This window comes from Citrus sinensis, chromosome 5 (assembly GCF_022201045.2).
Source record: "Citrus sinensis cultivar Valencia sweet orange chromosome 5, DVS_A1.0, whole genome shotgun sequence".
NCBI classification, from domain to species: Eukaryota; Viridiplantae; Streptophyta; class Magnoliopsida; order Sapindales; family Rutaceae; genus Citrus; species Citrus sinensis.
Genome location: NC_068560.1, coordinates 6843970 through 6988148, shown reverse-complemented (window position 1 = coordinate 6988148; position 144179 = coordinate 6843970). Strand labels below are relative to the sequence as shown.

Sequence of the window (144179 nt, the reverse complement as noted above, 5' to 3'; positions counted from 1 at the left end):
ATCAAAAAGAAAAGAGAGAAAAGGAATACATAAAGGATAAAATGGAGGAAGAAATTACCCAGTTTAGGCAAGCAAAAATTTTGGCAGAGTTTTCCCTTAAAATGGAACAAATCCTCTAATACAAATGAGATTAAAATACTTCCAAATATATTAACAAGTATCCATATACCAACAACTCCATCATCCAACATATAATCATCCAACATCAAGAACATCACATAAAAAATCCATCATCAAAATCAGATAGAAGTAGCAATGCATACTAAACAAAATATAAATAGGAACACACAAAGAAACAAAATATGAAATGTATGTGCAAATATAAGAATCAGAAACTAAGAGGGTGGTGAAGATGTGCTCCCCAAATCATAACCAAAATAACGAAGAAGAGTGTGTTGTCCAGCTAAGAGCTCAAGCTACTGATCGATGCTCTGCTGCTGGTCACGGAAGAGATTGTCCAATCTATCGATAATCAGTTACTGCCGCTCAGAAAGTCTGTGAACGTCATCAATCAGCTGCTACAAAGTATCCGAAAGTGGGGGCTGAACATAAGCTGAAAGCTGCTTGGGAACAAAAGATGGCTCAGAAGCGGAAGGCTGCACGGGAGCTGGAGGTGGTGCAGAAGTGGATGGATTATCAGTATCCATCTCACGCTCCGTTGTATCGGAATCAAATGGAGGTTGGGGAGCAGAACGACGACACGAAGGTGGATGATGAACTCCTAATCTAAAATGTGGAAGTTGATCGGGAGGATAAACATCGTTAAGCATTCGATCATCTTCTGGAGCAATCAAGGTATCCCAGTTTTTGGAGTTTTTAGTCTTGATCTATTGGCCATTCTTTCTAGAAAAACCAATACTAGTCATGGCCTCTGGGCCAATCCGTTTGGTCTCCGTATAACCTGCATCTAGAAGAGGCACCTAAAAGCGTCACAGTATCTAAGTAATGATACTGCCATACGGAAGTAAGCAGTTGTTAACTGCGCGAGTACTCAGCATGGCCCGCACAATAACATTGAAACGACCCCCCCCCCCCCGAATCCCCAGGACGAGTCTATCTAATCTCGCCTAATTGAATTAATAATAATTATGATATCTAAGAATTTTACCAAAAATTCAGCAAAATCTCCCCTATAAATATAACATTCCCAAACCTGCAATTTACAAAACAACACTCCAAAAAATAATTCAATATCCAACCATCCTTCATAACCAACTTCTCAAGTCAACACACCAAATATCACCCAAATCATTCTGATATTAAAATACAATAGTTATCCTTAATTACAAAATATAACAAATAAATACAATTCGCAATATCCCAAATATCAAAATATTAAATCTAAAACTCCTAGCACCATCACGTGGCCACAATTTCAAATTTAACTATCATTGCTGGGTCGACTGATGTACCTGCAAATCTCCATTGGGGGGGAATATAATAAAAACGAGGTGAGTATAAAACTCAGTGAGCTCAGTGAGTGAATAGTAATTTTTGAAAAATAAATTTATTTAGAATGATTTAATCTTTCTCAAACCAATTTCATCAAAATATCATAAGAACTTATATAAACATATTCAATTCAAATCATGTACTGAAATAACTATATTACATAAATTTGCATAAAATCAAAGAAATCATAATGCTTATAATATCAAATACTGAATACCAAAAACTATCACCAAATAAGTACCCTCGGGAATAATCTCGCCATACCCGGACCCCAACGGATGGGCAATTAGGGATCCATCGTGAAATGTTGTCTCATATACCTCATATCTCATATCCGGACCTCGACGAATAGGCAATGACATACTATCTAAGTACTATAATGCCTCGGAGCTACACGGATAGATCGGTAAATATCATCTCATATATCTCATCATGTCTCCTATCCGAACCTCAACGGACAGGCAATGACGTACTATCTAAGTACCGTCATGCCCCGGAGCTACACGGATAAACTGATAAATATCATCTCATATCATCTATATCACTGTATCTGGAGGGGAAGGGTACCATTTAATGACTTCAAAAACAATCTTTATACTCATAACCATATACTTTTTAATCATACTATCAATCATACTGTTCTTTTCACTAACACATTTGAATCCACTTTTCTAGTCTTAAAATTACATCATGATTTACTCAAATTAATTCGGAAAACCATTAACGAACATTTTAATAAAATATCAATGCGTAAATAAAATTCATTTCGAGGAAATTATTAAATCAGAATAATTAAAATACTCATTTCGTAAACATACTTTACTATCATAATAAACTATGAAAATAAGTTTGTATATTTCACTCACAGTGACGATATCCAGACTCGGTATCACCGACATCCGCGGGTTGATTCTCGTTCGCGGATCCTCCGAATTGCCCCTGTCGGTCAACGGTGACCGGACTTCAGTGAACGACAACAGGAAGCTTAGGTCTGATAGTTTAGACTTCAGTGAGTCCAACTGTGCCGGCGGTGACCTCCCACGCGCGGCGATGGCAGTGGATCATGCTCCCAAAGCCGTGAGCTTTCTGGCAGTCTTTCACGGCCAAAACGGAGGTATCAGGTGGTGAGGTTGGTCAGAAATAAAAGCTGGTGACGTGAGGAGTCGAACCCAACCGATGATGCAACCTAATTCCAGCGAGATTGACAGTGATGAAAACGGGTTGAGCCGCAGTCTTTCAAGCTTCGATCGCCGGCGTTCTGGCTATTTTCTGGTGATGATGACATCGGGGATATGACTAGCGTCACTCAAGCTTCAGCTCGGTACCAAGCTCGGCCGGTGAGGTGGTCAAAATCAGCCACTGGAGCCGGGTCAAGGACGCGGGTTGGATCCGAGCTAAACAAGTCAATTTCTCTCTCTCTCCTTCTCTCTCACATGCCCCTCTCTCTTTCCTCTTTTGGAAATCTGCTTCCCCCTTTCCATTTATAGAAACCAGCTTCTTTTTTTTTTTTGCACTTAATCTTAATACAAATTAAGCTAATATCGAACCCATGACGAAAATAAAATCCGACTGCCCGAGCTTTTAATCGCGCTCAATTTGTCTCGATTTAATGTTGTGACAATTTTAAAATTAATATCGAAGAGGAAAAATTAAATCATACACTTAATTAGGAAAAATCAAAGTGCATATGTTACAATCCTCCCCCTTATAAAAATTTCGTCCTCGAAATTTACACATCTTATGAGAACAAGTGAGGGTATTGGGCTCACATTAAGTCTTCGCATTCCCAAGTAGCCTCTTCCCTTTTGTGATTCCTCCACAGCACTTTTACTAACGAAATGGTTTTTGAACGCAAAACTTGGTGCTTCTGTTCTAGTATTTCCAAGGGCTCCTCTTCAAAAGTCAAGTCTTCTTTCAGCTCAATTGGTTGTCTCGATAACACATGACTAGGATCATACATGTACTTCTGGAGCATCGAGACATGAAACACATTGTGGATTCTGGATAACTCAGGTGGTAGAGCTAATCGGTACACCAATGGACCAATACGCTCCACAATCTCATATGGTCCAATGTAACATGGACTTAGCTTTCCGCACTTCCCAAATCGAAGTATCCCTTTCCAAGGAGATATCTGTATGAAAACCTTATCACCCACTTCAAATTCAAGTTCCCACTTACGCTTATCTGCATAGCTCTTTTGTCTGTTTTGGGCTGCCTTAATCTATCCCGAATAAGTTGTATCTTCTCATTAGTATTCCGAACCAATTCGAGACCAAAAAGCTTCCGCTCGCCAACCTCATCCCAACATACAGGAGTTCTACATTTCCCGCCATACAAAGCCTCATAAGGTGCCATCTCAATGCTAGCTTGATAACTGTTTTTATAAGCAAACTCCATCAAGGGTAAATAAATGTCCCAACTACCCTTAAACTCCAAAACATAAGCTCATAACATATCCTCTAGGGTTTGAATAGTATGCTCTGACTGACCATCAGCCTGTAGATAAAAAGCTGTACTAAAATTCAACTTAGTGCCTAAAGCCTTTTGCAAGCTTGTCCAGAACTTAGAAGTGAATCGAGAATCTCTATCTGAAACAATAGACACAGGTGCTCCATGAAGTCGAACTATCTCGGCCACAAAAATATTCCTTAACTTTTCCATCGAATAGGTGGGCTTGAATGGTAAAAAGTGAGCAAATTTTGTAAGTCGATCAACAACCACCCAAACGTTATCATGACCACTCTGGGTACGTGGAAGTCCCGCTACAAATCCATAGTGATGTGCTCCCACTTCCACTCAGGGATAGGAAACGGCTGCGAAAACTCTGCAGGTCTATGATGTTCAACCTTAATCTATTGGCAAACTAAACATCGAGGTACAAATTCTGCTATCTCTCTCTTCATACCATGTCACCAGTAATGATCTCTCAAGGTACGGTACATCTTCGTACTACCAGGATGCATTGCATAAGCTAAACAATGAGTTTCTTCCATAATCTTCTTTTTCAACTCCTTAATGTCGGGTACGCAAAGTCGATTACCTATAACTAAAACTCCATCATCTCTCACCGCAAAATCAGTTCATAAGCCTTTTTGCACATCCTCTTTCAATTTCATTAACTGTGGGTCCTGAGCTTGCATTTGGTGAACTTTGTCAATCAAAGTTAGCCTAACTCGAAAATTAGCTATCAAAGCTCCACAATTGTCAGCGTTCAACTCGACTCCCAAAGATCTCAACTCGATCAATAGATGCATATATTTCACTCGCAAGTGAGCAATAGAGCTGGAAGACTTTCTACTTAGCGCATCAGTTACCACATTCGCTTTGTCAGAATGATAATCAATAGTGCAATCGTAGTCCTTAATAAGCTCAATCCATCTCTTCTGTCTCAAATTTAACTCTTTCTGAGTGAACAAATACTTCAAGCTCTTGTGATCAGTGAAAATCTGGCATGTTGCTCCGTATAAATAATGCCTCCATATCTTGAGTGCAAATACCACTGCTGCTAACTCTAAATCATGAGTTGGGTAGTTTTGGTCATGCTTTTTAAGTTGTCTAGAAGCATAAGCCACTACTTTCCCATGTTGCATTAGCACACAACTCAATCCTTGCCTGGATGCATCACTGTATACTACAAACCCTTACCCGATGGAAGTGTAAGAACTGGTGCTGAAGTAAGACGTGTCTTGAGTTCTTGAAAACTCTTTTCACAATCATCATCCCATTGAAATTTAGCATTCTTTCTAGTTAACCGTGTCAGAGGAGTAGCAATCTTAGAGAATCCCTCCACAAATCTACGATAATAGCCAGCTAATTTAAGGAAATTTCGAACCTCAGTGACATTTGTAGGCCGTTCCCAATTTACAACTGCTTCGATCTTTTGAGGATCAATATAAATTCCTTCAGCTAATATCATATGGCCTAGAATTACTGCTTTGTCGAACCAAAACTCACATTTGTTGAATTTGGCATACAACTGTTTTTGCCTTATAGTCTGCAAAATAGTCCGCAAATGCTCTGCATGTTCCTCTTGATTCCAAAAATACACAAAAATACATCAATGCACACGATCACAATAGATTTAGATAAGGGCCAAATGCTCTATTCATAAGATCCATAAAATTTGCTAGGGCATTAGTCAACTCAAATGGAATCACCAAGAACTCATAGTTTCCAAAACATGTTCTGAATGTTGTTTTAGCAATATCAGCCTCTTTAATCTTAAATTGATGATATCCCGAGCGTAAATCAATCTTAGAAAATATCTTCGCTCCCCAAAGTTGATCAAACAAGTCATCGATACGCGGAAGTGGATATTTATTACACACTGTAACTTTATTCGACTGTCTATAATCAATGTAGAGTCTAAGAGTACAATCATTTTTCTTAACAAACAAAACTGGAGCTCCATAATCACAATTTTAGCCAAAAATTGCAGGAAGTCATTTTCCAATTGAAGTTTGACAGATATCCATATTTTATGAATCATAATAAGAAAGATTATAAGGCATTCTTTTATTAATGCAATAGCTCCAACATTTAATAAAAAATCATTTAAAGTTTGTTACCATCAAAATCAATATTATGAACATATACATGTTCATAACATGATTCCTAACATCATCACGTGGCCATAATTTCAAATCTAACTATCATTGCTGGGTCGACTGATGTACCTGCAAATCTCCTGTGGGGGGAAAAATATAATAAAAACAGAGTGAGTATAAAACTCAGTGAACTTAGAGAGTGAGATTTAATATTTCCCAAATCAATTTCATCGAAATATCATAAGAACTTACATAAACTTATTTAATTCAAATCATCCACTGAAATAATAATATTCCATAAATCCGCATAAAATCAATAAAATCATAACACTTATAATATTAAATACTGAATACCAAAAACTATCATCAAACAAGTACCTAAGGGAATAATCACATCATATTCGGACCTCGACGGACGAGCAATCAGGGAACCATCATGCCCCGAAGCTATAACAGATAGACGGAGAAATATTATCTCATATCTCATATATCGCATCATATATGTGCATGCATAACTGGTCCCGAAAGGACAAAGCGCCCAAGCACACGGCCCAAAGCCTCTGTGTGTACTCAGACAGGCTCTAAAGACGTATATCACATCTGTATCATCATATGTCATTTGTATCACCATATTTATATGTATCATCATATCTCATATGTATCATCTGTATCTCAATATTTATATCTCTGTAATCATTATATTGCATGCATACGCCCCCAAAAGGCAAAAGCGCCCAAACACACGGCCTAAAGCCTCTATTTGTATTCAGATGGGCCCCAAAGGCCTCTCATCTCATATCATCTGTATCATTGTATTCATCTCAAATTGTTTGTATCATTGTATTCATCTCATATCGTCTGTATCACTATATCTGAAGGGGAAGGGTACTGTCCAATAATTTTTCAAACAACATTTTATACACATGTATATAAACACATAATCACATCTAAAATTCCATTTCCTTTTTATTTAACATATCTCAAGTCCACTCAATTCTATTATCATGCATTTACTTAAAAATGATAATAAAATCATTAATCAAACTCATTTTTAATAATAATAAATAACAGTATGGAGATAAAAATCAATTTTCTAGGAAATCATAAAATCGGAGCATTAAATACTTATTTATCAAAACATGTTGTACTGTATCACAAAATTAGGATATATTATGAAAATAGATTTTGTATATTCCACGCACAGTGACAATATCCACACTCGGTATCAACAACGTCTGCGGGTTGATTCTCGTTCTCGAGTCCTCCTAATTAAGTAAACAACAAATCATTTTCCGTAAAATGAAATATAACAAATTTTATGCGATTAATCTTGAAACAAATATTTATCTGCATTAAAATATTCTCGTATTCATCAAATTACCAAAATACCCCTGCATGCCAAAAATTATCAAAATGCCCCCGCCATCAATATTTATCAAATTATCCTCAAAATCCTAAATTACCATGCTGCCCTCAATTCAGATCACAAAATAATCACAACATTAGAAACTACGTAATGACCCTCGAAGTGTAAAATTACCAAAATATCCTTAACAACATAAATTATCGAATTACCCCCAAAATCTCAAATTACCTCACTGTCCTAGTCTGAAATTACGAAATTATCCACTATTATCAGAAGTTATAAATTTACCCCAAAGTTTTATAAAATTATCGAATTGCCGTTGTCGGTCAATGGTGACCGGACTTAGTCAACGGCGACGCAAAGCTCAAGTCTGAAATTTCTGGCCACGCTGAGTTCAATGGTGCCGGGGGTGATCTCCCACGCGCAACGACGACGGTGGATAGAGCTTCCCAAATCTGTGAGCTGAAAGTGGTCAATCGGCAGCAATCCACCCGTTTCAGGTAATGGAACTGATCGGAAATGGAAGCTGGTGACGTGAGGAGTGGAACCCAGCCGGTGGCACAGCCTAATTCCAACGAAATTGATGGCGATGGTGATGGGTTTTAGCAACTGCTTTTTAAGCTTCCAACGGCGACATTCCGGTTAGTTTTCGACGACGAGGATGTGATGGCCGGGTACTAAGCTTCAAATCGGTACCTTGATCGGCTGGTGAGGTGGTCGGAGTCGGCGGCTGGAGTCCGGTCAAGGACGCGGGTTTCCAGGTCGGATCTGGGTCAAAAACAGGTCTATCTCTCTCTTTCTCCTTCTCTCTCCCTCTCTCTTCTCAATTTATAGAACGCATCCCCTTTTTTTTTAAGCTTAATACAAATTAAACTAATATCGAATCCGTAACGAAAACAAAATCCGACTACATGACCCTTTTAATCACGTTCGATTTGCCTCGATTTATTGTCATGAAAAATTTAAAATAATGCAAACACGACATATTTAATAAACATATAACATTTAACAACCTTCACCCACAATGTCGGAAAAATCGAGTCGAATCAACTTCACCTTAAAAATTTGCAACAAGTCTGAAAAATTTAAAATTAATGCCAAAGGGGAAAAATTAAATACTACACTTAATTAGAGAAATTTGAGTGCATATATTACACCTTGTCCAAACCCTCATGTGTGAGGGCTGGGCCGAACTTGCGCCACCTCGGGCTTTTTTGGCCACCCCTTCAGAAAATCTAAAAGAAGACTAAAAAATAATAAAATACCAAATTTACATTTAGCCATTAGTTAAAGATATATCTAAAGTCATTTTAAAGGGTTTTAAATAACGGTTATGTTCGATAATTAAGGAGGTAATTATAAAATATTTTGTATTTTACAATCTATTAGACATATTTTATTATCTTAAAGTAAATTCCATAATAAATGAAAATATAATATTAAAATAAATGTATTAAAATATAAAGTCTTTTGAATATTATGTAAAATAATAATCTTAACATTATTAGATGTGATTTTTTTTAATTTTAAAATGTACTTAACCCAAATATTTATTTAAAATCTCTACAATAAATACAAATATATTATTAAAATTAAATATAATATTTTTAATTTTAATATTTTAATATTTTAGTAAAGAATTGTCTCCAAATGGGAGTTAATTTATTTCAATTTGAAAAAACTTTTTGTGTCAAGTGTTTTGGCTGACTTTCATTTAGCCAACTAATCGATTATGGTACAAAATAAAAAAAATAAAAAAACTAATCTGGAAATATGAATTATATTTTACTACAAGAAATATTTTTTTTTTAACGGCTTGATTAGCGATTAATATAATCATCGTAAAAAAATTATATTTACTCGGACAAAGTAATACAGGTTCATTGTTAAAACAAGTACGTCATTCATGACAAAAGTTTAAATAAAACATTATATTATCCTAGGTTATTAGATTGTTAGTTTCTCCCAATTGAAATAAATATATTTCACTTACCCCTAATATTTTTGCAATACTTAATAACTCTACTAATACCATGATTTCATAGTATTACCCTCATTTTTAAATAAAATTTTATTCATATTTATTATGAATAAAATAAATTGAAATTAAAATAAAAATTTAAAATACTAAAAATAAAAAATAATTTTCAGTGTGAAAAAAAAGAAGTTAAAAGCAAGATTTTTCTTGTTTTTCTGTAATTATTTTTTACTTTTTTTACTAAAATAAATATATATTTTGTATTTCTAAGATTAAATATCAAATAAACAACTATTTTACCCTTTTTTCCCTTCAACTTTTATATGATAAGGAGGCTAATGGATATTTTAAAAATAATATAAGTAATATTTATTAGTTGCAACAATAGTAAACTGACATTCTACATTTAAAAGCTTTACTTTTTAGCTTGTTAAACTAACTCTATAATCCATATAAAATATGATAAAAATTCATGATTAATTCATACATCAATAAAATATTAAAATTAATGTGCATTAACAACTCCTTCCATTTAGATCAAGTTCTAAATTAGTGCTAATTCAAAAGCCACAACTTTTCATGAAAAAAATGGACATATAAGAAGAATAAAATTAGTTGATATGATAATAATATAGAAACCTATTAATTTGTTTCCTACGATGGTATAGTTGTTCATGAACATAATTCGTCCTAAAAACCTTGCTCAAGAGTTGGAGGTTGACCATTAGCACCCCTTCATTAATCTCATATAACCCCTTGTCTATTAATTTGACCATTATCAAAACATAAATAGCGATCAAAGATTAATTCAATACTTACTCTACCCAATTAATGTCTAAATCTTTGAGTTTCATGGCCCATTTTTGTGTATCTTGTGAAACATAAGGTTTTGATGGGATTTTGCCTTCACATTCTAAATTAGCAGGATTCACATAATCAACCTTCTTATCCTTGATAATATGAGCCCGTCTGTTGGGATGCCTCAATTTAAGCGAAAGAAGACGTGAAACTTCATGGAGCCCCCCCCATTTCTCCAGTGCACGCGCAATGTCATAACGCCCTGCAGGAATTTTTGATAAATTAGGCTAGAAATGAAACAAGAGCATTTAAGAAAAAGAAAAAGAATCTTGCACTCTAATTTGAGCGAGGAAGCCAGATGGGTTAGCTAAGTTCCATTGGAAATGTTCTAGAGTAAGTTCTACTCCCCATAATACAAAATGTCATGACTAAAGTTCCCTAGATGACTTTATTATGACTTTAGTTTTTAGTTGCTACAATGACTTTATGATGCAGTCCATTCAATCTGAATAATTTTTTCCATGAAGCCTCCCACATTTTGACATGACCAGCACACAACATAAATGGATATGCGTAATATTCATTACCTGCACGCTCGAAAGACTTTCTGCTGGGCATAAATGATGGGTCCATTCCCCAGCTCCTTTGGAATCTACTAATCTGAAGGATGACGATAATCATGTTACAAAGATTGCAATCAGCCCTAATATTATATGGTCACTTAATAGTACAACTTTATGAGAAAGAGAAAAAGAAAAAGAAATTGTGATCGTCCTTATTAGCTTGAGCTTGAGCACTCCCTTTCATGGGAATTTATGAAGCAGAAATCAGGGATTAATCATGGGCCATAAATTAATAAATCAATTGGAAAAAAATACAAATATCCTTATTTTTATTAATCATTCAGACTAACGGCAACCCATTCCCTGCCCACCCATGTGAGCCCTTAATAAGCACAATGGTCTACCTATATTTTTCTTCGTATATTTTTTATATATTTGAAAAGTGTTTTGATTTAATTCCCTGAATCCCTTTTCCATCAGGTATCTACTATGATGATGAATAAAGTTATGTTCAAAAATTTATCACACAGCACACTTGATTATATTTCTAGTCATTGACTGATCACGTAAATTGATTATTTGAGCAGGAATATAGGCATATCCAATAAAACTGGCAAAAGAAAATTTAGCATTATACCTCTTCCTCCAAATTCTCGAGGTTGTCCCAATAACCCTTTGGTTTACGGTGCTTGTAAGCTAGGGCAAGATTCATTAATGACGCCATCCTCCGAAATCCACCCATGTGTGTGATGGCCTTTTCAATATCCACCCTACCATGTTTGCGGAGCTGTTTTCTCATGGGCATAAATCCTTCCTGTCCATGTTTGGAAATAAATTCTAGGAGCTCAGCTTTAAGAACTTCTATGTTTGTTTGCAAGCCTGGAACCCTGGGTCTTTGTTTAAATGAATTTGGAGTTTCCGAATCTACAAGATCTTCATTGTCACTGCTTGATGAGGCACCTAATTCATCTGATGATTGTGTGTCATTAGTTGTTTCTACAGAATCATTCGCTAACGAGTTATCTCCTTCCCTCTTCTCCACATAATCTCGAATAGCACATAAGTTCGATGGAAGATCTTCATAGATAACCTACAAGGTTATGAAACACATGCATGAATATCTTTCTACAACCACCTGTAAATGTTTCAACAGCACAACTCTAGGCAAAAAGAATAAACAAGTAATTTTCACAAAACAGAATCTCTGTTCATGAAGATAAGACAGATCAATAAATAATTTCTTACCTCACAAATGTAAGAATAACATACATATAGAACCATGTCCAAATTCACTATATGTTATTGATGGATTATTTTAGATGCACATGGGTTATGGAAGTGTTCAATCTGTAGGCTTGAAATTGATAATTTGGAAAAACTTAAAGCCACTAGTAGTATTAGCCTTATGTAATCATTTTTGGAACATCGGACACCATAATGAGAGAATTCATAAATAGGTGTGTCAGTGGCTGCAGTTTTAGAAATAATCCCATTCAAGGTGGTGTTTCGACATAAAAAATCTACAATGAAGCAAAATGAGTAATTATTTTAAAAAATGGCCTAAACATGCCGTACGTGTAGCCTTTTATTGCAGAGGGATCACATGCATGAGACCTTTGTAAAAAATACAAATTTATTCACATTCAAATAGCACACCTAAAACTAGTATGTAAATTAGATGTTGTAAGAAGGAAATGGGGCGAAATTGAAAGCTGGAGTGTCATATACTATGTATAATGCATGTACCTCTTCCATAATAGCTTCGGAAAGCAAGGAATTTTTCTGCATTTTTGACTCTACACTGTACTTCAATAGCGTGTGATGACTTCCCAGCTGTTCAAAAAGCCATTTTCCCTGAAATGAGTCAAAGTCCCCTTCAACTTGCTCAAAACTAATCTCCTGTTCATGCTGCTCACATATATCCATAACTACACGTGCATGAAGTACCATATACAGTAGACCCTTGCACCCTTCCTGCAGATAAGGGAGTCCTCATAAGCTATCAAGGTTCTGGAAAACTAAAAGAGTTGATATTTTACTCTAAGATTGTTAGTAGGTTCTTGTTCGTGCCTGTAATTTGATTTCCATCCATGTCTGGAATATTTTCTAAATTAATATAGCAGACTTTAAACAATCGGAAGTATTTAGTTATATCAAATAAGTTGAAAAAACTTTATTTTACAGTTACATCAACTCATTTGAAAAACCTATATTATTAAAATGAAGCACTCAGTGTTTTACTCTAAAATACTTTTTCTTATACCTGGAGGATGCGAACTCTGTTGTTTTCTCGCAACAAAATCTTACTGATGGCTAAATTTGGAACAATCCTGCAAAGAAGGAACTTAGTGAGGTTCTCAAAATCAGCCAGGAGGAACATATGCTTGAAATGCATGGAATAGTTATCTACCCAGTACATTTCCATGAAACTCTGTCTAAATTCAATTAAGAGAACCAGAATGTATATACAACATGCACTTAGACAACAACTCTTCCTTTCGATTAGCTTTGCAGGAGACTTATTGTGTGTAGCCATCATGATAAAGAAAAAGAAATGTCAAACTTAGACTAAAGGCATAAACTACAAACTGAACATCAAATGAAGACCCGGACCATGCAGAAACAGCAAATAGGTGCCATAGATGCTGATAGGCCACTGTCCATATCACATACCAGAGAAGGAAAACGGTTTCCAGCGGCAATTAATAGGAGTTTGGGCTGTGTTTGTGGTTTGTAATAAACTATCAAGCAGTTGTGTTAGTATTTTAGGCAGTCCGTTATTTGTCAGATTTGGTGAAAATAATTCTGTGAATGTAGGAGAGTTCCAGGTCTCTTGAATATCCTGGTTGTGTAGGAGTTCTGTTGTGTGTGAAAAGTTTGTGTAGTGAAATCTGTGTATTTATTCTACAAAAAAAATCTGCAGAGCAATTTGAGTCTATCAGATGTATACACAAATGCAAAGAAAACCAGCCTAGGTCTCTAAAATCCTAAAAGTACTATATTGGCAATTTTATCATGAGTGAAAACTACAGTTAGTTATCTTCAAGCTAATCATTTTGATACTCTCTAAAATCCTAAAGTACCAACAGCAAAACATGCATTGCAATTATTTATTCTTAGACAGCTCCATGCACGGTGAGAAAGATCTAACTTCAAATAAGCGTTCCAAATGCAACTACTAATGAAGCCATAGGACGATCAACCAAATTGCTTCAGGCCTTCATACAACACCCTTGAAAGAATTCTGATGATTTCACTCTTTGAGGTTGTCTAGGCAATAGACATTGCCCGACATAAAATATTAGAATCAGCCAGCTAAAAGGAGTGCAGAGATATATGTCCGAAGTCAATGGAATTGGAGATTTGGTACCTTTTGAACAGAATCTAATACTTTGATTTAAAATTTCATGACTCATGATCATAAACTACTTACTCAGGAAGAGTCTCATAAGCAGTCATAACATTCCAAACTTCACTGACAGGAGCTTTTACAGTTATGCTCGCAACAACACAGCGGTGGACACCTCCATTTTCCTTCAGCCCAAAACCATTTTATCAGCAACTGCCAAAACAAAAAATGGCCTCCTTGGGACAGGAAGGCCTATTCAGGGTAATCTAGAGACAATGAGTTACCAATAAGCCATCAAATCTACGAAGATGAACTTCATCCACAAAACATGGCCTGTCAAGTCTGCAAACTTGTCCAAAAACGCCCCATTTACTGTTTAAATCACTCGAAGATGGCGGCACAGAACCAAAGTTTGAGCTCACAATGTTTTCATTAAACTTTCCAGGTGGTGCTTTACCCTTCTCAGGTAGTCCACCATCAAAGTCTAAGCTGGGCGAAGCAAGGATGGGCAAAGATAGTTCACCAAAGGAATTTTTTATCATCGGTATCTTCTGGTTCCATCCAAAACTCCTTTCAGCTCGACAAGCCAAGGCTTGAAGATTCACAGGAAGATCTGATCTGATAATCCTCTCCAAAAAAATGGCCGGGAAGTTCAATCTAGGGATCACATTAACTTCATATGATAAATTGGTTGTTGAAGACCTGAAAAAAGAAAGAAGTGGTCGTAAAAGGAAATTAAAAGAGTAAAACAATATTTTTAATAGCTTAAAATGACAATCAATAACTGGAAATGCACAGTTATATCATCCGTAAGAATTAAAAGAAAAAAATTAACAAGAAAAAAGAGAATAATTATATTGGACAAACCCAAGAAAATGGAGAAAAAAGAAAAAAGAAAAGAAAAGACGTCTCAGGAAAGAAGAGAGATCCAACTTGACTTGGGGAAAAGTTACCATTGACCTCACTAGTATTATCAAGGGATGAAATTATGTTTCTCAGCGTTATAAGTCATTTTGAGTGAGTCACTTTATCCTTTTTCTTGGTGTCAGGGGACAAGCATATGACATCTTGGTTATCATAGCCTAACTAGGAGAAGCATCATATTTATGTGAATTCCTTGATATCAAGACGAATTTAGAAACTATTCCAAAGGTTTCTTGGTTGCCAATGAAAGGCTGCAAAAACCTTGTCCAAGCTAGGCATATTTCCCTAAATCAATGTTTTCCAATTATTTACACAAAATGTTCTCTGGCATAACTTCGCTTATTCTTGATTCCGTCCCTCCCCGATGATGCAGGGTGAGAAGAAATCCTAAAGAAAGCCTATCAATTACAATGAAATGATGTAAGCTAATGAAGAAATAAGTTAGCCTATACCACATGTAGATGAAATTAAGGAGGAAGACAAAAGGATATGGAAGCTTCAGGACAGTATACTTGCAAGTCATATTTTGAGAAGTTCAGCAATGACAATTCTGCTGGAGAGTTTTTACCCTTCAAAATGATTTGGAAGGCTAGCATCTCCTAAAATTCAAGTCTTCTTGTGGGCCTTGGCACAAGGAAAATTAAATACTGGACAAGTAATCCAAAGAAAGTTTCCTAATTTATGTCTCTCTCCTTGGTGTGTGATGCGCAAGAAAATTCCAGATAATTCGAATCATCTTTTTCTTCACTGTTTTATGGCTTCAAAGTTGCGTATAGGTTGTGCAAAGAAGATAATATTTTGTGGGTCGTTCCGGGTTCTTGTGATTCTCTTCTTATGGAGTAATCATTTCCTTTTGGTAGAGGAACAAAGGCTAAAACTCTTTGGAAATGTGCAGTGGCAGCTCTGTTTTGGGTAACATGAGGAAAGCAATGTTCTTATTTGTTAGGGGAAAAGTGCAGATAATGCTTAAGAACTGTGGGATAGAGTTCGTATTCTAAGGAGTTTCAAGATTCATCATTTCTCTTCATTCATCTAAAATGGGATAGGGTTTTGAGATAGGGAGATATCTGATTCTAGCCCTGTATAGGGTGATTGGGTATAGCACAAATAGTCCTAGCTTTGGTTTCTTATTGGACAGCTGGTCCACTATCCGTTTTAAATCTTCTTTACTAATACATTTATGAGTTTCTTATAAAAAAGAAAATCAAAAGTTTCTTATAAAAAAGAAAATTAAAAGTTTCTTATAAAAAAGAAAATTAAGGTACTATCAAGTCAGCTTCAGATGAACAAGCATCAAACATCGCCAAAATAAAAGAATGCTAAGACAGGCAGATAGCAGGAAAATGTAGTTCAATTTTGTTAGACTAAGCATTCTGGCTTAAAAATGAGTAAGCAGAATCTACCTTGTCCCAGATTTTATGGACCATTTGCCTTCAAACTTTTTAAAGTCACCATCAACCATGGAAAAGTAGAGTTCTCGATCACTGGCCTAAGTCATTGACCATATTATTTAGGTAACAAACATGAGTGCAAATGAGTAAATATGTGACAACTAAATTTTAAATCATATGTGACAAAGGCAAAATTTCAAAGAGTTGTATGCGGAAGCCAAATAAATGCTAGAAAAGCAGAAACAAAGCTACATAAACCTATTAACCAAGGCATCAAATGTACTAAAGTGGAAGCGCGAGATCCTCATGAATAAAAATAAATAAATATGCGCTAAATTTTTTTGCAAGGATATCAGCATATGATACAAACATGAGTACAAATGAGTGACAATGCAACAACTAAATTTTAAATCGTATGTGACAGGCAAAATTTCAAAGACTTGTACACGGAAGCCAAGTAAATACTAGAAAAGCAGAAGCAAAGCTACATAAACCTATTAACCAAGGCATCAAATGTACTAAAGTGGAAGCGCAGGATCCTCATTAATAAAAAATAAATGAATATATGCTAAATTTGTTTGCAAGGATATCAGCATATGATACAAATTCAATTTTACTAGTTTCGTATGGTTGTCGGCAGCATAGATAATGTATCTTGAATATGCTTTAACCTAAATGATTATACAGTTAAAAAAAAAAAAAAACCACTCGTCTGTACTTGGTTTTAAAACGCTTACTGAATGGATTAACTCTTGGAGATCCAAAACTACACGAGCTTCAATATGCCAGTATAATGCCCTTTGCAGGCCTCTCTGCTCCAGCCATATTCGCCCTGGATATGGACAAGGAATTCTCCCACTGACATTCGAACATCAACCTATGTTATACATCCCAATACTAAACAATTCAAACATAAGGGTCTTCAAAAAATATTATCCTAAGCGTAAGGGACTTCGATGAAATTTTATCCACATCCGTAAATTGCTAAATATTTTCTTTAAACTCCCTCAGGTTTTGTACTTTTGTGTTATGGCTAATTACAACCGAAATCTTTATTCCGCTACTGCTGTGAACGTGCTCGTTGCTCAAAAAATAAACAATTAATTAAAAATTAATCATCAATTTTACCTGCAAGCAAGATTGGGGACGAAATCGGCGAGGCGCTCATAGTCAGTGAGAGCATTCCAAACGGAGTCAACATCGGCGTTGACCAACATTTCGGCTTTAATTCTTCGTTCCCGCCAAGAAACCACTTCAACTTCACAATGCACTTTTCTCTGTTCGTCTTCATCTTCTTTTCTATTCTTCCCATTATCACCGTTACCGTTACCGTTAACGATACTAGCGTAAATTCGACTGCTGTGTGTTAACTTGTTAACTAAAGGAGGAGGAGAAAAGATTGTGCAGCATTTGATGCCGTGAAGTAGTGGTGGTGGCTCGAGTGGTAAATAATGTACAAGTTTAGTGGTCGTTAGAAGAGTGGCTTCGAGATTGAAGCTTGAAGAGGTGATCATGGAGCGAGTGACTGTTTGTGCTCGGGTGAGTAGTGGCGAGCAAACGATACGACTACTCCACTAACCATAAACGACCACGAGTCTTGGATTTTTTTTTTCCTAATTTTGTTGTTTAGTGATTGCAAGAGAATGAGTGGTCAGCTTTTCTTTTAATGAATGTATGGTTAAAAACAAAGCAGCGTGGAGGACTGGAGGATGGTAAATTGAAGAGGCCTCCCTTGATGTTTTATGTAATTACAGGAAGAAGGAACAAAATTTTTATAAATTAGCTGATTTAGTATTGAGGTGCTACATTTACTGGCTCTTCTCTCACCACAGTTGTTCTACCGTCGATGCCAAACCAAGTCTTGTTGATCATTAAATTTCGTGAAGCCAAATAAGACGCACCATGTGGCCTAAATATATAATCCTAGATAAAATATGTAAAATAAAAGATTATTTTATTGTTAGAATTGAGGTGGACATTAATTAGTTCGATTTTTTTTATTAAGAACTAAATTGAACTAAACTAAAATCTAGTGGTTCAAAAATACATGAACCGCATACAAATTAAATTATTTCAGTTTCAATTAGATTAATAGATTCAGTTTAATAAAAATCAAGTTGAATACCCATTCACAATTAGAGTAATTCACGTCGTTTAATTTTCAGACTAGAAGATCTTATTGGAGGTAAATCTCAAATGGCCAGTAATGAGTTGACATATATTTAATGGGAGATCAAATGCACAAATATATAAAAATTGCCAAAATGCCAATCAGAAATACGAAGGCTGCAATGGAACAATAAAATACAAAATCAGAAGGCTCCTTGAAAATATCCTATTGAATAAATCCTTTCTTAATATTTTTCGATCCTAGCAATTAAGGATAAAAAACAGTCCAAAAACTTTGATCCAGTGAATTTTTAAAGAATTTTATTTAACTGATAAATTTTAATATTAAAATATAAAATGAATTAGGAGCCATAAATAAAGTTGGATTATACATGTAAATGTGTAGAAAAACGTGCAGTAGACAAACTTATCACCTTATTGTTCTGTTATGTGATACAACAATGAGTTTTAAAATAAAATTACTAATAAATCCCGTTATAAGACGCATAAAATTTTATATTTAAAAATTTAATAAGACTCATTATGTACAGTACAGGGTCGCTGTCGAAAACGCCGACAGCGCTTCAGATTTTTTATTTTTTATTTTATAATCTTTTCATTTGCTTAAACGCCTCTCTAAATTCTAAAAGCCACAGATCCTAAAGGCCTTCGAAATGGCGGCCTCTCATACTTCATCTTCTTCCACTCATCATCAACTTCTTCAAAGCAAGTACGACGTCTTTTTGAGTTTCAGAGGCGAAGATACTCGCAACAATTTCACCGACCACCTCCACGCCGCTTTAATTCGCAACGGATTCATCGCATTTAAGGACGACGAAACACTGGAGAGAGGAAACGAGATTTCATCAGAGCTCTCGCAAGCAATTGAAGAATCCAACGTTTCGATTGTAATCTTATCGAAAAACTACGCTTCTTCCCCGTGGTGTTTGGATGAGCTTGCGAAAATTGTTGAGTGCGGGAACAAGAGGAAGGATCGTAAAGTTTTCGCCGTCTTTTACGGCGTAGATCCGGCGGATGCACGGACGCAGAAAGGAGAAGATTTTGAGAGAGTGTTTGCTAAATATGAGGAGGAGTTTAAGGAGAATCAAGAGAAGGTGCTAAAATGGAGAGCTGCTTTTACAAGAGTCGCCAGTCTCGCTGGATGGCACTTGCAGGACAGGTTCTTTCCATTATTTTATTTATTATTGCTTAATTATTTATTCACGCTAATAATTTTTTTTGCTTTATTTAGTGGTGACGTGTCACCATTTGCCTGTTACAAACATACACACGTCACATCGCTTGAGATCTCATCGTCAATTTTTTTTCAGAATTAATTGTGAATTTCATTTATTATGAGTGCTGCTATTTAGGCGGAGTGAAACTCCGAATGGGTTTCTTTTGTCTTTTTCTAGAAGAATGGGTTCTTTTGTTATACATTTTAAATTTCTTATAAAATTATAAAAAGTCTAATAAATTAATACTATTCTTACTTTAAATCAAATTTCTTTTAGTCTCTTGACTATTTGAATTTAGATTATAGTAATTACGATATCTATATGTATTATATTACATTTTTTTAAAGTATTCTAGTGCTATTATTAGTTCAAATCTACTAAATTGAGAATAGCAGAGTATAAATAATGTTAATGTTCGACTATTTATAATATTTTTAATTATAACTTCTTCTAAATCAATCATCATTTAGGAAGGTATTTTTTATATTATTTCTTGTATCGTATTTTTTCTTTATGTTACTTTTATTTTTATATTTGTTATAATTCGTAGTTTAATGTTACAATCAATATGACTCTTATTATGGTTTTGCTTCCTAAATTATTAACTTGTTTAATTTATTCAATAAATGATAAAATAGAACAATCTTGTAAAGTAAAACAAGTATAATTATTTGAGAGCATGCAAGCAAATTTTGATTAAAAAAATTCTCATAAGTAGTTGTTCTTCTTTACTAGATACTCTTAGATTCTTTTATAAACTTCTGTCAAATTTATTAAATAATAAGTTTTGTCACAAATATTAATCCAATTCATAAATTCTTTTTGAAAAAATTATTTCTAAAAGTTTTGAGTATAAAATTAAATTTTTTGATTAAAACTAAATTTTTTTCAAAAAACTTTCTTTCTCTTTGAGGCATGGAAATCTCAATACCAAGCCTCCCTTCTTCTTGAAAACGCCTATTCTTCGATTAAAATGGTATTTACGAGTAAAATTGGGCACTCAAATGTCTTTTCTTAAGGCTTTAGATTTTTCTAGGAATCTAAGTTTTACTATATAGTCTAATTTTATTCTTTATAGATAGAAAATATTCTTTAAATACAATATATAGATAGACATTCTTTATAGATAGAAAACATTCTTTAAAAGAAAAAAGATTTACAATATATAAACTTGTTCATTTATAAACACATAAAAATTTACAAAAGACTGAGTTTATTTATTAAAGAAGAACTAAGCAACTTAGTTACAGTATATTATGCTAAATAAAACTAACTTACTTGTAATGACTTCTAGGGAATTGAGCAAGTGACTCATAATTTTTATAGATTGAATTTTGCTATAAGATATATATTTTTTATTAATATGATTATTCTTTCTAAAAGAAAATTCCTTCTATTTATAGAGTTCATAAAAACTTTTATTTTTATCTCCTTATTTTCATGTGGGTGATCCAAATTATAGAGAGTATGACATCCACTTAGAAAAAGATGTTGTCTTTTTCTTCATGTGAAAATGGTGAGTACCGGCAGAATTATCACCACAGCATTGCAGGTATTGAGTGAAGGGTGAATAATTAGAGAGTGGACTACTGCAAAGTCCAGGTTGTAACATTTTGTCAAGATTGTGGTGTCAACATCATCTAAATCATTGTAGAAGCTTCTACCATCATCTTCTTCTTCGCTTGATTGATCTTTCATGAGAGATCTATAAGCTCGAGATCTTCCTTGTATAGCTCTCGGTAGAAATCTACAAGCTGATCATTTGTGGTCTTAGAAATAAAGGGACTTAAGGCATATCTTGGCGAGAATATATTTTTTTCTTAAAGTCTTCAATAATCAGTTAGTATGATCAGTGAATTCTCGAATCTTAAATTCCCTTATTATTATTTTGCTTCTCCAATGTCTAATATTCATGGTTAAAGAATTACTAGTGCAAATCCAGTGAATAGTGGAACCTTTTAAGTTATCAAGTTCTCTAGTGGTATTAGATCCCTTGAGAAAAATAGAATGTTAGGCTTCAAACTTATAATATACATCCTTCTTAAATCTTCATTCTAGGGCTTCTGATTAGATGCAAGCCACTACGAACTGGTTTCCTATTGATATTAAGTTGAGCATGGTTGATGCTAATTTTCTTCCAAATACAATTGTCTGGTTTGGGTCTTGAACAATGACTTGATTAAAAAAACCAAAATCTAACAAAAATTGTGGAGTAAATTGTCTTAGATCAATGATAACTCTTGCAATATTGTAGGTGAGATGGAACTTACAATCTACATATTTGGGTGGTAGATATTGTGAGTATTGTCATAATAAGTCTCCCATAAGATGAGAAATTGAAGTGTTCAGCAGGCAAACTCTGGGCTTTCATAGCTATGCTTAGCATAGTTTTAGAGAACTCTAAATGAACTTCATTTTGTCATTTTACATTTTGGCAAGATACTCTTTAAATAAATCAGTCATAATGGGGTAGTTTTGAAGTTTAATGTGTAAAGAAAAAGGATATGTTTTTTTCTCATTTTTAGCTCTCATGGGTTCAGTGTTTTGCACTTAATATCTGCTTTAACCATTGGGGTTATATAATGATATATTATTATTTCTTTCAAGTGACATAAGAGTGCTCACTTCGTATGTAAAAATACACTAATTAGGTTCCTAGGAAAGACTGGAGGGGTTACAATGGTTCTATTTAAAACTCAAACTCCTTAAGTGTTGTATATATAGTTTTCGTGACAGAATTTTTCTAGTACACTTAATCTTACTAATAAGCCTCTGACGCACTTAGCACAAGTTGATAATAACAATTATAAAATAAATTGAAATAGCAAATAAATCAACAATATGTAAAAAAAAAAAATTACTAACCCAAGGCTTGTAAAAATACAGTGACCTTAAAATAAATTCGCTACCTTCTCAATAGTGCTTGAATTATATTGGCGTGCCTCCCAGGATACAATGAATTTGAATAGTGTTGATAGCATAATCTCACTATTTTTACAAATTTTAAACAAATGTTTAAATTTTATCATACTGAAGCTTAAAGCTATAAAAGAAAACCACTTAGATTTTGGTGTGTCTTGTAATTGAACATGAAAGCCTATATATATATATATATATATGGGTTTCAAGGGGGCATTAGTTAGTTAAAATCTCATGTGCGATTTTTCCTCATTTTTTCATAGCAACATTTTCTCTTTGAAACTCGATTTCTCATTCATCTAAGCACTAATTTCTGCATTCTATAATTCCTTGTGAATAGCTCACAAAGGAGATTCTGAAACATCCATGCATGTATATTTCGTCAATATTTATGTTGCTCAAAACTGGCCTCAAAATAGCCACTTTATGCTATTTTTTTAACAGGATAAAGGTTTTTCACCTTTATTTGGGAGTTGGCTAATAAAGTCTTAAGCTTATCCTTTTGAGAATTTCTTTCTTCATAAGGATATTTGCACTTGTCATCCAATCTTTTGAAATTTTTTACCATTATTTCACAAAGATCGAAAAAAGACAAAGTATTAATGGAAGTTGAAGCAACTCTTCTACTTTATGTATTTTAAACACTTGGCGATATGTGTTTAGGCATACTGCTAGCTATATTTTTTGCTAATATACTTATGAAAAAATTCAGGCCAATTTGTTATTTTTCAGTATCGAGAGTTGATTTGAAATCATAAAATCTTTGATAATTTAAAGCTACTAATTTTCTTTCTTCAAGAACTTAAGGTCAAGTATTGTAGATATCTAGAGTAAATCCTTTAAAGACTACATAAAAACTAAAATTTTTACTTAAAGGTTTACCTTGAATTTTTGAAAAATAAAATGTTAATGCATTTAAAGCTAATAAGATTTTTCTACTATCACCGTTTGCATTTTAGATGTTGTCTAAAAAGCATTGTTGTGATTCATCTATCTAGCTGCTAATTAAAGACTTGAAAGATAAATTAGTCTCCTTTTGGAATGTTGGTAGACTAATTTGACTTAATTGCATCTTCTTGTTGTATATCCATAAAATCATAAAGTATGCTACAATGAATTTCTCTACTTAAGTAATCAATCAATCTATTATCTACTCTTTTGATGTGTTCAAATTATACTTTGCAATCATCTCCTACTATGGTATTAACAAAATTTAACCATCTCTTACCACTTAATTTCTTTTCATTAGTCTTATTATAAAATCTTACTATTGCCTCACAATCAATTCTTACCATGAAAGGCCAATTGAGAAGTTATTTAAAACTATTTAAAGCATTAATAACTCTTAAGATTTCATAATTGAAGCTAGTTAAACTATTTTTAGATTCTTTATAGAGACCTAATGAGTATCTACAAATTTTCTTAGTACTCTTACTATTATACTTACTTGGTTTGGAGATTAATACTACTCCTTATTCGTGCTTACTAACATATGTTTCTATAACCTTATACTCATTTTCTAGTGGTAAAGTTAATTATGTTCATTCTTTATAAAATTGTTTTTTTTTCTAATTAATTCTATATCAAAAAACTTTTGACCTCCTGGTTTAGTTTTACTATTCAAAGTTCCTACTATTTGCTAAGGTCTTTTGTACACATTCTAACATAATTTAATATTTCTAAAAAGGCTTGTAAATTTTTTGTACTTTTTATTTGAAAAATCTAATAGGGATATTATCATTTTCCCACCAAAGGTATTCTGACACATCATGTCAGTACCATAGTTTGGTAAAACTATCAATTTACCACCAAACGTTTAAACTGTTAGCATTTTCCTACCATTCTGTTAAAACTCAGTTAATATGTAACAGAAAATTCATAAAAGGTCAATTTTACCCCTGGAGCGTAAAAGACTATGTAATTAACCTTTTATGAATTTTGTAATTAAATCATCATTTGTTGTTCTTCCTTCTTAAAGGACAAAAATTACCCTTTATAAATTTTGTAAAATTGACCGTGTGATGCTAGGTACTTCATAAATTGATTTAATTTATTTAATTTTTAAAGGGCAAATTTATTTATTAAATTGACGAGCTAAAGACAATTTATTCTGCTACTAAAACTCAATTTATGAAAGGGCAAAAAAAAACAGAATATGCAAAAGAAGCAATTTAATCTTTGATATGATGATAATAATTTTACACAAAAAATTAAATAAATAAATTTGCCCTTTAAAAATTAAATAAATTAAATCAATTTATGAATTACCTAACACCACACGGTCAATTTTACAAAATTCATAAAGGGTAATTTTTGTCCTTTAAGAAGGAAGAACAATAAATGATGATTTAATTACAAAATTCATAAAAGATTAATTACATGGTCTTTTATGCTCCAGGGGTAAAATTGACTTTTTAAAAAATTTCCGTTACATATTAACTGAGTTTTAACGGAATGGTGGGAAAATGCTAACAATTTAAATGTTTGGTGGTAAGTTGATAGTTTTACCAAACCGTGGTACTGACATGATGTGTCAGAATACCTTTGGTGGAAAAATAATAATATCCCAATCTAATATTCTTTTCACTACATGTTCTTGTAATTTTAGTTTTACTTTTCCTATTTTCATTTCTAAAAAATGTACATTATCTTTATAGAGTTATATTTTCTTCTTACTAATTATAAGTCTGTTATTGACAAACTTATTAAAGACTAAGTATATATGCTAAAACAAATTTACCATATTTTCTAAGTATTTGATCCATCTTTTGTTGAAAGATAAAAGGGATATTTTTTAGTATAACAATCTATTTGAAAAGTCCCTCAGGATAGCTGAAGGTAGTCGATAGAATATAATCATCATCCATTTTAGCTTGCCAAAATCCTAATCTACAATTAAACTTGCTGGATATATTTTCATTTTGGATGCAATTAATTAATTGATTTTTATTAAGGATTTTATACTAGTCTTCATATGTATTATCATTTAAACGTTTATAATTTATGACCATTCACACTTTTCTTCTATTAATTTTTGCATGGTTTCTAACAATAAACTCCTAATTTTAATTATTATGTTATCTTAATGTTAAATTCTTACATGTCTTGTGAACTATAGTCTCCTTTAGATGTTTTAATAGTGAAATATACATTCTTATATCTAAATGGGCTTTAAATTTGTTTCTATTCCAATATTTGATTGGGTCTCCTTCGGATGTGTAATTTCTGTTAATCTAATTATTTCTTCTAAGTCATTTTTTTTAGATTTTTAAATTTAGGCTTTTTGGTCTGTACATCTATAATGTTTAGTATGAAAATAAGATCATAGGAGTTTTCAAATTCTAAATCACAATAACTTATTTCTTTATTGATATATGGTCCATCTAAATTTTGTAAGAAACTATCTATATTTTCTTCACTAGTTTCTATTGTTGGATTTTCTATTTCTAGATCATGTGGAAAATTGAAATAACTATTGTTTCCTATTTCTAAATCATGTGAAAAATCGAAATCGAAACAACTACTATTTGGTTCCACCATGCTCTACATGCAACTCTAAGTGAATATGTTGATATTGTGGAAAACGAGAAAGACAGTTTCATCTTGATTGCCAGTTGTGCTAACCGAATAATAATAATTTCCAAATCTTAAATCTATTAAGCCATCACTATTGTGATAAATTGCATTGTCTTGTGGCACTAAAATTAATTTTTTTATAAGATTTTGTAACTTCCAATCTAATCCGACATTAATTCTTGCTAAGAATTTTTTTCTCAGATAGCCTTAATTCCTTTAGTTCACAAAATGTTTATTACTAAGTCTTCCTATAAATCTTGTACAAATTAATAAGTTATCTTCATTTCTTTTCATGTGGTAACCTCTAATTTTTATTCATGTTCTTAAATCCTTATAAGTATTAGCTTTTACCCAATTATTTTAGGTAAAATATACTATTCCTCCTTTATTATTTATGTCTAGTTCTATGCTTCCTAAAATTCTTTGTTCTATTTGTAAATCAATTATCATAAAGAAAAACTAGGGCTTTTGCACCTCAATTTTCTCTAACTTTTACTCTATTATAAGTAATCCTAGATGAGCTTATTTAAGGTCTTTATCACTGATACGGGAATACTTGTCTACTAAATCTAATTAAATCATTTGATCTTATGAGTGCATGACATATATCTTTCATTATAATTTGATATAGCAAAGATTTCTAAACATATTTTTTTTTCTTTTATATAATATTTGGATTGATTTATTGTAATTTGTTTTCTAAATCTTTTCTATTTGTTCGTCAAAATCTATAAGGTTTTCTATTTTAACATCCTCATCTTCCTTTCTTTTACTAAATATTATTCAGTTACCTTCTTATTTATTAGTACTGACTATTTAACTACTTTTATCCATTAATAATATCTATAACTCTTAGATTGCTTAGGTTGAAAGCTATCTTTATCAGTATCAACATTTATTTTTTTCAAATCTACTTATTAAATCTTCTAAAGTTGATTTGACTTCAAAAATTTTTGCTTTATCTAATTGCTTATTTTCAATTTAACTTTTTCTAACCTTGAAATCTTAATTCTATTATAATTTGATTCTTTATAAAGTCTATTTTTTTTTTCGAAATTTTTAAGAAGTACTCTACATTCCCTTAAGCTATCTAGAAATAATATAACATTCTTAGTAATCTTATCAATTTCTAATTTTAAATTTCTACATAAATTAATTAACAAGTTTATCAAACTATTCAACTATGAATTTTCTGTATGTAAATCGTGTCTAAGTTTCCTTTTATGTTACAATCTATATTATATCTATCTAAAGTTACTTTCTTACTTTGGTAAGCGCTGTCAGTGAGTTCTAAATCTAAATCTTCCATTTTCTTCATAAACTATTGGATCTCCTAATTAGAATTAATTAATTAAACCATGCTTTGATACTAGTTAGTACTGACACTTATCTTAAGTTCTAATTCAAGGGCGTGTATGATCAAGATTTAATAATTATAACTTTTATGCAATTCAGTGTCAACTATTTTTTGATGCTTTTATCATTTGCTTTTATTATTTTTCAAAAATTCAAAGTGAACTTTTAAGCAAAATTTTCAATTTTTATGTAGTCATTTAAGGATTTACACCTGATGTGTACCATACTTGGCCTAAAGTTCTTTAAAAAATTACAAATTTTTACAAACTAGATTATCAAGGACTCTATGATTTCAAATTAGCCATTGATGCTGCGAAAAAGCAAACTAGAAGTTTTTTCATGAGTCCATTAGCAAAAAAATATAGCTTGCAGTATACCTCAGCACACATCGTTAAGTGTTCAAATACACAAGATAGTGGAGATACTTCATTTTCAAATAACATTGTCTTTTTGCAATCATTGCGAAACAATGGTAACTTTTTTTTCAAAAGAATAACTTTTTTTCAAAGATCTTTATAAAGAAAGATTCTCGAAAGAATAAGCTCAACACTTTATCAGCTCTATTGGTAGAAAAATGTGAAAAAAAAACCTTTAACTCCACTAGTTAAATCAAATGTTGAGTGCAAAACATTGAACCCATGAGATCTAGAAATGAGAGAAAGTATAATTTTTTCTTTACACATACTGAACTTTCAAAATTACCCTATTATAGTCGACTTATCATTAAAGAGCATCAGGCTTAAATGCAAAATGACAAAATAGAATTTATTCAGAGTTTTTTCCGAGTTCGACTACCAAACACTTGGATTTCTCATCCTATAGGAGATACATTATGACAATACTCACAATATTTTCCTAAGAACTGACCGATTTTGTCTAGAAATGCCACTTGGATATACAAAGTTCGCATTGATCTAGGACTATACAAGCCAATAAAACAGAAACCACTAATATTAACTTCACAATTATTATTAGATTTTGATTTTCTTAATTAATTCATTATTCAAAACCCTGACCAGACAAATCCATTGATAAGAAAGTTAGCATCAACCATGCTTAACCTAATGGCAATACGAAAATGATTTATGGTGGCTTATGTCCAACAAAAGTATCAGAATGGAGATTTAACAAAGATGTATATTATGACTTGCAAGCCCACTATTTTATTTTTCTCATGGGATCTAACACCATTAGAGAACTTAAAAACTTAAAATGTTCGAATATTCTTTGGATTTACACTACTAATTTTTTAACCAAGTAAATTAGACATTGCAGAAGCAGAATAATAGCAAGGGAATTTGAGATTCAAAAATCCACTAATCATTCTAAACTAATTGCTAAAGACTCTAATCAAAAGATATATTCTCGCCAAGATATACTCAAAGTCCTTTTTATTTCTAAGACCACAAATGATCAACTTGTAGATTTTTATCGCCAGCAATACAAAGACGATATCAAGGCCTACAAATCTTTTATGAAAGATCAATTAAGTAAGAAGAAGAAGATGATAGAGACTTCTACAACGATCTAGATGGTATTGAGGCCCATAACCTTGACAACATGTTAGAACTTTGACTCGATAGTGGTCCACTCTCCAATTAGTCATCCTTCACTCACTACTTTTTTAAAGTACAACTATAAAAAGAAAAAGCCGTGGTGATAATTCTGCTGATAGTCACCTTTTTCATTTGAATATAAAGACAACATTGCTCAATGGATGCCAAACTCCCTACAATTTGGCCGACACACATGGATACTAGGAGATAAGAATAAAGGATTTCATGAACTCTATAAATAGGAGTAGTTTTCTTTTAGGGAGGATCATCATATCATTAAAAAAATAATAATAATTTTGTAACAAAATTCAATTTGTAAAAGTTCTAAGGCACTTGTTTAATTTTCTAGAAGTCATTATAAGTAAGTTAGTTTTATTCAGCGTAATGTGTTTTAATTAAGTTACTTAGTTCTTCTCTAATGAGAAAGCCTAATCTTTTATAAACTTTTATGTGTTCATAAATGAACAAGTTTATGTGTTGCAAATTTTTTAGGGGTACGTAATAGGAAAAAACCATAAGGCTTCTTACAATGGATTAATAGGAAAAGTTTAAAATAGTAGTAGTCTTTAAATTTTTAGACTTCTTACAATTGGGAAAAATCATTTTTCATCCCTAAAGTTTCATGTAATAACCCATTTCATCCCTATTTTTTAAATAATAGCTCAAAACATCCTTATGCTAACTCATTATTAGTTTAATGCCGTTAACTAGTAATTCATTAGGGTAAAATAGGATTTTTATTTATTTATTAAAGTGGTAAAAATTATATTAAAATAATTTTTTACACAATTAAATAACACTACAAAATATACAAAATTTATTATTATTTTTAAATGAAATCAACGATGAAATAAGTTAATATAGCCACTGAATAATCACCATAAGCAGCAAATGGTAATTAGCGCAATATCTTTAAATCATTGGAAGAAAAACTCAAAAATACAACTAATTTTTATGTGCTTGCATGTACTGAAATTTTTTTTAATTTTCAACCAATTTTTATTTTGAGCTTTGCCACCATTCTTCTTTAACCATTACTGTCTCCCAAAGTCGGCTCACAACGCAATTAGAGAGTATACTTATATGAATATGAAAATTGTGATTTTTTTTGCACTTAAATCTAGGATTTATAGGATTTTCATGCCTCCAAAATATAGAGAAGTGTAAAATAATTGCTTAAAATAGAAGTTTTCATCTTTTCAGTATTTTTGTTTAGTGGGATTAGATGAACATCATTTTTAGTTATGTGTCAATTTTTATTTATTTTTTTAATTTTCTCTTTAATGAAAAATCATTTTTTACCCTCAATGAATAACAAACAAACAATACTTAATTAACAGTGAGTCAATAGAAGGATGTTTTGAGTTATTGTTTAAAAAATAAGGATAAAATGAACTATTGCATGAAACCTTAGGGATAAGAATAGTTTTTTCCCCTTACAATTTCATAAGAACTTTAAAAAGCATGTCAAAGAAACCATTCGAGATTTGACTCTGAACTTGACTCAGGTAAATAACAACACTATATTCTTATAGCATATTCTGGAATGTTTAGACTCAAGATCATGTTAACTTACAGGGCAAGGTTAAGTTATATTATCAAGTAACAAACATTATGCAAATAAGGGTAGTTGAATTTGAATAATAAAATTAGATGGATGGAAATAAAATGAGCAATCATATCTATCTCTTACCGGCTCTAGCAAACTGCACCTTTGAGATGCTAGTTTAGGAAGGGAAATCTTTTTTTTTTTTTAACTAATTAAGTATCAAGTTACTGTTTTACACAAATATTTACAACTGTTATGACAACATATTATTGTATTGATATTTACAATCAGATATATACTTGAGACTTACATTATTATATTTTTAGTTTATGAAGTACTGCCCAGCCAAATACCCCTCACGGAGGAGGGATGTCTCTACTCTATTCGCATTTCTCAAGAGAGAAAGATGTTACAAGTAATATTCACACAATTATATTTAATTGAGGAAAGTTAAGTACATAAGAACTTTAAGAGCAATAGTTCACTACTGGACTACAAGCCCAAGTGGCAGTTTAGGAAGGGAAATCTAAAACCCTTAAAATAATATATATTGTATGCGGTTGTTGTCGAAGCAGTGAATTTCTGACTTTTTCATTTTTCTTTTTTTTTCTTTTTCTTGCGATCAATATTGACTGATTATACTTGGTGAAATATTTTACGTTGCATAAAAAGTTATTTCTGAATGGATTAGGACAATTTAAACTAAGTTAAAATAATTCCACCGGTAAATATGTTACATTCGAAAGCTTATTGGAAATCTAGATATAACTCAAAAAGATTATTAAGAGTAGTTTGGAAATTCCACCAGCCACCGCTTCTTGCCTTCTTTTTCTTCTTATTTATTTATTTTTCCTTTCCTTCATCACATATTCACATACTTTTATTTTGTTAGTGCGATGGTCATAGATCAGGTGATCGGATCGGCAATCATTTTTTTAATAATTTTTTACGAAAATTCCCAGTTTCTTTTTAATATTGTCTCTTTTTCTTTTCTTTCTTTAAGTTTATTACCAAATTAAAATTTGTGATTAAGGAAGTAAAGGAAAAAAATTACGGTGACGGCTACTTGAGGGAAAAAGCGATAAAAGAAAGAGAAGAAAGAAAGTTAATTTTTATTAGGACAGAATTAAGTTAACTTTTATTAGGCTAGTGTTATAATATTAGATTTTCATTATGTCCATCCTATTTTATTATTCGAATCCAACGACCTACATTCACATAATGTTTGGTATATGATAATATAAGTTAACCTTGCCTAATTTACAACTATCCTTACATATAAATTATAATTCTTTGATTTGAATAACAACTACTTTGGCAATAGGTGACTACTTTTGTTTTGATTAAAAATATCTCTTTTATGTCACTGAATTTAAAATCAGTAAAGTATATACGAGCTTGTTAGGAGAAATGAGAAAATATTCGAATAAAAGAGAAATTTATAATAAAGACAAGATTAGCCACGTGTCACCAACGCGTCAACTCATTCGTCAAATTAAAGAATTAACAACAGCTGTAAGTTAGCATAACCCTTTGACTCAATTTAGGCCATATAATAAATCTACTGTCAATTCAAGATTCGGGAGAAAAGTTTCAAATAGGCCTCGAATCACAAGGCTCATGATGGCAAATTATGAGTCTAACCATGGGCAAAGCTTATGTTACAAATAACGTAACAAACAACCAATGAATATAGGCCATTGATTTTAATATTTCTTAAATCTAATGGATAAAAATAATTTTAACATGAAATAAAGTACAGGTGTAATAATATTTACAGAGAATTTTATTTCTAATCATATGTTTAATTATTTTTTCAGATAAGTCCTCATTGATTTTTAATAATTAAATATTTTTTATCCATCTTTTCTACATTTATTTTTAAAACTTTATAAAGTTTTTACAATATTTTTATAAAGATTTAAACGATTATTATATTCATAAAGATTCACAAATTTTGAATATATTTTTGCACTTGCATTTATAATTTTGTATCTCTCTTGAGACATAAACTAGATTTTTCTTCTAACACACACACATTTTCAATCTATTTTCCATCCTAAATACATATCATCAATTTGTCATTATAAGAGATATTATATGTGATAAATATTTTATAAATATAATGAATTATTAAAAAGATGGTACAATGAATAAATTACTAAAGCCTCTAATGAAAAGATTTCAAATCTTTGATCTTATCAATGGTTCAAACATGTGGAGAAATAATCAATTAAATTGAATGTCACTAAATTAGAAAATCTCAATTTATCTATAAATGATATAGAAAAGATAAACAAAATATTAGAAATTAATAATTTCAATGAAGGAAATATAAAATAAATTAAAAAGTTAAGAGATCAACTAAGTAAAGAATTTAATAAAGTTAAATAATTCATAAAAGACTTCAACATTAAAGATTATGACATATTAAACTAAAAGATTATTAATATAATGAATAAAAATTCAATAGATATAAATTAAAAAAATTAGAGATCCAATTAAATAAAATAGAAAAAATTTGTTCAGTAGTTTGGCACTAACTTTACTATAAATATAAATGAAGAACTTAAAAAAAATTGAAATACTGCAGCTTGGGTGTAAACAATCTGGGGTGTAAAGTAAAATTTTAAAACTTATTGACCTTTTTAATAATTATAATTTTTTCTAAGGGCTTAAAAATTTATAATTGTAACATACAACTAATGTAACATAAGCTTTGCCCTAACGATGACTGTGTTATTAGAAAGGCAATCCCTAAGTTGTATTTAATGTATCTTACAATCTGATTAATATCAACCATTAGATATCTTCAATTTCAATCCAACGGTTGAAGTTTAATTTATGCAGCAGTAATAACAAAAGGGAACCAGCTGAATTAGTTAGGGATAACTGATGGGTAACTGGACCAAAAGGTTTCACCTTTCATCATCGTTTGAGAAGGCAAAAATCACAAAGAAAGGAGGAGGGAATGATTTAGGGATTGTGTAGGAGAATAGCCAAGAACTCTTAAGAATTTGAGTAGCCAAGAACTCGACTTTGAAATTGGCTAGCAACAACTGGAGATCGAAGGATAGGATAGAGGTTGCGACCTCCCAAGTAGCGTTGGTTTGTCAAAACTAAATGAGCCACTAATTTGCTGCCACCCGGTTACATGATTCGGTCTTGTCATTCAAGAAGTGAACGGCTTGCGCCACTTTGATTTGCAAGTTCATTTGCATTAATTGAAGCCTAGTTTGTGTTGTGTGCAGAATGCGGAATCAAGCGCACCAAATAATTATAGAAAAATAAATGACACAAGAATTACGTGATTCGGTAATTAAGCCTACATCTACGGAGGCAAGAAAGAATAATTGTTTATTTAACAATTAAAAGAGTACAATATTTGAGTAACGAATCTCACTTCCCAAAAACCCAAATATACCCAGTATTCTCACACTCTGCAGGAAAGATAAATTCCTCAGACACACTTCTCTCAAAAGCTTAGAAACTTATAAGCTTAACAATTTTGGGATGATATCAAATGAATGAAATCCTTAACTATTCACAGGAGAAATGAATTACAATGCTAAGAATAAAATAATTAAAAATATATTATTATTTAATTATTATTATTTTTCAACAATTTGTTAACTTCAACAGTTTGTAGAAAATTCGATGGTGGATTTTGAGTAGGTTGGTTGTTGGAGGAGATGTAGCTTCGGTTTCTCTTGGTGGTGGACTTTCAATAGGATGCTGGTTGGAGGAGATGCAGCTTCGGCTTCTCTTCGTCAATGTGTTTTTTTATTTTAAGAGGTGAGGGATTCGATTGTGAAACGAAGTCGTTTAATCGATTGCAACCGGCTGCAACAGTCAATAATCTGGATTGACTATTTCAGTCACCCCGTCTACGACCGTTTTCAACCAGTTATGATTTCTTTCTTTTTATCCATGTGGCAGATTTTTATTGGTTAGTTAGTCAAATCGCAGGCTGTAAGTTACGAAAACTGTAACTTAGGGGGATCCTATTAGAAAGGACAAGCACAATTGTAAAAGTAGAGCAGTGACAAAGAGCTACCTCAACCTCATGAAAGTTGAACTAATAACGAAACTGCCCTATTTTTAATAATAATAATGACAATAATACTTTAAATTTTAGATGAGTAATAAGAGAGAGCTCACTTTAATTCCACAGGAGAATAAATAAAAATTAAACTAATAATAAAATTATTCCGAATTCTAAATTAATAAAAAATTTACCTGAAAAATATGCTTTGTTGGGTTTGAAGTGTGGTTCATTGGTCGGAGACATAATTTTTCATAAAAGTAAAACTATTGCAAGCTGTTTCATCAATTATGGTCTATGGCAACATTTTTGTTTTGTGAGTCTACAGTTGAGCATCAATAAATATTGTAGGCACCTTACTTTGGCAAATTAAAATTTCCTGTTTTGATTTATTGTTCTTCACCGTAGCCGTGAGTCAGATTTGATCAAAGACATTGTTAAAGAAATATCGAAAAGATTAAACCCAACGTTTCCAAGTGATGTTGATGGCCTTGTTGGAATAGCGTCTCGCATGGAGAAAATGAATGGATATTTAGAAGCAGGATTAGATGACGTTCGGTTCATTGGCATTTTTGAAATGGGTGGAATTGGAAAAACTACGCTTGCTAAAGTTTTATACAATACGCTCAAAGATCAATTTGAAGCTAGCAGCTTTCTTGCCAACGTTAAAGAAGTCTCTGTAACAAGAGGTGTGGTTCCTTTACAAGAACAGCTTCTTTCTGAGGTCCTAATGGAAAGAAATTTAATCATACGGGACGCTCATAAAGGAATTAATTTGATTAGATGGCGGCTATGTCGCAAAAGAGTCCTTGTCGTTCTTGACGATGTGGATCAATTAGAACAATTACAAGCGCTGGCTGGAAATCATGATTGGTTCGGTTTTGAGAGTAGAATAATTATTACAAGCAGAGATGAACATGTGCTGAAGAGCCACGGAGTAACAAATATATAGAAGGTTCAAGGACTGGATTATGTTGAAGCTCTACAACTCTTTCTTTTGAAAGTTTCCAAAGGCAAACAACCCACAGATGACCGTGTTGAGCTCTCGAAATATGTAGTCAATTATGCACGAGGGCTTCCATTAGCAATTGAAGTTTTGGGATCCTTTTTGTGTGGTCGAAGTGTTGAGGAATGGAAAAGTGTTTTGAATAGGCTACAAGAAGCTCCTAATGAAAAAGTTTTGAAAGTTCTCAGAATAAGTTATGATGTACTTGATAGAAGAGATAAAGAAATATTCTTAGATATTGCATGTTTCTTCAAGGGGAAGGACGAAGATCGAGTCAGGAAAAAACTAGACAGTTGCGGTTTTAACTCAGATATTGGAATAAGAGAACTCCTAGACAAATCCTTGATAACTATTGTAAATAACAAACTGTGGATGCATGATTTGCTACAAGAAATGGGTTGGGAAATTGTTCGAGAGCACCATAGTGACAAGCCCGGCAAATGGAGTAGATTATGGCTTTATAAGGATGTGTATCATGTTTTATCAAAAAATATGGTAAGATATTTGTCAGGGAACATAATTCCATACATTATTGTCTTACTAAAAGTGAAAACTATAGTTCAAGATAACTTCTCTCTGTTTTGATCATTGATTTTCACCTTTTAATTTTGTTTCTGTTTCCTTTATTTATTAGGGAACAGATGCAGTTAAGCTATAATTGTTGACGTGCCTGAGATGACGCAATTGGAAGCTAAATCATTTTCAACCATGAGCAATCTGAGGTTACTTGAAATCAATAATGTTTATCCTTCGGGCAATCTTGAATACCTCTCAAATAATTTGCGGTATCTCAAATGGCATGGATACCCGTTTAATTCTTTGCCCGTGAGTTTCCGGCCAGAGAAACTTTTTAAGTTGAACTTGTGTAGTAGTCGCATCAAATATCTTTGGAAGGGCATAAAGGTATCATTTCTGAATTGCATTCAGTATACACAGCATAATTGTCACTGAAGGAAGTTTTTGGTAATTTATTTATTGTTTCTTGCAGCCTTTGAAGGAGTTGAAATCCATGAATCTCATTCACTCTCGTAACCTTATCAGAACCCCTGACTTTACAGGGGTTCCAAATCTTGAGCGGCTGAATCTTGAAGGCTGTACAAGATTGCTCGAGGTTCACCAATTTGTTGGAACTCTTAAAAGACTAATTTTATTGAATTTAAAAGACTGCAGAAATCTTGTCAGCTTTCCAAAAAATGTCTGTCTTATGAAGTCTCTAAAGATACTGTGTCTTTATGGATGTTTAAAATTAGAGAAATTGCCTCAGGACTTGGGGGAAGTTGAGTGTTTGGAAGAACTAGATGTAGGTGGCACTGCAGTAAGACAAATACCACCCTCCATTGTACAGTTGATGAATCTCAAAATATTCTCTCTCCATGGATGTAAAGGACAACCCCCCAAAATCTCGAGTTCAGATTTCTTCCTTTCGTTGTTGTTGCCAAATAAAAATTCTAATTCCATGTGCTTGTCCTTTCCTCGTTTCACTGGTTTAAGCTCTCTACAAACTTTAGATCTTAGTGACTGCAATCTTTTGGAAGGAGCAATTCCTTTTGATATTGGCTCCTTATTCTCAGTAGAAGCAATAGATTCAAGTGGGAACAATTTTGTCAGCCTACCATCTAGCATAAACCAACTTTTAAAGCTTAAAATTTTTTGCTTGGAGAGATGCCGGAATCTTAAATCGTTGCCAGAGCTTCCACCAGAAATAGTTTATGTTGGTGCCGAAGGCTGTACTTCTTTGGAAACAATATCTATTAGCCCAAAGTTAAGCTGGACCGCTGACATGGTTCTAAATTTTTCAAATTGCTTCAAGCTGGCTGGGGATCAAGTTAGTGGAGACAACTTGATGGCTATGTTGCTGGAACAATGGCATGTGGTAACTCACTTTCAGTAGTCTCTGTCAGTTGATGGTTTTGAGCACTAGGATGTTGGTTTTTTGTTATAATAACATTTAGACTATCAAAATGTTTAACATGTTGGTTTTTGAAGGTTTTGCGTATCTACCAATTTTTTAACCCCTTAAAGAGAAGGACTTGCACGCAAAAATGAGATAGGAAACAAAAATACTTTATTTCCATTTAGTCTTACGTTGAGGTCCTTGGGTGACTGCGTAGTTGCTGCTCGACTTGGCTCTGGCCAGTACAAAGTAAAAAATATGGTCTGGTTCTTGGATAGTCCTCAAGTATTGATCATTCACATATACATATGTTCTGGATTAGTGGCTTCTCTAAAATTATCCTTAGCTAAATCTTTATTTCATATCCACAGGAATTGGAACATGGAACTTGTAAGTGAGCTTCCGAAAGAGTGTTAGACTGTAGAAAGAGAAATTAGAAGATATTTCATTCAGACTTGTGACTAATGAATGACAATGAAGTTTTTAAGTGAATTTCTTTTCCTTTGCTTATCTATTAATAATTTCCGTGCTTGTTACATGTGTACAAGCTTACTAATGGTCATTATTTAACATTACAGGAGCTCCCTATTTGTTCTTCTCAGTTTCATCTTTTTATTCCTGGGAATGAAATTCCAAGGTGGTTCAGCTATTGGAATATTGGTGGTTCGGTAACAATGCAAGCTTCTGGTCTTAGATCGGATCATAATTTCTCAGGATTTGTTGTTTGTGCGGTATTATCTCTCCCTTGTTGTACGGACATGTCCTACATGGAGATTCAATGTAAAATAGAAGCACAGGAAGATGATTACGACTTCAGCGTTGCCATCCCTAGTTTCGCAACCCTCGAGTCCGATCACCTTTGGCTGGCCTATTTGCCCCGGGAGACTTTTAAAACAAAGCGTTTTCAAGTACTTACAAAGGCTTCTTTCAACATTTTTTACGTGGGTGAAAATTTTTGGGACGCTGCGGTTAAAATGTGTGGTGTTGTTCCAATTCACACGGAAGTGGAAGATTTTGTCTACAAGGGACAACAGCTTCGGCCTCCAATTTGGAATCCATGGCCTTTTGAGTTACGACGGAGCGGCAACAGAAAATTCTTTACCTTTTCGTGGTTGGAAGGCAGCAATGCAGCCAGACCGGCGCTACCCAATGAGTTTCTTGGTTCTATTTACAAGTTCAGCCGCGCCAGAAAAATTAACGATATTTGATCTGGTACCAAGTTATCCGGATTCTACTAGGAGTTCGAATACACATAACATTAGCCTAGAGGTTTGCCGAGCATGGTTCAAAATTATGTAGACTATTTCTGCTGAGCATAGTTCAGGATTATGCAGACTATTAGAGGCTTTAGATGTCCATCCTCATACTAAAGATTTATACACTGCAATCTCTATCCCACACCACGTGGAAGATTTATCTTTTGCCGCTAATATTTCGGTATCTGAATTTATGGAAGCGGGAAGCCCCATGCTCAAAATTTGCTACAAGCAATTAAGAAAGCTTAACCGAACTTTAAGACGAATTCAACCAAAAAATTCTAAAAAGTAAATTTAGTATTTAATCCAAATAATTAAAATCTTACAAGTTTAACCTAGATAATATGAACATTCAACTCAAAGGTGGTGAAATTATTAATTGAAACATATGAACTCATAAGTGAGAGAGTTTAAATGAAATTACGAAATTGTCCAATAAGCAATAAAATTTACTAGAATTTTATCTAAAATATTGTTATTGAATGAATTTAGTAGGAACACTAAACACAAAATTGTTGGAATACTAAATTAAAATAAATGAACTAACAAATGAAAAAGACTAACCAAAATTAGAGACATGAAATAAACTTGGAAGTTTTTAGCCCAAAGAATTAGGATATCATTTATTTTTTAGTTTTTACCACTTATTCACATTAAAAAAATTTCTCATTAATTATTTTTTGTGTTTATTATTTAAAAAATTCATTTTTAATATTTTTTAGCATTAAAAACAAACTTTAAAAATTATTTAATGAATGTGATGACTTGGCAGCGGCCATTTGCATTATTCTTGTATCATAAGTGAATGTGATAACTCGATGGGCCTCCCATCATGAAGTGAAGCCCCATGTAAGTTCTTCACTTTTTTTTCCCTCGAAAATAAGTTTTTCACGTTTACGTCATTTATTTCATTTATTTTTTCATTCATTCACGTAATTATAAATTGTGCCCACGCACCATCCATATTGCGTATTGATGACATCATCAAAAATATTTTTTTAATTGAAAATAATTAATTAAATCTGAAAAAGGGGCTGTTATTTTTATTAATTTACTAAAAAAAGTCAATGATTATCTTTGATTTAAGCAGAATAAAAATGTTATTTTTAATATAATAACTTAAATTAAATCCTTTTTTGTGAGAACTAATTTATAAGAGGATAAGATAACGAAACGCGGAGACGACAAATCCACACATTAACACCTACCAAAAAAAAAAAAATCATTGAGAGATAATAATGATAATTATTTTTTAACTAATTTCCACCCGCCCTATTGGAGTTTCTAATGAAATCAGTCCATAAATAATGCGAGGAATAAATTACATTAGGAAGTTGCCGTTGGGATGATTGGGCAAAATAGCTGTACAGATAAGACACTGAAAATTATTGGGAAATTTACAAAAATAGCCATAAAATATTTGCGTTTTTCAATTTTAACCCTCCAAAGTTTTTTCTATCATAACTAGCAAAACACCTTACTTTTGGACTAGATTACCCTCATCACTTTCATCAAATTTACAAAGGTATGCCACTTTTTCAATTCCAGCACAATTAAATACGATTCTTCTTCAATAATTTAACAAACATTTATCACTCTCAACAAACTTCATCACTCTCTATAAATCAATTACATAATTGAATATAATCATCAATGGGAGAGCTTCTTAAAATTAGTTTATGCTCTTACACAATGTAAATCTTTAATCTATTGATTTTTCAACTAAGTTCGAAATTAAAGTGGGTTTTGTTACAAATATTGTTATTTTTCATTAATAAAATAATGTGATTTGTTAAAGTACTTAGTTTGAGTTGAAAAATGAAAAAAAATCATTGAAAATACAAAAAAATCGGGCAAAAAACGAAATTCAGAACAAGTGAGATAGGCAAGTGGGACAGGTGCATGTCTCACATAAACGCACTGCATTTATGTGCGACAGGCACCTGTCCCACTGCTTGTCGCACATAAACCCATGGATTTTATAGAGTACATGATTTTGGATATGATTTGTCTCGTCGTAAGCTTCGAAACGGTATATTATACGCTTAAAACGAACATATGTAGCTCAAGTTATGGCTTTCGAAATATATATGAAATTTAGTGAGACAGGCACCTGTCCCACTTGCCTATCTCACTTGTTCTGAACTTCATTTTTTGCCCGATTTTTTTGTATTTTCAATGATTTTTTTTCATTTTTCAACTCAAACTAAGTACTTTAACAAATCACATTATTTTATGAATGAAAAATAACAATATTTGCAACAAAACCCACTTTAATTTCGAACTTAGTTGAAAAATCAATAGATTAAAGATTTACATTGTGTAAGAGCATAAACTAATTTTAAGAAGCTCTCCCATTGATGATTATATTCAATTATGTAATTGATTTATAGAGAGTGATGAAGTTTGTTGAGAGTGATGAATGTTTGTTAAGTTGTTGAAGAAGAACCGTATTAAGTTGTGCTGGAATTGAAAAAGTGGCATGCCTTTGTAAATTTGATGAAAGTGATAGAGGGTAATCTAGTCTAAAAGTAGGGTGTTTGGCTAGTTATGATAGAAAAAACTTTGGGGGGTTAAAGTTAAAAAACGCAAACGATTTATGGCCATTTTTGTAAATTTCCCAAAATTATTGGATAATTATATTATTTTATTTTGTACAATCGGTGCAAGTTACTAGACTCGATTATAAATTAAAAAAATGGTAAAGTTTTATTTTTATGTGTTAGTAGGTTTTAGTTTTAAAAATTTATAAACTTTAAGTTACATTTTATATATTTTACACAAACTCACATAAATAGTGAGGGGATGTAAGATACATAAAATATAATTTAAGAGATCCTTAAAAATTAATTAATTTTTTATTAGGGTCGATAAGGTTGATAAAATAGCAACGTGCGGTAGTGTAATTAATTGTTTGTTTGTAAATTGATTTTGGTGGGGTATTGATCTTTTACAGCCATATTATTGTTAACAAAAAAAATTGACTACTCGTACTGTAAGTCAGAAACTGATGACTGATCAGACCAACCAATTACCAAACCCCACCCAATTGGTCAGAGAGCAGGTGGAGGATTTTGACTTCATTTATTACATTATTTATAACATAAGGACTATTAGTCTTAAAGACAACAACACAGATACGGTTGAAATTCTTCCAACTAAACATAAGAAACTAAACAATTGATAGAATATTTTGCTAATAAATCCGCTGCTTTATTACAAACTCCTTAGATATGTCTAACTTGAAAGAATGCTTTAGAGAGAGTAAATGCTTCACTTAAAAAATAAGTTAGAATAACTCAGACACTCAGTACAAGTACTACGTCAATCCAAAATTAATTGAACCATACAAAATGAATCTAACTCAACTATTAGTGGAGATAAACCCACCGCTCTAGTAAGCCGCATTTCAAAGCATAAGGCTGCCTCATCAAAACCAACATCATCAAAGAAAACATTGCTAAAGGGGTTTTCTCTAATTAAAACTATTTAATCTAGGAGAAATTTAATATAACTACTACTTATATGATAATTTTTTAAAAAAATAAAAATATGTAATTCATAATATTTTTTATTTATTATATGACTAACATGATAATTCTCTGATGCATTTTAAAATTTCTTTCAATATAGTCTGTCAAATTATTAATTTTATTGAGCTGCATCAACTAACATCTCAAATAAATTTTAGTTGTCCGGAATAAATTATTCATTAATAGAATGTAATTTAACATTAGATGTATTGAATTTTCTTTAGCATACATGGCAAAAGAGCATAAAACATATATATAATGGATTAATTATTTACAATAATAAAGAATTAATAATAATAATAATAAAATAACGGATATATAGTGTACTAGATGCACCGTAGTTATACTTCAAATTGTTATACAAAATCGTTATTGTACATTCATCATTTTCTTTTATTTTACTTGGGTTATATATTATTTTGAATATTTATTTAAATTTTGATATAAATTTTAAGTCATTAATTTTATATAATCTAATGATAGATGAATTAATATTATTATATATTATTTTGATTTTTTATATTTATTATTAAATAATATAAAATCAATCACTCAAATTTTATATCACAATTTAAAATAAAAAAAAATTAAATTACAAAAACCCTCCCTATTATATTTATTTATATTTTCATTCACTCACGTAATCCCTTAAGTTGTGCCACGCCGTCCACACCCTGCATTGATGATATCCTCAAAACGGTCAGCGGACGTCATTTGGTCTATCAAATCAAATTGTTAAGACAGTCCAAGGTCGCTGTCGAAAACTCGCCGACACCGCTTCAGAATTTTTACTTTTTATTTTATAATCTTTTCATTTGCTTAAACGCTTCTCTAAATTCTAATAGCCACGGATCCCAAAGGCCTTCGAAATGGCGGCCTCTCATACTTCGTCTTCTTCCACTCATCATCAAATTCTTCAAACCAAATACGACGTCTTTTTGAGTTTCAGAGGCGAAGATACTCGCAACAATTTCACCGACCACCTCCACGCCGCTTTAATTCGCAACGGATTCGTCGCATTTAAGGACGACGAAACTCTGGAGAGAGGAAACGAGATTTCATCAGAGCTCTCGAAAGCAATTGAAGAATCCAATGTTTCGATTGTAATCTTATCGAAAAACTACGCTTCTTCCCCGTGGTGTTTGGATGAGCTTGCGAAAATTGTTGAGTGCGGGAACAAGAAGAAGGATCCTAAAGTTTTTGCCGTCTTTTACGGCGTAGATCCGGCAGATGTACGGAAGCAGAAAGGAGAAGATTTTGAGAGAGTGTTTGCTAAATACGAAGAGGAGTTTAAGGAGAATCAAGAGAAGGTGCTAAAATGGAGAGCTGCTTTGACAAGAGTCGCCAGTCTCGCTGGATGGCACTTGCAGGACAGGTTCTTTCCATTAATTTATTTATTATTGTTTAATTATTTATTCACGCTAATAATTTTTTGCTTATTTAGTGGTGACGTGTCACCATTTGCCTGATACAAACACACACACGTCACATCGCTGGAGATCTGATCTGTTTAGAAGCTACGACATAGTCAAATTTTTATCAGAATTAATTTTGAATTGTTTTTATTACGAGTGCTGCTGTTTTTTTTACCCTGAGTCAAACTCCGAATGGGTTTCTTTGTCTTTTTCTTTTTTGAAAGGAATTGGTTTCTTTGTTATACTTTTTAAATTTCTTATAGAACTGTGAAATGTCTAATAAATTAAGACTATTCTTATTTCAAATTAAACTTCTTTTAATCCATTGCTTGAATTTAGATTCTAATAAATAGGACATTTTTATGTATTATCTTATGTTTATTTTTAAGGTATTATAGTATTTTTGTTAACCCAGATTTGTTAAATTGAGAACAGTGAAATGTAAATAACGTTAATGTTCGACTATCTATAGTATTTTTAATTATAACTTCTTCTAAATTAATCATTCAGGAATGTATTGTCTACACTATTTCTTATATTGTATCTTTCATTAAATGCTACTTCTATTCTTATATTTGTTATAACTCTTAGTTTAATGTTACAATCTATATAACTTCTTATTACAATTAGTCTTCCTAAATTATTAACTTGTTTAATATATTCTCTAAATGCTTCAATAGAGCAATATTGAAATGATCTTGGACTATACAAACCATTATAACAAAAACTCATAGATAAATCACTAATATTAACTCCACAATTATTGTTGGATTTTGGTTTTCTTAATCAAGTCATTGTTCGAAACCCAGTCTAGATAGATGCATTAGGAAGAAAATTAGTATCAATCATGCTTAACCTAATGGCAGTACGAAAATGATTTGTGGTGGCTTATATCCAATAAAAAGCACCAGAATGGAGATTCAAGGAAGATGTATATTATGAGTTTCAAGCCCAACACTCATATTTTTTCTTAAGGGATCTAACAACATTAAAGAACTTGAAAACTTAAAAGGTTTGAATATTCCTTGGATCTACACAACTAATTTTTTAACCAAGTAAATTAGACATTGGAAAATTGGAATAATAGCAAGGGAATTTGAGATTTGAGAATTTACTGGTCATTCTAAATTGATTGCTAAAGATTTTAATCAAAAGATATATTCTCTTCAAGATATACCCGAAATCCCTTTTATTTCAAAGACCACAAATTATCAACTTGTAGATTTTTATTGAGAGCAATACAAAGAAGATATCAAGGCCTACAAATCTCTTATGAAAGATCAATCAAGTGAAGAAGAAGATAAAGGTAGAAACTTCTACAACGATTTAGATGGTATTGAGGCCCATAACCTTGACAACATGTTATAACCTTGACTCGGTAGTGGTCCACTCACTACCTTTTTAAAGCACAACTTTAAAAAGAAAAGGTCGCGGTGATAATTCTGTCGATACTCACCTTTTTTGCGTGGACTTAAAGACAACATCTTTTTCTCAATGGATGCCAAACTCCCTAGAATTTGGTCCACACATGTGGAAAGCAAGAGATAAGAATAAAGGCTTTTAGGAACTCTATAAATAGGAGTTGTTTTCCTTTAGGGAGGATTATAAGATCATATGAAAAAAAAATCTTGTGGCAAAATTCAATTTGTAGAACTTCCAAGGCACTTGTTCAATTTCCTAAAAGTCATTACAAGTAAGTTAGTTTTATTCAGCATAATGTATTGCAACTAAGTTACTTAGTTCTTCTCTAATAAAGAAACCCAATCTTTTGTAGACTTCTATATGTTTATAAAAGAATAACTTTATATGTTGCAAATCTTTTACCTTTTATTTGTATTTAAAGAATGTTTTCTATATGTAAAGAATAAAATTAGACTATAGAACAAAATTTAGGTTTTCAGAACAATCTAAGCCTTAAAAAAGGATCTTTGAGTGCCCAATTTTGCTCCTACGTACCGTTTTAGCTCAAGGATATGCATTTGAAAGAAAAAGGGTGGTTTTGTATTGGGATTTCCATGCCCCAAATAGAGAGAGTGTTTTTTTCAAAAATCTTTTGTTTTAATCAAAAAGTTTAATTTTATACTCTGAATTGTTACAAAATAGTTTTTCAACTTTTTTCTTTTTACAAATTTGGTTAATATTGTTGACAAAACTTGTTATCTAAGAAATTTGACGAAAGTTTATAAAAGAATCTGGGAGTATCTAGTAGAGAAGAACAACTGCTTATAACAATTTTTTTAATCAAAATTTGCTTGCATGCCTTTAGATAATTATACTTGTTTTACTTTATAAAATTGTTTTATTGAAGCATTTTATGAATATATTAAACAAGTTGATAATTTAAGAAGACTAGTCGTAATAGGAAGTCATAAAGATTATAGTATTAAACTAAGTGTTATAACAAATAGAAGAATAGAAGTAACATTTAACGAAGGATGTAATACAAGAAATAGTATAGAAAATATCATTCCTGAATGATTAATTTAGAAGACGTTATAATTAAAAATATTATAAATAGTTGAATGTTATCATTATTTACATTTTGTTGTTCTTGACTTAGCAGATCTGAGTTAATAATAATACTAGAATACCTTAAAATTAAATGTAGGAGAATACATAGAGTTATCCCGGTACTAGAATGCAAAATTAAGTTGTCAATGGATTAATAGGAAAAGTTTAAAATAGTATTAGTCTTTAAATATTAGACTTTTTACAATTTCATAAGTTTAGAAAATATAACAAAAGAACCACTTTTGAGATTTGACTCTGGACTTAACTCAGGATAAATAGCAACACTCTATTATTATAGCATAGTCTGGAATGTTTTGACTCAAGATCATGTTAATTTACAAGTATTGTTAAATATAAATTATAACTCTTTGATTTGACTAACAAGCACATTGGCAATACGTGACGACTTTTGTTTTTATTAAAAATCTCTTTTATTTAAACATTTTCCCATTTATCCTAACAAGTAAGTTCGTATATAACTAAATTTAAAATCAATCAAGTATAAACAAATTTCTTAGAAAAAATGAGAAAATATTTAAAGAAAAGAGAAATTTTCAATAAAGACTAGATTAGCCATGTGTTATCAAAATGTCTAACTCCTTAGTCAAATCAAAGAATTACATGTAACAACAGCTGTTAGTTAGGATAACCCTTAGACTCAATTTAGGCCATATCATAAATCTACTGTTAATTCAAGACTCGGCAGAAAAGTTTCAAATGGGCCTTGATTCCCAGGGCTCATCATAGCAAATTGAGTCTAACCATGAAGAAATTCTACAATGCATCAAGATAATACAACTAACTGATGTATGAATGACATGTGTAATTGAATTTAATGTAAATATCACTTGTAAAGTGATTTTTTAAAATAAATAAATACATGTCATAACATCATTTGTTTGTTATATTGTTGACATGGTACCTTTGATGTATTGTAAAATTTTTCCTAATCATGAATGTGTCATTAGAAAAAGCATAATTGTAAAAGTAGAGTGGTGACAGAGAGCTACCTCAACCTCGCAAAGTAAAGTTGAACTAATAACAACAAATATACTTCAAATTTTAGATGTTCAGTAAGAGAGAGCTCACTCCAATCTTACCTCAATTTCAGATGAGAATAAATAAAAATTAAACTAATAATAAAATTAGGGAAATTATCATTTAACTACCAAAGTTATTATGACATATCATGTCAGTACCATGGTTTGCCGAAAAGTACATTTTACTACCAAACATTTGTGCCGTTATCAATTCGCTACTATTCCGTTACGAAAACGTTAATACTTAACAGAAATTGAGTTAAAAGTCGATTTTACCCCCAAGAGTTTAAAAGACAATTTTACCCTTTGTAATTTAAGCATTAAAAAAGAAGAAGTCAACAATAACGATCTTAGAGTTTAATTTTTTAATTCTTTAATCTTTAATTATTTTCCTAAAATGCAATGTTTAGGCTTCAACCTAAAATGTCTTTAATGCCCTTATAGCTAGAAATGTCTTTGGTGCCCTTATGACATCAGCAAATTTTTAATGTTCTTAACAGAATAGTAGTGAATTGATAACGGCGCAAACGTGTAGTAGTAAAATGCCATATTCGATAAACCATGGTACTGACATGATATGTCAGAATAACTTTGATAATAAAATGATAATATCCGATAAAATTATTCCGAATTCTAAATTAATAATAAGTTTACCTGAAAATTTTGTTTTGTTGGGGTTGAAGTGGGGTTCATTGGTCGGAGACATAAATTTTTTCATAAAAGTAAAACTATTACAAGCTGTTTCATCAATTATGGTCTATGGCAACATTTTTGTTTTGTGAGTCTGGAGTTGAGCATCAATAAATATTTTTGGCACTTTATTTTTGGCAAATTAATGTTTCCTGTTTGGATTTATTGTTCTTCACCGTAGGCATGAATCAGAATTGATCAAAGACATTGTTAAAGCGATATCGAAAAGATTAAACCCAACGTTCTCAAGTGATGTTGATGGCCTTGTTGGAATAGTGTCTCGCATGGAGAAAATGAATGGATATTTAGAAGCAGGATTAGATGATGTTCGGTTCATTGGTATTTGTGGAATGGGTGGAATTGGAAAAACTACGCTTGCTAAAGTTTTATACAATACGCTAAAAGATCAATTTGAAGCTAGCAGCTTTCTTGCCAACGTTAGAGAAGTCTCTGTAACAAGAGGTCTGGTTCCTTTACAAGAACAGCTTCTTTCTGAGGTCCTAATGGAAAGAGATTTAATCATATGGGACGTTCATAAAGGAATTAATTTGATTAGATGGCGGCTATGTCGCAAAAGAGTCCTTGTCATTCTTGATGATGTGGATCAGTTAGAACAATTACAAGCGCTGGTTGGAAATCATGATTGGTTCGGTTTTGGGAGTAGAATAATTATTACAAGTAGAGATGAACATGTGCTGAAGAGCCACGGAGTAACAAATACGTACAAGGTTCGAGGACTGGATTATGTTGAAGCTCTCCAACTCTTTCATTTGAAAGTTTCCAAAGGCAAACAACCCACAGATTACCGTGTTGAGCTCTCGAAATATGTAGTCAATTATGCAGGAGGGCTTCCATTAGCAATTGAAGTTTTGGGATCCTTTTTGTGTGGTCGAAGTGTTGAGGAATGGAAAAGTGCTTTGAATAGGCTACAAGAAGCTCCTAATGAAAAAGTTTTGAAAGTTCTCAGAATAAGTTATGATGGACTTGATAGAAGAGATAAAGAAATATTCTTAGATATTGCATGTTTCTTCAAGGGGAAGGACGAAGATCGAGTCAGGAAAAAACTAGACAGTTGCGGTTTTAACTCAGATATTGGGATAAGAGAACTCCTAGACAAATCCTTGATAACTATTGTAAATAACAAACTGTGGATGCATGATTTGCTACAAGAAATGGGTTGGGAAATTGTTCGAGAGCACCATAGTGACAAGCCCGGCAAATGGAGTAGATTATGGCTTTATAAGGATGTGTATCATGTTTTATCAAAAAATATGGTAAGATATTTGTCAGGGAACATAATTCCATACATTATTGTCTTACTAAAAGTGAAAACTATAGTTCAAGATAACTTCTCTCTGTTTTGATCATTGATTTTCACCTTTTAATTTTATTTATGTTTCCTTTATTTATTAGGGAACAGATGCAGTTGAAGCTATAATTGTTGATGTGCCTGAGATGACGCAATTGGAAGCTAAATCATTTTCAACCATGAGCAATCTGAGGTTACTTGAAATCAATAATGTTTATCCTTCGGGCAATCTTGAATACCTCTCAAATAATTTGCGGTATCTCAAATGGCATGGATACCCGTTTAATTCTTTGCCCGTGAGTTTCCGGCCAGAGAAACTTTTTAAGTTGAACCTGTGTAGTAGTCGCATCAAATATCTTTGGAAGGGCATAAAGGTATCATTTCTGAATTGCATTCAGTATACACAGCATAATTGTCACTGAAGGAAGTTTTTGGTAATTTATTTATTGTTTCTTGCAGCCTTTGAAGGAGTTAAAATCCATGAATCTCAGTCACTCTTGTAACCTTATCAGAACCCCTGACTTTACAGGGGTTCCAAATCTTGAGCGGCTGAATCTTGAAGGCTGTACAAGATTGCTCGAGGTTCACCAATCTGTTGGAACTCTTAAAAGACTAATTTTATTGAATTTAAAAGACTGCAGAAATCTTGTCAGCTTTCCAAAAAATGTCTGTCTTATGAAGTCTCTAAAGATACTGTGTCTTTGTGGATGTTTAAAATTAGAGAAATTGCCTCAGGACTTGGGGGAAGTTGAGTGTTTGGAAGAACTAGATGTAGGTGGCACTGCAATAAGACAAATACCACCCTCCATTGTACAGTTGGTGAATCTCAAAATATTCTCTCTCCATGGATGTAAAGGACAACCCCCCAAAATCTTGAGTTCAGATTTCTTCCTTTCGTTGTTGTTGCCAAATAAAAATTCTGATTCCATGTGCTTGTCCTTTCCTCGTTTCACTGGTTTAAGCTCTCTACAAACTTTAGATCTTAGTGACTGCAATCTTTTGGAAGGAGCAATTCCTTTTGATATTGGCTCCTTATTCTCATTAGAAGCAATAGATTTAAGTGGGAACAATTTTGTCAGCCTACCATCTAGCATAAACCAACTTTTAAAGCTTAAAATTTTTTGCTTGGAGAGATGCCGGAATCTTAAATCGTTGCCAGAGCTTCCACCAGAAATAGTTTTTGTTGGGGCCGAAGACTGTACTTCTTTGGAAACAATATCTCCTTCTGCAAAATTAAGCCGGTCTCCAAACATTGCTCTGAATTTTTTAAATTGCTTCAAGCTGGTTGAGGATCAAGTCAGTAAAGACAACTTGGCAGTTACATTGATGAAACAATGGCTTCTGGTAACTCTCTATCATGAGTCTTTTTTGTTGATAGTTTAGAATATTATGTAGTTATTTTATTTTTATTTTATTATTTATACTATCAAAATATTAGTATGTTGTATTTTGTAGGTCTAGCTTAATTACTTAAATTTTCTTTTTTTTTTTTAAAGAAAAAGACTTGTACTCAAATATGAGAAAGGAAGCAAACGTCCTTTATTATACTTACAGACTTGTGTTTAGACAAATATGGGCTAGAAAGACACTTTTTAGCGCTTGTTTTTAGACTTGACCCTTTGACCAAATCAAGTGTTTTTTTTTTTTTAGGGGACTTATGCTAGTGTTAAAAATAAAAAAATGTCCGTCGAATAAATTATTCATTTCAATCTTTTAATTCAGCCTGTAGACAAAACTTGCTTGCAAGTCTGGTCATGCACTTTTCTCATGCATACAAGTTTTTATCTTGCACAGCACTTTGTCTTGCATAGAAGATTTTGTCTTGCATGCAATGTTGTATTGCAAGACACCGGCTTAAAAATGTAATCACTAAGAGTATAAAAAGCATTAAAAAATTTATCATCATGCAAGACGTTGGTTTGAATACATAATGATTAAGGGTATAAAAAACACTAGAAAATTTTTGGGTCCAAAAAAAATAAATTTAGACATGGGTCAAGACTCGTGACATGACACACTCTAAGGGTCTCTTTAATCAAATACCTTGCAAGTTTAGGCGGTTCTTCTGAACCTGTTTAGTTGCCTAGGGCTTGACTTGGTTCAGGCTAGTATAAAGTGAAAATAATGTGTGGTTCGTGAATAGTAGTTACAAGATATTATACTTGTATCTGTTATATCTTAATAAATTTAAAATCGACTCTATTCGCATTTATTGGTTTGATCGTTTGACACAAAAGGCAGTTAAATCCTACTTGAATATGTCGCCTTTTACATCAAGAAAGTAAAGTAATGTTAGAGGGATCTTTTACTCTTCTACTTCTTGTTTATAGATTGTGTCGGGAAGCTGACTGTAGTTCTGAAAGACTGAGAACGGACCTTAAATCTATGTATGTGTGCTCTTATTACAAATTTTTTAACACTAGATCATTTACCTCGCCCACGTATAACATTGAACCCATAAGTACACTGGATTAGTAGTTTTGGAAAATCTTCAGCACGATTCTCACGGATTAGGTTTCATTTTACTTGTTTGGGTCTTATTTTGTTTTTTGATTATTTGTTTATATTTCTTATTTGAGGAGAATTTGCCTTATTGAACCTGATTATGGTTTATGGCCACTATAATAGTCCTTGCACTGTTCAGTAATTTTCTTCTGTTTCTTCTCTGATTTTTCTTTTCTATAATCTTCTCCCTTCTTTTGTACTCTTTATTGGTTACTTTTCCAGTTAATCAGAGTCGAATTTTGTTTGGCATGGTAAACCTAAACACCCTCTTCAGTATTTCGGTCAATTTCTATTGTTCATGTTAGTTATTCTGGCGTTTGAGCGCTCTATCTTTGATCTATAAACCGTATTAAAAGGGGAACAAATTTATGACTATTCATGACCTTGAATAAGTCCCTAAAGGCTTCCAAAAATGAAGTTGATCTTATTGGTTTGGAACATTTTTTTGACAGGTTTATGCAAAATTAACTACTCTTTCCAATGGGTCGTATTTGCCCACTTGATTCACATTCGAACTTGAAAATCTAGTCCACATGTCATTACTTTCTGGTTGTGGTACTCTCGAGCATTTCTTGTTTTCTACCCTTTCTACATATTCCTCTCTGATTTTTGTAAGTACTAAGTTGTCCCCATATTGTTACTGTTAGTGCATCAGCATTACTTTCAGAAATTTGAGTTGGTGAGTTTGTTACATCTATATCTGCAGGCAAGTTTTGTATTTTCTCATCTACTGGAAGCATTCCCCTGAACCTGATGATATCTTACAGGCTTAACTCAACTGTGGATTATATGGACATTGAATTTTTTGCATTTCTTAAGCGATAATGTTGCTTCACTGTATTTCTTTAATGCTAGCATCTTCATGCATCTCTAACGATTCCCATGTTTTTTTTTTTTCCCATTTTTTATACCTACGCAAGCTAATAGTCATCATTTAATGTTATAGGAAGTCCCTAATTGTTCTTCTCAGTTTCATATTTTTCTTCCTGGAAATGAAATTCCAAGGTGGTTCCGTTTTCGGAATATTGGTGGTTCAGTAACAATGAGAGCTCCTAGGTTGGATAATTTCATAGGATTTGCTGTTTGTGCAGTCCTATCACTCCCTCGTTGTATGGACAGATTCTACTCGGAGATTCGATGTAAATTACTATGGGGAGAAGACGATTATAAATTCAGCGTTGCCATCCCTAGTTTCACAACCCTTGAGTCTGATCACCTTTGGCTGGCCTATTTGCCGCGGGGGACTTTTAAAACACACTGTTTTCGGGGACTTACAAAGGCTTCCTTCAACATCTTTTACATGGGTGAAGAATTTCGGAACGCTTCTGTGAAAATGTGTGGTGTTGTTCCACTTTACACGGAAGTAGAAGATACCGTCTACAAGGGGCAACAGCTTTGGCCTCCGATCTGGAATCCAGGGCCTTCCGGATTACGAAGGAGAGGCATCAGAAACTTCTATACTCTTTCATGGTTGGAAGGCAATGCTGCCAGATCGTTTCAACCCAGTGCTTGTCGTGGTTGTATGTTAAAGTTCTGGCCTAGCAAAATTCATGATATTTAAGATCGAATCCCAGAAATTATTTTATCATTTAATACATTATGATATACAGATTAGAATCTGAATTACACAGGGAGTTTAAATAAATACACACTTGTGATATTACCCAAAAGTCTAATAAGCATAGTTCAAAAATTTATGCTTGCTTAAGGCGAGATCTCTGTCCTGCACAAGAGTTATATGTACTCGTTGAAAACTAGTGCTTTTGATCATTTTATGTTTTGAGTCTAGTGATCCACGTCCTGGATGCAGTAAAAAATAATCAAAACCATAAACACTGCAACTACATGTTTCAAAGGCTTCATTTGTTTCTATTATTTCTCATCAAGCAAACACAAGATAAGACGTAATCACATAATTGAATCAAACAAAACATGAAAGAATACAGAAATAGTAAACTAACTATATCATTAAATGGCGAGACATTATTATCAATTTCCTCTCTATTAATATTAATTTATACCACTTATCTTCTTACTTTTTTCATAATATATTATCAAACTCCCTTAGCACCAAAAAGTTTAAAGAAAAAGAGAGGTAAATAGATTATTTGCTTGATAATTTATTTTGGGAACATAAAATATATATTTATTATAATTAACTTTTTTTAAAATAACAAAAAGTATAAGATATTAATTTTTTATTCACACTGAAACAAATATTTCTTATTTTAGTATTTAAATTTTTATTTTTATTTGTATGATTTATTTAATTTGTATGAGGTCAGGGGTTCAAGCCCCGCTCTCGTATGGAATCACCACTTTGGCCGGCACTTTACCCCTTATGGGCCGACCTGGTGCGAGTGGGATTAGTCTAGGTTGTGGTACGGGCTTAAAAGTGCCTCCCACAGTTGGGGCCCACTTAGGACCACCTTGTAGTTCAGACAAAAAAAAAAAAGAGAGTAATATTCTAAAATTATGTTGTCAGGGGTTATTGACTATTATAAAAATAATATACAGATAAGTGGTATATATTAATTTCAGTAGAAGGAAAGCTGACAAATAGTACTTACACAATTTAGAAAATATGGTTTGAAGTTAATTGTTCTTTAAACATTTAAAAAATTGCTGCCTATTTTAACACAACTTTAATAGTGTTTTTACTAATTAGTAATCGGAATAAATTGGACTTATAATAGACTGGAATCAGAATAGGAAATGAGAATCAAAATGACCTGTTTACTTTAGCTGTGGGAATCAGAATTAGAATAAACTATATTGCCATTGATGTATTTACTTTATCTTAGAATCGGAATGGATAGTTACAAGTTATTAACTGACCTTAGTTTATCATTCTCATTATAATAATAACAACAACAATAATAATATAATAATATAAAGAAGGATAAAATAGAAATTTTAACATTTAAGTGGGGGTAATATGGTCACTTTAGCGAATGGAAATCCCATTCCCACCTCTCCCTATGAGAATGGGAACTCTAATAATCTATTCTTAATTTTAGGTAGGGCCCATTACTTTGATTTTCATTTTGCCTCTTATTTAAGTAAGTAAACACATCATCCATTCTCATTTCTTGATTCTCATTTCCATTCCCAATAAGTAAACACACCATAAGTCACATCCCCAATCACAAAATTACTTTGCTAGGGCGTGCGGGGTTATTTTATGATCGCTCATTTCCCAAGTCATCCCTGCATTTTGTATATTCTTGTTCTTATTCCGTGCATTGGCTCTCCAAGGTTCCTAAAGTAGATGGGTAGAAAGGAAGTATTCTAACCAGAAGATTTGTAAATGAAGTAATGGAGAGCCATATACAACTCAATACAATAATGACTTTCAGACGTATCTAATAATGCTATGTGTTCATTCTATACTATTTTCGGATCTTGCCTAGTTGATTTGGCCGAGATGGTAAGAACATATATAAAAAAATACAGATTTTAATTTATTAAAAATTGTATTTTTTCATATGCTAGTATATTAAAATCTGTGTTTTTTTGTTTAGTAGTGACATCCATACTTTAATAAAGTGAGGATGCCCTCATTAAAGAATATTTATATATATATATATGTATGTATGTATGTATGTTTGTTTGTTTTTAATACATGTCGTGCTATTCTAAATGCTTGTTGTACTATTTACTATTTGTATATTATATGAAAGTTCATAGACTTAACTCATACTCAAAATGCTAGCTTAAGAGTTGACGGTTGCCTCTAGCTTATATTATCAGTCCAAGATCAGTTATCAGCTGATGCAAGATTGTTCCCATATCACCCTCTGCCATGTAAAGACCAATTTTCTTTTGGCTAGTCTTTGTGAGGTGATAAAATAGTTTAGGTCTATTTATTTATGCTAGCTCAAGAATTGAGGATAGTCTGAAGCTTTGTAACACCCCAAATTCAACACGTGCGGTGCACACGATGGAGGAGATTACTTACAAATCCAAATCCTTATGCCAAAAATCTCAAACTGTAACACCTCAAATTTTATTCAAATAAAAATCCACAAATCCATATGTCTAATACTAAATAATCTCTCTCGAAGACATAAATATAACAAAAGTCTTGAAACTCCTAAATTACAAGTTCATATAATAAATAAACTAAAAAGAAACATGAGTCTATCCTTCTCTTATTCAATTAGCAAAAAGGAAATGAAATCTTTAACTCCAATGATAACCACACCTCTCAACAAGGAACTTAATTTGCAAAAAGTAATGACGAGGGGTGAGCCATCAACTCAGTAAGTAAAACCATTCCCAACACACGAGGTTAATCGTTGCCGAAAATATTGCAAACATTCTTTTTTAATAAAACATATATCATAATTCATAAATTTCATAAAATGACATATCATGATAAAATAACATAAATTTATAATAATTCAAAATATCAAAAGCATAGATACTTTCGAAAGCAAATCATATAACACATTCACAAGAAACAAGAAGTTAGCTCATGTCATATAATGTCATCTATAGTCCCAGTGACCCAGCAAAAAATAGAATCAGAATCATAATATCATGTAAACACTCAGAATAGAAACCCAATACTGGTCCAGAACATATATATTATATAATATGATCAGAATCAGAATCAGAATAACTACGGACAATGAGCCAAAACATTCAAATTAGTTTTTCATATATAATGACTTATATGTGGCACTTTGCGGCGCTCTAGCCCTTAAGAGGTGGCCCTTTATAGTCTCAAGAAGTGGCCCCCATAAAATCATGTATAATTTAAATCATACATGGGCATAAGATATTTGTATCAATTTCATAAATGTCCATAACAATAATTTAGGCTTGCAAAATATTTTACAAACAAAATCATAAAAGGTAATCATGAACAAAACATATTACATTTTAAAAGCATTTATAAAATATTTTGTTAAAAGAATTTAAATTTGAAAACATTTACATAAACTGATTTTTTTATGAAAAATAATTGATCCTTTAAGAAGTATAAAAACACATATGCTTATAATAGTATTAAAATAATTATATATATCTAGTATATTAGGAATGAAGTTACTTACCTCCATAAAAGTATTTGAACTAACACACCTCTAAGCCTCTAAGAGCCTCAAACACCTCCAACACCTTAAACAAATATAAGATATAACTATCAGTATCTTATTCTAAAAATCTGATTTTCAAATTCATACCCGTATTAGTATGATTCTTAGAATTTTAACTCCTAATCTAAAAATAAGAATGACATGATATTCTACAGAACTATTTTGGACATTCATGGGTACCTCGGGTAAAATTTTCAAGAAGATCTGAGGTCAAAAACATTTTCGAAACTATTTGTTTCTTGACAAATTCAGAACGGTTTCACAGTACCTTAACTGAACAGAATGGGTGCCGGGATTTTTATAAAATCAGATACTGATCCGAAAATTATGAAATTAAAACTGTAAATACTAGACACGTTTCTAAATATCTATTTAAAGTATCAGAAGTTTTCGAATTCGTTTGGTACTGTAAATAATTTTGTGAATTCTGTCGTTCTGCTGAAGTCCCAGTTTTACAGTGCAGTAGTGTCTGTTTCGAAAATACATATAAAATTGAAAACGAAGTCAAATTTCATGAAACAAAATTTATTCAAGAATCCCTACATGTCTAGTTTCCAGAAAGATAAAGTCTTAAGAAAAATCATTCAGAAAATATATGTTTAAATTCGAGATACTCATGCTGTTCAGAATTGTCCAGTGTGCTAAATGCATCAGGGATTGATTAACAAGACTCACAATAAATCAGGGTCCTAAACATAACCTAAACAGATTCTAAATCATACATTATGATCTGTAACTATCTAAAATCATGCCAACTAAAACCCTAAATAGAGTGATAGGAAAAATTGTAGAGAATAGGGAGAATAAACTTACGAACTGTTATGATTCTCTCCTAAACAAAGGTTTGAATTCTAGGGTATAATTAAGAGCATAATGAGCGGCAGAGAAAAAGAAGAAAATGTCATAGACTTAGGGTTATAGAAGGGGGAAAATATGAATTTATAGGGAGTCTTAAGAAACCTTATTAAATTTGGAAAAGCAAGTCTTTTCCAAAATTACCCCATGAATAATCCTCATTAGTAAGGGCAACAATGCCATTTATAAATTCCAATAAACAAAATAAATAATGGAAATTTGGGCATTACAAGCTTATATTATCAGTTCAAGATGGAAACCTAGTTGGTTTACATCAGGAGGACCGTACGGTTTAATTAAAGCATGTGCCATAGTTCGAATCCATTATTATTAGCTGATTTGGGTTCTTTCTGTAAGGTAGTACATGAGTTTAACTCATACTTAAATGTTAACTAAGAATTGAGGATTACCCTAAGCTTAAATTGTCAGTCCACTTATTAGTATTTAGGCACTTCAATTGCTTTTTGTTATTTCTGGGAATACCAATTGGTGTTAAGGCACTTATTAGTGTGAATCATGAATGTTGTTATTTTTTTCCATCTAATGAGTATTAAGACACTTCAATTGCTTTTTGTTATTTCATCGAATACTTAACGAAGAAAAAGTGAACTCCTTTGATATGCCTATGCACAACTCGACTTCTAAAGAATTTGAAGCAACTATCTATAAATATGAAAATTTTACCTGTGGAGGAATGGAGAAAGTGACTAATCCCAATCAGCAAATATTCTGCACTGCTAGAGATTTTACCTTTTCAAAGAGAGCCGTCTTTGAGGGACTTTCAAAGTGCACTTGGAGATGAGTTTGTAGACCAAATTTTCGACCATTTTGCCACCAAGATTGAAGAGAATATCTCCAGCATTGAGCATAAACCAAAACACTGCATGCATGATGGACTTACTCATCCAACTCAAACGTAATTAGGGATATATTTGGAATTCAAGTGGATGTTGCAGCTTTTAATTTGTAACTATCTCGGAATAAAAATATTAACGTTTAAAGGTATTGTACTTTCAAACATACCATCGAACAAACAGAACCTTGTAGTGCTTTCATAATTTAAATTTAAGTAACGTTGTGTTGTAATTCAATTTTTGCATTTCTTTTATTTATGTACTATTTCATACTTTCATAAATATTTTTTTGAAGAATAATAATAAAGCCAGTGCATTTCACCTTTATATAAACTGAGTTTACTGCTTACGTGGCATGAATAAATAAGATGGAAAAAAAAAACAGTTATGAAAGTAATTATATGGGACCCGTGATGCTTTAATTCAACTCATCCACTAATGTCAAATACGTTGGGGCAAATTGAGGTTATGTGTTGGCCGGCCGTCCAAAATTTAGGAAAATTTTTTAATTTTTTATTTACAGAAATGCCAATATGTACATGATTGCCATGATTATATTTACAAGTTTACCACTATAGTAATTTTATAAGTCTGTCATTCCATGCATAATAAATTAAAAAATGGGTCAAATAAATTCAATCAAAATCCAATAAATCATCATACCCACTAAGGTGCTTTTGTTTCCCACCTTCAATTTTTTTATTTTTAATTTAATAATCTGTACTCAGACCTATTTAAACTAAATAATTTAAATCTTAAAATCCAAAATCCAATAATTATATGATTATAAAAACAAACAATATAACCAAAGTCAAATAGTAATTAAAATCGATTGAAAATAAATTAGCTACACGTTAGAAAATAAAATACGCATTTCATTTATTATTTATTCATATAAGTACAACAACAAAGAAATTGATAGAAAAAACGTAACCAATTCATAGTCTATTTAAATTTCTCGGAACTTCATATAATATTATATAGTACCAATTGAAAAAAAAAAAAATTACCCACCCAAAAAAGAACTCTTACTTTGACCCTAGCTCCCAACTCAGTTTGTACAAAATGGTTTATATCACTGTTTGTGATTGTATAATTATTGTACTTTTAATTATTGAGGAAAATTATGATCGACACTTTTGCCAAAATTATTATATTTGCTGCCATTCAATTATTATTATTATTATTATTATTATTATTATTATTTTATTTTATTTTAATCACCGAGGGGTGCGAAAAATTTCATGTACAAATCTTAGAGTTAAATCGGTTAACGGGATATGCAACGCTGCCACATACATCATATATTATTAGGAAACATCAAGTGAAGGATATTAATAAATTTTAGTTGGTCCCTAGTTTCGCAAGACTTTTGAGTGCGACCAGCTAAATTTGGCTGCCCTATTTGCCCCGCGAGACTTTTAAAACAAAGTGATTTCGGGGACTTGCTACGGCTTCCTTCTTCTTTGTATTGTTTAAATCTCTGGCTCATGGTTATTTTAAAGGAAAAGGTTCATTATGTCCACTAGTTTGTGATGTCAGTAAATTCTTCAATTTTGCGTACGAAAAAAAAAAAAAAAAAGAGGAAGAACAAGAAGAAAAAGGAAAAACCTTCCTTCAGCTTCTTTTACATGGGGGACATATTTTGGAACACTGCAGCGAAAAAGTATGGCGCTGTTCCACTTCACACAAAAGCAGAAGATTTTGGACCACAGCTTCGGCCTCCGATTTGGAATTCGCAAAGGGGCGTCAGATACTTTTGTACTCTTTCTTGGTTCGAAGGCAATGCTGCAGGAACGCCGCAACCTAGTTCCATTATTGATTCTCTCCCTAGGAATATGAATGATATTTGATAGATATAAATGGAACCCAAGTTATTGTAGAAATTAGTATTTTTTTTAATTTGTTATCATTTACGAATATATTGTTATTTACACATACACTTGTATAGTTTAGAAATCTGTGCCAATTAAAGGTAAAATCTCTATTCCATATTAAAGATATATTTACTTTCATCTATATTTAGAGGAGCTATATTGATTTTTATTCGTATTTATGGAGGAGGATTTAAAATTAAGCCCATTGGACTTTAACTTGTTCCACTTCGTGGATGTAATTAAAATTAATTTTCACTCATCTTTGTTGTAGATATAGGTGTATAGTCTCCTATTGTAATCATAACCATAATCTATTATTTATCTGGACAAACCTATGGTACCACAGTTGTATGGTACCACAGCTGGATCCAACCATTGGATTTAGCCCACATTTGTCACCAGAACTAGATCCAATGGTTGAATCCAACTGTGGCACCATAGCTGGACCCTATTTATCTATGGTCATTGGTCAAACAAACACAAGATGAGACGTAATCACGTAAAGCAAAGACAACAACATAAAAATATGCCTTGAACCAATAATGCTACACATCCCAAATTTTTTATCCTAAAAAGTTATCCCAAATGATGTGTCATGTATCAATTGGTTGGTGAGATAATACAATTAATTCACTTGGATCTTGTAAAGAATTATCAACCACTCAATTAGTCACACATCATTTGGAATAAATTTTTAGGATAAAAAATTTGAGATGTGTAGTATTACTGGCCTTGATTATATATCGATCCACGATCAGGCGCACAATGAGAGTTTCTCTTTTTCTCTCTCGACTCAACTTATGTTAGGAAAAGAATAATTTCCAATTCTCGTCTTTTCTTTCTTATTCTTTCCAAAATTACACAGATTCTTAATCCACCAATCAATTCCTTTTTCAAGCTTTCTCCAGTGGAAGCAACCTTGAACGAAATCCAATAGCCTTAACCAAAATCGACAAACCTCACGCCTCTGAGCCTTTGGACCCAGCCCATCACAAATTGCCATTCAAGCCCAAAAGTGGTATGCATCCTTGCTTTCAACCAAACTTGACCTCACCAAACGCAGCGCCAATTGTATCAACCAAAAAGGGCACTGAAGTGGAGGAAGTTTCCCGACTTATTGAAAAGGGAGAAGGCTCAAAAGCTTTGCAGACTAACAATAGCTTTTACGCTCTTGATATTTCAGCTTTAGAGAAAAGTCCAAGAGAACAAGGAATGCAAACTCAAGAAGTGATTAACTTCCAAGTGTAATTGATGAAGGGTAAATTCCAAGAGTTCAGGACACCAACCAGAATTCTTTATGTTCTCAACTCAACAGAAGCTACCAATTCAAACAATTCATCTCACGTACGTTACTGATGAGACAGCTATGGACCTAAAATCACCTGGCAAACAGGCTTTCAGCCCTCGTCTTCCTTCTCGGGTGCAAGCAAATAGCTCCCCACATGTAACTTCTTGACTAGATAAGCATGCTTCCCCTAACCGAACGGATTATAGCGTGCAAGAAAGTGGGCCTCCCTCCTTTTGGGTTAAACAAAAAAAAAAGCCTTTGAAGACCATAATGGGAAGCTTATCGTGGATTTGACCATAATTCTATTGTCCCTTCAAATCGTAATGTCTTGGGCACTAACGCATATAACGCCAATCTTATTGTAGAACTAACTAAATTGAGTCAGCCCGCTCCCTAGAGGGTTGAAGCTGATATTCCAAGTCGTTTGGATCAAGAGCTAGCTTTGCTTAATTGTTGAATGTGCTAAGACTATGAAGAAATCAACTCTTAATATTCTTTTATGGACAATGAATGTGAGATTCAATCTGAAAATGAGTTTAATTCAGTTGTTTGCAAACATCTGAAGCAAAGGATGAATAGAAAGACTAAGTCGTTACAACTGGATTTTATCCTCACTAAAGGTCGGTCACAAAATGTATACGTCCATATTCAAGAACAATTTTAGCACTAGGCGAATTAGTGGAACCTAGGGCCTTAAATTTTAAGAAGAAATTAATTTTTGGGTATTTATCTATTAATGCACTTTGCTTAATAATTATTCTTCTAAAATTTTAAAGATATTTAAAAAAAAAAGTTATGTACGCAAGAAAGTCTAATTTTATGATAATCTGGGTTCTTCTGATTTAATGCATCTTAGTCCATCCAAATGTTTTCTACATTCTTTAAAAATTTTGTATTTCAGTTTAATCATTCTCTATGATCCTTCAGATAAATCCCTTTAAGATGACTTGTATTCAGCTTGTTAGGAAAAGACTTTATATATCACCCGATCGATATGTTCATTTTCTTTTTTTTTTTAAAAATGTTTTATCTTCTCAATGACATTTAATTAATAAATCTCCCTCAATTATATTTAATGTAGTTTACAACCCCAAAGTTAAGGTAAAAATAAAATATTAATCCCCCATAACTCCTTGTATGTTACTCATTTTTTTATTTTTTTTATTAGTTGTAAGTTACAAATAATGTAACTTACAATTGCCTTAACTATTAATAATTAGAAAAAGAAAAATGCTAATGCGGGAACATTTTGCATGTTAGCCGGCGGACGCTCCCTCCAGTCACTACAGTATTAGTCAAGATTTCATCTGTCAAAAGCGAAAAATTTCCCTCTTTCTAATCTTATGCCGACACTACTTTTCACGCCAGTATATCAGCAGCCTAAAGCAATTTTATATATCTCCATCATCCTCAACTTCTGTTACATCACAAACTTCATCCTAAACTTGTCTTGCTAAAACTATATCTCTTGCTAAATTAAAAGAGAAGTTTCTGCCTTTTTGCAGCTTTATTTTTGCTGTACAACTTCTATTTCGCAATCTTTTTTCTTTTTCTTTTTTAAGAGATGACATATATTGATTTGTTCAACACTTTTGAAGCAAAATTTAATGATTTTAGTGGAATTTAAGTACTGCTTAAAGGATTTGATTTTGTTTCTGTTATACATATTCATTTATGTTTGTTCCATATATTTACAACTTATTAATTTTTTTAAGAAATTATCAGCCATCCACTTAATAATTCACTTTGTTACAAAAAATACAGAAATTTTAAGTTTTTCAACTTTCACCGATTCTTTACAATTTATATCAGTCACCCAGAAGTTAACTTCTGTTTATTTATAGGATTTGTTAATAAATACAAAAGAAAAATTTCCTTCCTACATTCCCAAACAACCAACTGGCATTTCTTCCATCCATTTTCCTTGATCCTTCGTATATAGTGCCCTCTTGCAACATCAACATTGGCGCTGCAAAGATTGGAGCCATAAAGCTCACATTACAAACAACAAAATAGAACTCATGGTAAAAACTAATTAAATTCGCAACCCATTCGTCGCCATAATGTCTGGCTTTGAGGAGTTTACAAATTATTACCAATTATGACTGCCGCAAATCCCAGCACGACCCACTCTACAGCCATCAATGACTTTGACTGGCGGAGCAAAAACCCTAAATCTGTTGTTTCTTTTCTGTCATTTAGGTAAGTATTGGGTCGCTTTTCACAATTAATTGATCTTTAAGGGTAAACATTTCAAATTCTTCAGTTTTAATGATTTTAAGTGTAAATACAATGTTAAATTCAGATTTTATATTATGAGTAATTAATCATTAAGGACTTAACCTTTTATAGTGATGTACTCTTAAGGGTGTCTTTAGTCTTTTTTGAACACATGGCAAGCCATACTAAGTCGTTCTCTTCCTCAGGAAGGGCCTGAGTAATTTAATTATATAACTTGAGTTTTGTAGCCTCTCTTGGGTTGACATGTGTGGGCATGTGCCCTTAATGGGTTAATAAAATTTCTTATGTCATAGCATTTCTTTTAATTGACTCATTTTAATGAGCCAACTAGGCTTTAGAGTAGCAACACATCTACTGACTGCCTTGCTTTTGTCTGGTGTGGTCCACTCTCTAATATCAATATTAGTGTGTGTGACCATTAACAAAGGGTTTTTGAGGGATTTAAACTTTTGGAGTGTATCCCATGCTAACATAATGGAGTGGACATAGCAGAAACATAATTGATAGAATAAGTAACACTAGGTATCATTCTAGTACCAGACTAAGCTAACGCAATTAGCTTACACTACAATCGAACCGTGATTAAATCTCATTCTAATCTAATGACTCAATAAAATTTTTAATAAGGCATTAAGCGAGATTAGATGACACTCTAATCCAAACAACTTTATAAGAGAGATTTTCAACAGATAATCCCAAAGAAAATTATAAAGGAGGGATTTTTATTGAATAATTGAAGGTGAAGCTATAAAACAAAAACAAGTCCTCTTTATTTATAATAGAGAAAACTTACTTCCCTAAGTTAACTTTAAAAAGAAACTAAATCACAATTATAATATAAATAAAATACTAAGAGATCTACCATAATTGACCCTAATTAAATAGAAAATCCTAAAATAATTAAAAATTATAGAATCTTAAAACAACATTCGACATCATTCTCCCTTTCTTAAAAGAAACTCGTCCTTGAGTTTGAATACAATCTAGAGGATGAAACTTGTAGTGTAATACCAAATAATCTTGTAATCCGAACTTGTTGTCTTTCTCATTAATCTTTCTTGAAATTCTGAAGAATCCATACTTCATCAACTTCCTTCCCTTGTACATTCTTCGAGGCAATGAAGACTTTCAAGCCTGAACAATAATCAAATAACTCTTGTCTCTTCCTAATTGGTGCTTAATGCGTTGTCCAATAAATTTCACCTTTTCGACTAAATCTTATTCAAGAACAATCTTCTTTTCTTCAATGTCAATAGGTAGAATCATTTCAATCATTTCAGCTTTTTTGACTTAATTTTGCTACACAATCTTAATTGTATTATTAAACTCAATACTCAAATCAAGAGTAGGCTCTACATCTTCTTTAAAAATCTCATATAAATCAATAACCTCATCATCCTCATTAGGGACATCTTCAACAAATGCAAAGGCACAAATTTCCTTTATTTCTATGTTTTCCACTTTAGGCTGCTGACTTTTGATAAGATTAGGGATCTCAAATTTGTGTGGGATCTGATATTGTTCTCGTGAACGTGGTTAATTTAACTTTTTTGATGCTTGACTTCTCTCTCTATTTTCATTCAAGGAAAGCCTAAGACTCTTGATTGCCTATTCTATCATCACCAACCTTGGTTTATAAGCTTCTTCAATCATCTGCAAGGCTACTTCTCTAATTGCCTATCTGATTGCCCTAGGATCAACAACAAGCCCAAAAAAATTTGAAAGATCATCAAACAATTCTTGGTAAGCAATACGATTTTTTTTCTTAGTTACAGTACTAACCTTGAATTAGAGTTTATGCTGGTGGTGGATGGTGACCGTGATGTTCAGATCTAACAGATATGGTCGTGAGGAACTCGGTAGTGCTGAGGATTGGCTGAATTTGTAGTGGTTTGGTCTGAATGACTATGGTATTTCAATGCTGCTGGAGATTTCGGCTGTTAATCGAATCGGGGGTGGCTGGGATTTGATGTGCCACTTGAGGGAAGGTTAATGACGATTGAGATCAATGATAGAAAAGCAGTGTTGGTGGTGGCGGTTAGTGGACCTATAGGTTTAGGTTGGTGTTGTGGCGATTTATGGTGGTGATTGTCTGTGGGATTTGTTGGATTATAATCGGCGGAGGTCGGCAAGTTTGGTGGTGTTGTTGGTTGACAGTAAAGGTAGTTGGTTTTGTGGCAGCGGCTATTAGAGGCTTGCAACCTTTTGGTTGTTTGTGCGATGGCTGTGTGGTTGATCAAAGGCAAAAGACAGTCGAGTTTTGGTCGATGACTGACACTGATTCTGATGGTGGGTTGAATGGCGGTGGCGGCGGCCGTACTTAGTGGTGCTGTGTTTAAATGATGGCAGCTAGGGTTTTGTAATTTTGTAATTTTGTTTTTGAATTTTTTATTTTTTTATAGAATAAACAGTGGATTTGGTGGGGATGGATATGGGTAGTCAAGAAAACTATGCAATTGGCACATAATTGCTATGATATCAACTGACAGAGTGGGAATAACAAAGCTGAATTGATATGATAGGTAATAGTAAATATAGTTCTAGTACCATAATAAGCCAATGCGATTAACTTGCCTTCTGATCGAAGCATAATCAGATCTCCTTTTAATCCAGATGACTCAATAAGATTTTTATTAATGCGTTAAGCGAGATTAGATGATACTCTAATCTAAACGACTCTACAAGAAAGATTTTGGATAAATAATCCCAAAATGAATTATAAAAAAGAGGTTTTTATTGAATAATTGGAGCTGAAGTTATGAAAATAATAATAAGTTAACTTTATTAGGGAAATTAAGTCACAATTATAATAAAAATAAAAGGTTAAGATACATACCATAATTAGGTTGACGTGGATAAATTAACTTAATCAACATGTTAACATACAATGATTTTATTTATTATTATCATTTTTAGGAAGATAAAGTACAAAGAAACAAAGAAAATCTCTAGATTTCAAGAGATTTGAACTAAGTCAAACCAACCCTCGCATGTTTGACAAATAATAACAATTTTCACCTTTTATTTAATTAAACATTACACAATATTGTATTTAACTAGAATGGTCAGAATTTCTTCCGTATCGAGAGGTTATAAGAAGATTAAGATTACCACTTGTAATATCATCATCAACCACGCTAAGAAAGAAAAGAACAGAAAAACTCTCCAAACAATCATTCTTACCTGAAAAAAACATAATAGAAAGTTATTCAGACATGCGTATCTTAAAATAAAAAATTTAAACTATGTTGAAGTAGGCATAATAAAAACCTGAGAAGGGTTGGGCAAAATTGGGTTTGGGCCAGGTTAGATAAAAATCCATCCTAACTCCCGAACTTATAACCTGATCTGATTTGATCCGAATTATAATCGGATCGGGTTAAAAAATCGGGTGGAGTTCGGATCAGATCGGATTTGGGTTATATAGGGTTCAAATTAGATTCGGGTTATTCGGGTTAGTTCGAGTCGGGTGAAATCGGATCAAATAGGGTTCAAGTCAATTTGGGCTAATTCGGGTCAATTCGAGTCTACGCAATTTTGAGCTAATTTTCTTTTCTTGATATTTTTAGTTTGTTTTTAAATTTTTTTTCTTAATTATAATAATTTTGTTTTACCAATTTTCAACCAACAAAAAAAAACTACTATAGAATTAAATTCAAATGAATGAAAATTAAAAATTAACACAAAGTATAAAATTAAAATTAACACAAATTTTAAATTTAATAGTCTCCATCCAAAGCACAATGTCCAATTCTAAACATTAATCTTTAGAACACAAAGTCACAAAATTAAACATAATTAAATATTTTCCATTTTTCAAAACAAAAATGACAAAGTTCCAAAACACAACAAAGTTTAAATGTAAATCTAGATCAACTTCCTCCACACGCAAGCACTTCGATAACTTTTAACTTCAACTTCTTGTACTCCAAGTTGAAGAATTAAAGCATCTATCCCCTAGAGAAGAATTGAAGAAATAATATATGATAAATGTTTAACTACTTTCTTTAAGCCGCATTGCAAATAAAGGGACATTAAATACAATCACATTTGCCTAATTCATGTGTGTACTTGATTAAATATAAGAAAAAAAATTTAGTCAATCGTGGCTTATTTCATAGCATTTATCACCAAGTAAAGTTAACAATAATCCTAGGTAATACCATTCCGCCAATTTCAATGTGTCTAAAATAAATAAAACAATTATAATGTTACAATTTGACTTAAAGGTTAAAACTATAACAACTATTGTCTATTATTATAGTTTAAATTACAACCTAAACGTATAATATGAAATTATAAATAATAATCTCTATTAAGAATTACCTTTCAAATATCCATAACACCCATGTCAACGCTCACTGTTTCCACCGTTGAAGCTTGTGATCTTACGAACTCTTTAAAATGTAAAAATAAAATAAAATTGAAATTAGTAAATAACTTATGTACATGTAAATGCTATTTATAAAGTTATAATACATCTTAACTTTATAAAGTATGAGAAAAATATTATCTTCTTGTAGCTTCATATGGAATATCTGCTCCTTAATATCTTCCTGAAGGTTGTAGACAAGATTAGTAAAAAGTTTAGATTGTAACTAATTTTCGGTACTTATCAATGCCTCAATCATACAAGGGGTTAAAAGAATTCCGATATTTGTCAATGACGCGACGCCCAGTGCTAAAGGCAGATTCAGATGCCACTGTGGAAATAGGAACAATAAGGACATCCCTTGCAGTTTTCTCTAATATTGGATACTTCGATCCATTAACCTTCCACCAAAGTAAAACATTGAGCTTAAAATTGCTTGGATCCTCAATTGGGTCAATCAAATATCGTTCCACTTTAGATGCTAGTCTCTTGCTCTCATTCTGAACAAACACTTTCTTAGCATACTCAAGGAAAGGATGAGAAACTCGGAAAATATCATCACCTTCACCACTAGGAACCTCTGCCAAACCAACCTCAATTGTAATATGTGGAGAATAACTTGTACCACCATAACTACTGCTAAGAACACTTTCACTATACATCGATGGTGTGGAACTGGAGCACATTGCACTATATGCATCATAAAGCTCATTCAACAAATATTTCACTGCTTTGGTCATTTCTTCAACTTTTGAACCATTATTGGTAAAAATGATCTCAAAAATATGTTTGGCAAAGTCAATTTAAGCTCGTGGATCAAGAATAGAGGCAACAATCAATATTTTATTTATCTTCCCTGAAGACTCCCAATATTTATCAAAATTTTTCCTCATATTATAAGCCATAGCCACTACCCAAGGATCTTTACTTGCTTCTAATGCAGTCAATGAGCTCTCAATTAAGCCAATGGTATCATAACAAAGATTAGAAGTCACACTCAAAGAGGTAAAAAATAACAATGTGGCATCATAAAATATCATTAAAACCTTCATAGTTTGTTCTGTACTCTCCCAATCCTCAGGTCCAGGCAGACCCACCCTCTTAGCATTATTTTCTTTCTTGAGAAAGTATGCCTTATACAGTTTATCCACCTCTACCATTCTATCAAATGCCACTTGAAACTTCAACACAGTCATTAATATTAAATAGGTGAATTCCAAATAATAGGACAATCCTAAACAACCGTTACAGTTGGACCTTTCACTTGTTGAACACATTGTTTAAATGCATGTAGCCTTGTAGCGGAGGATCTCACATACTTCACAGCATTTTGGATGGCGGCAACACTAGCATGCAACTTATTCAACCCTAAAACAACAATCAAATTCAAAATATGTGCACAACAACGCACGTGCATATGCTGTCTCGCCAACACAAGTGCATCATCATTCCTCCAAGCAAGCAATTGTATAGTTACATAATTAACAGCAATATCATTTGTAGTGGCATTATCAACAGTTAAAACAACCTCTCTATCCCCCAATCTTGTAAACAAGATATAATCTTTTTATCGATCATTTTCCCTCTATGATCTTCAATCACGCTGAAACTAATAATCCTTCTGTTCAAACACCAGTCACTATCAATAAAATGATTTCTCATATTTGTAATCCCATCACGCCTTGAATGACATCGATATTGTCTACCACAATAGTTGCAGTTACATTTGTTTGGATTGTCCTCAAGTAAAGTGAAATGATTCCACGTCTTAGATTTTTTCTTCATCCGTGGTCTTTTCTGCTTTGCCTTTTGAGTTCCTTCCATTTGAACACTTTGATTGTCATCATCACTTATCGAATTTGATCTTGAGTGTCCAGTCATCTAAACATACAAACAAATAATTATTAATCATTAATTCAAAAATCAAAACACAAAAAGATTATTCAAAAAATCTACTTAATTGTTAGTATTACAAATTGATTCAAATAATTGTTAATTTAATTTTATGAAACTTTTTTAAATCGAAATTTCCAATTTTCCATCATTATATTTATATATGACCTAAGAATACAAGATGCATATTCCATAAAAGAAAACCAAGAAATTAATGTAATTAATTAATTTATAATATCTAATTATCCATTGGCCAAAATAATATAATATTAATTGCATATCTGTATCTTAATTCTTATTATAAATCCCTAAATTTTATACCCACATTATATGTATTTACTACTTAACCACTTAATATTTACTTATTGCTTATCATACAATTAATTAAATTGATTAATTTTTTGTTGAAGTTGAAACTTGAAACTACTGCAATTAAATTGGTTAATTTTTGGTTGAAGTTGAAATTACTGCACAAGTACACATATCATATGACATATATAATTATATATATTGTAACATAATATTTAATTTTAATTTTTAATCTATCTAATCTATTCATACAAAAAAATCAATTATTAATAAGTAACTAAAAATTAATGCCTGATTTTTTTTTATTTTATTGTTGAAATTTAACAATATATAATTATATATTATTAACATACCAAATTACAATTAACATTTCACTTTCTCAATTCTCATATAACATATAACAATATATAATTAATGCATACATACCATCACTATTAAGTATCAAATGCCGGCTTCCAAAACTCAAAGACTTTGGGACTCAACAGCCAAAACCCAAAATCCAAATGGAGCTCGAATCAGGGGCAGCTTGCCGGGTGGATATTCAAACGGACCGGGAGGATTGAAGGCGTGGATCCGGTGCTTGGTATCAGCAGATTGGGCCACGATCTTTGCGAATCAGCTTCGGTTGGCGTCGTTCTCGGTGGCAGTTGGTGCGTGCGGTGGTCGGATGAAGCTAGTTCTGTGAACTTGCGTGTGTGTTTGACTGTTTGTGTTTCATTTGTTTGGATTTGGGTGTGGGCCGTGTGTCTGTTGCCTGTTGACAGCGGGATGCTGTGGATGGGTGTGGTTGTGTACGTTGCTGGTTGGTAGTGGGCTGGCTAGCGGCTGCTTGTGCTTGAGTGCTGGTTTGTGTGTGTGGCTATATGCTAAGCATTAATGGCTGACTTGGCAGTGTTTGTTCTTTATGAGGGTTTGTGACTTTGTGTATGTGGTGTCTGTGACTGTGTAAAATTTGGAATTGGAGCTTGTTTAGCTTTAGCAGTGGGGCGGGTTACAATTTAAGATAATCAGGTTTGAATTTTTTTTTAATTTTTGTCTCAGCCCGCTCGGGTTTTCGATCGGCAATCACGATCCAATCGGGTTGACATAAATTCACCTGATTGGATTTCATTTAGGGGCGTTCGGTTCGGGTTGAACCAAACCAAACCCAAAAATATTTTAGTTTATGGTTCAGGTTGGTTTGATCTTAAAAACTGATTGGTTTGGAGGTAAGAAACCGATCAGGTTTATATTTGGTTCGGTTTTGGTTTAAAACCGAACCGAACAGTAAACTCGATTGGGTTATTAAAAAAAAAACTAAATGCTTATCACTTATCAAACCCGATCCCCCTCCAAGTCAAAATTGAAAACCCTAAGCTAAGCCTCATCTCTTTACTTTTAAGTCGCAACTACAAGCAGCCACTTAGACGTGCGATGCCGTCACCGGTTGTCACTCTCAGCCGTTGATTGCGTCTTGTCAGTGGTCACTTTCACGTAGCACGGCAACAGTTGGCCTTCACTCTCATCTTCATTGGGTTATATTTAAAGGCTTGTCCTTTTTCTTTCGTCCGTTCTTGCTCCTCTTGGCTTTCTTTCTTCTGATTTTTTATTCTTAGCTTTCTGTGGAAGTTTGGTGTGTAAAGTATGTATCTTTGTTGGCTGAGAATATTTGAGATTGTAGCATTTTGGGCTTAAGATATATGGTTCAATTGATCATGCAGTGAAAAAAAAAATTATGGGGTTTTTCTTGTTTCGTGGTGATGTAATTCTTGTGATTATGGTGTTTTTGGGTAATCATTTTTTCCCTTATTTTTGAAATTTGTCTTTTTGAGAATAAACAATCTAATTTAAATGAACCATCGTATGCGTTTGTTGATTAGGATTTGGGTCTCTCTACTTTTTTAGGCTGTCAATTGATTAAATCATATGATTGTATTTAGGGTTGTCTATTGATTAGGGAAATAACCAACGGTCGTACCTTGGTTATCGACTAGTTAAGGAGAGATTGGCTATTAGAGGGTCTCAGTAGCTATAACCGGTCTATTCATAAGTAGTAATGATTTATATTTGAATCAATGATCAGTAGTCGAATCAAGCTGAGTTAATTCCTTCAACCAGAGCTTTCCCTATTTTGAATTACAATTTTAATTTGCATTCTTGTTATTTTAATTTGATTTTATTATTGTCAACAATTCCCCTATTTTGCATTTTACATTTTAAAAGGATTTAAATAATTACCGATATCTGTGGACACGACCCTGCTCAATCACTATACATAATTTATTTAGAGTAGCTATTTATTTTTGCTAGCTTCGACAACCATCAAATTTTGGCGCCGTTGCCGGGGATTGGTGTCGTTTATTTAATCCTTTTTTACGTTTTACTTGTTGTATGGTTCATTCTTCTCGTACAGGTACACTTTCGTTTGATCCTGAAATTGAGAAGACAGCTCGTCAGCTAAGACAGCAGACGAAGCGAGCTAAGCAACGATCCTCATCGCCTTTGCTTTCTGAAACAGATACGGTGCCTGATTTGGTTGAATCATCTAGCGATTCAGAAGAACAAGTGATGGATAGAGTTTCACATGTAGAAAGAACTCTTAGAGAGTTAGCTGAACCAGACTTGAATCAGCAATCACTCTGCATTCAATATGTAGACTTGGAGGTAAATTTTGAATTAAAGTATGGTTTTATTCATTTATTACCCAAGTTTCATGGTTTTGCAGGTGAAGATCCTCCTAAACATCTCAAGGAGTTTCATGTTGTATGTTCAAGTATGAGGCCACAAAGCATGACTGAAGAGCAGATTAAGCTGCGTGCTTTTCCTTTCTCTTTAGATGGGCTAGCTAAAGACTGGTTGTATTACTTGCCTCCTAGATCGATTACAACATGGAATGGTTTGAAGAAGCAGTTCCTCGAGAAGTACTTTCCTGCTTCAAGAGCTGCCAACATCAGAAAAGACATTTGTGGGATCAGACAACTTCCTGGGGAGACTTTGTATGAGTATTGTGAGCGATTCAAACAATTGTGTGCCAGCTATCCTCAGCATCAGATTTCTGATCAACTTCTTATTCAATACTTTTACAAAGGACTGTCATTGATGGATAGGAGTATGATAGATGCTGCTAGTGGAGGTGTGTTGGTGAACAAGACCCCTACTCACGCAACGGAGTTGATCTCAAATATGGCTGCCAATGCACAACAGTTTGACAGCAGGCAAGATCCCAATTCAAGGAAGGTGAATGAGGTAAATAGTTCTTCTATTGAACAACGTTTAGATAAACTTACTTCTCTTGTGGAAAAGTTTGTTGTAGGTAATGTACAACAGGTGAAGACTTGTGACATTTGTTCCAATATGGGTCATTCAACTGATATATGTCCTACACTTCAAGAAGAACCCGTTGAACAAGCCAATGCAGTTGGAGGATTTCCAGGAATGCCTCAGAGGAGGTATGATCCTTATGCACAAACATACAATTCGGGATAGAAGGATCATCCCAACTTCAGTTATAGAGTTAGGCCGTCAGGATTCCCACAACAATACCCACCAAGACAACCAGTCCCTCCACAGTCAAACCCCAAGTCAGGTATATCTCTTGAAGAAATTGTTAAATCACTTGCGACTAACACTCAACAATTTCAGCAGGTAACTACAACAAGCATTCAGAATTTGGAGAACCAAATGAGTCACTTGGCGACTACAGTGAGCTGTCTGGAGTCTCAAGTATCAGGGAGATTGCCTTCACAATATGAGGTGAATCTAAAGCAAAACGTTAGTGTTGTCATCCTTAGAAGTGGGAAGGAGTTGCAAGAGCCCAATAAGAAAGTGGCAAAGCATGTAGAAGATGAGCTTGAGAAGAATGAATTGATGCCTAAATCTCAATATGCGCAACCCACCAGAGCGAAACCCCTACCTGTGGTGATACCTCCTCATTTTCCAAGCCGGTTTGCAAAATCTAAGAAGGAGGAATAAGAGAAAGACATCCTTGAGACATTTCGCAAGGTTGAGGTAAATATTCCTTTATTAGATGCTATAAAACAAATACCTCAATATGCTAAATTCCTTAAGAAACTGTGCACCTCCAAGAGAAAATTAAGAGGAGATGAAAGAGTTCACATGGGGGAGAATGTTTCAGCAGTTCTCTAAAAGAAACTACCTCATAAGTGCAAGGATCCAGGTATGTTTATTATCCCTTACAAATTTAGTAGTGTTAGAGTTAAGAAGGCTATGTTAGATCTAGAAGCTTCTATTAATGTCATGCCTCGTTCCATTTATTCATCTTTGAATGTTGGTCCATTAAAAGAAATTGGCGTGATAATTCAACTAGCTGATAGGTCTAATGCATATCCTAATGAGGTATTAAAAGATGTCTTAGTACAAGTTAATGAGTTGGTTTTTCCTGCTGATTTTTATGTACTTGATATGAAAGAGGATAACTCCTCTAATTCTGTCCTAATTTTGCTAGGAAGACCTTTTCTTAAGACTGCTAGGACTAAAACGGATGTACATAAAAGGACTCTCACTATGGAGTTTGATAGAGAGGTTATAGAGTTCAATATGAATGATGCTGTGAATTTTCCTAGTGAGGAACATTCAGTATTTTCTGTGGATGTTATTAACCCTATAGTGCAGGAAGTTTTTTATTTGGATGTTGAAGATTCATTGGTAGTTGCTTTAAATAACAGTTTGGGCCTCAAAGGATTGCAAAAGGATGAAAATGAGTTTGTTTTAAATTTTTTATTGCAAGAGACAATTTATGAATTAAATTCTTTGAGAACTTTAACTCATCATATGTCTTATATTGAATTACCTTCATCTTATGCAAAACTTCTTCCATCTATTTTGCAGGCACCGAAAATAGAGCTTAAACAGTTGTCGAGTCATCTAAAATACAAGTTTTTAGGAGATGGTGAGACACTTCCGGTGATCATCTCTTCAAATCTTAATACTTTAAAGGAAGAAAAGCTTATTAGAGTGCTGAAGGATTACAAAAAGGCTATTGGGTGGACAATTGCTGATATTAAAGGGATAAGTTCGTCCATGTGCATGTATAGAATACTGCTGGAGGAGATTAGAAATGAATCCTATGAGAGTTTGCGATTTTACAAGGAAAAGATGAAGACATTTCATGACAGAATGATTTTGAGAAAGGAGTTCTCTGTTGGTCAAAAAGTTCTTCTTTTTCATTCTAAGCTTAAACGTTTTCCTGGTAAATTACGTTCTCGCTGGGTAGGACATTTTATTGTTACTAATGTTTTTCCTCATGGTGCAGTTGAGATTCGGAGTTCGACCTTTGACAAAGTTTTTAAGGTTAATGGTCATCGCTTAAAATCTTTTTATGAAGGTTTTTCGGTGAATATTGTGGAGGAAGTGGCTCTCGAGAGTTCCATTAATGGAGATTGATGCATGAATGTGTCTAGCCAAAGACAAAAAACAAAGGTGCTTTTTAGGAGGCAACCCTAAGGATTTATTTATTTTGATTTTTGTTATATCTTTTGTTTTTAATTTTGATTCAGATTGTTTAAATAATAATTTTTGGTTAGGCGTGCCCACGTTTTAACTAATAAGTATTTCTATGATTTTAAAGTAAAATGATTTTAAGGCGTGCCCATATGCTTATTAAAAAAATACTTATGCAATTTTTTTGGTGTGTCTTAAGTGTGTTTTTTTAGTTTTTAGTAAAAAAAATCGAAAATAAAAAGTTTTTATTTTTTTATTTTATTTGAAAAAAAATTAAAAAAAAAAAACCTAACGCATTCCTTTGTTTTTATTGAGCCACCTCTCTCCCCAGCCCACGTCTAACAGTTGCGTCTCCAGCAACCTCCAGCCGCGCAACCAGCTCCTCACTCCACCAACAGTCCCGCATCTCCAGCAATCCCGTAGCACACCAGCAGTCGAGCGCAACCAGCACAAGCACCAGCAGTCCCGCGTCCATCGCGCACCAGCCGCGCGCGCAAGCATCTCCCGTCAGCCCAGTGTCCCGCAACCATCCCGCAGCACCAGCCTCATCCAGCAATCCCGCAGCGCAACACCAACCTTCTCCAGCATCACCAGCTCCAGAATCACCAGCAACCAGCCGCGCAGTAGCCCACGCCCAGCATTCCAGCCGCGTGAATCATTACCCGTGAGTGAAATTATTATCACAATGCCGAAGAGGAAAGCATCAACTTCCAAGTCATCAATGTTTAAACAGAAACCCGTCGCAAAGAAATCTAAGATTGTTGCTTCCACTACGGTCCCATGGAACACAATTTCAGATTCATGCCAAGCCGTGAGACAAAGATCGAAACATGGAAAAGGCATGAGTGTTTTGCCACTTGCTGAATCCAATCTCGGAGGTTGCCTCATATTCACGACTCAACAAGAGAAAGAAAGGTACAAAGATATTTCCAAGCGAAAAATACTTCCAGCTAAGTATATTAATTACCCGACTCTTGAAAAATTGAATGTTAAGGATAATTTTGATTCTTTGATAGATAAGATTGGTTTGCGTAAGTTTGTTGATGTTGATTGTTTGGGTTATGTTGAGTTGATTAGGGAGTTCTATGCTACTTTTCAATTTAATATACCGAATGATTTTACTTTGCATACTCCGGATGTTATAAAGTTTAGGTTAATGGGACAAAATTTTTCACAATCTATCACAAATTTTAACCTAGCTTTAGGATTCATTGATGATGATTATTCTTCTAGTGATGCATATGTAGGAACAACTTGTGACTTTAGCGAAAATTTTGAGCCTTATGGTCTTTGGCGTAATTTATCTTTTGATCACAATGCCTACGACCCGAGTAAATCAAATAGCTCTTTCTTACGTGATCCTGTTTTGAAATGTGTGCATTGGTTCTTAGCATATAATTTTTTAGGAAAAAAAATATCACTCGGGAGTTTTCTCTAAAACTGAGTTTTATTTTATCTGATGCATGTTAAATGATGTGAGGCCTAATCCAGGTTTTTGGTTAGCAGATCAATTTCAGAGTATGCTTAAATGGTATAGGACTTTATTTCTTGGTCCATACATTACTCTGTTAGCTATAAACTTATGTGTGCTTGATCCTGACAATAATGATTTGCACTCTGCTTGCAAAAAGGAATTTTTGGATATGTCTGTGTTTGAAAGAACATGTGTGGTCGAATTCAAGGAGAGGAGATTTCAGTTTACTGAACCACTCAACTTCCAAAGAAGCTTTATGCTAGGAGTGGTGCTACCTCTGATGACGAGTTTGACGAAACTGCTGCCCCACCAACTATTCCTTCTACATTTGCACCACCTTTGAGCATCCAGTTAGAGAAAATGGAGCACAAGTTGAACAAGATGGAGCAGAATTTGGCCGCATACTTCGAGAGTGTGGGATTTATCCCACCATTTCCGCCAAGCCCATAGACGTTATATGGATCAAAGCTCACAATTCAGGGAAGTTTTGCCTTTAATCTTTTATCCTTACGTTTTAATTTTTTATGTGAGCTTTGATTATCTTACATTGGGGACAATGTAATTTTTTGGTGTGGGGATGGATTTTTGCAATATTGATGTCTGGAAGTATTATTTTCACTCTGCTCATCCTTAAATGATTTTGGAGTTAGTATGCTTCATATATTTTTTCTTTTCTTTTTTTTTCTTTTCTTTCTCACTACTCTTTTCCCATCTATCTCAAATTATTTACATCTATTTTTATTTTATCAAACTATTTCATCACTCACATTTTATCTTTCACTTTTTATATTACTGCATACATCTTTCTCGCTTCTTATCCTTTTTACTTTTCCTTTTATATATCACTCATACCTTCTTCTCATTCTACACCACTATTGATGGTTGATTCATTTGAAGAGTGTACATGATTTGATGGCAAATTATCAACTTTGTGAGGATTTGAGCCTATGAGCAACCACTTTGCTCTAATTATTTTTGTTATGTGAATATCAATCTTAGTTTGTTTATTCTACAACTTGCTTTGTTATGCATGTTGAAGCCGCATTACGAGATTTTATGCATTAAAATGATAAGGTTAAACCACTTTCCATTTTTCTATTTTCGCATTTTTTTTCTTTTTCTCCACCCGAAGACCTTTATTTGTTATCTTTGTTTGAGCCTAAACCATTACCCATCTAATTCTCTCCATCTACTTACCCATTTTTCTTCTTTTTGAGCCTCAATTTAAGGAGATTTTTGGACTCATTGTTTGGATATATTTTGTTGCTCTTGCTACCTTAAATTAAAGTGTCTCAATTAGACCAACAAGCATTATGCTTGAATTAAATTGTGCAAGGTTCATTTCTTTTGTTTGATTAAAAAAAAAAACAAAAAACAAAAAAAAATTGAAAAAAATCGAGAAAAAAAAAGAGAAAAAAATGTTTACATTCTTGGCGACTTGAGTAGAAATAAGTGTTTTGATATCATAAGGTTCATTCAATGAGTTCATTCTTCTCATTTTAATCTCTTTTTCTTTCATAAACCTTTCTTTTTCATTTAACCCCGTTACAACCTTTTTAAGACCCTTAGATTTTTGCATTTAATTCATGTTTTGTGGATTGAGATGTGATATATAAGCAAGCTTATGGTAATAGCAGTCTTTGATTTGATTTGAGTGCATAAATGATACCCTAAACAATTTGAGTGTATGGAGTGAAGTCAATGAGAGGGCTATTAAATCTTGTTGCACTTGAATTTTGAATGGATCTTCTTGGTGGTTGAGTGTTTTTCTTTTATATTAGCCTATGAGATCCTATGCTTTAAAATCCTTATCTCTTGAATGTTGATCGACTTAAATTCTTGAGGTATGCTTGCTTAAGATTGTTTTTGGATGAGTTGAGATGAGAATTGAGTGGAGATTTGTGATTAGTCTTGAGTTATATGCTTGAGGACAAGCATTATCTTGGTGTGGGGGAATTTGTTAGAGTGCAATTTATGCACTAGTTTTGCATTGTTTACTTCCCTTAATATCGATGTTTTGCACTTAATAATAGTGATTTACTTGTGTTTTATTTTTGTAGGTGCAATTCTATTGATTGGTGCTAAAATTGAGCTACAAGATGATGTTTGAGGATGATTGTTTTCCTGGAGAAATTATGAGCTTCAGAAGAACTTTGTTGATAAGGCGTGGGCGCGTGCTGTCAACTAAGGACCTGCAGTTTTTATTTTAACGTGTTTTGTCTTTTTGGTTATTTTTGTAATTACAAATTTAATATTTAGATAATATTTTAGATATTAGTATTTTATTTTAAAAAGACCTCTAGAGGAGAAGAGAGAGAGGAGAATTTAAGAGAGGAATCTATTGTCAAAGGAGGAGATTTTTGAAAAGAAAGAAACCCTAGATCTAAATTTTTCTCTTCTCTCTATGAAGAACTAAACCTATTATTCTAGTTGAAGGTTAATGAAGCTTTGATTCGTCACTACTGTGAGATCTTTCTTATGCTTTAATTGTTTTATTACTTTTTGGGTATTTGTTTATTCTCTGAATTATTGTCATGATTATGTTTGTTAATTAGATAATTGACCACTATTTAATTATCAACTTAATCTATTGTCAATTAAAAGATTCATTGTATGAAGATTTTAATGTTTGTGACAAATAGCATAGCAGTGCTTTGTGTTATGAGAATAAACAATCTAATTTAAATGAACCATCGTATGCGTTTGTTGATTATGATTTGGGTCTCTTTGCTTTTTCAGGTTGTCAATTGATTAAATCCTATGATCATATCTAGGGTTGTCTATTGATTAGGGAAATAACCAACGGTCGTACCTTGGTTATCGACTAGTTAAGGAGAGATTAGCTATTAGAGGGTCTCAGTAGCTATAACCGGTCTATTCATAAGTAGTAATGATTTATATTTGAATCAATGATCAGTAGTTGAATCTAGCTGAGTTAATTCCTTCAACCAGAGCTTTCTCTATTTTGAATTACAATTTTAATTTGCATTCTTGTTATTTTTATTTAATTTTTATTATTGTCAACAGTTCCCCCATTTTGCATTTTACATTTTAAAAAGATTTAAATAATTACCGATCTCTGTGGACACGACCCTGCTCAATCACTATACACAATTTATTTAGAGTAGGTATTTATTTTTGCTGGCTTCGACAACCATCATTTATTGACTTGAATTTAGACAAAATCCGCTAGAAGGACCCTTTTTAGGGTTTGTTTTCAGACTTAAGCCTTTGCCCAATTTTTTTTTTGGGACTTATACTAGTGTTAAAAGTAAAAATATGTCCTCCTTAAAATAAATTATTCATTTCTATCTCTTAATTCATCCCGTAGAAAAAGCTTGTTCGCAAGTCCGGTCATGCACTTTATCATGCATATTTTGTCTTGCATAGCACTTTTTCGTGCATAGAAGAGTTTGTCTTGCATCCAGTGTTATATTGCAGGACTGGTGTGAAAACATAATCATTAAGGATATAAAAAAAAAATTAGAAAATTTATAGGTCCAGAAAACATAAATAGACAAGGAATCAAGACTCATGACGTGACACCTCTAAGGGTCTCCTTAATCAAATATACCTCGTAAGTTTGTGTGGTTCTTGCGAACCTATTTAGTTGCCTAGGACTTGACTTGTTTCATATTAGTATAAAGTGAAAAGAAAGGTGTGGTTCTTAAGTAGTAGTTACAAGATATTATACTTCTATCTATTATACATTGACAAATTTAAAATCGACTGAATTTGCATTTATTGGTTTGACACAAGGAGAGATTTTGGAACTTTTCTAAATAACCATGAAACATTTATTCTCCTCTCTTATTAATGCCTAGCTGATTACTGAGTCTGACATTGTCAAATAAATATATAAATTCTCTCTTGGTATTGGTTTAGAGAGAATTGGGGGACTCCCCATATTTTTTTTTAATGCTTTCTCACATTCATTTGTCCATACTAGATTTTTTTCCCCTGAAAGAGTTTTAAAGAATGGCAATCACTTATCTATTACTCGCGAAATGAAGTAACTCAAAGTAGTAATTCTCCCTATCAGTCTTTGGATCTTTTTTTATTGTCTTTGGTGATTCCATATCCAACAGAGACTGAATCTTCTCTGGATTAGCTTCCATTCCTCGCTGACTAACCGTGCATCTTACGATTTTTTTAAGGATACTCCAAAAGCATATTTACTTGGGCTCAACTTCATATTAAAATGCTTCTGAATCTTGAATGCTCCCTCTAAGTCTGTGATGTGATCCCCCATCTTTAATTTTGCTTATAACAAGCATGTTATCTACATATATTTATATATTTTTTCTAATATGTCAATCAAATATTTTGTTGACTAATCTTTGTTTGTAACGGATGTTGTTTTTCCCTATCAAGATGGTGCATCTGAACTTGGTTATAACCTTAATATGCATCTATAAACGTAAGAAACTCATGCCCTGCAGTAGCACTAACTAGCTGATCGATCTTGGATAGAAGAAAACTATCTTTGGGACACGCTTTATTCAGGTAAAATAAAGTCTATGCAAATTCTCCACTTTCCATTTGGTTTCTTGACTATCACTACATTGGCTAGCCATTTAGGATAATGTACTTCTTTGATAAATCCTGCAATCAGTAGCATATCAACTTCTTCTGCAATTGCTTTATATCTTTATGATTAAAATACCTTCTTTTTTAGTATGCTGGTTTATAATCAGAATTAACATTAAGTCAATGGACTATTAGCCAGGGGTCTACACCAGGCATATCTTCATAGGACCATGCAAATGTGTCAAAGTTTGTTTTAAGGAAGTCTTCCATTCGTGCTCTTTTTTTGGGAGTTAACACTTGAGCAACCAAGGTAGCCTTATTCTGATCTCCTTGCTGGAAGCTAGACAATATCTAATTATTCTACTAGTGAGCCTCTTTACATACTTTTCCTCTTTTGGGTCAAGTATGATCTGTAGGCTTTTATGCTTACCTCTCTCACCTTTCATGGCTGTGGTAGAGCATCTTCAAGACTCCTCTTTATTAGCTCTTAAGATTTCAACTCTTACTTTAGCAGGAAACTTTACCATTAGATGGTAGGTTGAAGTGACTACTCCAAACATGTTCAATGCTAGTCTGCCTAAGATGACATTGTATATCGACGGATGTTCTAGTACTAAGAAATTTACCATCTTGGTAACTTGGTGGGGGGTTTCCTAATAATATATGTAGCTCTATGTTGCCTAAAGGAATCAAACACTTTCCTCCAAAATGAATTAAAGGCGTGCATATTGACTTTACTCTCTCTATTCCAATTTCTATTATATCAAATACTGCTGCATACAGAATATCTATTGAACTTCTACTAGGACTCTATAGACTTCCTGTTTGCTAAGGGTATTGAAATCATTAGAGCATCATCTTGCCTTCTTATCTATAAATGTGATGTTTTTGTGCTTATTTTGGCTTCTTTTTCAAACTTTTTCATCAAATCTATAAGGAAAACCTAGGTGCGTTTCTGGCTGCCCTGGCATGAGAGTTTTTAGCCCTATTAGATTTTCCTCCACCCAAGGTCCCACCAAATATGGTTCTTATAGGTGTATTACCCATTATCTCTTAGTTCTCAACCATGTAAATACTGCTATTTTTTGCATAACACTAGGTAGAGCCTCATCAGAAATTCTTTTACTATCTTTTTTAACAGATTCTTTAAGGTATCTTGTCTAGATCAGGGATTCTTTTTCTTCTTTGAGATCAAAACAATTTTCAGTGTTGTGAAGATGATCTTGCTAGTATCTGCAGTATTTCCTTGAGTTTCTGCAACAAATCTGAACTTCTTGTTTGCATCAGTAGCTGCTCTCTTAACACATTGAGTAGTCTGTATTCAGGGTATTGCTTTGTAGAATCCTTGGACCCATGTTATTTAGTGGTCTACTTGTTCTCTTTCTGTTTTCAATAAGTTCCTTTTTCTTCTTTCTTTTTACTCCTGACTTTTGTGAATCTAGGCCAATGCTCCTTTTTGCATCTATTAAATCATCTATATTGGAGTATTTTTGCACTCTCGATAACAACACCGTGAAGGTTCTTAGTGCATTTTTTACGAGTAAGTAATGAAGCCTCCCTGATTGCAAACTGGCCATAATGGCAGTTGATGTGTATTTTCTCTAAGCTATGGATGTCAATGTCAAGTGTAAACAACAAGTAATTTAATGATAAGTATTTGAGATCATCTCTACAGTGATTGATGCTATCATATTTGCTACAGGAATCTTTAATAGTGCAATTTTTATTATAAATTAAGATAAGACAATTAATAGCTTCAAATCGGTACCTTGCTCAGCCGGTGAGGTGGCCGGAATCGGCGGCTGGAGTCGGGTCAAGGACGCGGGTTTGGGTTAGGTCGGGTCAAACCCGGTCAACAACTCTCTCTCTCTCTCTCTCTCTCCTCTTCTCAATTTATAGTACCGACCTTTTTTTTTGCTAAATACAATTTAAGCTAATACTAGACCCTTGATGAAAATAAAATCCGACTACCCAACCTTTTAATCGCACTTGATTTACATCGTGACAAATTTAAATTTAATGAAAACACAATCCATTTATTAACTCAACCGAAATCCATTAATTCATAATAAGAAATTGAGCCACGTCAAGATTATCTGTAACAATTTGTAACCAATTTGACGACTTGAAAATTAATACAGAAATGAAAAATACATAATACACTTAATTTAAGGTGTATATGTTACAGATTATCCTTCCTTAAATGTGGAATCATTTTGAGTTGTCATTGATCTTTAACTCTAGATGGTTAAGTCTAAACAAAAGTACGTCGCTCTGATACCAAATGAAATAATAACTAGGTAACCCAAGAAGGAGGGTGAATTGAGATTTTTAAAACTTAAGCTAAACAAACCACACAACAATTCAATCTATTACCTTAATAAAATAAAAAAATAAATTTAATAAAGCACAATAATAAAAGAGTAATGGAAGAGAGAGCAAACACGTGATTTTTACGTGGTTCGGCTAATTGTACCTATGTCCATACCTCCAAGCTCATCGAGCTTGAGGATTTCACTAAGCAAGCCTTCAAGGCTTCAACAACTCTTACAATTGACTTCCAAGGTGTCAATAAACCTTTAAAACAAGATATTATTCCCAATCTCTTAACTCAAGTATATCCCAACACTTACAACTTCTCAAGGATAAAGATTTCAAATGAAATTTCTCTCACACAATGTGTTTGATTACAAATGAATGCTCAATGTGTGAATCAAAGAAACAAAAACAAGTTTAAAGCTCAATAATGGATGTATACTCAATAGCAAGCTCAATGATAATGGTTGAATCACTTTTTGTTTGAATTTGATTGACCCATTTTATAGATGGAGCTGAAAACTAGTCATTATTGACTTTCTGCACATAGTCGGATCGCCGTTTAGCATTTATCGGATCGCCGTGTTGACTTGAGAATGTGATCGTTGTGCCAAAATTCAAATTGTCGGATCGCCGTTATCAAAATGTCATATTACTGTTATCGCTCCAAAATCCTGTCCAAAGACATCGGTTATTCGTTTGACATAAACGGTTTACCATTTGTAAGATTACTGCTCTCTGGACTGTTATCAATAACCATTATCTGAGATTTACTCTCTAGAATGAAATCGGATTACCATCTTCAATAAACGGTTTTCCATTGTCTAAGATTTACTCTCTAGAATGCAATCAATTTACCGTTATCCATAATCGGTTTATTGTTATTGAGATTTACTCTCTGGAATGCAATCGGTTTACCGTTATCCATAAACGGTTTACTATTATATGAGATTTACTCTCTAGAATGCAATCGGTTCACTGTTATTCATAAACAGTTTACTGTTATCTAGAAACTTACTCTTTGGAATGCAAACGATTTATCGTTTTCTAATAAATGGTTAACCGTTTATTTCTAGAATGTTATTCTATGCTTCGAATATTATAAGGCTTAAAAATTTTGATCCGATTAACAAAAATTTTCAAACTTATCAATTTAAAACATGTTTGTTATCATCATTATTATATATACAAATAAGTTAACAAATTGCGTTACCAATCCTTTGTCTATGATATCTTTTTGTTCTAGTAGTAATGAGTTAAATGTTGTTAGTTTTGTTGAGTCAGATAGTAGGGGTTTCAGGACAACAAAAGAAATCAATCTCTGGCATCTTAGGTTGGGGCATCCAAACATGTCAATTCATCTTAATATTCTTTCTTACTAGAGTAATGATAGGCGTCCTAAATTTTTTCCCAAATTCCGTCCCAATGATATATCATTAATTGATTGGTTGATAATTTTTTACAATATGCAAGTGAATTGATTATATTAACTTCACCAACCAAATGATGGGGTATTTCTTGGGATAAAAAATTTGAGATATGTACCACTAGTCAAGTAAATACAGTATAGTTGCCTCTGGTTTATGTAAAAAATCAAAAGGTTATGTTTCACTTAAAAGTTGAAATTATGAATTTGCCTCTATGGATTAATTAAATGCTTCAAGTTCACGTTCAATTTTTATTTGATATGATTTGTTACTAAAAGTTAATTGACATTTGCGCGAAGAAGATGAATTATTACTGAGATTTAATTGACAATTGCATAAAGATGAAGCGCAATTTATCATTAGAGTTTGAGAGTGATTGACTTAGAAGCTAAGAAATAAGTTTAAAACTTCCTTTAGTCTAAAAACGTCAGATTTTGGCCGCAAAAAATTTAATCTTATCCTTATAATTCTTTAAATGCAGTTGTCCAAATCTCCTACAAAGACTAAGAATTAGGAGAAGATCCCAATTCTATATTAATTAATTGTGCGAATTACGTGGGGACATTGGATCCCATGGCTCACTGACCATGATCATTACCTAAAACTTGTAGATAAAAAGCAGATAAAATTGAAAAAGTTATATAAAGCTTGTCGTCAATAATTCATGATTATCGGTAACAACTAATATGTTCGTGATGACAGATTATTGAGATATAAATTGGCACTTTGTAACAATTTCAGATTTGCGTCCTTATGGAATTGTGGTTCTCAAATTGAAGTCTATAGTAATTAAAAGACTTTGTGATTTACTTATTTTGGTATAATTAGGATTCATGTCTTTTATTTTAGGGAGATTACTTAAGGAATATTAACTCTACTGTGACTTGTCATGGCAGTATAACTCTTCGCTATGAATAGATGCATCCTTCACATGAAAGACAGTTTCGCCACAGGAGCAATAACTCTATTTTTAAAATAAACTAGATTAAGCTTAACTATAAATTTAGCTATAATTTTCAAATTATTTTTTACCAGTCGTTTTCAACACCAAGGGTGACTTGACTTACGAGATTTCCATTTCATTAAGAGCCTGGGCATAAGCAATGGGGGGCAGACATAAACGTCAAAGTAATTTCTGAAAAACCTAATAAACATGTTTTTAACTTCCTCATTTTTTCCCCAAAAAACACAAGACTGTATTTTATAGCATAATCAAAATTTTCAAGATCCTCTTATAATTTTAATTTTTCTAAAGATATGAAAAAGATTTAGCCCCATTTCGGCAGCAATAGCAGAAAGCCTGTCTGCAGCATCCATAGCCATACGTGCGAGTACTCAATTTCTTTGATTTGAATTTGTTTGATGAAGTGAAGACGCTTACCGAGCCTCCATTTACAGAGTGGTAGAGTAGTATCGCCATGCAGTACGAATTGCTAGGATTGAATTTACATTGAACTTGCCTTATTAAACAATAAAACTCATTGTTTTACTGGCTAATCAGAATTCTAAAACTAACAGACAATTAGCCAACAAACTTTAAATTAAAAAAAAAAAAAGAGAGAAAAGTCTCCTCTTTCTCATATTTCTGGGTCACGCAAACAAAATTTGATAATTGATCTGCGAGATCATTTATTATTGTTATCTATTTTTACCATCATTCTAGGGACCAAAATTGAATTGAGAATAAGAAAAAGGAACGATTATTTATGTATGTAAAATAAATTGTAAACTAGCAGCATAAAGTTAAATTGCAGATACGCAACTATAAGAAATTTAATTCTAGTCGGACATAAAATTTTTTTAAAAGAAATTAAGTTATTTCGATTACCGGGCTGATGCATATTTAATATTTAATTCATTTGATATCATGAAAAAATGGTTTGAATTGCCATTTTTTGGCACTATAAGAAAGTTGAATCGCATCAGAACACCAAAATTCATGAATGGTACAAGAAATAAATTATCCGAATTTTTTAATATTTCCAATCCTTTCCGTCCTAACATTTCTTTTTTGCTCAAATTTACTCGTCAAAGTTCTTGGTCCGTGAGAGAGAAGAAAAAATGTGAAAGGGAGAAGAACATCAGAAGAAGCACCAGCAAGATGATAAGAAGTTAACGTCGGTTTTGGAATTACAGCCAAAAATATTATGGGATTTGGTGCGTAACAAGGAAAGCTCAAAGTAAAGTAAATCCTAACTATAAAAAAATATAACTGCCACGCGCCGTGATATCTTACAAAATTCAGAAAAAAAAAATTAGATTAAGAGAGGATCCGAATCAAACAGCCTTCTAATTTCAGTCAATGAATATTAATAATTAAAATGTAATTGAATAGGATAAAAACGCCAGATATTAAGTCCTCAATTTTCTTGATGAAGATATTATAGTGGGGCATTTTTCAAACAAAATACTACCAGACTTCAAAGATGGAACCATGCAAGTAGCATGAGAGCAGATTCTAGGAGTGGAGATGACAAAATTACCCGGTCTCCAAGTCCAATGGGAAGTGGTCATATACCAAACGGCCTTTAAAATAGTGCAGCTTTTTTCAATCTTTTTCCTTTACCAAAATGATGATTAATTAATTAATCTTTGATGACAACGTCTTACAAATGAAAGCAATACTTCCGTTAATCACAAAGTGAATACATTTGTAATTTCTACAACCACATCATTTTTATCTAGAGCTAGGATTTGTGGTTGAATTGAAACTTAGTGCCAAAGTCTTGCAATGGACGCATACAATTAATCAATTGTGTAAATAAGTATATTAACGGCTATAATTCAATTGTGTGAATTACCTAGGAGCATATTTGCAATAATTGAATATACTTTTTTACTCTTGATGGGGTAAAAAAGTATGCATTTCTCAATAAATCATTTGTTGGCAATAATTCAATACAAGATAAGTAGGAAACAGCAATAAAGGAGAAATTTTTATATGGTAAGTGTTATGTCTGAGTGGTAGACCTGTCGGTGTCAGAGCGAGACTCAATACCTTTTTTAATAATAAATTTAATAGGTCACAAAATAAGACCTATTGTTAGTGACATCTTGAGATCCAGTACGACAGAGCAGCTTTGGACCATCATGTCATTTAGAAAATATGGCCACAAAATGCCAGAAATGTTCTAGCTTTTCTCGATCTTACGGCTACAAGCCTATAATAATTTGTAAAATTGTAAGATTTTCTTTTAATTGGTAAATTTCCCCATGCATGTATTTGTTTTTCTCTTTTTCTTGAAAGTCGAAGCATCATTGTTTTTGGTGTATGATATACCAAGCACCTCACCGTTCTCCCCAGATTATCTTAGAAGGGAGCTATTAGGCTTGAGACGAGACCGATTCTATGGATTGTGTACGGTATTGATATTAGTGAGGTCTACTACCTGAGGCTATTCTTGTTTGAGAACCCATTTTGAACAATCTGGATTTTATCCAGTCGCTTGAATTCTTCTATTGATCATAAATATTTCAGATTGAATCCCCTTGCTTTCTATCTCTCAGATAGGGATCTTTTTCTTTAAATTATTATTATTATTATTATTTTGGTGTAAACCATCCGATATCCGGCGACCGTATTAGGTCCTGACTAATCCGAATTCAGAGTGTAGTCACAATTAAGACTCTTTACCCCTCCCAAATGGTGTGTTTAGTGGGGATCGAACCCGAGAGCTCTTCTCACAAACTCAGCCTGCGCTACCAACTGAGTCACAACTATTTGGTTTTAAATTAATTTTTTTAATTATCGTATCTACGTTGGGGTTTATTCAATAAGAAATCAAGGTTATTTTTAGAATTATAGGGATTTAATGAGAAAGTTTACAATCTTTATACAATTTTAATGGGATAAGTAAAGAAAAGGTGTTTGAAGACATATTCAAGGGGGTGCCAAAAGTTCAACTCCATTAAATTAATCTGAATTTCCAAGAATTTAAAGGTTGACGATGGGTTGAAGCCGCTCACGGGCCTTAATAAGTTCTGCCCTGTAGTTGAAGGTTAAATATTGAACCCAATATTTATTCTCAATTGATGTGGTAAGATGGTGTGGATCCACTTATGTATGAATCTAATCCTGATATCATGTAAAAACTCATGAGCTCAACTCATATTAAAAAAAAGTTTTAAAAAAACAATCGATTAATTGTAAAATTAGTTTATAAATTAGAAAAAAAAATTATTTTAATGATCGATTGAAATCATTGTAAAATTTTTTAAGTAGTTTTATTACATAATGAAGTGATATGTGCATACACGTGCTAGTAGTGGCAACAAGATGGAAAGTGATAGTGGGCCTACTGGCAAGATGGAAGACTTAGTCTAGTTTGTTTGTTCAGTCATTAATTATTGAGTCGGTTATTGAATAAGTCTTGGGTAGTAGAGTGGTGCTATTCTGTTGCTATTCTGTTGCCTATTCTGCAGCATTTCCTATTTTCCAGCTTTGTTGTTATTTTCTCTTCCATGTATGGCTATATTTATAGCCTGAATGAATTCAATAAAGGCAAGTAGCTTTATCACCAACAGTTCCCACTTTGTCTTATTCCTTTCTACCCTTTAACTCCAAATTCCTTCTTATCCATTGGTATAAGACATTGAGTGGTTATCCAATGTATCATTCCGACTATATATAATAGTCTTTACAATACTGAAAATTAACAAACAATGCCAAAAAAATAGGAAACCAACTTCCCACTTCGCTGAAAATCAGCACATCACGGGATTATTGAACAAAACCCACAACTAAATGTAACACGTGCATGCATGGCTCCATGAATGATGGCGTGAATAATGGCTTGCATGGCTCCATGAGTAATGGCACGTATCATTCCTCCCCGCTCAAGGATCCTTGTCATCAAGGACAAAATCAGGAAATGACTTGGAGAAACGCCATTCATTCTCCCAGGTGGCGTCTTCCATCGGCACATATTAGACCAAAGGAAGTTATGTTTGATTCGAGAGAGAGTTTTATGGAAACCAAAGTGACCACAAATTGGAGATGAATGACAATCCGCCATTATTTTTGGAATTAATGTTGAGGTGGGGCTAAGATAAATTCTGTTTCTCTTAAACCAAACTCCATCTTTTTGGTACAATTGGTGGCGTGATTGAGGAGGGCTCTTTTCAAGCAAATCTTTGTAAAATGAATCCCGGTGAACTTCTTCTTGGAGAGCGTGAATGATGAGCGTGAGCGCTTGACACTGCCCAACACACTCTATCTTTTCTCGGTTTGCAACCATAACTTGAAGCTTCTTGTCTCTGACCACTGGTAACCCAAATTTGGAGACTATGGATTGATCAATGAAGTTGTGAGTGCTGCCGCCATCTATCAATACAGTTACTTCCTTATTTTTCAGCTTGCCCGAGACGCGAAGGGTCTGGGGATGTTCAGTTCCTGCCATTGCATGAAACGAAATCTCAGGTATGGTTTCTTGAGTGTCCTGTTCGAATTGAACGCCGTTAACATCCTCACTTCCTAAATAGGGCAGGTCTTCGATCATGAATAATTGTGGTCGTTCGCAGCGGTGGCCTGGTGTGAACTTCTCATCACAATAGTAACATAATCCCCTTTCACGCCTTTCACGTGCCTCTTGATTGGTGATACGACGGAATGTTGCTGGCGGCGTCACAGGATTTTGGTTTGGGCGCTGGTTTGGAGGGGGTCCTAGCACACCAGCCGTTGGGTTGAGTCTTGGTCTTTGCGTGATCACAGTGGATTGGGAGCAAGCTGCTTGGGTCGGTTTCCGTTGTAATTGGTTTCGCTCCTCAATTAATCGCGCCACACCTATCGTGTCCGACAATGTCCGAGGTTGTTTAATTTTCACGTCCAACCGGATGTCATCGCGAAGTCCTGCAACAAAGCAACCAATCAAGAAATTTTTCGGTAAGCCATCAACCCGGTGTGAGAGTCTTTCGAAAGCTTCTTGATATGCGGCCACCGACGAGGTTTGTTTAAGGCGAGTCAAAGCTTCTGATGGGTCCTCGTAATCTGTTTGACCAAAACGGAGGTGTACTGCCTTGGTGAATTCTTTCCATGTGAGTGGCCCACGAAACTTTGTCAACCACCTATGCCACTGTAAAGCAATGCCTTCTAAGTGAAAAGATGCTAGCTGAACTTGTTGGTCTAGGGAAATATCTTTGAAATCAAAATATTGCTCTGCCTTGTAAACCCAGCCGGTTGGGTCCTCGCCGTTGAACCTTGGAAAGTCCAACCTGAGGCGGTGATGGGGCGGCTCATGGTGGATGGAACGTTCATTGACAGCATTTGAACGAGAGGTTTCTTCAGGAGCAAATGGGTTGGTATCGGGTTGGCTGGAACTTGGGTTCCGAGAGTGACGAAGAGCTTGAAGTTCAGTTAACACAGCTTGCAAGGCAGCATTAACTTGGTCAAAACTTGCTTCATGTCGAGCTAAAGTCGTGGTGACGTCATTGCGGAACTCTGCATTTGTTTTGCCGCGAGTGTCCATGGTTGGAACCGGGCTCTGATACCACTGATATGTTTGAATTTATAAAGAAGAAGTGAAGAGAAAGAAGGCCTCTTTTAATTGTGTGAAGGCCATCTCTGCTACCTCATTCCATTGAAATCCATCCTTGCTCAAGAGACGGGTCAGGGGAGCTGCTATACTACCGAAATGACGGATAAATTTCCGATAGTAGCCTGCTAAACCGAGGAACCCACGGACCCCTTTTGCTGTTGTTGGTGTTGGCCACTCAATGACAGCTTGTATTTTGGCTGGATCAACCGATACGCCTTGCTCCGAAATAACGTGGCCCAAGTACTCCACCTGTAAAACACCGAATCGACATTTCGACTCTTTTGCAAACAAACTGTTAGTTGATAGGATTTGGAGAACAATTTGTAGATGTGCGAGATGGTCTTCCCATGATCTTGAATATATTAGAATGTCATCAAAGAAAACCAAAATAAATTTCTGGAGGTAGGGACGAAAGAGATCATTCATGAGACTTTGAAAGGTTGCTGGTGCGTTAGTGAGGCCAAATGGCATCACTATAAATTCGTAATGGCCTTCGTGTGTCCGGAATGTTGTTTTAAGAATGTCATCTTCCTGCACCCAAATCTGATGATACCCAGACCGTAAATCCAATTTAGAGTAGAATTTGGCCCCATGGAGTTCATCTAATAGCTCATCGATAATAGGAATTGGATATTTATCTTTAACTGTGATGTCGTTCAGAGCTCGATAGTCCACACAAAAACGCCAGGCTCCATATGCTTTCTTTACTAACAAAATTGGGGAAGAGAACGGACTGTTACTTGGCCGTATCAAACCAGATTGTAAAAGCTCTTTCACCATCTTCTCTATCTCAGTTTTCTGGTAATAAGGGTATCGATATGGCCGCACACTCACTGGTCCTGCGCTCGGCTGCAATGGGATCTGGTGGTCATGTGACCGCCTTGGAGGCAAGCTGGTGGGTGATTCAAATACATGGGAGAATTTTGCTAGGAGTTGGCCTATCTCAGATGGGTAGGACTTTGGTTGGCTGCTGCTGGTGGTGGAAGGAATTATTTGGAAAAATAATCCAGTGCCTTGTAACCCATTGGATTCCTTGTCAGACAAAGCTTCGATGCTGGTTCGTCTCAATCCTTGGAAGGTCTGGGAGGTCCCTTCTACCTTGAAGTTCATGGTGAGCTGCTTGTAGTCCATCTTGATGGGTCCGAGAGTTTCAAGCCATTGTACACCTAAGACCAATTGGCATGCCGCGACCGGAAGAATGTAGTAGTCGGCGGTAACGGAATATCCTTGAATGGTGAGGGTGAGACCGCGACATTGTCCAGTACATTCTATCTTCTCACGGTTAGCAACCATGACTTCGAATTTCTTATCCCGGATCACTGGTAACCCAAACTTACAGACTATAGCATGATCAATGAAGTTGTGCGTACTACCACCATCTATTAGCACCATCACATTCTTGTTTTTCAGCTTGCCCAGAACGCGTATGGTTTGTGGGTGTTCAATTCCTGCAATTGCATGAAAAGAAATTTCTGGTGTAACTTCATGATGTTCTTGTTCTGGGTGAGCGCCTTCAACATCCTCAGTGTTCATATGAGGGAAATCCTCGATCATGAATAATTGAGGTCGTTCGCAACGGTGGCCAGCAATGAACTTCTCGTCACAGTAATAACATAATCCCTTCTCTCGTCGTTCGCGTGCCTCCTGATTGGTGATTCGGCGGAATGTTGCTGGGTGAGCATTCGAGCTTTGGTTCATACGCTGGGTTGGTGAAGGTCCTAGCACACCAGCTGTGGGGTTGGGTGAGGCCTTTGGTGTCAATGAGGCTGGTTGGAAACGAGTTTGCTGGTTTGGCTTCCTCTGCAGTTGGTTGCGTTCTTCGATCAGCCTAGCCACTCCTATTGTATCTGCCAAGGTTCGCGGTTGTTTAATTTTTACATCTATGCGAATTTCATCTCGAAGTCCTGCAATAAAACAACCGATGAGAAAATTCTCGGGCAGGCCATCAACTCGGTGGGAAAGCTTTTCAAAAGCTTCTTGATAAGCTGCTACGGATGTGGTTTGTTTAAGACGAGTCAGAGCTTCTGACGGGTCTTCGTAGTCGGTTGGACCAAATCGAAGTTGAACAGCCTTGGTGAACTCATCCCATGTGAGTGGTCCACGGAATTTTGTCAACCATCTGTGCCATTGCAAGGCGATGCCTTCTAAATGAAAGGAGGCTAGTTGAACTTGTTGTGCTGGTGTAATGTTCTTGAAATCAAAGTACAAATATTATGATGATTGCTTTATATTTCCTTCAATTGCATTGATATGTGCATACACGTGCTAGTAGTGGCAACAAGATGGAAAGTGATAGTGGGCCTACTGGCAAGATGGAAGACTTAGTCTAGTTTGTTTGTTCAGTCATTAATTATTGAGTCGGTTATTGAATAAGTCTTGGGTAGTAGAGTGGTGCTATTCTGTTGCTATTCTGTTGCCTATTCTGCAGCATTTCCTATTTTCCAGCTTTGTTGTTATTTTCTCTTCCATGTATGGCTATATTTATAGCCTGAATGAATTCAATAAAGGCAAGTAGCTTTATCACCAACAGTTCCCACTTTGTCTTATTCCTTTCTACCCTTTAACTCCAAATTCCTTCTTATCCATTGGTATAAGACATTGAGTGGTTATCCAATGTATCATTCCGACTATATATAATAGTCTTTACAATACTGAAAATTAACAAACAATGCCAAAAAAATAGGAAACCAACTTCCCACTTCGCTGAAAATCAGCACATCACGGGATTATTGAACAAAACCCACAACTAAATGTAACACGTGCATGCATGGCTCCATGAATGATGGCGTGAATAATGGCTTGCATGGCTCCATGAGTAATGGCACGTATCATTCCTCCCCGCTCAAGGATCCTTGTCATCAAGGACAAAATCAGGAAATGACTTGGAGAAACGCCATTCATTCTCCCAGGTGGCGTCTTCCATCGGCACATATTAGACCAAAGGAAGTTATGTTTGATTCGAGAGAGAGTTTTATGGAAACCAAAGTGACCACAAATTGGAGATGAATGACAATCCGCCATTATTTTTGGAATTAATGTTGAGGTGGGGCTAAGATAAATTCTGTTTCTCTTAAACCAAACTCCATCTCGTTGGTACAATTGGTGGCGTGATTGAGGAGGGCTCTTTTCAAGCAAATCTTTGTAAAATGAATCCCGGTGAACTTCTTCTTGGAGAGCGTGAATGATGAGCGTGAGCGCTTGACACTGCCCAACACACTCTATCTTTTCTCGGTTTGCAACCATAACTTGAAGCTTCTTGTCTCTGACCACTGGTAACCCAAATTTGGAGACTATGGATTGATCAATGAAGTTGTGAGTGCTGCCGCCATCTATCAATACAGTTACTTCCTTATTTTTCAGCTTGCCCGAGACGCGAAGGGTCTGGGGATGTTCAGTTCCTGCCATTGCATGAAACGAAATCTCAGGTATGGTTTCTTGAGTGTCCTGTTCGAATTGAACGCCGTTAACATCCTCACTTCCTAAATAGGGCAGGTCTTCGATCATGAATAATTGTGGTCGTTCGCAGCGGTGGCCTGGTGTGAACTTCTCATCACAATAGTAACATAATCCCCTTTCACGCCTTTCACGTGCCTCTTGATTGGTGATACGACGGAATGTTGCTGGCGGCGTCACAGGATTTTGGTTTGGGCGCTGGTTTGGAGGGGGTCCTAGCACACCAGCCGTTGGGTTGAGTCTTGGTCTTTGCGTGATCACAGTGGATTGGGAGCAAGCTGCTTGGGTCGGTTTCCGTTGTAATTGGTTTCGCTCCTCAATTAATCGCGCCACACCTATCGTGTCCGACAATGTCCGAGGTTGTTTAATTTTCACGTCCAACCGGATGTCATCGCGAAGTCCTGCAACAAAGCAACCAATCAAGAAATTTTTCGGTAAGCCATCAACCCGGTGTGAGAGTCTTTCGAAAGCTTCTTGATATGCGGCCACCGACGAGGTTTGTTTAAGGCGAGTCAAAGCTTCTGATGGGTCCTCGTAATCTGTTGGACCAAAACGGAGGTGTACTGCCTTGGTGAATTCTTTCCATGTGAGTGGCCCACGAAACTTTGTCAACCACCTATGCCACTGTAAAGCAATGCCTTCTAAGTGAAAAGATGCTAGCTGAACTTGTTGGTCTGGGGAAATATCTTTGAAATCAAAATATTGCTCTGCCTTGTAAACCCAGCCGGTTGGGTCCTCGCCGTTGAACCTTGGAAAGTCCAACCTGAGGCGGTGATGGGGCGGCTCATGGTGGATGGAACGTTCATTGACAGCATTTGAACGAGAGGTTTCTTCAGGAGCAAATGGGTTGGTATCGGGTTGGCTGGAACTTGGGTTCCGAGAGTGACGAAGAGCTTGAAGTTCAGTTAACACAGCTTGCAAGGCAGCATTAACTTGGTCAAAACTTGCTTCATGTCGAGCTAAAGTCGTGGTGACGTCATTGCGGAACTCTGCATTTGTTTTGCCGCGAGTGTCCATGGTTGGAACCGGGCTCTGATACCACTGATATGTTTGAATTTATAAAGAAGAAGTGAAGAGAAAGAAGGCCTCTTTTAATTGTGTGAAGGCCATCTCTGCTACCTCATTCCATTGAAATCCATCCTTGCTCAAGAGACGGGTCAGGGGAGCTGCTATACTACCGAAATGACGGATAAATTTCCGATAGTAGCCTGCTAAACCGAGGAACCCACGGACCCCTTTTGCTGTTGTTGGTGTTGGCCACTCAATGACAGCTTGTATTTTGGCTGGATCAACCGATACGCCTTGCTCCGAAATAACGTGGCCCAAGTACTCCACCTGTAAAACACCGAATCGACATTTCGACTCTTTTGCAAACAAACTGTTAGTTGATAGGATTTGGAGAACAATTTGTAGATGTGCGAGATGGTCTTCCCATGATCTTGAATATATTAGAATGTCATCAAAGAAAACCAAAATAAATTTCTGGAGGTAGGGACGAAAGAGATCATTCATGAGACTTTGAAAGGTTGCTGGTGCGTTAGTGAGGCCAAATGGCATCACTATAAATTCGTAATGGCCTTCGTGTGTCCGGAATGTTGTTTTAAGAATGTCATCTTCCTGCACCCGAATCTGATGATACCCAGACCGTAAATCCAATTTAGAGTAGAATTTGGCCCCATGGAGTTCATCTAATAGCTCATCGATAATAGGAATTGGATATTTATCTTTAACTGTGATGTCGTTCAGAGCTCGATAGTCCACACAAAAACGCCAGGCTCCATATGCTTTCTTTACTAACAAAATTGGGGAAGAGAACGGACTGTTACTTGGCCGTATCAAACCAGATTGTAAAAGCTCTTTCACCATCTTCTCTATCTCAGTTTTCTGGTAATAAGGGTATCGATATGGCCGCACACTCACTGGTCCTGCGCTCGGCTGCAATGGGATCTGGTGGTCATGTGACCGCCTTGGAGGCAAGCTGGTGGGTGATTCAAATACATGGGAGAATTTTGCTAGGAGTTGGCCTATCTCAGATGGGTAGGACTTTGGTTGGCTGCTGCTGGTGGTGGAAGGAATTATTTGGAAAAATAATCCAGTGCCTTGTAACCCATTGGATTCCTTGTCAGACAAAGCTTCGATGCTGGTTCGTCTCAATCCTTGGAAGGTCTGGGAGGTCCCTTCTACCTTGAAGTTCATGGTGAGCTGCTTGTAGTCCATCTTGATGGGTCCGAGAGTTTCAAGCCATTGTACACCTAAGACCAATTGGCATGCCGCGACCGGAAGAATGTAGTAGTCGGCGGTAACGGAATATCCTTGAATGGTGAGGGTGAGACCGCGACATTGTCCAGTACATTCTATCTTCTCACGGTTAGCAACCATGACTTCGAATTTCTTATCCCGGATCACTGGTAACCCAAACTTACAGACTATAGCATGATCAATGAAGTTGTGCGTACTACCACCATCTATTAGCACCATCACATTCTTGTTTTTCAGCTTGCCCAGAACGCGTATGGTTTGTGGGTGTTCAATTCCTGCAATTGCATGAAAAGAAATTTCTGGTGTAACTTCATGATGTTCTTGTTCTGGGTGAGCGCCTTCAACATCCTCAGTGTTCATATGAGGGAAATCCTCGATCATGAATAATTGAGGTCGTTCGCAACGGTGGCCAGCAATGAACTTCTCGTCACAGTAATAACATAATCCCTTCTCTCGTCGTTCGCGTGCCTCCTGATTGGTGATTCGGCGGAATGTTGCTGGGTGAGCATTCGAGCTTTGGTTCATACGCTGGGTTGGTGAAGGTCCTAGCACACCAGCTGTGGGGTTGGGTGAGGCCTTTGGTGTCAATGAGGCTGGTTGGAAACGAGTTTGCTGGTTTGGCTTCCTCTGCAGTTGGTTGCGTTCTTCGATCAGCCTAGCCACTCCTATTGTATCTGCCAAGGTTCGCGGTTGTTTAATTTTTACATCTATGCGAATTTCATCTCGAAGTCCTGCAATAAAACAACCGATGAGAAAATTCTCGGGCAGGCCATCAACTCGGTGGGAAAGCTTTTCAAAAGCTTCTTGATAAGCTGCTACGGATGTGGTTTGTTTAAGACGAGTCAGAGCTTCTGACGGGTCTTCGTAGTCGGTTGGACCAAATCGAAGTTGAACAGCCTTGGTGAACTCATCCCATGTGAGTGGTCCACGGAATTTTGTCAACCATCTGTGCCATTGCAAGGCGATGCCTTCTAAATGAAAGGAGGCTAGTTGAACTTGTTGTGCTGGTGTAATGTTCTTGAAATCAAAGTACAAATATTATGATGATTGCTTTATATTTCCTTCAATTGCATTGATATGTGCATACACGTGCTAGTAGTGGCAACAAGATGGAAAGTGATAGTGGGCCTACTGGCAAGATGGAAGACTTAGTCTAGTTTGTTTGTTCAGTCATTAATTATTGAGTCGGTTATTGAATAAGTCTTGGGTAGTAGAGTGGTGCTATTCTGTTGCTATTCTGTTGCCTATTCTGCAGCATTTCCTATTTTCCAGCTTTGTTGTTATTTTCTCTTCCATGTATGGCTATATTTATAGCCTGAATGAATTCAATAAAGGCAAGTAGCTTTATCACCAACAGTTCCCACTTTGTCTTATTCCTTTCTACCCTTTAACTCCAAATTCCTTCTTATCCATTGGTATAAGACATTGAGTGGTTATCCAATGTATCATTCCGACTATATATAATAGTCTTTACAATACTGAAAATTAACAAACAATGCCAAAAAAATAGGAAACCAACTTCCCACTTCGCTGAAAATCAGCACATCACGGGATTATTGAACAAAACCCACAACTAAATGTAACACGTGCATGCATGGCTCCATGAATGATGGCGTGAATAATGGCTTGCATGGCTCCATGAGTAATGGCACGTATCATTCCTCCCCGCTCAAGGATCCTTGTCATCAAGGACAAAATCAGGAAATGACTTGGAGAAACGCCATTCATTCTCCCAGGTGGCGTCTTCCATCGGCACATATTAGACCAAAGGAAGTTATGTTTGATTCGAGAGAGAGTTTTATGGAAACCAAAGTGACCACAAATTGGAGATGAATGACAATCCGCCATTATTTTTGGAATTAATGTTGAGGTGGGGCTAAGATAAATTCTGTTTCTCTTAAACCAAACTCCATCTCGTTGGTACAATTGGTGGCGTGATTGAGGAGGGCTCTTTTCAAGCAAATCTTTGTAAAATGAATCCCGGTGAACTTCTTCTTGGAGAGCGTGAATGATGAGCGTGAGCGCTTGACACTGCCCAACACACTCTATCTTTTCTCGGTTTGCAACCATAACTTGAAGCTTCTTGTCTCTGACCACTGGTAACCCAAATTTGGAGACTATGGATTGATCAATGAAGTTGTGAGTGCTGCCGCCATCTATCAATACAGTTACTTCCTTATTTTTCAGCTTGCCCGAGACGCGAAGGGTCTGGGGATGTTCAGTTCCTGCCATTGCATGAAACGAAATCTCAGGTATGGTTTCTTGAGTGTCCTGTTCGAATTGAACGCCGTTAACATCCTCACTTCCTAAATAGGGCAGGTCTTCGATCATGAATAATTGTGGTCGTTCGCAGCGGTGGCCTGGTGTGAACTTCTCATCACAATAGTAACATAATCCCCTTTCACGCCTTTCACGTGCCTCTTGATTGGTGATACGACGGAATGTTGCTGGCGGCATCACAGGATTTTGGTTTGGGCGCTGGTTTGGAGGGGGTCCTAGCACACCAGCCGTTGGGTTGAGTCTTGGTCTTTGCGTGATCACAGTGGATTGGGAGCAAGCTGCTTGGGTCGGTTTCCGTTGTAATTGGTTTCGCTCCTCAATTAATCGCGCCACACCTATCGTGTCCGACAATGTCCGAGGTTGTTTAATTTTCACGTCCAACCGGATGTCATCGCGAAGTCCTGCAACAAAGCAACCAATCAAGAAATTTTTCGGTAAGCCATCAACCCGGTGTGAGAGTCTTTCGAAAGCTTCTTGATATGCGGCCACCGACGAGGTTTGTTTAAGGCGAGTCAAAGCTTCTGATGGGTCCTCGTAATCTGTTTGACCAAAACGGAGGTGTACTGCCTTGGTGAATTCTTTCCATGTGAGTGGCCCACGAAACTTTGTCAACCACCTATGCCACTGTAAAGCAATGCCTTCTAAGTGAAAAGATGCTAGCTGAACTTGTTGGTCTGGGGAAATATCTTTGAAATCAAAATATTGCTCTGCCTTGTAAACCCAGCCGGTTGGGTCCTCGCCGTTGAACCTTGGAAAGTCCAACCTGAGGCGGTGATGGGGCGGCTCATGGTGGATGGAACGTTCATTGACAGCATTTGAACGAGAGGTTTCTTCAGGAGCAAATGGGTTGGTATCGGGTTGGCTGGAACTTGGGTTCCGAGAGTGACGAAGAGCTTGAAGTTCAGTTAACACAGCTTGCAAGGCAGCATTAACTTGGTCAAAACTTGCTTCATGTCGAGCTAAAGTCGTGGTGACGTCATTGCGGAACTCTGCATTTGTTTTGCCGCGAGTGTCCATGGTTGGAACCGGGCTCTGATACCACTGATATGTTTGAATTTATAAAGAAGAAGTGAAGAGAAAGAAGGCCTCTTTTAATTGTGTGAAGGCCATCTCTGCTACCTCATTCCATTGAAATCCATCCTTGCTCAAGAGACGGGTCAGGGGAGCTGCTATACTACCGAAATGACGGATAAATTTCCGATAGTAGCCTGCTAAACCGAGGAACCCACGGACCCCTTTTGCTGTTGTTGGTGTTGGCCACTCAATGACAGCTTGTATTTTGGCTGGATCAACCGATACGCCTTGCTCCGAAATAACGTGGCCCAAGTACTCCACCTGTAAAACACCGAATCGACATTTCGACTCTTTTGCAAACAAACTGTTAGTTGATAGGATTTGGAGAACAATTTTTAGATGTGCGAGATGGTCTTCCCATGATCTTGAATATATTAGAATGTCATCAAAGAAAACCAAAATAAATTTCTGGAGGTAGGGACGAAAGAGATCATTCATGAGACTTTGAAAGGTTGCTGGTGCGTTAGTGAGGCCAAATGGCATCACTATAAATTCGTAATGGCCTTCGTGTGTCCGGAATGTTGTTTTAAGAATGTCATCTTCCTGCACCCGAATCTGATGATACCCAGACCGTAAATCCAATTTAGAGTAGAATTTGGCCCCATGGAGTTCATCTAATAGCTCATCGATAATAGGAATTGGATATTTATCTTTAACTGTGATGTCGTTCAGAGCTCGATAGTCCACACAAAAACGCCAGGCTCCATCTGCTTTCTTTACTAACAAAATTGGGGAAGAGAACGGACTGTTACTTGGCCGTATCAAACCAGATTGTAAAAGCTCTTTCACCATCTTCTCTATCTCAGTTTTCTGGTAATAAGGGTATCGATATGGCCGCACACTCACTGGTCCTGCGCTCGGCTGCAATGGGATCTGGTGGTCATGTGACCGCCTTGGAGGCAAGCTGGTGGGTGATTCAAATACATGGGAGAATTTTGCTAGGAGTTGGCCTATCTCAGATGGGTAGGACTTTGGTTGGCTGCTGCTGGTGGTGGAAGGAATTATTTGGAAAAATAATCCAGTGCCTTGTAACCCATTGGATTCCTTGTCAGACAAAGCTTCGATGCTGGTTCGTCTCAATCCTTGGAAGGTCTGGGAGGTCCCTTCTACCTTGAAGTTCATGGTGAGCTGCTTGTAGTCCATCTTGATGGGTCCGAGAGTTTCAAGCCATTGTACACCTAAGACCAATTGGCATGCCGCGACCGGAAGAATGTAGTAGTCGGCGGTAACGGAATATCCTTGAATGGTGAGGGTGAGACCGCGACATTGTCCAGTACATTCTATCTTCTCACGGTTAGCAACCATGACTTCGAATTTCTTATCCCGGATCACTGGTAACCCAAACTTACAGACTATAGCATGATCAATGAAGTTGTGCGTACTACCACCATCTATTAGCACCATCACATTCTTGTTTTTCAGCTTGCCCAGAACGCGTATGGTTTGTGGGTGTTCAATTCCTGCAATTGCATGAAAAGAAATTTCTGGTGTAACTTCATGATGTTCTTGTTCTGGGTGAGCGCCTTCAACATCCTCAGTGTTCATATGAGGGAAATCCTCGATCATGAATAATTGAGGTCGTTCGCAACGGTGGCCAGCAATGAACTTCTCGTCACAGTAATAACATAATCCCTTCTCTCGTCGTTCGCGTGCCTCCTGATTGGTGATTCGGCGGAATGTTGCTGGGTGAGCATTCGAGCTTTGGTTCATACGCTGGGTTGGTGAAGGTCCTAGCACACCAGCTGTGGGGTTGGGTGAGGCCTTTGGTGTCAATGAGGCTGGTTGGAAACGAGTTTGCTGGTTTGGCTTCCTCTGCAGTTGGTTGCGTTCTTCGATCAGCCTAGCCACTCCTATTGTATCTGCCAAGGTTCGCGGTTGTTTAATTTTTACATCTATGCGAATTTCATCTCGAAGTCCTGCAATAAAACAACCGATGAGAAAATTCTCGGGCAGGCCATCAACTCGGTGGGAAAGCTTTTCAAAAGCTTCTTGATAAGCTGCTACGGATGTGGTTTGTTTAAGACGAGTCAGAGCTTCTGACGGGTCTTCGTAGTCGGTTGGACCAAATCGAAGTTGAACAGCCTTGGTGAACTCATCCCATGTGAGTGGTCCACGGAATTTTGTCAACCATCTGTGCCATTGCAAGGCGATGCCTTCTAAATGAAAGGAGGCTAGTTGAACTTGTTGTGCTGGTGTAATGTTCTTGAAATCAAAGTACAAATATTATGATGATTGCTTTATATTTCCTTCAATTGCATTGATATGTGCATACACGTGCTAGTAGTGGCAACAAGATGGAAAGTGATAGTGGGCCTACTGGCAAGATGGAAGACTTAGTCTAGTTTGTTTGTTCAGTCATTAATTATTGAGTCGGTTATTGAATAAGTCTTGGGTAGTAGAGTGGTGCTATTCTGTTGCTATTCTGTTGCCTATTCTGCAGCATTTCCTATTTTCCAGCTTTGTTGTTATTTTCTCTTCCATGTATGGCTATATTTATAGCCTGAATGAATTCAATAAAGGCAAGTAGCTTTATCACCAACAGTTCCCACTTTGTCTTATTCCTTTCTACCCTTTAACTCCAAATTCCTTCTTATCCATTGGTATAAGACATTGAGTGGTTATCCAATGTATCATTCCGACTATATATAATAGTCTTTACAATACTGAAAATTAACAAACAATGCCAAAAAAATAGGAAACCAACTTCCCACTTCGCTGAAAATCAGCACATCACGGGATTATTGAACAAAACCCACAACTAAATGTAACACGTGCATGCATGGCTCCATGAATGATGGCGTGAATAATGGCTTGCATGGCTCCATGAGTAATGGCACGTATCATTCCTCCCCGCTCAAGGATCCTTGTCATCAAGGACAAAATCAGGAAATGACTTGGAGAAACGCCATTCATTCTCCCAGGTGGCGTCTTCCATCGGCACATATTAGACCAAAGGAAGTTATGTTTGATTCGAGAGAGAGTTTTATGGAAACCAAAGTGACCACAAATTGGAGATGAATGACAATCCGCCATTATTTTTGGAATTAATGTTGAGGTGGGGCTAAGATAAATTCTGTTTCTCTTAAACCAAACTCCATCTCGTTGGTACAATTGGTGGCGTGATTGAGGAGGGCTCTTTTCAAGCAAATCTTTGTAAAATGAATCCCGGTGAACTTCTTCTTGGAGAGCGTGAATGATGAGCGTGAGCGCTTGACACTGCCCAACACACTCTATCTTTTCTCGGTTTGCAACCATAACTTGAAGCTTCTTGTCTCTGACCACTGGTAACCCAAATTTGGAGACTATGGATTGATCAATGAAGTTGTGAGTGCTGCCGCCATCTATCAATACAGTTACTTCCTTATTTTTCAGCTTGCCCGAGACGCGAAGGGTCTGGGGATGTTCAGTTCCTGCCATTGCATGAAACGAAATCTCAGGTATGGTTTCTTGAGTGTCCTGTTCGAATTGAACGCCGTTAACATCCTCACTTCCTAAATAGGGCAGGTCTTCGATCATGAATAATTGTGGTCGTTCGCAGCGGTGGCCTGGTGTGAACTTCTCATCACAATAGTAACATAATCCCCTTTCACGCCTTTCACGTGCCTCTTGATTGGTGATACGACGGAATGTTGCTGGCGGCGTCACAGGATTTTGGTTTGGGCGCTGGTTTGGAGGGGGTCCTAGCACACCAGCCGTTGGGTTGAGTCTTGGTCTTTGCGTGATCACAGTGGATTGGGAGCAAGCTGCTTGGGTCGGTTTCCGTTGTAATTGGTTTCGCTCCTCAATTAATCGCGCCACACCTATCGTGTCCGACAATGTCCGAGGTTGTTTAATTTTCACGTCCAACCGGATGTCATCGCGAAGTCCTGCAACAAAGCAACCAATCAAGAAATTTTTCGGTAAGCCATCAACCCGGTGTGAGAGTCTTTCGAAAGCTTCTTGATATGCGGCCACCGACGAGGTTTGTTTAAGGCGAGTCAAAGCTTCTGATGGGTCCTCGTAATCTGTTGGACCAAAACGGAGGTGTACTGCCTTGGTGAATTCTTTCCATGTGAGTGGCCCACGAAACTTTGTCAACCACCTATGCCACTGTAAAGCAATGCCTTCTAAGTGAAAAGATGCTAGCTGAACTTGTTGGTCTGGGGAAATATCTTTGAAATCAAAATATTGCTCTGCCTTGTAAACCCAGCCGGTTGGGTCCTCGCCGTTGAACCTTGGAAAGTCCAACCTGAGGCGGTGATGGGGCGGCTCATGGTGGATGGAACGTTCATTGACAGCATTTGAACGAGAGGTTTCTTCAGGAGCAAATGGGTTGGTATCGGGTTGGCTGGAACTTGGGTTCCGAGAGTGACGAAGAGCTTGAAGTTCAGTTAACACAGCTTGCAAGGCAGCATTAACTTGGTCAAAACTTGCTTCATGTCGAGCTAAAGTCGTGGTGACGTCATTGCGGAACTCTGCATTTGTTTTGCCGCGAGTGTCCATGGTTGGAACCGGGCTCTGATACCACTGATATGTTTGAATTTATAAAGAAGAAGTGAAGAGAAAGAAGGCCTCTTTTAATTGTGTGAAGGCCATCTCTGCTACCTCATTCCATTGAAATCCATCCTTGCTCAAGAGACGGGTCAGGGGAGCTGCTATACTACCGAAATGACGGATAAATTTCCGATAGTAGCCTGCTAAACCGAGGAACCCACGGACCCCTTTTGCTGTTGTTGGTGTTGGCCACTCAATGACAGCTTGTATTTTGGCTGGATCAACCGATACGCCTTGCTCCGAAATAACGTGGCCCAAGTACTCCACCTGTAAAACACCGAATCGACATTTCGACTCTTTTGCAAACAAACTGTTAGTTGATAGGATTTGGAGAACAATTTTTAGATGTGCGAGATGGTCTTCCCATGATCTTGAATATATTAGAATGTCATCAAAGAAAACCAAAATAAATTTCTGGAGGTAGGGACGAAAGAGATCATTCATGAGACTTTGAAAGGTTGCTGGTGCGTTAGTGAGGCCAAATGGCATCACTATAAATTCGTAATGGCCTTCGTGTGTCCGGAATGTTGTTTTAAGAATGTCATCTTCCTGCACCCGAATCTGATGATACCCAGACCGTAAATCCAATTTAGAGTAGAATTTGGCCCCATGGAGTTCATCTAATAGCTCATCGATAATAGGAATTGGATATTTATCTTTAACTGTGATGTCGTTCAGAGCTCGATAGTCCACACAAAAACGCCAGGCTCCATCTGCTTTCTTTACTAACAAAATTGGGGAAGAGAACGGACTGTTACTTGGCCGTATCAAACCAGATTGTAAAAGCTCTTTCACCATCTTCTCTATCTCAGTTTTCTGGTAATAAGGGTATCGATATGGCCGCACACTCACTGGTCCTGCGCTCGGCTGCAATGGGATCTGGTGGTCATGTGACCGCCTTGGAGGCAAGCTGGTGGGTGATTCAAATACATGGGAGAATTTTGCTAGGAGTTGGCCTATCTCAGATGGGTAGGACTTTGGTTGGCTGCTGCTGGTGGTGGAAGGAATTATTTGGAAAAATAATCCAGTGCCTTGTAACCCATTGGATTCCTTGTCAGACAAAGCTTCGATGCTGGTTCGTCTCAATCCTTGGAAGGTCTGGGAGGTCCCTTCTACCTTGAAGTTCATGGTGAGCTGCTTGTAGTCCATCTTGATGGGTCCGAGAGTTTCAAGCCATTGTACACCTAAGACCAATTGGCATGCCGCGACCGGAAGAATGTAGTAGTCGGCGGTAACGGAATATCCTTGAATGGTGAGGGTGAGACCGCGACATTGTCCAGTACATTCTATCTTCTCACGGTTAGCAACCATGACTTCGAATTTCTTATCCCGGATCACTGGTAACCCAAACTTACAGACTATAGCATGATCAATGAAGTTGTGCGTACTACCACCATCTATTAGCACCATCACATTCTTGTTTTTCAGCTTGCCCAGAACGCGTATGGTTTGTGGGTGTTCAATTCCTGCAATTGCATGAAAAGAAATTTCTGGTGTAACTTCATGATGTTCTTGTTCTGGGTGAGCGCCTTCAACATCCTCAGTGTTCATATGAGGGAAATCCTCGATCATGAATAATTGAGGTCGTTCGCAACGGTGGCCAGCAATGAACTTCTCGTCACAGTAATAACATAATCCCTTCTCTCGTCGTTCGCGTGCCTCCTGATTGGTGATTCGGCGGAATGTTGCTGGGTGAGCATTCGAGCTTTGGTTCATACGCTGGGTTGGTGAAGGTCCTAGCACACCAGCTGTGGGGTTGGGTGAGGCCTTTGGTGTCAATGAGGCTGGTTGGAAACGAGTTTGCTGGTTTGGCTTCCTCTGCAGTTGGTTGCGTTCTTCGATCAGCCTAGCCACTCCTATTGTATCTGCCAAGGTTCGCGGTTGTTTAATTTTTACATCTATGCGAATTTCATCTCGAAGTCCTGCAATAAAACAACCGATGAGAAAATTCTCGGGCAGGCCATCAACTCGGTGGGAAAGCTTTTCAAAAGCTTCTTGATAAGCTGCTACGGATGTGGTTTGTTTAAGACGAGTCAGAGCTTCTGACGGGTCTTCGTAGTCGGTTGGACCAAATCGAAGTTGAACAGCCTTGGTGAACTCATCCCATGTGAGTGGTCCACGGAATTTTGTCAACCATCTGTGCCATTGCAAGGCGATGCCTTCTAAATGAAAGGAGGCTAGTTGAACTTGTTGTGCTGGTGTAATGTTCTTGAAATCAAAGTACAAATATTATGATGATTGCTTTATATTTCCTTCAATTGCATTGATATGTGCATACACGTGCTAGTAGTGGCAACAAGATGGAAAGTGATAGTGGGCCTACTGGCAAGATGGAAGACTTAGTCTAGTTTGTTTGTTCAGTCATTAATTATTGAGTCGGTTATTGAATAAGTCTTGGGTAGTAGAGTGGTGCTATTCTGTTGCTATTCTGTTGCCTATTCTGCAGCATTTCCTATTTTCCAGCTTTGTTGTTATTTTCTCTTCCATGTATGGCTATATTTATAGCCTGAATGAATTCAATAAAGGCAAGTAGCTTTATCACCAACAGTTCCCACTTTGTCTTATTCCTTTCTACCCTTTAACTCCAAATTCCTTCTTATCCATTGGTATAAGACATTGAGTGGTTATCCAATGTATCATTCCGACTATATATAATAGTCTTTACAATACTGAAAATTAACAAACAATGCCAAAAAAATAGGAAACCAACTTCCCACTTCGCTGAAAATCAGCACATCACGGGATTATTGAACAAAACCCACAACTAAATGTAACACGTGCATGCATGGCTCCATGAATGATGGCGTGAATAATGGCTTGCATGGCTCCATGAGTAATGGCACGTATCATTCCTCCCCGCTCAAGGATCCTTGTCATCAAGGACAAAATCAGGAAATGACTTGGAGAAACGCCATTCATTCTCCCAGGTGGCGTCTTCCATCGGCACATATTAGACCAAAGGAAGTTATGTTTGATTCGAGAGAGAGTTTTATGGAAACCAAAGTGACCACAAATTGGAGATGAATGACAATCCGCCATTATTTTTGGAATTAATGTTGAGGTGGGGCTAAGATAAATTCTGTTTCTCTTAAACCAAACTCCATCTCGTTGGTACAATTGGTGGCGTGATTGAGGAGGGCTCTTTTCAAGCAAATCTTTGTAAAATGAATCCCGGTGAACTTCTTCTTGGAGAGCGTGAATGATGAGCGTGAGCGCTTGACACTGCCCAACACACTCTATCTTTTCTCGGTTTGCAACCATAACTTGAAGCTTCTTGTCTCTGACCACTGGTAACCCAAATTTGGAGACTATGGATTGATCAATGAAGTTGTGAGTGCTGCCGCCATCTATCAATACAGTTACTTCCTTATTTTTCAGCTTGCCCGAGACGCGAAGGGTCTGGGGATGTTCAGTTCCTGCCATTGCATGAAACGAAATCTCAGGTATGGTTTCTTGAGTGTCCTGTTCGAATTGAACGCCGTTAACATCCTCACTTCCTAAATAGGGCAGGTCTTCGATCATGAATAATTGTGGTCGTTCGCAGCGGTGGCCTGGTGTGAACTTCTCATCACAATAGTAACATAATCCCCTTTCACGCCTTTCACGTGCCTCTTGATTGGTGATACGACGGAATGTTGCTGGCGGCGTCACAGGATTTTGGTTTGGGCGCTGGTTTGGAGGGGGTCCTAGCACACCAGCCGTTGGGTTGAGTCTTGGTCTTTGCGTGATCACAGTGGATTGGGAGCAAGCTGCTTGGGTCGGTTTCCGTTGTAATTGGTTTCGCTCCTCAATTAATCGCGCCACACCTATCGTGTCCGACAATGTCCGAGGTTGTTTAATTTTCACGTCCAACCGGATGTCATCGCGAAGTCCTGCAACAAAGCAACCAATCAAGAAATTTTTCGGTAAGCCATCAACCCGGTGTGAGAGTCTTTCGAAAGCTTCTTGATATGCGGCCACCGACGAGGTTTGTTTAAGGCGAGTCAAAGCTTCTGATGGGTCCTCGTAATCTGTTGGACCAAAACGGAGGTGTACTGCCTTGGTGAATTCTTTCCATGTGAGTGGCCCACGAAACTTTGTCAACCACCTATGCCACTGTAAAGCAATGCCTTCTAAGTGAAAAGATGCTAGCTGAACTTGTTGGTCTGGGGAAATATCTTTGAAATCAAAATATTGCTCTGCCTTGTAAACCCAGCCGGTTGGGTCCTCGCCGTTGAACCTTGGAAAGTCCAACCTGAGGCGGTGATGGGGCGGCTCATGGTGGATGGAACGTTCATTGACAGCATTTGAACGAGAGGTTTCTTCAGGAGCAAATGGGTTGGTATCGGGTTGGCTGGAACTTGGGTTCCGAGAGTGACGAAGAGCTTGAAGTTCAGTTAACACAGCTTGCAAGGCAGCATTAACTTGGTCAAAACTTGCTTCATGTCGAGCTAAAGTCGTGGTGACGTCATTGCGGAACTCTGCATTTGTTTTGCCGCGAGTGTCCATGGTTGGAACCGGGCTCTGATACCACTGATATGTTTGAATTTATAAAGAAGAAGTGAAGAGAAAGAAGGCCTCTTTTAATTGTGTGAAGGCCATCTCTGCTACCTCATTCCATTGAAATCCATCCTTGCTCAAGAGACGGGTCAGGGGAGCTGCTATACTACCGAAATGACGGATAAATTTCCGATAGTAGCCTGCTAAACCGAGGAACCCACGGACCCCTTTTGCTGTTGTTGGTGTTGGCCACTCAATGACAGCTTGTATTTTGGCTGGATCAACCGATACGCCTTGCTCCGAAATAACGTGGCCCAAGTACTCCACCTGTAAAACACCGAATCGACATTTCGACTCTTTTGCAAACAAACTGTTAGTTGATAGGATTTGGAGAACAATTTTTAGATGTGCGAGATGGTCTTCCCATGATCTTGAATATATTAGAATGTCATCAAAGAAAACCAAAATAAATTTCTGGAGGTAGGGACGAAAGAGATCATTCATGAGACTTTGAAAGGTTGCTGGTGCGTTAGTGAGGCCAAATGGCATCACTATAAATTCGTAATGGCCTTCGTGTGTCCGGAATGTTGTTTTAAGAATGTCATCTTCCTGCACCCGAATCTGATGATACCCAGACCGTAAATCCAATTTAGAGTAGAATTTGGCCCCATGGAGTTCATCTAATAGCTCATCGATAATAGGAATTGGATATTTATCTTTAACTGTGATGTCGTTCAGAGCTCGATAGTCCACACAAAAACGCCAGGCTCCATCTGCTTTCTTTACTAACAAAATTGGGGAAGAGAACGGACTGTTACTTGGCCGTATCAAACCAGATTGTAAAAGCTCTTTCACCATCTTCTCTATCTCAGTTTTCTGGTAATAAGGGTATCGATATGGCCGCACACTCACTGGTCCTGCGCTCGGCTGCAATGGGATCTGGTGGTCATGTGACCGCCTTGGAGGCAAGCTGGTGGGTGATTCAAATACATGGGAGAATTTTGCTAGGAGTTGGCCTATCTCAGATGGGTAGGACTTTGGTTGGCTGCTGCTGGTGGTGGAAGGAATTATTTGGAAAAATAATCCAGTGCCTTGTAACCCATTGGATTCCTTGTCAGACAAAGCTTCGATGCTGGTTCGTCTCAATCCTTGGAAGGTCTGGGAGGTCCCTTCTACCTTGAAGTTCATGGTGAGCTGCTTGTAGTCCATCTTGATGGGTCCGAGAGTTTCAAGCCATTGTACACCTAAGACCAATTGGCATGCCGCGACCGGAAGAATGTAGTAGTCGGCGGTAACGGAATATCCTTGAATGGTGAGGGTGAGACCGCGACATTGTCCAGTACATTCTATCTTCTCACGGTTAGCAACCATGACTTCGAATTTCTTATCCCGGATCACTGGTAACCCAAACTTACAGACTATAGCATGATCAATGAAGTTGTGCGTACTACCACCATCTATTAGCACCATCACATTCTTGTTTTTCAGCTTGCCCAGAACGCGTATGGTTTGTGGGTGTTCAATTCCTGCAATTGCATGAAAAGAAATTTCTGGTGTAACTTCATGATGTTCTTGTTCTGGGTGAGCGCCTTCAACATCCTCAGTGTTCATATGAGGGAAATCCTCGATCATGAATAATTGAGGTCGTTCGCAACGGTGGCCAGCAATGAACTTCTCGTCACAGTAATAACATAATCCCTTCTCTCGTCGTTCGCGTGCCTCCTGATTGGTGATTCGGCGGAATGTTGCTGGGTGAGCATTCGAGCTTTGGTTCATACGCTGGGTTGGTGAAGGTCCTAGCACACCAGCTGTGGGGTTGGGTGAGGCCTTTGGTGTCAATGAGGCTGGTTGGAAACGAGTTTGCTGGTTTGGCTTCCTCTGCAGTTGGTTGCGTTCTTCGATCAGCCTAGCCACTCCTATTGTATCTGCCAAGGTTCGCGGTTGTTTAATTTTTACATCTATGCGAATTTCATCTCGAAGTCCTGCAATAAAACAACCGATGAGAAAATTCTCAGGCAGGCCATCAACTCGGTGGGAAAGCTTTTCAAAAGCTTCTTGATAAGCTGCTACGGATGTGGTTTGTTTAAGACGAGTCAGAGCTTCTGACGGGTCTTCGTAGTCGGTTGGACCAAATCGAAGTTGAACAGCCTTGGTGAACTCATCCCATGTGAGTGGTCCACGGAATTTTGTCAACCATCTGTGCCATTGCAAGGCGATGCCTTCTAAATGAAAGGAGGCTAGTTGAACTTGTTGTGCTGGTGTAATGTTCTTGAAATCAAAGTACTGTTCGGCCTTGTAAATCCAGCCAGTTGGGTCGTCTCCGTTAAATTTTGGGAAGGACAACTTGAGGTGTTGATGAGGGTGGTCATTGATAATGTTAGAACGAGAAGTATGTGGGTGTGAGGAGTCATCACGTGGGCTAGTGTTTTGGCTATGGGAGGCTCTAAGAGCTTGAAGCTCGGTTAACACTTCCTGTAAGACTGCATTCACCTGATCAAAACTGGTATCATGTCGTGCTAAGATTTCGTTGACCTCGTTGCGGAATTCTGCATTTGTTTTGCCGCGAGTGTCCATGGTCGGACCTGTCTCTTATACCAATGATACGAAGGAATTTGGAGTTAAGGGTAGAAAGGAATAAGACAAAGTGGGAACTGTTGGTGATAAAGCTACTTGCCTTTATTGAATTCATTCAGGCTATAAATATAGCCATACATGGAAGAGAAAATAACAACAAAGCTGGAAAATAGGAAATGCTGCAGAATAGGCAACAGAATAGCAACAGAATAGCACCACTCTACTACCCAAGACTTATTCAATAACCGACTCAATAATTAATGACTGAACAAACAAACTAGACTAAGTCTTCCATCTTGCCAGTAGGCCCACTATCACTTTCCATCTTGTTGCCACTACTAGCACGTGTATGCACATATCAATGCAATTGAAGGAAATATAAAGCAATCATCATAATATTTGTACTTTGATTTCAAGAACATTACACCAGCACAACAAGTTCAACTAGCCTCCTTTCATTTAGAAGGCATCGCCTTGCAATGGCACAGATGGTTGACAAAATTCCGTGGACCACTCACATGGGATGAGTTCACCAAGGCTGTTCAACTTCGATTTGGTCCAACCGACTACGAAGACCCGTCAGAAGCTCTGACTCGTCTTAAACAAACCACATCCGTAGCAGCTTATCAAGAAGCTTTTGAAAAGCTTTCCCACCGAGTTGATGGCCTGCCCGAGAATTTTCTCATCGGTTGTTTTATTGCAGGACTTCGAGATGAAATTCGCATAGATGTAAAAATTAAACAACCGCGAACCTTGGCAGATACAATAGGAGTGGCTAGGCTGATCGAAGAACGCAACCAACTGCAGAGGAAGCCAAACCAGCAAACTCGTTTCCAACCAGCCTCATTGACACCAAAGGCCTCACCCAACCCCACAGCTGGTGTGCTAGGACCTTCACCAACCCAGCGTATGAACCAAAGCTCGAATGCTCACCCAGCAACATTCCGCCGAATCACCAATCAGGAGGCACGCGAACGACGAGAGAAGGGATTATGTTATTACTGTGACGAGAAGTTCATTGCTGGCCACCGTTGCGAACGACCTCAATTATTCATGATCGAGGATTTCCCTCATATGAACACTGAGGATGTTGAAGGCGCTCACCCAGAACAAGAACATCATGAAGTTACACCAGAAATTTCTTTTCATGCAATTGCAGGAATTGAACACCCACAAACCATACGCGTTCTGGGCAAGCTGAAAAACAAGAATGTGATGGTGCTAATAGATGGTGGTAGTACGCACAACTTCATTGATCATGCTATAGTCTGTAAGTTTGGGTTACCAGTGATCCGGGATAAGAAATTCGAAGTCATGGTTGCTAACCGTGAGAAGATAGAATGTACTGGACAATGTCGCGGTCTCACCCTCACCATTCAAGGATATTCCGTTACCGCCGACTACTACATTCTTCCGGTCGCGGCATGCCAATTGGTCTTAGGTGTACAATGGCTTGAAACTCTCGGACCCATCAAGATGGACTACAAGCAGCTCACCATGAACTTCAAGGTAGAAGGGACCTCCCAGACCTTCCAAGGATTGAGACGAACCAGCATCGAAGCTTTGTCTGACAAGGAATCCAATGGGTTACAAGGCACTGGATTATTTTTCCAAATAATTCCTTCCACCACCAGCAGCAGCCAACCAAAGTCCTACCCATCTGAGATAGGCCAACTCCTAGCAAAATTCTCCCATGTATTTGAATCACCCACCAGCTTGCCTCCAAGGCGGTCACATGACCACCAGATCCCATTGCAGCCGAGCGCAGGACCAGTGAGTGTGCGGCCATATCGATACCCTTATTACCAGAAAACTGAGATAGAGAAGATGGTGAAAGAGCTTTTACAATCTGGTTTGATACGGCCAAGTAACAGTCCGTTCTCTTCCCCAATTTTGTTAGTAAAGAAAGCAGATGGAGCCTGGCGTTTTTGTGTGGACTATCGAGCTCTGAACGACATCACAGTTAAAGATAAATATCCAATTCCTATTATCGATGAGCTATTAGATGAACTCCATGGGGCCAAATTCTACTCTAAATTGGATTTACGGTCTGGGTATCATCAGATTCGGGTGCAGGAAGATGACATTCTTAAAACAACATTCCGGACACACGAAGGCCATTACGAATTTATAGTGATGCCATTTGGCCTCACTAACGCACCAGCAACCTTTCAAAGTCTCATGAATGATCTCTTTCGTCCCTACCTCCAGAAATTTATTTTGGTTTTCTTTGATGACATTCTAATATATTCAAGATCATGGGAAGACCATCTCGCACATCTACAAATTATTCTCCAAATCCTATCAACTAACAGTTTGTTTGCAAAAGAGTCGAAATGTCGATTCGGTGTTTTACAGGTGGAGTACTTGGGCCACGTTATTTCGGAGCAAGGCGTATCGGTTGATCCAGCCAAAATACAAGCTGTCATTGAGTGGCCAACACCAACAACGGCAAAAGGGGTCCGTGGGTTCCTCGGTTTAGCAGGCTACTATCGGAAATTTATCCGTCATTTCGGTAGTATAGCAGCTCCCCTGACCCGTCTCTTGAGCAAGGATGGATTTCAATGGAATGAGGTAGCAGAGATGGCCTTCACACAATTAAAAGAGGCCTTGACGTCACCACCAATTTTACGCCTTCCCGATTTTACTCAACGATTCGTGATTGAATGCGATGCCAGCGGAATCGGACTGGGTGCAATTCTTACCCAAGAAAATCGACCAGTGGCGTATTTTAGCCAAGCACTGAAGGGTTCGGCCTTATCTTTGTCCACCTATGAGAAAGAAATGTTAGCTATTGTCAAAGCAATCAAGATATGGCGTCCATACTTGCTTGGGAAACCATTTACAGTCCGCACTGACCAAAAAAGTCTCAAGTACCTACTGGAGCAACGGATTACTACACCAGCACAAACACGATGGCTGCCAAAACTACTTGGTTATGATTATGAAATTGAGTATAAACGTGGCCCTGAAAATCAGGGTGCAGATTCTTTGTCACGTGTAGTTGAATTCCAATTTTTATCCATTTCCCAACCACGTGCAAATTGGTGGCCAGTGCTTCAAAAGGAAGTCCAACAGGACTCATTTTATGAAGAATTATTACAAAAAAACCCTTCTCCAGTTGCCCACAAGTTGCTCCAACGTGATGGAGTATGGTTCAAGGGAAACCAAGTGTATTTGAGCCCCAACTCATCCTTGATTCCAAAGATAATGGCTGACTGCCATTCGTCACCAATTGGTGGGCACTTTGGGTTCCATAAAACCCTCTCTCATATCAAACAGAGTTTTTTTTGGTCTAATATGAGCCAGATGGTGAAGGATTTTTTGCAGCAATGTGATATCTGTCAGCGGTTCAAAACTGATTGTATGAAGCCGGCAGGGTTGCTTCAGCCGCTACCTGTCCCTACTCAAATATGGATTGATGTCTCGATGGACTTTATTAAGGGGTTACCATCTTCTAATGGATATACTGCCATCATGATAGTCGTCGACCGCTTGACCAAATATGCTCACTTCGTTGCCTTGAAACACCCGTTTACTGCTATAATTGTTGCCAAGGCATTTGTTGCCAACGTGGTTCGCCTGCACGGTATTCCGACATCAATTGTCAGCGATCGGGACAAGGTGTTTATCAGCTCCTTTTGGCGAGCATTGTTCCAGCTGCAGGGAACCAAGTTGTGTATGAGCTCAAGTTACCATCCTCAATCCGACGGCCAAACCGAAGTTGTCAATCAAACTTTGGAGCAATATTTACGCTGTTTTGCAGGTGACCAGCCGCGGAAGTGGCTCGAATGGATTCCCTGGGCCGAGTTCAGCTACAACACTTCCACTCACTCCTCCACCAAGATGACACCCTTCGAAGCTGTTTATGGAATTCTGCCGCCACGTCTATTAGCTTATGTACCGGGTACTTCCTACGTCCAAGCAGTAGATGCGTACCTACGTGACCGAGATGCTATCCTACGTGAGCTGCGACATAACCTTCTGCTGGCTCAAGACCGGATGAAATGTCAAGCTGACCAACACCGGCACGAGGCCTCTTTCCTTGTGGGAGATTATGTGTATTTGAAACTCCAACCATATAGACAGACTTCTGTGGCTTTTCGTTCCTCCATGAAGCTCGCCCCACGTTTCTTTGGTCCTTATAAAGTCACTGCGAAAGTTGGTCCAGTGGCTTATAAACTGGCTTTGCCTCTTGGTTCTCAAATTCATGATGTGTTTCATGTCAGTTTGTTAAAGAAGCATTTGGGACCAGTCACTGCAACGTCCACCCAACTTCCCCCTGTCTCAGATACTTCGACTGTCCTTCCACAACCTGAAGCCGTTTTAGATCGACGAGTGATCCACAAGGGTAAATATCGCCCAAAATCTGAAATATTGGTGAAGTGGGTCGGTGTACCAGCAGAAGATGCCACCTGGGAGAATGAATGGCGTTTCACCAAGTCATATCCTGATTTCATCCTTGTGGACAAAGATCCTTAAGCAGTGGGGAATGATATGTGCATACACGTGCTAGTAGTGGCAACAAGATGGAAAGTGATAGTGGGCCTACTGGCAAGATGGAAGACTTAGTCTAGTTTGTTTGTTCAGTCATTAATTATTGAGTCGGTTATTGAATAAGTCTTGGGTAGTAGAGTGGTGCTATTCTGTTGCTATTATGTTGCCTATTCTGCAGCATTTCCTATTTTCCAGCTTTGTTGTTATTTTCTCTTCCATGTATGGCTATATTTATAGCCTGAATGAATTCAATAAAGGCAAGTAGCTTTATCACCAACAGTTCCCACTTTGTCTTATTCCTTTCTACCCTTAACTCCAAATTCCTTCGTATCATGAAGGTGTTCTTATCTTCAAATGCTGGAGAACGTCGGATTTGCTCTTGTCTTTAAGCAAGAGACTATTCTGCTCCTTCATTTATTTAAAAAGATAAAACGATATTTTAGGAGGATGATTTAAAATTAATCATTTATCTTAGATCTTTAATAGTGATTACTGTAATTAATGAAAAAATAATTGGTTGAATTAAAATTAAAATTTAAGGTAGTTTTAAGATATCATAAAAATTTTGTAATTATTATTTACAATTTCTATATTATTTTAGGTCGTTGGAGGATAATCTCTATTTTAAAAAATTTTAATTTTTGTGTCACTGGCTGCTTCCTCGGCGTTCATTGAATATGATTTATTTGTCCTATTCGAATGTCTTTACTAACACAAGTAGGCTCCAAAACGACAATGAAATAATTAATTTGTATCGAGCAACAACTGATCAACCTCGAGCGTCTAATCACTATATCCAAATAGACCAGGCATTAGCCTTCTAAACAAATATAAATGGTATATGCGTTAAAGAAAGTGTTGGATCTAAAACTTTTTTTTCGATGTATTAAATTATTTGGTATCTGAAGATTACATTGGATCTCGACTAATACAGATTCGAGCCGGGTAAGACCGCTAGGGTGGCAAAGCTCTCCCAACAAATATTTAACCCAGCTGTATTCTGAAGTTTTGAAGCGAGAACCTTAGTTAAGATAGAACAACATGTTGGTGGATTTTCGAATATGGAAGCAAATAACAGCAAGAGAATTTGATATGATTTGAGACGTGTTTGCACACTTTCCTTTAAGGTTTTATTTGCCTTCACAACTCTTGGTTTGCTATAGAGTTTAATGGCAAATTACCCCCAAGATATAACAAATCCTGAATACAATCTCTAGCAAATAAGATTGTATTCCAGAACACAAAAAAAATCTATAAAAATCTGATTATCATCTAATGTGTGTCTATTTTAATGAAGAAGATGTTTATTTGAAAGAATACAACCATTAGAAATAGTACTTCTTCAATGACACTCTTTGGTTTGAAATTTTCATCCATTTACACTTCAAATTTTCAAGCCTGCTAACCGTTTTTCCAGTTGATGCGAAAACACACTCTCTAGAAGAAAACGGTTAGTCGTTTTCTCAATAACGACGAGCCGTTTTATTCTAGAATGTCAAAATATGTTGCTTTCTGGAAATAAACGATTAGCCGTTTTCTCCAAACAGTTAGTCGTTTTCTGTAGAACAGAAAATATGCTCTCTGGAAGAAAATGGTTAGCCGCTTTCTCAGAAAATAGCTTGCCGTTTCCTGTAGAATCAAAAACCTACTCTCTGGACAAAAATGGCTAGCCGTTTTATCCAAAACGGTTAACCGTTTTCTTTCTAAATTTCAAACCATAAAATATTACAATCTCACTTACAATCCCCCACTAGATTGTGAAATGCAAGTTATACAACCCAAGAAGGGGGGTGAATTGGGTTTTTAAAATTTATGCTAAACAATTCGCACAACAATTAAATCTAATGCCTTAATGGAATTGAAAACGATAAATTCAATCAAGCACAATAATAAAAGAGTAAGAGAAGAGAAGAGAAACACACGGATTTTTACGTGGTTCGGTAATCCCCGCCTACGTCCACGCCTCCAAGCTCACCCGGCTTGAGGATTTCACTATCCAAGCCTCCCAAGACTTCAAATGTTTACAATTGACTTCCAAGGTGTCAATGGACCTTTACAATCAAGAGATTATCTCCCCAATCTCTTCACCCCAAGTGTTTCTCATACTTGTACACTCACAATTTGATGAGAAATGAAAATTACAACAACAAAACTCTCTTTAATAGTGGATAAACAAATTATAGCTCAATGATGATTCAATAAATAATGATTTACGAAATGGAAGCTCAATATATGTTATATGATCTTATTTATACTTGTATTAGTTCTTAAAATAAAGTTGGAGTTGAGTTTTTATAGTTAAAGCCCGAAAATTAGCCGTTATAGGCAAATTCCAGCGCCCAAGCAGTTAACCGCTTAATTTATCCGGCTAGCCGCTCATGAACAGTGATATTATCGTTAAATTTGAATTTTGCTATAGTACTACTATTTATGAAATTCCATTTTGTCCCAAAACTTTTTGTAATTATAATATAGCCCAAAATGTTATAAAACTTTACAAATAAGTCCAATTTTAGAATTTCTAAATAATCATTATCATTTCAAAACTTTCTAAAATTATGATATGACCCCAAATATATTATTACTTTTCAAAGAGATCCTTTTTCAAAATTTTAACATAATGCCCATATTTTCAAAGTTTTCAAAACCTTTCACTTTATTCCAAAATGTTCATAAATTATAATATGGCACAAAATATTTCAAATGTTTGCAAAAAGGTCCAACTCCGAAATTTAAAATAATACTTATTAAAATCAAAGATTGCAAAACTTTTCATTTAAGTCCAAATTACTCAAATCCACAAAATACTCTACCTTATAAAAATAAAACCTTTTAGTTTATGAAAAATAATTATTTAAATTAATCTTTTGAGCTTCTCAAATGCTAAATCATGCATCAATTAAATCATACCGGCTTTACAAGAATTTATCGCAATAATTTGTCCATTGAGCTCTAAATTTTATTCTTGATTTTGTCTTTGTCCATTGAGTGTCTTGAGCCTGATTTCACTTGATTCACTTACATAAATATTACCCTTCAAAAACTAGTGAAAAATGAGAAATATAATATTTATTAAATCGCTTAAGACACATGTTTGTTATCATCAAAATTACATAATGTGTAACCCTTTAGGCTAACAATCTCCCCCTTTTTGATGATGACAAACATCTCATGTATTTTGACATTTATACTTCCCCTTAATACATGGCATATATAATTCAACAAATAAATCAAATTCAAAACAAAAACTCCCCCTGAATATATGATTTATAACAATTTGTACTCCCCCTTAATATTTCAAAATTATGCACAAATACTTCAAGATCAAAATACATATTATATGTCTCCATATTCAAAATACATGATCTCTCCCCCTTCATCATCAAAATTACTATAAATTCATGCTAAGACCGATAATATGTCAATGGTTAATTGAGAAACATATAATAACCAAACATCCAATTAACCATAAAATGATCATGAACAATCATTCCATCAATTACCAAATCAACACCTCATAACATAAAATTATCATATAAAACAACCATGTAATCAAATCATCATTATAATCAAAATAATACTCAAAGTGCATATTATTCTCCTCCTTTTGACAACATCGAAATGATATATTACTTTTTCTCTCCCTTTGGACAACAAAAAAGTTCAAAATGCATATTATCCAAAATCATATTATATGCTCCCCTAAATATATGGCCAATTGAAAATTTTAACCAAAAAGATTTTATCCAAAAACATATCATATTTATCTCCCTCTTCATCATAAAAAAGAAAAGATAGATAGATGGAATTCAAACAAGATCATCAAAAAAATAATCCAATGAAGATATTACCCATTTTGTGCGAGTAAAAATTTCGACAAAGTCTTCCCTTAAAAATGAACAAATCCTCAAATAAGCAACATGGTTAAAAATACTTCCATATAAGCTTAAACAATTATAACAAACCAACAACTCCATCAATTCATCAAGCAACACACATATATGTTGGAGAAAAAGATCAGTTTTTAAATTTTTTATAAAACCTTTTAAGATCGCTCTCATACAATATATAAGAATTTGTAATCTAGAAATCATACCTTGAAAATCCGATTTGGCTTTTTCCGTTGAAGTGATTTAGGCTCCCAGATCACGATCCGTCACCACCACGCCTGTTAGATCACGATCCGTCACCACCACGCTTGTTAGATCACGAACTGTCACCAATGATCTTCCAGGTTATGACTCAGATTTGATCTGCACTTGATGTGTGGGCGTCTTTATCACTACCAAAGCAACTAGCCCAAGAAATTTTTTCTCTCAACAATAGAGAGAAAAATCTTTTTCTCTTATATGTATAAAGTGGCTGCCCGAAAATAAGCCCTTTTAAATTTCTATCTAGTGGAAACCTTAGGCTCCATATTTATTTTTTAATTCTATTAAATCTCTTTTGATTTAAATTAAAAAATAATTAAAACAAAAGTCACGTTACTTGCTCTTGTGTTATAGGGGCCAACCTTGTAAAATAACACAAGGGCCCTTACACTCAAGCATATTAATGGAGCCTCCCACTAAATAATATATTTAGGCTTTTGACCTAAATAACTAATTATTTTGCTTATTAATCCAGTAGTGGTGCAGTCAATTAAATGAGCTAACCCGGGGATCATTTGGGAACATACAATAGTGGCTATAATAATTAGGCCTGTAATTAAACTAGCCCAATTATTTAATTCCAAATCTACTCCACTAAAAGATTGGAACTGACCTCCATAATTGTATGCTCGAATAATAATTCGTCCCAAGCCACATTGATTTTTTTACTGCATAATCTTTTGTACCACATCATTAATTAAATCGATATCTCAACTGTCCAATCGATTTAATTACATCTTATTCCTTGATACTTACTTGTTTTCTCTAATGATCATTTTCAACATACTAAATATGTTGACACACTCTGGCCAGAGAATTCTATGATCAAGTGCCGAAAACCCATCAAGAGATGTGTTGTACAAATTCTATATTGTTAATCTATAACTTCAATACTCATAATTGCGCTCATCAAGATATCGGGCAATCTTGACCACAAGTGTGTGTCGTGCTCATTGGTAACTCAAATGGAATAAAAATTACAATCATGAAATCATAACTAACTCAAGATTAAGATTACAGTAAAATCAATGCCTATGAGATTTAATAAGTCTGACAGTCATTTCAAGGTTAATTAAATCTCATATGTGATCCAGCTCAATGTAGTCAAACTACATCAGTAAATTCATATATGATTAAGACAAATCATTCAATGAATTTACTACAGTCTAAACTTAAATAAAGTGCCCAACTTTATTTATCAACTGCGAACTAAATTTATTTAATCATAAGATAACTTGTATTTATATCTTCTGTAAATCTACATGGTGATCACATAAATACATATAATATGATTAAATGGACTTTAATCAAACTATTAATACATTTAAGATATTTGAATAAAATACCTCATTTATTTTATTAATCAGAAAAATTGTTTATCACAATTAAATAAACGTATGTGCTTTTAAAGAGTATATTTTCCCAACAATAATCATCAATCATCAATCATCAAGAAATCAATTTTAATAGTATTAATAACATGATTAGAGATATTAATAAATTTCATCATCTCAAGTTCACGCCGAATTTTTGAAAATTGTTCTTCGCAAAGAGGTTTTGATTTGTTTATCAAGATGACATGCAAAAGTTATAAGAACATATTATCAATTATCCAAGCTCCATAATTACTAATCACATTTTAGAAATCAAGACAACTAAACTCATCAAGATCTAATGTGACATGTCAATATAACTTTTAAAAAAATCTTATATACTTAAAATTCTCGAAGTATATACTTTTTTTTTTCTTTCGATATCATTTAAAACAAGTAATGCATATTCAACAATACATCGATAAAGTATAAAAAATGCATCCATTCACCAATCATAGATTGCGTACGTAAAGAATAAGTACATAATGACAATATATGGATCATCAAAATCAACAACGTGATCAAGATAAGTCATCATTATAAGTTAAAAGGATAAATGATCAAATTCATAAGTACAATAAGTTTTATATGCCAATTTTATAAATGAATGATGATATAACACAATTAATGGCACAAGAATTCACACATACATAAGTGATGAACAATTAATGTTTTAAGTGATGGATAATGATTTAGAAATATCAAACGAGCAAGAAAAACATAAAGATAATGGATTTTAGTGAGATAAATATTTGTGTTTTGGCTTCTTGGAGAGAGTGTGATGAACAAATAAGGAAGATGAATAAGTGACATGAAACATGATGATAGACAATTAAAAGGATGAAATCAAAGATCATATAATCATCAAAATCAAACAAAGGTATTATGATAAGTTGACATGCTACCATCATATATATCTATCCATGCATCATGATTACACACAATAATAATTTAATTATGTAAACGTACTAGCATACTTTCGCAAATTCAAGCTATTATCCATCCATCATTATCTATTCAACAAAATCATTATGGAAAGAATTGTTACCAAAGCAATTAAATCATCTTACTCATAATTTTCTCTTAGATCATGATCAAGTGATTATCCTCACAAGCTTTCATCAAGAAATTCTCCACCATTTCTTGATTATGGTACCTATAAAAAAAATTCAAGTTGTGTCTTTTGGTACCCAAATACTCTTGGGTTCTTGAGTGTTAGATTTGGTTCCTTTTGGAACCCAAATGCATTTGACTCCATAATATACATTTCTCTTAACTGGACATCTAAAACTCATATGACCATTTTGATTGCAATAATGACATACAATTTGATCATTAATGGAGGTATTCTTCACAAAATAGTTCTTATAATACTTTTATTTCAAATTAGGCTTATAATCAATACCTCCTTTGTCAAACACACATTTTTGTGAATTAAGCAAGTTATCTAGCATCTTTTGCCCATTTGTAAATTTTAAGACAATCTCATTTAACTCATTGCTCTTCTTTTTAAGTACTTCATTTTCTTTCATTAATTCATCAACATGGGATTTCTCATGCTCATATGAAGTACTTTGTTTACATTTAAATGATGCAATCCTATCATGTAACATTTCATTATCTAATTCCAATTCTTTGATCTTTTCATTTAATGAAACATTGCATTTTTGCATGGCATCCTTTTCATTTGTAAGTTCTAGCAATTTCTTTTTAAGGCATGCATTTTTTTTTACCAATTTTCATCAACTCATCATGCATTTCTTTGAAAGCATCATATAATTCATCATAGGTTGGATCACTTACCTCATTGAGATCATCATCATCTCTTATTGCCATAAGTGCTAGGTTTGATACTTCTTGCAACTCTTCTTCATCACTTGAATCTTCATCGCTATCATCCCAAGTAGCAACCATAGCTTTCTTCTTGAGTTTGTTGAGAAGTGGGCATTCTGATCTTATATGGCCAGGCTTTTTGCATTCATAGCATATGATTACCTCTTTCTTCTCTTTTTGGTTCTTAAGGTTTCTAAATTTTCTTCGACCACCGGTTTTCTTGAAAAATTTTCTGAACCTCCTTGCTAGCATAGCCAACTCATCATCATCCGGCTCACTTTTCCCATCACTCTTATATTTTATGGCTTTGAGAGCAATGCTTTTCTTCTTTTTCTCATTTCCTCTTTCGGCTGCCAAATCTTCCTCATAAGAAATAAGAGAACCAATTAAATTATCAATGGGTAAGATATTCAAATCTTTGGCTTCCTCAATGCAATCCTTTTTGCTCTCCATTCCTTAGGTAGCGACCTAATGATTTTCTTAACTTTCTCGCTATTTGAAAAGGTCTTTCCTAGGGCTCGTAGAGTGTTCACTATATCCGTAAATCTAGTATACATAGAATACACACTCTCGTTTTGTTCCATTTGAAACAATTCATATTGTCGAGTATACCTACTAATTTTGGACTCTTTCACTTGATTCGTGCCTTCATAAACAACTTCAAGTTTGTGCCAAATTTCATTAGCACTTTCACAACTAGACAGTCTATGAAACTCTTTCTTATCTAGTGCACAAAACAAGGCATTCATAACTTTGAAATTTAGAGAAGATTTTCTCTTTTCCAATTCATTCCATTCCCGTGAAGGTTTTGGAATATCTTCCGTGACTTCATTTTTAGTCAAGGGCATAAATGGACAATCACATACAACTTCCCAAATTTCATAATCTAGTGCTTGTAAATAAATTCTCATCCTAGTTTTCCAATATGGGTAGTCATTTCCGTCAAAGAACGGTGGTCTAGTTGTGGATTGTCTTTCCCTAAAGGTTGAATCATTTTGGGTTGCCATGGATCTTTTACTCTAGACGGTTAAGTCCTAACAAGAGAACCAAGCTCTGATACCAAATGAAATACAAGTTATACAACCCAAGAAGGGGGGTGAATTGGGTTTTTAAAATTTATGTTAAACAATTCGCACAACAATTAAATCTAATGCCTTAATGGAATTGAAAACGATAAATTCAATCAAGCACAATAATAAAAGAGTAAGAGAAGAGAAAATAAACACACAGATTTTTACGTGGTTCGACAATCTCCGGCTATGTCCACGCCTCCAAGCTCACCCGGCTTGAGAATTTCACTATCCAAGCCTCCTAAGGTTTCAAATGTTTACAACTTACTTCCAAGGTGTTAATGGACCTTTACAATCAAGAGATTATTTCTTCAATCTCTTCACCCCAAGTGTTTCTCACACTTGTACACTCACAATTTGATGGGAAATGAAAATTACAACAACGAAACTCTCTTTAACAGTGGATAAACAAATTATAGCTCAATGATGATTCAATAAATGATGATTTGCAAAATGGAAGCTCAATATATGTTATATGATCTTATTTATGCTTGTATTAGTCCTTAAAATAAAATTAGAGTTGAGTTTTTATAGTTAAAGCCTGAAAACTAGCCGTTATAGGCAAATTCCAGCGCCCAAGTAGTTAACCGCTTGATTTATCCGGCTAGCCACTTATGAACAATGATATTACCGTTAAATTTGAATTTTGCTCCAGTACCACTATTTACGAAATTACATTTTACCCTAAAACTTTTTGTAATTATAATATAGCCCAAAATGTTATAAAACTTTATAAATAGGTCCAATTTTAGAATTTTTAAATAATAATTATCATTTCAAAACTTTTTGAAATTATGATATGACCCCAAATATATTATTACTTTTCAAAGAGATCCTTTTTCAAAATTTTAACATAATGCCCATATTTTTTAAAGTTTTCAAAACCTTTCACTTTAGTCCAAAATGTTCATAAATTATAATATGGCACAAAACATTTCAAATGTTTGCAAAAAGGTCCAACTCTGAAATTTAAAATAATACTTATTAAAATCAAAGATTGCAAAACTTTTCATTTAAGTCTAAATTACTCAAATCCATAAAATACTCTACCTTATAAAAATAAAACCTTTTAGTTTATAAAAAGTAATTATTTAAATTAATCTTTTGAGCTTCTCAAATGCTAAATCATGCATCAATTAAATCATACCGGCTTTACAAGAATTTATTGCAATAATTTTTCCGTTGAGCTCTAAATTTTATTCTTGATTTTGCCATTGTCTGTTGAGTGTCTTGAGCCTGATTTCACTTGATTCACTTGCATAAATATTACCCTTCAAAAAATAGTTAAATATGTGAAATATAATATTTATTAAATCGCTTAATACACATGTTTGTTATCATCAAAATTACATAATGTGTAGCCCTTTAGGCTAACAGATTGTAATATTATACCAGATTTAGCAATGATAAACTTATACATACAAAAATGTATCTTTCGATTTTAACCTTTAATTAGCGAATGTATCTCAAAACATTTACAAGACAATAGTGTGAAAAGCATTAAACTTTGTCTCTCAAGTAAATACCAGAGATAAATCACATATAAGCTATCCCAGATATCAAAGTTATGTTCCAATATTTAGCACTATTCCAGCCTTGTGCTCTATCTTGGATTCATGAACATTTACAAGATTAAACCATGATCTTGTTAGAACCGGCACCATTCATTATGTTCACTTATGTGAAGTTTCAAATCATGTCTTTAGCTATTATAAGACTTGAACTTCATTAAGAGTAAATACTCAACCTCATCCTCGTAGCTGTTAGAGTGCAATTTATGCACTAGTTTTGCATTGTTTACTTCCTTTAATATCTTTGTTTTGCACTTAATAATAGTGATTTACTTGTGTTTTTTTTATAGGTGCAATTCTATTGATTAGTGCTAAAATTGAGCTACAAGATGATGTTTGAGGATGATTGTTTTCCTGGAGAAATTATGAGCTTCAGAAGAACTTTATTAATAAGGCGTGGGCGCGTGCTGTCAACTAAGGACCTGCAGTTTTTATTTTAACGTGTTTTGTCTTTTTGGTTATTTTTGTAATTTTGAGCTTAATATTTAGATAATATTTTAGATATTAGTATTTTATTTTTGGAAAAACTCTATAAGAGAAAGAAGACATGAAAAAAAAGTGGAGATTTTTTAGGAGGGAAGAAAAGAAACCCTAGATCTAAATTTTTATCTTCTCTCTATGAAGAACTAAACCTATTATTCTGGTTGAAGGTTAATAAAGCTTTGATTCAACATTACTGTGAGATCTTTCTTATGCTTTAATTGTTTTATTGCTTTTTGGGTATTTATTTATTCTTTAAATTATTGTCATGATTATGTTTGTTAATTAGATAATTGGCCACTATTTAATTATCAACTTAATCTATTGTCAATTAAAAGATTCATCGTATGAAGATTTTAATGTTTGTGACAAATAGCATAGCAGTGCGTTATGTTATGAGAATAAACAATCTAATTTAAATGAACCATCATATGCGTTTGTTGATTAGGATTTGGGTCTCTCTGGTTTTTCAGGCTATCAATTGATTAAATCCTATGATTGTATCTAGGGTTGTCTATTGATTAGGGAAGTAACCAATGGTCTTACCTTGGTTATCGACTAGTTAAGGAGAGATTGGCTATTAGAGGGTCTTAGTAGCTATAACAACAATTTGTTATTACCCATTTAACTATGGAATAGCTGTATAACTACTACATAGTTGGGTTACTGTCATTGGTGACTTTATTAATGAAAGGTTTCAATCCCATTCCAAAAGATGTATCGTTAACTAAGTCTCTTGAAGGACCTTTTGTTAAAGGATCCGCTAGGTTCTTATTAGTCCTAACGTAAACAATATTAATAACACCATCTACTATTAATTGTTTCACATATTCATGTCTCAAGCTAATATATCTAGACACTACTAGAAAAATAGGCTACCATGACAAAGAATATCTGTCATCCAACCCCTCTTATGACAGAGTTTCCATCTGTCATTGTAGCCCCTCTCACATATCTATGAAGCAGCATGTGGAAGTATTTCAAAATGACTAGAGAAAGACTTGCTCTAGAACTATGAAAATTAGCATATAAAAAGAAATAGAAAAACACTAAATAAACAAACCACCCAAAGATTTCATCACATAAAGCAAGGGAAAATTATGTGCGATTTCATCACATGAAGCAAGGGAAAAATTAATATCACATCCCACTTCACAAAACTCATTACATACCTTACCTCAAGGCATTACCTCAAGAACAAATACTCTGAAAAATCACGAATATCATTTGGCCTGGAACGATCAGCAGAAAATAAAAACGTTAACAAAGTGCTGCAGCAACGATATCAGAACAATTTCAAACTTAGATAGATTCTCACTTGGGGAGTCCAATATTCTCATCAAACCTTCGACTTTTATAAAATTTCACCAGATGGAGCAAACCAACAATTTCCAGTACAATAGTGCGTATATATCATATATCAATATTGAGAATTGGTAAGTGCAACATGGTCCACAAACCAAAACATTGAGAACTAATAAAGCACAATACGTGACAAATCAAATAAAAAAAATATCTTCCAAAAAGTTCAACATGTCAATTAAGAGAAAAATTATAGGATTCATATCAGTGCATCCATAAATGGCCTAGTTTCTCTGTCAAGAAGTTAGTCATAAGCACAAGTCAAAATAAATCATTTCACTGAAATGCTAGAAGACCAAGCAAATAAGCACAATCACCACCACACAAAGCATTTGCATTTCCAAAAATGTAGTTCACAAAGATTTTACAGAAGATATCTTTCTAATAGAAAAACACAAGCACCAATCAATTGTAATGGGTTTGAGAAATACCAAAGTAGTTTTCACAGTTGAAGAATAGTCTCTTACAAAAATTCACTTTATACAAATACCTCTAGTGGATAGATTTTGCATACATTTTGGTGGACCTACCATGTGCTCAATATATTTAATAAATAAAGGTGAGAATAATAACAATACCTTAGATGTTGTATTAGCTAAGGCAAACTTTGCTTCAATCCGAACTCTCCAAAAGGCCTAGAAACAACAGAAAAATTCCTTAATTGTATTTCATTAAGAGTAAGTCAAATCAAAATCACATATACCTCTAAATTTGGTTAACTTGTCACTAAGGAAATTATTAGTGTGCCAACAAAATTGAAAGAAAGATGGGGCAGAATGTCTAGACTGCTGTAATTACTCGTGCTTGAGCAACAACATCTCCATTCTTCTCTAATTGATTTATCTGATAAATCATAACAGTCATGTAAGATTGTTATCCAATTAATTAAGTAAACAATGTTAAAAGTTTGTATGGCCACCATCTACTCAATAAAGAACAGTGAAGAAGTAAAAACAGAGAAGCCATCACTCCACACTCAAAAAATTTCTCTCACTTTCTCGCCAGCCAAACACTCATTTTCCTCTCTCAAAACTTCGTCTTACCACTCAAAACCCACTAAATTTTAGCTCAAATTCTGCCAAAATTTTACCCTAATTCGAAGATGTAGTAGCTAACTCGCTGTCTTTCTCACGTCGCCAACTCCTCGTAGTACAATCTTCTCCGATCCGACTCCACGTAAATAGCACGCTACCACTCGCGTGTCACGGAATCGTTCCACGAAGGCCATAAAGCGGAGTCATTGGCACGTTAGTCCACGAACTTGAAGTCAGTCCTATAAGGCCATGGAGCGGCTTTATTTTTTTTCCTTTTTTTGGCATAATTTTAGGAATTTTGATAAATTTATGGTGATTGTTGTCTCTTCAAAAAAAAAAAAAGAACTAATCACTTACCTCTCCCGAAAGAAGTCAGTAACAGTGGCTTGAACAACTGATCTTCTTCAAGTTCGAGTGGGGATGAAGATGACGACAAAGACGAACAACAGCAATTTGTTGTCGGCAAGTGTGATGGTGTATTTTTGTGTGATTCGGTTTGGATGTAGAAATTAGGGTTTTCTATGTGAAGTTCAAAGGAGTGTCCAACACTTAGAATTTTTTTTAAAGGCTTCAAGACACGGTGTCGTTTAATGCCCAGATTGGCCAATCTTAAACTCACCGTTTCATTACTATATAATATGCTATCATGTGTAAGTGACAGATAAAGAAACTATCACAAATCTATCATGCCTTATTGATATATGAAAATTCTATCACATATGTGTCATATTTTTGTGATAAATGACTAATTTTCTAATATCTATCACAAAAATTCTGTCATAGTAGCCTGTTTTTCTAGTAGTGAGACTTTCCATTATACACTTTATTATAAGCTCTAGACAATGTAGCTTCACTATCGCAGTACAAAGAAATAGATGGCATCGGTTGTGGTCACAACATTATATTAAATAATAAATTTCTCAGCCATTCTGCTTCCTTGCCTGCAGCTGCAAGTGCTATAAACTCACTTTCCATTGTAGAGTGAGCAATGCATGTTTGTTTCTTTGAAGCCCAAGAAACGGATCCTCCAGCAATTGTAAAAATCCAACCAGAAGTGGATTTATTATCTCTTGTATTGGTTACCCAACTAGCATCTGAATATCCTTCCAGTACTTCAGGATAATCATTATAAAACAAACCCAAATTAATGGTCCTTTTAAGATAACCAAGTATCCTACCAATTGCTTTCCAGTGTTCAACACTAGGGTTACTCGTGAATTTTGACATTTTACAAACCGCAAAGGCTATATCCGGCCTTGTACAATGCATAGCATACATCAAGCTACCAATAACACTGGCATATTCTAGATGTACTACTGCTCGGCCTGAATTCTCTAATAATTTAATACTAGAATCATATGGGGTATTGGCTTATTTAAATTTCAAATAATTGAATTTAAGAAGCACTTTCTCTATATAATGAGATTGACACAACGAGTAACCCCCACTATGTTTCTTTACTTTGACACCTAAGATAATATCTACTTCACTAAGGTCTTTCATCTTAAATTGTGAAGTTAAATACTTCTTTGTATCATTTACTCATTGCATATTTGTTCCAAAGATAAGCAAGTCATCAATATACAAGATATGATCACACTAAAATCATTCGTAAATTTAAAATATATACATTTATCAATATTATTATGCTTAAAACCATGAGATAAGATTACCGAATCAAACTTCTCATGCCATTGTTTTGGTGCTTGCTTTAAACCATAAAGCGACTTGACTAACTTGCATACATTTCTCTCATTTCCAGGCAAAACAAATCCTTCAGGTTGTTCCATATAGATTTCTTCATCAAGATCATCATTAAGAAAAGCGGTTTTAACATCCATTTGATGCACATACAAATTGTTCAATGAAGCAATTGCAAATAGCACTCTTATATATGTTAACCTTGCCACCGGAGCATATGTATCGAAATAATCAATACCATTTCTTTGCTTAAACCCTTTGGCTACTAATCTAGCCTAAAAGTTTACAAAGAACCATCACTATTGTACTTTCTTCTAAACACCCATTTGTTGCTAATTGATTTAGATCCTGGAGGAATATCAACCAAGACCCATGTTTGATTTGACATGATCGAATCCATTTCATCATTTACCGCCACTCTCCAAAAGAAAGCGTCTCTAGAAGACATAGCTTCGCTAAATGTCCTTGGATCCTTTTCAGTATTTAACAAACAATGGTACTTTGTTAAGTACATTCTTTCTATCCCCTTCAACTAAGAAGAGTAATGCTTGTGATGAAATAAAATCCGGAGCTAAACTCTTTTATTTCTTTTCACGTTGACTCCTCCTTGGTTCGAAAGATGTCATAGACTCTTTTCTTTTATTGTTATTAATAGAGGTACCAGGTGTATTACTACATGGTTGATCAATGATTGATTCTAATTCAATATTTGAATCATGTTGAAATTTATTTTCAATAAATTCAACATCTCTAGATTCTACAATAGCATTAGAATCTAAATTTAGCAATCTATAAGCCTTGGAATTTTCAGCATATCATATGAAAACACTTTTCATACCTCTAGCACGTAACTTTGATGATTTAGGGTCATGTATTTTATAAAAGGCTAAACAACCCCGGACCCTTAAATAAATCAAGTTTGGTTTTCTTCATTTCCAAATTTCATAAGGAGATACATGTGATTTCAAAGATGTGATTCTATTATGAATATGACATGCAGTGAGTAATGCTTGCCCCCACAAATTGTTTGGTAGTTTTGCATTAAGAATCATGGAATTTATCATATCCGTAAAGATCCTATTTTTCCTTTCAGCTAAACCATTTTGTTGAGGAGTAAATGGAGCTGATCTTTAGTGAATAATTCTAAATTCTTCACAATAATTATCAAACTCAATTGAGAAATATTCATCACCTCTATCACTTCGAACCATCTTGATTTTCTTATCTTTTTGGTTCTCAACTTCAACTTTGAAAATTTTAAATTTATCAAAAGATTCATCTTTTGTTCTAAGTAAATACACATAAGTGTATCTAGAACAATCATCAATAAAAGTGATAAAGTACCTCTTACCTCCTCTTGTTAAAATGTCATTATACTCACAAATATCGGTTTGTATTAAATCCAATATTTTAGTATTTCGTTCGGCTTTAAGAAAATGTTTCTTAGTTAATTTAGCTTGGATGCAGATCAAACCCCTAGTTTTATTCATTCAGATTTTTCAATAAAACTTATCATTATTTAGAACCCTTTATTTCTTTTATTAATCTACTTTCAATGTTTCTGCTTTGTCAAATATTAATTGTTTAAAAAATTTTATTAGTAACCAATCACAAGAAAAGATTTGTACTTTATTTTCATGTTCTAAATTCTCAAGGATCAAGATGTGATACTGTATAAGCTCTACCCTCAATCACTTTTGCAGTATGAAGAGTCAAGCGTGTTCTCTAAGAAGCCTTTGATTCTAAGAAATGAATTGGACAAATGATTGTGAGACCCTACCCTAAACCATTAATACAATCTATATTAAATTGTTAAAGTAATATATGAAATGAAATATTCTTCTTTCTAGTTTTTAGATTCAACATGATAGAGTCATAGCATTAAGTTCGGTCTTAATGTGATTAGTAAAACATCAGTTATCATAAGCATAATATTGCATATTATTTAAAATCATTTGCATTTCATTATTAATAACATTACAAATATTTCAAGAATAAAGATTTACTATTGAGCTAATTTTTTTATTGAGTTCTGAATAAATAGTTGTTAGGTAAGAGAATTAAAAAAATTTTAAAAATACAAACTATTAATTCAGTGCTCAGTAATAATTTTGATAAAATAAAATTCAGATGCTGCAAACAGTGGGGCAATTTAATGGACTGCCATAAGAAGATCCTTATCTACATCTTAAGCTATTTTTGGAAGTGAACGGTGCTTCCAAGATTGCTGGAGCATTGCAAAAAGCATTGAGACTAAGATTTTTCCCATTTTCTTTGAGAGATCGTGCAAGAGCATAATTGAATTCTCTACCACCAGATTCTATCACTACATGGAATGACTTGGCTGATAAATTTTTGATGAAATACTTCCCGCCAACCAAGAATGTAAAATTGAGGAATGAGATTACATCTTTCCATCAACTTGAAGATGAGAGCTTGTATGATGCATGGAAAAGATTTAAGGAGTTACTCAGAAGATGTCCTCATCATGGTATTCCTTGTTGTATACAGTTGGAAACTTTTTATAATGGTCTTAACCCAAGCACTAGATTAATGGTGGACGCTTAAGCAAATGGGGCCTTGTTATCTAAGTCTTACAATGAGGCTTATGAAATTTTGGAGAGGATAGCCAACAATAACTATCAGTGGTGATCAACCAAACAAGCTGCAGCAAGAGGAACAACATGAGTCCATAACGTAGATGCCTTGACAGCATTGTTAGCCCAAGTAACTTCATTAACAAAGATGGTAAAGGCTATGACTACTGCTCCAGCAACTGTTAACCAAATTTCTAATGTGCCTTGCGTTTATTGTGGATAAGGGCATTTATTTGACAATTGTTCTAGTAATCCAGCTTTGGTTAACTATATGAGCAGCTTCAACAGACAGAACCAGAGCAATCCATATTCAAACACTTACAAACCTGGATGGAGACATCATCCGGACTTTTCATGGAGTTATCATAACCAGACTGCACCCAGTGGATTTTATCAGCAAAATCAAGAGCAAAGAAGCATCAACAATGATCAACTCAGCTCCCTTGAAGCTTTGATTAAGGATTATATTGTGGAGAATGAAGCAGTTGTCCAAAGCCATACTATATCTTTGAGGAACTTGGAAAATCAAATTAGACAACTTGCTACAGTGTTGAGCAACAGACCTCAAGGTAGTTTACCCAGTGATACAGAGGACCCAAAAAGAAAAGGGAAAGAGCATTGTAAAGTGATTAACTTAAGATCTGTAAAGGATGTTCATATTCCAATTGGTGTACTAAAATGAAGATTTGAGTCCACTTTAATCCAGAGAAAAACACAAATTGAAGAAGAGCCACAATCCTCTACTTTATAGCACACTGGAGAGAGCAGCCAAGCTACAGCATCTATTGAAAATGATTAGCCAACACCTGCGGATAACGATGCTGCAGCACCAACCCAGAACATGGTAAAAGAGAAACAGTTTGCACAACCTACTGTAGCACAACAGTTTAGGCACCCACCACCATTTCCTCAAAGGTTCCAGAGATAGCAACAAGACAAACAGTTCAGCAAAATCTTAGGAGTGCTGAAACATCTACATATCGATATCCCTTTTGTGGAAGGTCTAGAGCAAATGCCGAATTATGCAAAAATTTTTAAGGATATTTTGATAAAAAAAAAGAAGACTTGGAGAATTTGAAACAGTTGCTCTAACACAAGAGTGTAGCCGAATACTTCAGAGTAAGATACAGTAGAAGATGAAGGATCCAGGAAGCTTCACAATCCTTTGCTCCATAGGCACTAAATACAGTGGCAAAGCACTTTGTGATCTGAGAGCTAGTATAAATCTCAAGCCTTTATCAATGTTTAAGCAATTGGGAGTTGGTGAATGTAGACCAATAACAGTGACTCTACAACTTGCTGACCGATCTCATGCCTATCCAGAAGGGAAGATTGAAGATGAGTTGGTGAAGGTGGATAAATTTATTTTTCCAGTGGATTTCATTGTGCTAGACTTTAAGGCAGACAAAGAAGTGCCAATCATTCTAGGGAGACTTTTCTTAGCCACAGGAAACACTCTCATTAATGTTCAAAAGGGAGAATTAACCATGAGGGTGAATGATCAGCACGTTACATTCAATGTGCTAGATGCCATAAGGAGTCCTGATGAGGTTGTAGATTGTAATTTTATCGGTGCTGTAGATTTTGTTGTAGCAAAGAGATTACACAGTTGCTGCAGTAAGGAAGAAATCAATGTTGTAACATTTGAAGAACTTGATGATGAAGATCATGGAGCAGCTAACATAGCATGGTCAGGGGAGAAGCAACCCTTCAGAATTGACGAGCAAATCCAGCAAAGGGAACTCACTCCAGACCAACAAGAATTCAAGGTTAACGGGCTGATAGTAAAGCATTATATGGGAGATGATGTGAACAGCCTAAAGAAGGATCGGTTCTTAAAGGATCCAAGTTGAGCAAACAAGAAAGGTCAGGCTGAAAGACCTAAAATCAAGCACTAATTGGGAGGCAACCCAATAAGGGAAGTTGTTTCAAGTTTTTAAGGCATTGAATTTAGCTTTTAAATTATTTAATTTGTCTTTTTTTTATTTTAAGTGTGCACCTAATTTTTTTGTCTTTGTGTTAAATTGCAGCAAGTAAAAAAAAATGTGGGCAAAAAGAGCATGAAGGAATTGTTGCAGCATCACTTACAGCATGACATATAATAGAAGATTCTCAAACAACAGAGGCATTTCTTGCTTTTGCATCAGCAAATGGATTGATCACATTTTATGATAAGGAGCGTTTGAGAAGTGGATCAAAGAAGAAGTGGCCCTTTACAGCCTGTGCTGCAGCAGTGCTTCCAGCAACAGGGGAGTACCCCTGCCCGCTAGTTTATTTTACTTCTTTCTGCAAAACTTTTCTTTCATTTAGTTTTAATTTTCTGATTTATTCTGCATGTCCTTTTATTTAGTGTATGCATGTCTGGTTTATGTGGTTTTGCTTTGTGTGCTTGTGAGGACACAGCCCCACTCAAGTTTGGGGAGGTTGTGTTTCTGAGTGCATGTGTTTATGCTTGTGTTGTGTGTTGTGTGAAGCTCTGTTATCTAATATTTGTGTATGGATTTGAAAACCTAATGAAGATAAATTGAGTGTTATTCAGTATTTATGAGAATGCCAAGTAGAGATAGTTATAGATGGAGGTTGAAATTCTGTCCCGACACTTAGACTTTAGTTGAGTTTTATGAGAATGCTGTAGCAGAGCCAGGAAAACCCAAAAAGAGTAGAAAATATCTCAAGGTTGGGGGAAAATTTTTGTTAGACTATGCCTGTTATGATATAAATTCTGCTCCAATGATTTAAGTTGCTGAGTAACCAGGGTTGAGTATACACCCCATATGCAGACTTGAGTCCAAAGGCAAAAAGAGCTATGAGCAGTGCTGCAGGAATTGTATATAAAAAAAAGCACAGAAAAAGGAAAAAAAATATAGTGATGAAGGAATGAAAAATAAAGAGGTCCGCTGCCTAGGATACTGAGTAACAACAGAGAAAATTCCGCGTGGGATACTTGTACAATTGCGATCTGCAGTTTCCTAATCTGACTTATGCGCGCTCTAGGCTTTTGTTTACCCTAATTTTCAGCTATAAAAGAATCACACATCATAAGAGAGGGAGGGGGCCGTCACCCAAGGAGAAAAACACCAAGAAACAAAAGAAAAACAAGATTCAAGAGAGAGATCAAGGGCTGCACAAGAGGAAAAATTACAGAAATCAATTGGGAGCTGAATCCTTCTTATCTCTCTCTTGTTTTCGAGTTTTCTATTTATTCATGGGGATGTGTTTTATGGCCGAAACTTTGTTCTTTATTTTTCTTTTGCAAATCATGAACTAAATTTATTTTTAGTTGAGTGATAAACAATCTTGATGATTTATTGACTGAAAATATTAGTTGCTGCATGTTTGCTGTAGCATTTTGTTTTGATAGCATTTCTTTTTATTCCTTATTTCAGTTGATCACCCATTTAATGATACAAGTTAGGAGAGAGCCACAAAAGGACTTATCTTAGTAGAACATATCAGAGCAATACTTCATTTTAGATTGGGTTTCCTGGATTGAGTTTAATTTATCCCAAGAGAGTCATACTTAATCTAAAATTAGTGATGAACTAGACATAGGAATTCACCTTGTAGGGTAAATATAACCTAAGTGTGTAATGCTATATCTTATATGGGCATAACAACTTATTACTGTTAGGTTGCATATAGATATAAGATATCCAACATGCGAAAGCTGAGGATACATAAGGATTTTTCCCAGTGCTGTAGCAAATGCTATAGCAACTGAGCCAACCATTAGAAAATAGTCAAGACCATTAAGAGAGTTTATTCACTCAACTACTCTTTATTCCCAATGGTTTTATCCTTGAGTTTGACGTGATAATTTACTTTGTTGCATTTTATTTATTGTGTTTTTATTTTAATTAGTATATTAGTTTCATTAATTGTTTTATTTTAATTTAGAACAAAATCTGCACTGTTAAAATTGTTGTAGCAAGTCTGATAACATCAATCCCTATTGAGACGATCTTAAATACTTATCACTTTATTACTTGTTGTGTACACTTGTACATTGACACTAATAGCATTTGAATTCATACCAACAGTCTTCTCTCGTTGTCAGAGCTTTCTTCTCTTTTATTTGGATTGACTTCCATCTTGAGAAGTTGCTCTTCGATTGCTTGTTTCTTTTTTAGTTTTTCTTCATAGGCTTGCAACCTTCCTTGAAGTTGCTTGATCGTCATATCTTTCAGATCTTTTGTTTCCTCAATTGTCACAACAATATGGTCAAACTTCGAGTCTACTGATCGAAGTATCTTTTCAATGATCCTTATCTCTTTTAACTCCTCGCCATTTCTTTTTAATTCATTGGAAACGGTCACAACCCAAGTAAAGTAGTCAAAAATTGACTCTAATGCCTTCATGTGTAAGGAATCAAATTCTCCTCATAATGTTTGGAGACGTCTCTAGTTTCTCTCATGTTTCTTTTGAGAAGGTTGCACCAGCAATCTTTTTAAAAGCATTTTCATCTAATTATTGAAAGATAAAATATTTTGCTTTATTCTCTTTCTTCTTCAAGTCTTTTAAATTCTCTTTTTGCGTCGTAGTTAAAGTGGCTTCATTTTCTGGCACAATAAAGCATTTCTTCACGACATCCCACACGTCATATGCACCTAATAGATCACTTCATTTTAATACTCCAGTTGTCGAACTTACTTCCCTTTAATTGTGGAACTTGAAATGACATCATGCCACCATTTTTCATAATTCACAAACTAAGCGAGAATATGGGGATTTTGAATGCACGGATGAATCCGGAACGTCGAAAAACCTTGGGAGGGACTCGAGTCAACTTTCGGTCAATGGTCAACGTAGGTCAACAGTCAACGTTTCTGCTTAGTTGACTTGGCTCGGGGTGGCTCGGTTTGGATTGGGTCGGCTCAATTCGACTTGGTTTGGTTCGGTTCAGCTTGGTTCAACTCGGTGAGTTGACTCAGCTTCTCGATAGAAAATTTCCGATGGCGAGTGTGGGCGCGTCCAGTCTTTGATCAGGCTGATATTTACAACGTCGCGTTCCTCACATTGAGATTTCGATTTGATATATTATACGACTATATATAGCATCGAACACTAGATCTGATACCACTTTGTTAGAGAATTAACAAATTAAACACTCAAAAACACACTATTTTATTTCTTCAACAATACTACTCACCACTACAACTCTTATTTTTTACTCTCTACAACTTAGAGATTTTGTTACTTCACTTTATACTTAAACCAAACGAGAGAGGGGGTATTTATACATGAAACAAACTAATCACAACCATTCATTTATTCAACTACTACACAAATCTTCACCATTCATTAAAACCTACCACTCACCTACTTCACCTACCATGCCTAACATAAATAATTCAAATATCACCCACCATACCTACTCATGGAATCTTTCAATGATTGGGCTTAAATTTATTTATCTTGGATCAAGTTTATGATCCAATAGCTTACTCTTGCATAAATCCTTTGCTTTTTTTTTTTTTGGTACAGTTTTTGTGAGTTATTTTGGAACTAATAATTTAATTTACGAATATATTTTTGTCTTGTCAATAATAACATTTAATTTGCAATTGCCGGGGATCCCTATATTCCCTAGTATTGGCTCGAGGAGAGCTTGGCAACAACTACCGCAACGAATCTATGACAAGTTTTATCGCAACAATTACTTGTTAATTGATTTCTTTACATTTGATGTGGAATAACATATCATATTATATCAATGTTAAAGTTATATATTAAGATTTCCAACATAATCAAATGCAGATAGAAGCAATTAATTGACAAGCAATACGCCAACTGGAAAAGCTAAACTGTGCAAAGAATTTGTTGAGAGTGAGTAGTAGAAATATGGTAAGATTATTATAGGATCATCCAAGAGGACCAAGACCAAAAATATGTCAATACATTCAATTATTGAATATAAATTATGACTATATTTGGTATTGAGGTGTTACGATTAAAAAAATGATGAAATATGATAATATGTAATAATTTTAAAAGTTATTATAATTTTTTTTTATAAATAAAATTAACTTAGTTTCTAAATTATAGTAGTAATACTCTTAGTGTTAGACTTTAAAATCTACACTTTCTAACCACAATTAACCTGGGCAAATCTATAAAAACAAGCGTAATAGATTTTTTTTTATTTCTAGAAAATAAAAATGCATGTGATGTGTAATTTATAAGGATTTGAAGTTACAGCAGCAGAGGACAGAAAATAAATTTATAAAGGAGAATAGCTTTAGGAAATAATTTGTCTGCATCCTTTATTCAAACAGCTTTAGGCATTTTATAAGAGCCAATTGAAAACATATGATCTACAGTATTAACTACATTAAGAACAAAAAAAGACACTCTAGAAAATAACACATGAAATACGAGAAATAAAAGGAAATATGGGCAATATAGCACAGGTAGTTAATAGACGACGTCTCAAGCACCCATTTATTTCAAAGAAACTTATTACTAAGTCGTAGACTCCTCTTCTCAAGCATGGCTATGGTACGTTGGAAGCTTGTTAAATGCATGGCTTGTTGCTCGTCTCTAGGATGCATGGGCAAGCACTCTACTTATAGAACTCCATAACCCAGAAATTACCAGTAACAAGATCAGATCTGATCCCACTAAAACCAGCGCCAGTAGCCAGGGTCATGAATTCATGCTTTGTTCTCTCCTTTCCACCGGGATTTTGAGTCATCATAAGCACGTCAATATGGGAATTTGATTTTGATTCAATGCTTGTATTAGGAACTTCTGGAAGCATTAACTCCACAACGATTACCTTTCCATCTTCTGGAACGCTTTTGTAGCAATTCTTCAACAACTTCAAGCAATGTTCATCGTCCCAATCGTGCAGTATCCACTATAAAAAATTCTCAAGTTAACCAAATTATTGTCTGTAAAAATTTAATTTAAGGAACTCTTCATAATATGTCCGCCAATTAAATTAGAAACTTACCTTCAGAAAAATGGCGTCGCCTTTTGGAACACTTTGAAACATATCACCCGCTACATGCTCAATATCTGTAAATATTAAACAAATAAGAAATTGGACAATTAGAATTATGCCACTCTATGTTCATAAAGAAGATGTCTGTTGCTCAAACTTAATTACGCCAATGTTATGGAAGTTCCTAGTATACAGGCACACACACCGATGCCCTCATTTTTTTTTTAAATACAGAAATGATGCCCTCATTATATATATAATAAGAGTTCCTGCACTTTATTAAAGTGCAAGAAAATTGTTACGGGATATGGTATAACAGTGTAATGTCCCGATAAGCACTTGTATATATAATATGAGATTAATAATCATACGTGGATGTAGTGGGGCATGCTCAATAACATGAGGCTGGTCGAAATTGATGCCCTTAATATAGGGGTACTTGGAAGTGATGGCTTGAAGAGTAACGCCGAGATTGCCACCAACATCGACCAGTTGCTTGATGTTGGCGAAGCCCTTGTAAGATTCAAGAATGTTGCTCATAATCAGAGAGGTATGGTTATACATTGCTGTGTTAAAATGTTTATTGAACCTAGGGTCCACTCGTCCGTACTCAAATGCATGCATTCCATGGGCTCGATTAAATGGAATTCCTCCTTCAAGAATAGCATCTTTGAGATGGGACCTATATAAATCCCCAAAAAAACAAATCATCATGCATCGTATTCATATAAGCTCCACCATGTATGCATGGTCTAGCTGATCATTTACTGAGAAAAAGAGAGAAATATAATTTAATTAATTAATTAATTAATTACCAGCTCTCCAGAAAGACCTTGTCCTGAATCATTTGCAATGCGGGGCCTAGTGAGACGCCATCTTTGTTAGGCACATAGTATTTGGAGACAGAATTTAAACTATATCGTCTCCGGGCACCAGAACCATCAAGTGAGCATTCAACAACACTGTAGCTAGCCAGAAGCCTGAGAATCCGATCCAGCATCGTGGGTGCGTCTTTGTTCTTGGTGGGCAACTGGGCTGCAATATCTGAAGCAGAGAGCTTTGCACCAGGACCAGCTTTGTCTATGATCTGGAAAATGCCTAGCTCATACACCGCTTGCATGGCCATGGGTAGCACTGTACCCATCGCCAATTGATTAGCATATGCAAAGCTTTGGTCTCTTTCTCCATCAACTATAGAACCCATTTTAAGTTTCTTGAATTTCTTCAACGCTTTGAGGGGTTTCTTGTTTGGCCAGCGGGTTTTAAATAAAGACTTGTTCATTCAAAGCTAACAAGAGAAGCATGCCAACCATGTGTTTTCTACAGTATCCAATCACAATCCTACATTCACGGGATATGGGTGGTACTTAAGTAGCAAATCAAATAATAATGCATGGTTGGTACTTAAGTATAACGGATCGACGGTGGAGTTTTTATCGTACATATGATTAGGTAAGATTAACGGCTACGGTTAAATTGCGTATTCGAAACGTGGGTGCACGAGTGGGTCCACAGAATAAATAATAGTTCATAAGAAGACAAACAAAGTAGTAATGCCAATCACGTGTGAGGTGGAATGGGTCCACAAATTAAGTAAGATTAAAGCGAGCTTGAGCAATTGCATATCCTAGTAGCAGTCTCGCAGATTGCAACAATAAATATGGTGTAAAATAGCAAGATAAAATGTGGCCAGAATGCGATTAGTGGCAGAGCCGCTAATAGAATAGTGGGAGCAGTTGCCTCTGGTCTGTCTAAAAAATCCAACGGCGTGACTATGTTGGAACGGCACCACGGTGAAACATTGATCATAATAAAATAATTATAGGATAAATATTAAATTTATAGTTACTAGTTACTACAATGATATGTCAGTTATTATTAGTGTTCTACAATAGAAACCACTGACAAAATTCAAAGAATATGTTTTATTTAGAAGTTGAAATTATAAATTTGCCTCTTTGGATTAATTAAATGCATCAAATTCAAGTTCATATTTATTTTAAAATCACACATAAATCTAGTCCAATTTCATAATTTAAATGCCCAAAACCTAATTAATTCCATTAAAAACAAGATTTAAGATCTATTATATTTGATATTATTTAGCAAAAGACTAATTTAATAATAAAAATCCATTGAAATGAAATTTTTTATTTACAAAGGAGAACAAAAATTCATGCTCTTCAATCTTTACGATTTGGCTGCCTTCCCTTAAAGTTCTAGTTCCTTAGAATAGGTGATAAGAAAACAAGGGAAAAAATAGGATCATTCTCAATTTCATTGTTTAGTTTAATATATAATTCATCTCTTTTTTCCTTATTTATTTTCCCCATTCTCCTTATCTCTCATCTCCTCTTATTTTATTTCTTCAAACTAAACATGCTATTAAGACATATGTAAGGAGGAATGCTAAAAAAATTAGAAAAATAGATAAAGAACACAATATTTTTTTTTTCTTTATATTTTATGTCAGTCATTCTACCCCCACTAATTTGATTTTCTAACTATGTTATTGACTGCA

General features: G+C 35.1%; 8 protein-coding genes, 1 long non-coding RNA gene and 1 other non-coding gene across 23 annotated transcripts; 2 read left to right on the top strand and 8 right to left on the bottom strand.

Annotated features, from left to right (window-relative positions):
• Positions 1–3217: 3217 nt before the first annotated feature.
• Positions 3218–4116, bottom strand: LOC127902209 (uncharacterized). Its single transcript, XM_052441032.1, has 3 exons — positions 3941–4116; positions 3634–3829; positions 3218–3586 (listed from the first exon to the last, which is right to left on the bottom strand). Exons 1-3 carry the CDS (start codon positions 4114–4116, stop codon positions 3218–3220), a joined length of 741 nt encoding a protein of 246 aa, XP_052296992.1.
• Positions 4117–9947: 5831 nt separating this feature from the next.
• On the bottom strand, positions 9948–17994 carry LOC102609844 (uncharacterized). 3 transcript variants are annotated; one of them, XM_006494443.4, is made up of 10 exons: positions 17500–17993; positions 17109–17229; positions 16384–16469; positions 14341–14758; positions 14141–14241; positions 12971–13037; positions 12454–12681; positions 11345–11797; positions 10732–10804; positions 9948–10406 (listed from the first exon to the last, which is right to left on the bottom strand). In XM_006494443.4, the coding sequence occupies exons 1-10, from the start codon at positions 17883–17885 to the stop codon at positions 10162–10164; spliced, it is 2178 nt and encodes a 725-aa protein (XP_006494506.2). In that variant the 5' UTR covers positions 17886–17993; the 3' UTR covers positions 9948–10161. The 3 variants fall into 3 exon arrangements, with proteins under 3 accessions (XP_006494506.2, XP_024949787.2, XP_024949786.2); XM_025094019.2 differs by having other exon boundaries at positions 17109–17248; positions 17500–17648; XM_025094018.2 differs by lacking the exons at positions 16384–16469; positions 17109–17229 and having other exon boundaries at positions 17500–17994.
• A 1020-nt stretch (positions 17995–19014) lies between these two features.
• Positions 19015–53538, top strand: LOC102627129 (disease resistance protein RUN1-like). 11 transcript variants are annotated; one of them, XM_052442654.1, is made up of 6 exons: positions 19015–19595; positions 43719–43783; positions 48246–49338; positions 49478–49747; positions 49833–50717; positions 52825–53538. In XM_052442654.1, exons 1-6 carry the CDS (start codon positions 19155–19157, stop codon positions 53437–53439), a joined length of 3369 nt encoding a protein of 1122 aa, XP_052298614.1. In that variant the 5' UTR covers positions 19015–19154; the 3' UTR covers positions 53440–53538. The 11 variants fall into 11 exon arrangements, 10 of the variants coding, with proteins under 10 accessions (XP_052298614.1, XP_052298615.1, XP_052298622.1 ...); XR_008055302.1 differs by lacking the exons at positions 19015–19595; positions 52825–53538 and adding exons at positions 52331–52489; positions 52585–52789 and having other exon boundaries at positions 43067–43783; XM_052442660.1 differs by lacking the exon at positions 19015–19595 and adding an exon at positions 51704–51760 and having other exon boundaries at positions 43067–43783; positions 52825–52971.
• LOC102626763 (disease resistance-like protein DSC1) lies at positions 36381–39006 on the top strand. 2 transcript variants are annotated; one of them, XM_006471134.4, is made up of 3 exons: positions 36381–36628; positions 36714–37598; positions 38198–39006. In XM_006471134.4, exons 1-3 carry the CDS (start codon positions 36401–36403, stop codon positions 38825–38827), a joined length of 1743 nt encoding a protein of 580 aa, XP_006471197.2. In that variant the 5' UTR covers positions 36381–36400; the 3' UTR covers positions 38828–39006. The 2 variants fall into 2 exon arrangements, with proteins under 2 accessions (XP_006471197.2, XP_052298623.1); XM_052442663.1 differs by lacking the exon at positions 38198–39006 and adding an exon at positions 37991–38191.
• An 11262-nt stretch (positions 53539–64800) lies between the features above and the next one.
• LOC127902799 (uncharacterized) lies at positions 64801–66765 on the bottom strand. The gene is made up of 2 exons (XR_008055418.1): positions 65881–66765; positions 64801–65788 (listed from the first exon to the last, which is right to left on the bottom strand). It is a non-coding gene; the product is annotated as an uncharacterized LOC127902799 (long non-coding RNA).
• A 25596-nt stretch (positions 66766–92361) lies between these two features.
• On the bottom strand, positions 92362–94977 carry LOC127902208 (uncharacterized). The gene is made up of 2 exons (XM_052441031.1): positions 94949–94977; positions 92362–94510 (listed from the first exon to the last, which is right to left on the bottom strand). Exons 1-2 carry the CDS (start codon positions 94975–94977, stop codon positions 92362–92364), a joined length of 2178 nt encoding a protein of 725 aa, XP_052296991.1.
• A 1923-nt stretch (positions 94978–96900) lies between these two features.
• Positions 96901–99516, bottom strand: LOC127902207 (uncharacterized). Its single transcript, XM_052441030.1, has 2 exons — positions 99488–99516; positions 96901–99049 (listed from the first exon to the last, which is right to left on the bottom strand). Exons 1-2 carry the CDS (start codon positions 99514–99516, stop codon positions 96901–96903), a joined length of 2178 nt encoding a protein of 725 aa, XP_052296990.1.
• An 11001-nt stretch (positions 99517–110517) lies between these two features.
• On the bottom strand, positions 110518–113043 carry LOC127902206 (uncharacterized). Its single transcript, XM_052441029.1, has one exon. The coding sequence runs from the start codon at positions 113041–113043 to the stop codon at positions 110518–110520; it is 2526 nt and encodes an 841-aa protein (XP_052296989.1).
• A 21460-nt stretch (positions 113044–134503) lies between these two features.
• LOC112496255 (small nucleolar RNA R71) lies at positions 134504–134610 on the bottom strand. The gene has a single exon (XR_003062760.2). It is a non-coding gene; the product is annotated as a small nucleolar RNA R71 (small nucleolar RNA).
• A 6339-nt stretch (positions 134611–140949) lies between these two features.
• On the bottom strand, positions 140950–142990 carry LOC127902074 (caffeic acid 3-O-methyltransferase-like). Its single transcript, XM_052440502.1, has 4 exons — positions 142474–142990; positions 142030–142340; positions 141668–141732; positions 140950–141571 (listed from the first exon to the last, which is right to left on the bottom strand). The coding sequence occupies exons 1-4, from the start codon at positions 142938–142940 to the stop codon at positions 141275–141277; spliced, it is 1140 nt and encodes a 379-aa protein (XP_052296462.1). The 5' UTR covers positions 142941–142990; the 3' UTR covers positions 140950–141274.
• Positions 142991–144179: the final 1189 nt, after the last annotated feature.

Bases quoted from the DNA above. Each gene is read 5' to 3' on its own strand.
- LOC127902209 (XM_052441032.1), bottom strand. From the start codon at position 4,116: ATGGAAAAGTTAAGGAATATTTTTGTGGCCGAGATAGTTCGACTTCAT. The intron at 3,830-3,940 runs GTCAGAGCATAC...TTATAAAAACAG, and splicing joins TATCTACAGGCTGATGGTCA to TTATCAAGCTAGCATTGAGA. The intron at 3,587-3,633 runs GTAAGTGGGAAC...GTTTTCATACAG, and splicing joins AAAGAGCTATGCAGATAAGC to ATATCTCCTTGGAAAGGGAT.
- LOC102609844 (XM_006494443.4), bottom strand. From the start codon at position 17,885: ATGATCACCTCTTCAAGCTTCAATCTCGAAGCCACTCTTCTAACGACC. The intron at 17,230-17,499 runs GTAAAATTGATG...TTCGAATGTCAG, and splicing joins GTCCCCAATCTTGCTTGCAG to TGGGAGAATTCCTTGTCCAT. The intron at 11,798-12,453 runs GTACATGCATTA...ATAACCTTGTAG, and splicing joins CCGAAGCTATTATGGAAGAG to GTTATCTATGAAGATCTTCC.
- LOC102627129 (XM_052442654.1), top strand. From the start codon at position 19,155: ATGGCGGCCTCTCATACTTCATCTTCTTCCACTCATCATCAACTTCTT. The intron at 49,748-49,832 runs GTATCATTTCTG...TGTTTCTTGCAG, and splicing joins ATCTTTGGAAGGGCATAAAG to CCTTTGAAGGAGTTAAAATC. The intron at 50,718-52,824 runs GTAACTCTCTAT...TTAATGTTATAG, and splicing joins TGATGAAACAATGGCTTCTG to GAAGTCCCTAATTGTTCTTC.
- LOC102626763 (XM_006471134.4), top strand. From the start codon at position 36,401: ATGACGCAATTGGAAGCTAAATCATTTTCAACCATGAGCAATCTGAGG. The intron at 36,629-36,713 runs GTATCATTTCTG...TGTTTCTTGCAG, and splicing joins ATCTTTGGAAGGGCATAAAG to CCTTTGAAGGAGTTGAAATC. The intron at 37,599-38,197 runs GTAACTCACTTT...TTAACATTACAG, and splicing joins TGCTGGAACAATGGCATGTG to GAGCTCCCTATTTGTTCTTC.
- LOC127902208 (XM_052441031.1), bottom strand. From the start codon at position 94,977: ATGGATAAGAAGGAATTTGGAGTTAAAGG. The intron at 94,511-94,948 runs GTAGAAAGGAAT...GCAATGGCACAG, and splicing joins AAGGAATTTGGAGTTAAAGG to ATGGTTGACAAAATTCCGTG.
- LOC127902207 (XM_052441030.1), bottom strand. From the start codon at position 99,516: ATGGATAAGAAGGAATTTGGAGTTAAAGG. The intron at 99,050-99,487 runs GTAGAAAGGAAT...GCAATGGCACAG, and splicing joins AAGGAATTTGGAGTTAAAGG to ATGGTTGACAAAATTCCGTG.
- LOC127902206 (XM_052441029.1), bottom strand. From the start codon at position 113,043: ATGGACACTCGCGGCAAAACAAATGCAGAATTCCGCAACGAGGTCAAC.
- LOC127902074 (XM_052440502.1), bottom strand. From the start codon at position 142,940: ATGAACAAGTCTTTATTTAAAACCCGCTGGCCAAACAAGAAACCCCTC. The intron at 142,341-142,473 runs GTAATTAATTAA...GGATTTATATAG, and splicing joins AAGGTCTTTCTGGAGAGCTG to GTCCCATCTCAAAGATGCTA. The intron at 141,572-141,667 runs GTAAGTTTCTAA...AATTTTTTATAG, and splicing joins GCGACGCCATTTTTCTGAAG to TGGATACTGCACGATTGGGA.